Source organism: Antechinus flavipes, chromosome 4 (genome assembly GCF_016432865.1).
Source record: "Antechinus flavipes isolate AdamAnt ecotype Samford, QLD, Australia chromosome 4, AdamAnt_v2, whole genome shotgun sequence".
NCBI lineage: Eukaryota > Metazoa > Chordata > Mammalia > Dasyuromorphia > Dasyuridae > Antechinus > Antechinus flavipes.
In genome coordinates, this window is record NC_067401.1 from 338,327,234 (window position 1) to 338,453,433 (window position 126,200).

The 126,200-nt window shown below is 35.1% G+C and overlaps 1 protein-coding gene across 1 annotated transcript; it reads left to right on the top strand.

The window, feature by feature from the left end:
* The first annotated feature begins 3,990 nt into the window (after window positions 1-3,990).
* On the top strand, window positions 3,991-115,595 carry PPP1R14C (protein phosphatase 1 regulatory inhibitor subunit 14C). The gene is made up of 4 exons (XM_051997933.1): window positions 3,991-4,811; window positions 94,520-94,603; window positions 96,742-96,774; window positions 113,891-115,595. The coding sequence occupies exons 1-4, from the start codon at window positions 4,482-4,484 to the stop codon at window positions 113,963-113,965; spliced, it is 522 nt and encodes a 173-aa protein (XP_051853893.1). The 5' UTR covers window positions 3,991-4,481; the 3' UTR covers window positions 113,966-115,595.
* The last annotated feature ends 10,605 nt before the right edge of the window (window positions 115,596-126,200 follow it).

Consider the following 126,200-nt stretch of genomic DNA (forward strand, 5'->3'; position numbering starts at 1 on the left):
CAGAGGCATTTCTTTTTTCCTCCTATCTAGTCTTCACGACTCATAATGGGACTCTAGCAGGGGTGAAGGATAAGATCAAGGACTTTTCACAATAATTCACTGTAAAGCTCCACCTCCCACCAGGTATTGTGAGCTCTTTCCTTCTTAAAGATGTACTGTCTCCTTCCAGGAAATAGTGTCAAGTCTCTCATAGTTGGACCAAGGGAACAAAAGGGTTATAAATTCTTTACAACAAGATTTGAAAGGATCCAGGCTATTTATTTTTCCTTTTCTTTGATACTGGGTCCTTCTTCTCTACCCTACAAACAAAGGGCTTCTTTAGGCACTTTATAAATTGCTTACTCACTTTTATAACCAAGACTCTTATTTTCCATTGTTGCCTGAAGTAGTGAGTCCGTATGATTCTTGGGTGGGGTGGCCTTTGCTCACTCAGCAAATGCCACTGAATCTTAGCGTTCAAAAAACTTTCTCCAATCTCTCCACTTGTCTTTTATATTTTTCATCTACCTCTGATAACATAATGGAAGGCCAAATAGCATTGGAACATTGGAAAAATTGGGAAAGGGATGACTCCTAGTTCAGAGACCTGTGACCCATAAGGGAGAGGGAAGTGACCTAGTACTACTCAATTATCTCATTTGAGCCTAATAACAACCATGGCAAGCAATTAGTCACATTTTACACATGAGAAAGTTGAGACAGTGAAGGATCAGATGGCTTGTCTAGAGTCATTCATTGAGAGTTTTCCTATTTAAGGTTCAGGCTTATTCCCAGTATACCACATTGTCTCTCTAAATGAAAGTGAAGCCTGTTGAAAATTATAGTAAGTTACATCCTTATAAAGCTTTATACTTTATAGTATTATGGTTTACTACAATGCTTTAAAGTTTAGAGCTCACAGTAGAAGAATCTTCCTCACTATAGCTCGAGAAGCAATAGTCCAAGTATTCTTTCCCCTATCATGTAGATGAAGAAACAAACTTAGAGCTAAACAACCTGCTTAACATTTCACAGCTAGCAGGAGTAAAAACCTAGACTAGAATCTTTGGGCCTGTCTGGTTCAGGCCACACATGACCAAAAATTCTCTTTATAATATGCCAGACAAGTAGTTATTCTATCTTAGCTTGAACCATGGGTAAAGGGGAAAAGTACATTAATTTTGATCATATTTAGACCTAGAAGAGGCATTAGTGGCCAGCTAATCCAACCCATTTCTTTTATGATGAGGAAATTTTCTTTCAATGAACTTAAACTTGGCCAACATCACACAAGTAAGTTAAAAAGCTGAGATTTGAACTGGGGTCCTCTGACTTTAAATGCAATCCACTTTCCACTGGACCATGATAACATGTTCTAACCTGTTCATATCTTTTTTTGGAAGCTTACCTTATCATAGCATATACTAGCTATTCCTCCTGGCTTTGTTTCATATGCAAATTTGATAAAATGCTACCAAGTCACTGATACAAAAGTAAAACAATACAGGGCAGAACATAAATTCTTGGGTTACTTTACTAGAGAAAATCTGAGTTGATGTATGATTAAGGGCCATTGTTTGGGTCTGGCCCTTTAACCAATGATAAAAATAACAGTAATAGCATTTATATAGTATTGTATATGTTATATTATGTGATCCTCAAAATCCTGTTCAATAGGTTCTATTATTATAGCCATTTTATAGATGGAAAATGTTTGAGAGTGTTTCATAGAATGAAGTGTCTGAGGCAGGATCTAAAGTTATCTTTCTGATTCCAAGTCCAGTGATCTTGTCCACTGTACCAGATCATTCCCATTAGCTAAAGTATACAGTTGCATTCTTTTCACAAGAAGAGAATGAAAGGTTTCATCAAATGCTTTGCTTAAATTCAGGTAAACTCTCTTCATCATTCCTCTATTATGCCAGCTTAGACTAGCAAATGACTACTATGTGCCAGCCTTCAAGTGACTTACAGTTTAATCCTTTCCTCTAAAAAAGTAAAAGAAGTCATTCTATTATGTTTTTTTGTTGACAATACCTTACTGGTTCTTTGTGGTTAATAATTCCTTTTCTCAATAATCACAAGCAATAAACAAAAGTATATTCCAAAGTTTTGTTAAAACTCAAAGACAAGTTCATTGCCCTGTGTCTTGCAGATGACATTTTCTTCTTCTTTTTGAAAATCAGGACTCAATCTCACATGCTGTGGTAGTTCTCCTATTGTCCCCATATCTTTTAAAGTTCATTTTTAGTAATCAAAAGACATTTTTTCAGTATTTCTTTTTTGATCTGGTGACAAACTCATTGAAACAATAGAGGTCCTATCTTAATGTCTCTGACTGATTTGATCTGTCTTTTTTGATTCCTTATTAACTGTCGATTCTTGTCTTTTCTAGGTCAAAAATTCTTTTTCTTGATAGAGAAATGCTATGTAAAGTTAATGTCAAGTAGCTCTTCTTTCTCTCTGTCCTCTATTACCTTCCTACCTACCCTCTAATCAGTCTTATCCTTTCTTTGTTCATCTGATATAGCTTGATAAAGGTCTAATATACTATCAAATCAGGCTGATATAAGGGCTTCTCCCCTTCTTTCCTATGAGAACTTTTTTTTTTTTTTTAAAGATAGTATAATAAAGAGCTAAGGTAATAATTCAAGAGTTGGGGAGAAATTTTTTACAACTCACAATAAAAAAACAATAATAAGAATTTCTTTGAAATTCCCCATCATGCCTCTGCCTCCTTTTTCCAGGGAACTCATCATACAAAATTAAATCTCATTGTTATTCACAGATCACCAGTATCTTCTTCCCCTTTGATTGGACTTTATAGTACAGGGGCCTGGGATCCAGGGCTTCTATTTAAAGAGAGGGCTCAGCACGGTTTTTCTGCCCAACTTCCATCAGTTACACAGTTGTTGGACTTCTAAAGAACTCTCCATAATGGGAAGGATACCTTTCCCCCTCCTCATTTTTCAGCTTTAGTGTGTTAAATGGAAGGTTCTTGAAGGCTGGCATGTAGTAGACACTTAATAACTGATTAAGCTGATGACTTGTATATAATAGGAATTTGATAAAAATTTGTTGAATTTTGTTGCGTTCCTTGTATTTTATGTATGAAGACACCAGTCAGACAAAGCATTTATTAAATGATTCCTATGTACTTGGCACTGTTAAACTGGTGATACAAAGAAAGGCAAAATGAGATGATCTTTGCTCTCCAGAAACTTAGAGGCACCTTACTCTATCAAACACTATATATATGTACAGCAGGAAAAGAAAGTGTGATAATTTCTCTAAGCTTGATGACTTAGCTAGTGGTTAAAACTTCACCTCTCCGCAAATTGAGAAAGGGAGTGGCTCCACAGACACACTTCCAGTGCAGAAGCCCGAGTTTGGCTGGTAGGGGTTTGGCTGAGGGAGGGGGAGGGATTGGTGGGAGGAGGAAGGGTATTGACGCCATCTAAATCAATTTGGGAAAAATCAGGGTAGGCGAATCTCAAGCCAGAAATCTTCTCGGAGCATTAATTTACCATTTGCACATCCTAGTCAGCTCCGTCCCCTTTGCAGGACCGAACAGCCGAGACTAGAGGCTTCGAGCTAGAGGAATCAGCAGGCGCTCACTCCGGGCCGGTACTCCTTCCTGAAACTGCTTCGGGAGGAGCTGGAGGGAGGGTGTGGACTTCGTGGGGGGCTGTCCTAGGAAATATTGAGTTCGTTTCTTTGTGGGGTGAGGGAAAAGCAAGGAAAGCTCTGCAAGGCTCCTTAGAGCAAATCAGTAATAGCCCCTCACCTTCCCAGGGATAAGCCCCAATACATACACCTTTAGCAGGCGAATACGCATCCACGTGAACCCTGCACTTAAACCACGCGCGCGCGCGCGCACACACACACACACACACACACACACACACACGTGAGCCCTACACTTACACACACACACACACACACACACACACACACACACACACACACACGTGAGCGCTGCACTTACGCCCTCCCTCCTCTCTCAAACCTTTACTTGGGCATCCCCAGGCCCTTGGCCTTCCTCTCCACCGCTGGCCTCTGGAGCGCGCTCCTTCCACATCCCGGGGCTAGGGCTGAGGGCTGCTGGGTGGAGAGGGTCCTGGGCTGCTTCTTTAAGGCTCTGGTCCCCGCCTCCTTCTTGCCTCCCTCCCTCTTTCCCTTCTCCTCCTCCTCTTCTCTAACTTCCCAGACAAGCCGGCAGGGTGTGCGCCTAGAGAACAGTCGAGCAGGTGCTAGAGGCGAGACCTTGGCTTGCAGCGGTTCCTCCTGAGGTGGCTGCCTCGACGTGGGTTCAATAGCCAACCCTGCCCAGAGGAGGACCGGAGCAGCTGCCTACCTCCCCTTTGCTGTACCCCCGCCCCCTTCTCCCCGGGATCAGAGCCTAACAGGAGCCGCTCCCCATCTTCACGGGATCAAAGCCGGAGCTCGCTCTCCCGCCTGCCCGCTCGTTTTCGGCAGCCAGAGAGCTGCAGGCTAGGACCATGTCCGTGGCTACCGGCAGCAGCGAGCCGGCCAGTGGCGCGGGGGGCGGGGGCAGTCGGGTTTTCTTCCAGAGTCCGCGGGCTGGCGCAGGCGGCGGATCGGGCTCCAGCTCCAGCTCCAGCGCTGGTTCGGGCTCCAGCACAGGGTCTGGGTCCTCCCGGGAAGATTCTGCTCCGACAGTTGTGCCTGCTGTGGCGGGGCAGGTTCAGCAGCAGCGGCGCCATCAGCAGGGGAAAGTGACCGTGAAATACGATCGGAAGGAACTGCGGAAAAGGCTAGTTTTGGAAGAGTGGATCGTGGAACAGCTGGGGCAGCTGTACGGCTGCGAGGTATCCTATCTGCCCCGAGGTGGGGGGGTGGGGGGAACGAAGTGAGGAAAGGGAACCGTTAGGGCTAGGAAGGCTCTTCCCTTCTCATTCGTTCCTTTTCATTCTATTGCCTTTTTGGAAGGCAAACCATAAAACCAGTTCTACTCTGCCCTTCCCCCTAGGGCAACACATTGCAAAGAACACCGACTCTGGAGTCAGAACGGGGGTTCGTTCACATTTTGCCTCGACCACTACTACCTGTGGGACTTTCGGCAAGTCTTATAATCTCCTTTGGCTTCAGTTTCCTATTTTATGGAATGAGGGAGTTGGGTTAGTTCTATATCCATCTATCCATCATCCATTTGGATGACTATTAAGAAACGAACACTGTTAGGCGCATTTGTTTTACCTTGCAATGCCTTCAACCCGGGACCAGAGCTGTAGGGAGGGATGTCCCCTTCTCTCTTCACCAGTCCCCAGTTTAGCTACTCTATGGAATCAGAGCAAGATATAGGATCGCCTAAATCTGCAGTGAGGAATGAGTACGGTAAAGGGCACAGTCTCACTCGGGCTGTTATATGAAGGGGCACCTCCCTCGATCTCTTCTGTAGCTGCAGTCTGGAATCCAGAAGCTATAAGGAGCCTATGCCTTAGGAATTAGTGATTAAGGAAATAACAGCTGATGATGGAGCACTTAAATGACAAGAGACATGCCCTTCATTGAGAGAGAGAGAGAGAGAGAGAGAGAGAGAGAGAGAGAGAGAGAGAGAGAGAGAGATGAGAATATATGCGTTTAGGAAGCACTTATATGCAGACATTTGTCAAAAATATGACCAGCCTAAAATTCTTTTCTGGAATTTGGAAACCAAAACCCTCCTATTTCTAGTCAATTTTCTTACCTACCTCTATAGTTCACCCTCCTCCAGTTCAGTATTGAAATGGCACACAGTTAGTGGCTTTGTTGGGGAGAAAAAGAATTATATTTCTCTTTAAAAATCGTCAAAACGTCAAAGGACGATTTTCAATTATAGCGAACCCCTAAAGACTCGCAGAGGGAAAGATCATTCTTGTGAATAAGATTAGGATCTTATTACTCTATTCAGGAAGATAACTATTAGTCTCTGCCTCTCCTCACCCTTCCCCCACTCTTCATTTTGCCTTTTAACAGATAAAGAACCGATTTTGTGTGTGTGTGTGTGTGTGTGTGTGTGTGTGAAAAACAAAAACAAAACTATACCAGACTGACTATTATAAGGGAGATTTTTGAAGAGAAAACGTTTAATGAGAGGCTGAAATATATCTGTCGGATATATGACCTTCCTAAAATACTCTAATGTATCCCAGGGGCCATTCTTTTAAAGGAATGCTTTAACAGTAATTTTAAATGGAAATATCTTCTCTAAAGTGAGTGAGATTTGAAAGGTGTGGTAAGTGTGAAGGTGATTAATAATTGAGAACATGTCCTTTAATCTGGAATTAGGTTTCTGTCTATAAATCTGTCATTTATTTTGTGCAGAGGTTATAAGTGTGAGCAGGGTATAAAGAACTTGACTTTAAAACTCTGCTAAAAGGGATTTTCCCTATATTTTAACATGTTTTGGAGTTTTATAAGTGTTTATTTTCTCATTTCTTTAATATTCTCATTGCACACAGAGACAAGTCTTATGGACTAATGATGAGTGATTATGATACAATAACTCTGACTTGTGACTAATCATACTTGTTAATTTTCAATTATGCAATCAATTTGAGAAGGGAAACTGACAAAAAGAGGAAACGCTGTGGTATTTCATTCTCAATTGTTAACACTCTTTAAAGAAGAAACAAAGTAGATGACTGAGATTGCACTGTTTATACTGTCAGGTGCTTATGTTCAGTCTTGCTTTCATAGAATCCAATTCAATTAGACATTAGCCTTTATGCCACATTTTGGTTTGGATAATAGTTGAGGTAATAGAAAAACAGTTGTTGGAACTAACAAATGCTTTTAGTATTGCTCATTTTACTGGAGGCTAATTGGATATAGCTTGAGAAAATACGAGTTCCTTCAACTCTTCATCAGGTTGGCAGATAATGTATTACAAGATTTCTCAAAATAATTGGGAAAACAAGAGCTTGATTTTCACTACATTGAACATAAAGCTCATACAACTATTTTAAGGGTGAGAATGACCTTGAGTATTTTCACTGATAATTTCTTTTTATGATTGTAGACCATTAATCTGTGTAGCAAGCAAGGGAGGTTGAAAGAAGTAACATTAAAATGATAATTGTTTAACAAATACAATAAAATCCACTGGTCTTTCAGACTTCTGCATACAGATTTGTCTATATGGCAGAGAAACACACCAAGTATCTCTCTCAAGGATGTTTGTTCTTTCATTTTTAGCTTGAAAGAACATAGACACTGGAGAGGGTTGTTAGTAATTTGGAAGCAGTTAATTCACATATGTAACAGTTTAAATTTGTTAGAAAGAAATTAACATGCTAACCTACACATGGTAGCTGATTAAACAGGGGGAAAAGTGTTGACTTCTTCCATAGATTTTGGAGACTATTTAGTTCTGAATGAGTTCTAACTTTGGATATGCCTTTGTGGGAGGCTCTCCTTTCTTAAATAGCTACAATTATTAGTCCTTATATATGAGAAACCAAGAAGTGATACATTGGTTCAGAACATAAAAATAATGAATTTTCACCCTTTTAAGAATCATTATGGTAGAGTGGGCTGCTTAAAGACACCTGACTAATGATCCTAGTCCTGCCATTAATTAGAGGTATTGTAGGGGGCAAGAAATGCAACCTCTCTGAGTCTTATATGCTTATAGGATCTAGTGCTAGAGTGGAACTTAGAGGCTATCTAAGAGTACTTGTTCAGTAGTTTTAAGTTATGTTTGATTCTCTGTGACTCCACTTGGGATTTTCTTGTAATGATAGTGGAATGGTTTTCAGTCTTTCTCCAATTCATTTTACAGATGAGAAAACTGAGGCAAACAGAGTAAAGTGATTTGTCCAGGATTACATAGTTACTAAGTGTCTGAGGCTGGATTTGAACGTAGTAAGATGAATCTTTCTGACTCCAAGGCAGCACTCTGTCTACTGTGCTACATAGATGTCCTTATCTATTAGAACTTTGTAATTTTACAGTGAGGAAACTGAGGCCCAGAGAGAAAAACAATTTATAGAATGTCATATAAACCTTGTAGAGGTGGGATTTGAATCCAGGGTCTCTAACTCCAGAGCCAGTGTTCTACCCTCCTTCACTCAGTTTCCTCCTATGTAAAAGAAAGGGATTGGACTAGATCTCCAAAGACCTTTTTAGCATTAGTATTACATGATACTTTAAAATCGAAGATGACTACAGATATTTAGGACAGTTAGGTGACACCATAGTGTAAAAGTGCTGGTCCTGGAGCCAGGAATTCAAATTTGACCATAGGATTTTACTATCTGGGTGACTGTGGGCAAGTCACTTCACCTTATCTGCCTCCATTTCCTCATCTGTAAAGTGAAGCAAAGAAGGAAAAGGCAAAGTATCTTTGCCAAAAAAAACCAAAACAAAACCCCGTGGGATCATGAAGAATCTGACCGAATTGAAAGGGACTCAACAACAAAGCAGATATTTACAAGAAATATAATAATTTAGATAAAAAGCTAGTTTGAAAAAGGGCAACATCAAAGTTTTAAATAGGGTAGCAAGCCAAAAGGTCTAGATTATCTATTGAATTGGGGGTAAATTATGGTGAATCCACACTATGAGAACTCACAGTGGACTTGACATGGACCTTTTGAAAGTCACCATAACTTGTTCACACTTTTCAAAAAGGGGAATGCAATTACCCTTAAAAACAAAAAAACAAACAAAAAAAAAAAAACCTAAGACAGAGCATGGGAGATTTTGTTTCTTTCAACACGTTTCCCCTTCTAAATTAGAAATATTCTGGAAGATCATCTTGGCTGCAATCTGAGCTGTAGAAATCTAGAATGATTTTCTAGGTGTCTAATTGATCACATGGTAAATTTATTTTGAGGCTTTTTATATGGAAAGTGTGTGTGTGTGTGTGTGTGTGTGTGTGTGTGTAGGGGAGTAGGTAGGAGAGTAGTTAATCATCTCCCCTTGCTCCTTGAGTATAGAAAGTTTCTTTGTACTTCTATTCCTAGCTCTCAGCAAAGTACCCGGTCCATAGTAAGTGCTTAATAAATATTTTTGATTGATTTAATACTTAACTTATTCACCACTTATGTTTCCTCAAAAGAAAACTTCTGTTAATTTCCTTTATGAATTTGCATCAGAAATTCTTAATTATATACTTTTGATTATAAAACATTATATATTTAAAGCTGTTCATTTTGGATATATCTTTTTATCTCTTTCTAACCTTAGTTTTAAAAGCACTTAGGATTTTATTTTATATCCTGTTTTACAAGGATTACATAATGGTACCAGTGACTTCTGGGTGAGGTCATACACATTTGCAAATCTCTCCTATATCATGGCAACATCTACCTTTGCTACCACAACACAAGTTTTAAAAATCTTATCAGGAAGTGTAATTTTGAATTTAAAGCAGTTTTTAATAACTTGGAATTATTATCAAGATGCCAATAAAGATCTATCTATAGATAGACTTGTGAATTTTTAAAAAAACAAAGTTTGGCTCTGGACAATCTAGATCCCTTTGTTTTCTTCTTTTCTCCCTCTTTCTCTCTTTGACCATTTTTAAAATGTATCAGCGCTGTCTCCACAAGAGGAAAAAGTTATTTCTTAACATTTGCTATGTGCTTCCAACCTAATCATCTCAAGATACTAAATAAAAAAATTAAAATTGATATTTTTTGTTTTTACATTACCAAAATATTCCCCTGTAAATTTATATCAAAGGGATCCATCTAACATTCAGGCCATCTAAGAATTTTTCAATATGTTGATCTTATAGAACTTTAAAGATGGATTCAAGTCACCAAAAATGGCTACTAATATTAACATAAGCATACCTTGGAGATGATAGGTTTGTTTCCAGATTACCACAACAAGGTGATTATTGCAATGAAGTGAGTCACAAGAATTTTTTTGTTTCCCATGCATATAAAAGTTAGGTTCACAACTATACTATAGTCTATTAAGTATGCAATACTATTATGCCTAAAAAAGTACATACTTTTATTGCTGAAAAATGCTAATCATTATCTGAACCATCAGTGAATCATAATCCTTTTGCCAGTGGAGGGTCTTGCCTCAATGTTGATGGTTGCTGACTGATTAGGGTGTTGGTTGCTGAAGATTGGGTTGACCTTGCAATTTCTTTTTTTTTTTTAAAGCTTTTTATTTTCAAAATATGTGCATAATTAGTTTTTAGCATTCACCCTTTCCAAACCTTGTATTCCAAATTTTTTCTCCCTTTCTTTCCCATCCCTTCTTTAGACAGCAAGTAATCCAATAAATGTTAAACATGTGCAATATATATTCCCACAATTATCATGCTGCACAAAAAAATCAGATCAAAAGGGAAAAAATGATAAAAGCAAAAAGCAAGCAAAAAACAACAAAAATATGAAAATATCATGTTGTGATCCACATTCAATCCCCACAGTTCTCTTTGTGGGTGTAGATGTCTCTCTCCATCACAAATCTATTGGAATTCCTGAATCACTTCATTGTTAAAAAGAGCCATGTCTAGCAGAATTGATCATCATATAATCTTTTTGTTGCTGTGTTCTCTTGTTTCTACTCACTTCACTTAGCATCAGTTCATGTAAGTCTCTCCAGGCCTTTCTGAAATCATCCTGCTGATCATTTCTTATAGAACAATAATCCATTACATTCATATACCATAACTTATTCAGCCATTCTCCAACTTATGGGCATTCACTCAGTTTCCAGTTCTTTGCCACTACAAATAGGGCTGCTACAAACATTAAAAATTTTTTTTATTATTAATAGCTTTTTATTTACAAGATATATGCATGGGTAATTTTTCAGCATTGACAATTGCAAAACCTTTTGTTCCAATTTTTCCTCTCCTTTCCCCTCCCTTCTCCCCCAGATGGCAGATTGATCAATATATATTAAATATGTTAAAGTATATGTTAAATACAATATATGTATACATGTCCATACAGTTATTTTGCTATACAAAAAGAATCGGACTTTGAAATAGTGTACAATTCACCTGTGAAGGAAATAAAAAATGCAGGTGGGCAAAAATAGAGGGATTAAGGAATTCTATGTAGTGGTTCATACAAATTTCCTAGAGTTCTTTTGCTGGGTGTGCTACAAACATTTTTGCACATGTGGGTCCTCTTCCCTTTTTTATAATCTTTTTGGGATATAGGCCCAATAAAGACACTACTGGATCAAAGAGTATGCACAATTTGATAGTGCTTTGGGCATAGTTCCATATTATTCTCCAGAAGGATTAGATTAATATACAACTCCACCAACAATGTATTAGTGTCCCAGTTTTCCCACATCCTCTCCAACATTTATCATTATCTTTTCCTGTCATCTTAACCAATCTGAGATGTGTGTAGTGGTACCTCAAATTTGTGTTAATTTGCATTTCTCTCATCAATAGTGATTTAGAGCATTTTTTCATATGACTAGAAATGGTTTTAATTTCTTCATCTGAAAACTGTCTGTTCATATCCTTTGACCATTCATTAATTGGAGAATGATTTATATTCTTTTGAATTTGAGTTAATTCTCTTTATCTTTTAGAAAAGAGACCTTTATCAGAACCCTTGAATGTAAAATTTCCCCCCCAGTTTTCTGCTTCCCTTCTAATTTTGTCTGCATTGGTTTTGTTTGTATAAAGCTTCTCTAACTTAATATGATCAAAAATTATCCACTTTGCATTTCATAATGTACTCTAGTTCCTCTTTGGCCAGAGATTCCTGCCTTCTCCACAGATCTGAGAGGTAGACTATCCTTTGTTCTTCTAATCTGACCTTACAATTTTAAAAAATAAGACAACAATGACGTTTATTGCATTGATGGACTCTTCCTTTTAGGTGAGGCCATTGACAGGTTATTAATCAGTCTAATTTCAATATTATTTTGTCTCAAAGAGAGTCAGGGAATGGGAGTCACTGAACAGTCAGAATGCATATAACATTTATTGATTTAAGTTTGCCATTTTATATTGGCACAGATCACTGATTACATATCATCATAACAAACATAATAATAATGAAAAAGTTTGAAATATTGTTTGAATTACTAAAATGTGACACTGAGACATGATATAAGCACCTGCTGTTGGAAAAATGGGTTCAATAGACTTGCTTGATACAGAATTGACACAACTCTTCAATATGTGAAAAGACAGTGTCTGCACAGTTCAGTAGAGTGAAGCACAATAAAAAGAGATATGTCTGCAGTTGGAATAGACATTTTTCCTGCATGTTGAAATCCAGGTGATTCTGATGAATGTTGTCATTGTTGCATTTTTATACTTGGATGAGGACTTCCTCCTTAAGAAGTCTTATTTAAATGGATGACTTGCTACTTATTAATTCTTGGACTCTTTATGCATTTAATTCTTGTTTATTGCTAATATAGGGAATTGAGAGTTGATTAAAAACTGATTTTTCCTCTCATAAATATATTCTCTGAAGTTTTAAGAAGTATAATAAAGAATTTTAAAAGTTATCTAGGTATAGAAATTAGTTATTATTTGAAAGGGCAAAACAAAACATATCAAAAGTACTTCCCTATTTAGAGTCTTCTGTAATATAATTTCTCTGTTTAATCAAATTATTGATTGCATTTTAGACTTTTTCTTTTGCAGCTCAGACAATGGTCTTCTCCATAGTTTTGAAACTATGTTTTCTTATGACCTCTTTTAACTTTTAGCCCCTTGGCAACTGAGCTGAGTTGGGGAAAAAAGTAAGTTGGTGATTATTGTTGGGGAGACTATCTACATCTGGTGTGCATCTTCAGGCTTTTGTAGCCATTTCCATGACCTTTTTTCCCTATGGAAATAATTAATCCACCAAGCTTCTTGCCCTCATCAGTAATCTCCAGTCTTTGTAGTCACAATAGTAGATGTGACTTTTGTCTGAGTAGTTAGGCTTAGAGTAGGTAGGCTCAGAATAGGTAAGATATAGATCACTATGTACCATTGTTTAATTTCATCTCTTCTATAGACAAACATACTTAAAAACATAGTCTAAAATATTAGGACTTCTGACTTTCTAAAAGAGTATTTTTAATACATGTATTCTATTTCTATTATTATTTATCTTGTTAGTAAAAGAATTGTCAATGTATTTTAATATTGCAGACTTTGATGAATTTTTACCCCTTATGGATTTCAATTGATTTTTCTATAGTAAATGTATTATAAATTGCTTGAGGGAAGGAAGTGGGTTAATAATCATTATTTTATCCCTAAGTAACCTACCTCTTAATGTAGGAGACATTTAGTAAATATTCAATGAATTGAATTCAGTTGATGGAGAGAATGAATGATTGACTTTCTTCTATGGTTCAGTGATATAGAGTGAAGCTTTGGTCACTGAATAGGTTGGAGGTATTATTTGCAAGGCATATACATCTGTACCTTAATAAAATTTGGGTTGAAAGATTAGTTGGGTGTTTGGAACAGAAGGTTTAGCATGTGGTATGATATTTGATTCTCATCTGACTAGTGGCCTGGTTCACTGATTTTTTTTTTCCTCCTGTACACAAAATGCTCAGAATGAATGTGGATAGAAAGATATGACCAAAATGGCCAATGTTCAGAAAGTTAAAAGAAGATATGAACATTTTGGTTTGATTGCATCTGCCTCTTTTCACCAAAAAAATCTATTTAATTCTACATTCTACTTAATATGTTAAGTAGAATCCATAGCCCATATTCTGGCAGTAACCTCTTGGTGCCCAAGGCAATCCTTTAAGACTACAAAGCATGGCATTTCCCCAAATATATTGGTGGAGTGTCTTCCCTCACTGCAAATTCCTTAAGTTTGAAATCACAGGTCTGCACCAAAAAATGCCTGAACACCTCACTAATAGTATCAGTATACTTAGTATTATAGACAAATTCAAAAAAAATTGATATTGAATAAACCATTGTTTTTGAAGATTATTTTAACAGAACTCAAGGGCAGATAGAATCCTGTAGAAAAGATTGTTCCTCTCAAGAAAAGAATTATTTCAGAGTCAGCTACTTATGGCATCTTACTATGACTTAGAGAATATATACATTTATTTCTTCTGTAAGTAAAATGACCTTTTCATATGGCAATAGTAACACCTAAAATGAGTGTAATGGTTCTTAATCTGGGTCTGTGAACTTTAAAAAAATATTTTAATAATGGTATTTCACTACAATTTGTTTCCTTTGTAATATCATGCATTTAAAAATATTATTCTGAGAAGGGAATCCATAGGTTTCACCAGATTGCTAAAAAGGTCCATGATACAAAAAGGTTAAGAATTTTTAGATTATGATGAAATTCTGTGGCTCCAAGTCAAAGTGAGAGAGTAGCAAAATACTGCCCAGTGGTTGTATGATTTCCTACACTGAAGCCCAATCTTGTATTCCCTGCTTCTCTCAGCCTCTATCTTCTACAGTCATCATTTTCTACTATTACATCTGCTACTACTCCACTTTGCATCTGCTACCCTGCTTTGTTTCAACACCATGGAATAAAATGCTCTTCCTATCTGTGTTATCTATTCCCTTGTGACACTTCCCCTCTCTGCTGTCTCTTTTCTGTGTTCTATCTCTTTGTAGATTATAAGCTTCTTGAAGGTAGGGACTGCCTTTTTATTAATCACATCCCTGACACTCAGCATAGTGCCTAGGACATAGTAGGCACTTCATACATTTTTTTTTTTTTTTTTGGTTTCAATTGGATTATTCTTGTCCTGTCAGTTTATGTCATTCAGATCAAGATTCTGATTTCTCCTTTTTACTAGCTTATCAACCAGATCCATGTCTCCTTCTGGTGAAACTGATTTTCATTTCTCTGTATACTCTTTCAGTTTTTCACTCTAGACAATAGCCTTCTTCCTAGAAACCTTCACTGAATAGGTTGAATAGGTTTTAAATTTAAATGCCCCCCATGTAACAGTCCATATGGTGGATATACTCTGCACAAGAATTTGATTTGCATTTTATTGTCTAGCTGAACTAGATTTAAGTTCCTTGAGGGCAAAGACAATGTTTCTTTCAATTTAATGCTTTCTTTTTTTAGACACTCAGGATTAATCAAATGGAAAAATTATAATTAAACTTCATGAAATAAAATGTAGGATTTGTAATGGAGTTCTGGTAAAATCACCAACTCCTTTTCTGAGCATTTGAAGTACTTTGCCACTGCTCTGAGCTTGGAATTGTCTTTTGGTTATGCTGTTTTAGGGTTAAATAGGTCTTTGATGAAGATGACAGTAATATATGGAAGACTCTAAAGCCTGACTTTAGAAGTTGGGGAGAAATGGTAAAATGAAGGACTTTCCCATTGATTAACATTAAAAGCCTCTTAGTTAGCAGTATGAAGTAGAGGGAAGAACTCTGATTTTGTAATCAGAAATTCACTGACCACCTTTTGACTTTCTCAATATTATGTAAGTAATAGGAACGAGAGAGTTAAGACTTGAATCTGAAATCTTGGGCTCTTGTAATTAGGGGTGTTTAACAGCTTTGTGTCTTGGAGACCCTTTCAATGGACTCTTTCAGAATGATATTCTTGCATTAAACAAAATATATATAATTATAGTAGAAACTAATTATATTGAAATATATTTCAATACATAGTTATAAAATATTTTAAAAGTTCATATCCAAGGGTAACTAGTTGGCACAAGGCGCTGGCCTTGGAGTCAGGAGGACCTGAGTTCAAATAAGACCTTAGACATTAGCTGTATGAACCTGGGCAAGTCACTTAAATACAATTGCCTCCAAAAAAGAAAAAAAATTCACTATAAAAAAGTATCCAAAGGAAGAGAGAAAGCATATTAGGTTCTTTGGTCTAGAAGGGGTTTCAAAAAGGTACAGTTATGTGAAAAGTTTGAAAGGGAAGAGCCAGATATATGATTTAGTAGAGCATTGAACTAAGCATCAGGTGTTTGTCATTTTGCAACAAAACTTCTTTTTTTGCTTTTGTCCTTCCTCCTTATTTCTGCTGTCAGCATCCTCATGATCTTTCTTATTCTTCCTCTCTTTCTCTTCCCACATCAAGCAGTTTAATTCATGAGCTTCTTCTCTCAGGGATATTTATTTATTAAAATTCAAAGAAATAAACCTCTGATAATACTACAAGTGAAATAAATATTTTTTGATCAGAGGGCCATTCTTTGTATCTTTGAATCTGTCTGTGACTCTTTGTCTCTTTCTCTTTGTGTCTGTCTGTGTCTCTCTGTCTATGTCTGTATCTGCCTCTCCTTTTTTCCCTTCTTGCTTCTGCTGTCTTGTCTGTTTTGTCAGTAGAATTAGCCTTATCTGGAATAAAAAAGTCCTTTTTACTGAAGAGAGGGTGCTATTGAAAGCAAAGACAGAGAGGGAGTCATTCTTGCTTAAACTTGGGACCGAAGTTAGGCTATTTCAAGAACATGTCATCTAATCTATATGACAACCTTGTTTGTGCCTATAATAAAAGTATATCTGTCACTTGGGATGATTTGCATAGACAAGGCATCAGGAATAAGATTTGCCCTTCAGCTGTTAGCTTCCTAGTTAAATTTGAATTTCAGTCATTCAGATATGCTTAGAACACCGACTTGTTTTCTTGCATTTTTAATTGGGTTCAATTCTGCAAATATTTACTAAATGCATGCTATGAGCAGATATCTGGAATTAGAGAGAGATCTAACATTTAGGGACATGGTCCCTGTCCTTATGGAGCTTTCAGGTTAGTGTGTATGTTAAAAGTGGGGAAAAGGATTGGAAAGATATATTTATTTTGAACTAGTTATTTGTGTAACAGGTTCTGGTCAACTACCATGTGAAATCTGAGAATGGTATGGTCATGAGGAACAGAGAAAGAGAAGAAATTTCCTGGAGGAGGTGATGTTTGACAACAACAATAATAATAACAGTAGCTCACAATTAATGCTTATAAAATGCTTTATATTTATTATATATTGAATTCTCACAGAAACCCTGTGAAGTTTTTGTTTTGTTTTGTTTTTTATAAATGAAGGGACCAACCCAACAAAGTTATAATTTGCCCAAGGTCACATGATGTCAGAGGGAATATTTTTAGCCTAGTTGCTTCTAATTGCAAATACATTACAACATATCACCTCTAACTTTGTAGCCACTGGCAAATCATTGAAGCATTAAAAATTTCAAACAACTCTCATAGATCTATAGATTGTAGATTGTATAGATCTAGGTTGTAATCACCATCAGTGGAAGGGATTCTTAAATTACAGGTTTTGAATTTATTTATTTCTTTATTTTTTAAACCCAGGACTTCTTACTTGTGAAGTTTATTATTTAAATAGTAGAAATTTAACAACAATATACCATTTTCCCTCAGAGTATCTTTTTTTTTGCAAATAATATTTTTTTCAATGACATGTAAAGATGGTTTCTAATTTAAATTTTTATAAGATTTTGATTTTCAATTTCCCCCCTTTCTACTTTTTATCCCTTTATCCCTCTTTCCAAAGATAGTAAGCAGTCTGTTATAGGTTATATATATGCAATCATGTAAACATATTTCCACATTAGTCAGTTGAGGAAGAAGAAACCACAAAAAAGTGAACATAGTACATTTCTATCTGCATTCAGAGCTCATTATTTTTTCTCTGGATGTGGATAGGGTTTTCCATCATGAGTTTTTTTGAATCATCTTGGATCATTATATTGCTGAAAAATACTAGGACAATCCTAGTTGATCCTCATACATTGTTGGTATTGCTGTGTATAATGTTCTGATTTTTCTCATTTCATTAAGCATCTGTTCATGTAAGTCTTTTAAAGTTTTTCTGAATCTTCCCACTCATCATTTCTTATAGAACAATAGTATTCCATTATATTTATATACCACAACCATTTAGCCATTCCCTAATTTCTGGGTATTACTTCAATTCTTTGCTGCCATGAAAAGAGCTGTCATATTTTTGTAAATGTAGGTCCTTTTCTTTCTTTTTTTAAAAAATGATCTCTTTGGGTATTGTAGCCAATGAAAGGCCTGACTCTATAACCTGCAAGCTCTGGTAGGAAAGGGACAGAAAGCTATGACTCTAGTGCCTGGCCCCAGAAGGCCCCAGCTCCCTGGGGAGAAGGAAAAGAGTCAGGGGTCCTCAAACTACGGCCTGCAGGCCAGATGTGGCAGCTGAGGGTGATTATCCCCCTCACCCAGGGCTATGAAGTTTCTTATTTAAAGGCCCACAAAACAAAGTTTTTGTTTTTACTGTAGTCCGGCCCTCCAACAGTCTGAGGGACAATGAACTGGCCCCCTATTTAAAAAGTTTGAGGACCCCTGGAGTGGACATTCCTTTGCCCAAAATTCTTCAACATCTCCCTTCCAAGTCTCTCTTGCTCATTGTTTGGGTTTTGGTGGCTCAGAGTAAGTGTAAACAGCAACTGCTTTCTGTTCTGGGACACTAATGCATTGTTGATGGAGTTGAGAAATGATCTACTCATTCTGGAGAGTAATTTGGAACCATGATGAACAGACAAACTGTGCCTACCCTTTGATTCAGCAGAACCACTATTGAAGTTGCAGAGAGGGCAGGAGAGAGAGCAGTGATCCCCACTGGTCTGGGGCATAGCCCTGATAAAATGTGGATTTCTGTCCTGGTGGGAAGGTAAGAGTAGTGACCTCAGTTACCCTTCTCACTCGTTCAAAGAAAAAATCAGAAATAAAATAGATCTGTTCATATAAAAAACAGCAGCAATTATTGCTTCAGTAGCAGCAATAATTAGAACAGCAAAACAAAACACAATAGTGATATTGCTGAATGTGGGCTACACATATAAAGACATATATATACATATATATTTAAAGTCTTTTTATTAAAAGTTTCCTTCTTTTACTTCATTACTTCTGTGACTGGTACCACTATTTACCTAATCTCCCATTATTGTTGGCGTTTCTCTTTCTCTCATCTCATATCAAATCAGTCATCAAGTCCTGTTAATTAGAACTCTAGAATGTCTCTCCTGTCCATCCTTTTCTTTTCATTATTGGTATGGCCACCTGACTACGGTTTACTTTGTCTTTTAAAAATTTTTGATTATTGTTATACCTGTCACCCAAGGCTCTGTCCTGTGCCTTCTCTTCTCTGTCAAAGCATTCTGTATTGATAATCTCATCAGCTCACATGGTTCAATGATCATTTTCATGTGGATAACAGATTTTTAAAATTGACTCTGGTTTCTTTCAACATGATAAAATCATAAATTTAAACCTGAAGGGAACTTGAGAGGCCATCTATTCCAAACATCTCATTTTATAGAAGATGGAATTGACATTTAGAGAATGGGAAGAAAATAGGCATTTATGAAGTGCCTTTTACGTGCCAGATGTGTATTAAGATAATAAATATTAGCTCATTTGATCCCCACAACCTTATGAGGTAGGTACTATTATTATCCCCATTTTACATTACAGGATGCTGAGGTAGACAAGAGATTAAATGACTTATGCAAGTGGAAGAGCTGGAAATTGAACTCATGTCCTTGGCCTCTAAAATTAAGTACTCTCAGCACTATATCATATTGCTTCTTGAGCTCCATACCTGTATCACCAACAGTGTGTTTAAAATATCCATTTGAAAGTCCATCAGGAATATAAATCTCTGCATTCAAGAGAGAATTCATCTTTTTCCTCAAACCCATACTTCTTCAAAATTTATCTAGTTGTATTGAAGTCACTACCAGCTTTCTATCAGGTAGATTTTAATCATTGATGTCATCCTTAAATTCTCCATCTCCTATATCCTTATGTCCAATCATTTGCCAGCTTTATTTATTTTACCTGTTCAGAATCTCTCATCTCTCCACTTTTCTCCACTAACATGACCACTGGACATCAATATTTATTATCCATCTTGAATTCTTCCAACATCTTCCTAATTGGACTCTTGGCTATCAGTCTTTCTCTTCCCCAAATTATCCTTTATACCCATACCAAAATAATTTTCTTAAAGCATAAATTTAATCTTCTTCAAATTCCTTGTTCAGTAAGCTCTAGTGGCTCCCTATTATATGTAGAATAAAATGCCTAGCACACCTTCATCACTTTGAATCTCTGAGTTCCTTCAAAATTCTGCTCTTGTATCATCTTATGCCTTTTACTATTATTTCCTCCTAAAATCATTGTGTGTTTGTATATGTGTGTATGTATAACAGATCTCTTTACATGTTTTATCCCACTATTTCCACTCCAGAAAAATGTAATTCCTAAAAGAAGGGGGAGTGGTTGTTTCTTTTTTTTTCCCCCTGAAGTTATAGCATTTTGAAGAATACCTTTCACATGAGACATTTGATGAATGTTTTTGGATTGGAATGGAGGGAGATAGTATATAGAAAGGAAAGAAAAAGGAAGGGAATATTAGAGAATACTTATTTTAAGGGGACCAGAAAGAGATCTTTAGAATTGGTTAAAGAGATAGGTGGAAAATAAGAATATGATTTTTCTGAAGTCAAAGTATAAGAAAATACTTAGAAAGAGCACCTGTATCAAATGCTGCAGAAGTCAAGGAGGATGAAAACTGACAAAAACCCACTGGATTTAATGCGTAGGAAGTTTTAAGGAGGAGGGTTGGAGGGAACACACACTGTATATCCTTCTTTCAATGGTTTGGTCATATGCTATAAAGTGTGAAAGAAGAGGTTGTGGTTGTGCATTTTAAAAGAAGAAAAATTTTGAGAGGAACTTTTTTTTTCCTGTAAGTGTTAATAGAGATAATGGGGGCCAAGTTTTAGAAGCACAAAGGGGATTCATGCTGGTATATGGCAAACCTGCTTCTGGAAGTTTGTGAAGACATGGAATGGAGGAGCTCTCTCACCACTGTAGAGCATTATTGTATTCTCTACTTCTTATCTATTTACTGAATGGTACAAAAAAACCTACCCAACCAACCAAACAAACGAACCAAAAAACAGTTCAGATCAGTTAAGTCAATTTTTCTTTTTCTTGGTGGCAATTAAGGCAATGATTGCACTAAGTCTCTGGATGTAGATAGTGTAGTAGTCTATTTTTTTGCATTTTGTGTCAATATAAAACATAAATATATGAATTGTTTATTTTCTGTCTCTATTGTATTTAGTTCTTTCTTGATTTAAAGTGGATGAATTTTGAAGATGAAAGGAACAAGGTTTTAACCTTGTGAGCTTTGAGAGGCCAGAACACCAGAGGTTCGGGAACGGAAATATGAAATCCATATTTCATTTTGTTCAAGATTAGTCCTGAGGGACCCAGTCCCTCATTTGGAACTGAATTTGGTAGAGAATAATTGTAGCAACCACTTTAAATTTGACTCTATTGTCCCTAGAGACCAAGGTGAGAGGGGGGAGTTTATGCCTCTGGTATAGAAGAATGTGTTTGTACTCTATCTTTGCTATATATTCTCTATCTCTTTGTAAAAACTCATTGTTAATTACTTATTGAGTATATCAAGATGACAACTGATTAGATTGATAATGGGATACTAATCATTGAGTCAATCAATCATTGATATGGGGAGAGTTTAACTGAGGTTTGATCTTTGAGACTAAATACTGGAAATGGAGTTTTTATCTGATTAGAGAAAAATCTCCTATCTCTCATCCAGGGTTTTTCTCAATTCATCCAGGGAAATGGAGAAGTGGCTTGAGCTTTGGAGATTCAATGTGTAAGTGAAATTGGGAGTTGTGATAAACACTTCCAAAGTCTAGTAAAGTAAAAGGATTGTCCAGTAGCCCTACAACTGAGCAGATTATACACCTAAATTCATAGTGGGCAAAATAAATTGACGTGTGTGTGTGTGTGTGTGTGTGTGTGTGTGTGTGTGTGTGTGTGTGTGACTGCTTAGGGTTACTGGAAAGAATCAGGTAGTGATTATTTGGGATCAGGGATTAGCACTTTAGGAACAATAGAATTAACATGTTTAGAATGCAAATTCCTTGAGGAGAGGGCAAGTTTTTTTTTTTTTTTAATTTTATACATATTCTATTCAACCATAGTATTTATCCTTTGTTTTAGCATCAAGAAGAGAGATCTTTAGCAAAGGAAGTTACAATATTTTAGCTTTGGGATGGGAGACAAATAGACATCTAGAGGAGATTCTCCATGAAAATAAAAATGAAAAACTACCTTTTGCTAGTTAGTATAAAACTGAATGAAAGGATAAATTTATGTTCTAACATATTTGTTTCCTTTGAGGTTAAGGTTCCAGTCTGAGATGATTCAGTTAATTTTTGAGCACATATATCATAGAAAAAAGAAAATTAAGGCATTTTAGGGATGTTTTCATTGAGGGATATAAATAAAGAAATTTTTTTTTTTAGCTCTTAAAGAGGTTAGTCAAGCAAACATAATGCATGCCAATTTCTTGCTTCCTCTGTTTCCTCTCAGATATTATAATACAGAATGACCAATATTATCCTAAGCCATAATTTGCTGCTTATTTTATCTGAGGTATTTTCAAACATACCACATTTTAGCTGAATTGTTATAGCAGCTCAGCTATTTATTCTGAAAAACAGAAATCCGTTAGAACAAGTATAAATTGTAGGGAACATGTTATTTAGTTTTTGATTGCCAGACATATCCAAGAGGCTTATAATGGTATACTAATGCTTGAAGTCAATCTGTTTTGATAGCATTGGTGCCCTAGGCAGAATTCTCTTGAGGCTAAGTGTTAGGAATATGATTTAAATAAGAATCATAATGTTTATTATCCCACATATTTTGAAAATATCTAATAATGTTTTAGAAATGGCAAAAGTAATACCATCTTAGTTTGGGAAAGAAGAATAAATATTTGTTAAGTGCCTATTGTGTACCAGGCACTGTGCTAAATGCTTTACAAATCTTATTTTTTTTAATCCTCACAGCCCTGGACTATAGGTACTATTACTATGTCCATTTTTAAGTTAAGGAAACCGAGGCAAGCAGTCTTTTTTTTTTTTAAGGTGACATTTTCAGGATCAGCATAGTAAGTGTCTGAAATAGCATTTACATTAAGGTCTTCTTGGCTCCAAGCCTCATGCTCTTACCTACTATATCACCTAGGTGCCTCACTTAGTCCTAGATGAACAACACCCAGCAAAAGTCTGATTTATTTGTGCCAAAGGATTTTTACACTTTAATGGCAAGCCAGTTTAGATGATCTTCCGCTGGATTAATGTAGCCTTTGTGATACTTTATATGTGCAAATTGTGCTTCTGGCAGACGGACTAGATTAATTTCATTTCAGCTAATGTTAATTGAACCAGGCCATTTTATCCCCAAGCCATGTAGGTAGGATATTCTATCTTTTTTTGATCAGCAGAGATGGTTATTGTCCTTAGCTCTCTTAATCTAGTATTCTACGTAAGAAATTCTAATTAGTAAACTGGTTTTTCTCATGTACACATTCAGGTGTGGCCACATTTGACAAGTCACAAGAAAATTAGTCATTGATTTGGTGTTAAAACAGGATTGTGCTTGCTCTGATGAAGAATACATCACATGAACATCACGGCATAAAAAAAAAAAGTCATGTGCTGTTTTTTTGCTAGGTAGACAAATACCTTTTGTTAACTAAAAATCTTCATTGTTTAATCTTCCCTTTCTGAAATTCCAGATACTTATCATTATACATTAGAAAAAATTCATGTATTTACACACACACACACACACACACACACACACACACACACACACACACATATATATATATATATATATATATATATATATATATATATATAAAAGATATGCATGTGTATTATACATGTCATTTGCTTGTGGAAATAGATTGGTCACCATACAAGAAAACATGGGACTTTAGATGGGATCATTTCTTTAAATGCCAATGAGTCACATCTATTAAAACATTTGTAGTCTCTCTATTCTAAAATTCAGATGACTAGAGTAAAAAAATATATGTCAAGTTTCCAGAGGCTATGGTAATAAATAATAGAGAGACTGAATGCCAAGCTTGGTCCTATCTTAATTGTTATGGAAAATTTACCATAAATGGCTTTCCATAGAGATGTGAAAATTGCTTATTTTGAGAGCACCATGGAAAAGAAAACAATAACATCGCAAACAGATATATGCACACATACAGAAAGCATAAAATGAAAGGAAATACAAATTGCTATATAGGTGACTCATAATCCTTTTGCAAAGTGAATAGAGCATGAGACTTGGAGTCAGGAAGATCTGAATTCGAATCTAGCCTCAAATCCTTACTAGTTCTGTGACCTCAGTAAATTGCTTAATTTCTGTCTGCCTTGATTTTCTCAATTGCCCAAACTGGAATAGTAATAGCACCTGCTTCCTGGAATTGTTGCAGTATAAAATGGAATAGTATTTGTAAAGTGTTTAACATACTACCTAGCATGTGGTAGGTGTTTAATAAATCCTTCTTCCTTTCCTTTCCCCTTTCCCCTTCCCTTTTTCCTTCATCTTCCCCTTCCCTTTCTCTGCTCCTTTTCTTTCCTTCTCACTCTGCCTCTTTCTCCCCCTTGCCTTTTCTTCCCTTCCTCTCTCCTCCGTCCCTCTCTTCCTTCCTCCCTCCCTCCTTCTCTCTCTTCCTTCTTTCCTTCCTTCCTTCCTTCCTTCCTTCCTTCCTTCCTTCCTTCCTTCCTTCCTTCCTTCCTTCCTTCCTTCCTTCCTCTCTCCTCCCTCCCTTCCTTCCTCCCTCCCTCCTTCTCTTCCTCCCTCCCTTCCTTCGTCCCTCCTTCCTTCTCTCTCTCCCTCCCTCCTTCCTTCCTTCCTTCCTTCCTCCTTCCTTCCTTCCTCCCTTTCTTCCTTCCTCCTTCCTTCCTTCCTTCCTTCCTCCTTCCTTCCTCCCTCCCTCCTCCTCTCCCTTCCTTCCTCCCTTCTTCCCTTCCTCTCTCCCTCCTTCTCTCCTTCTTCCCTTCCTCCTTCCTTCCTTCCTCCTTCCCTCCCTCCCTTCCTTCCTCCTTCCTTCCTTTCCTCCTTCCCTCCCTCCCTTCCTTCCTCTCTCCCTCCCTCCTTCTTTCCCTCCCTTTCTTCCTTTCTCCCTTCCTTCCTTCCTTCCTTCCTTCCTTCCTTCCTTCCTTCCTTCCTTCCTTCCTTCCTTCTTTCCTTCCTTCCTTCCTTCCTTCCTTCTCTCCCTCTCTCCTTCCCTCCCTCGCTGTGAAAACTGAGTTAGCGCCCTGGATACTTTAGAATCAGCTGGAGTCAAGATAAGCAAAAGTCCTTGGTCTTTATTCTTGATCTTTAGGGGTAGAAGTGAAGGGAATGGACACAGGATCTCCACGACCTTCCTTTTTCACCTCCACTGCCCAAGTGACTCTGGCTTGTTTTACTCCACCCCCTAATTTTCCCCACAATTCTCTGTATACACCAAAAGATTGAACCAGCACAGAATAGTGGGAAGGGCCATTTTCCAAGCATATGCTAATAGAGTATTGGCCAATTGATAGTTAGCCTTAAATGCTCGGTTGTCTGACCTCAGTGCATCAGCTCAGAGGTTCAACCCTTTACACCTCCCTCCCTCCCTCCCTCCCTTCTTTCCTTCCTTCCTTTTTTTCTTCCTTCCTTCCTTCCTGTTCTTCTTCCTTAAAGTCTAATTCTTATGTTTCCTTCCTTATAAAACCTATTCCCTTGGACTTCACAGATTATTTAGCTTTTATGTCTTTGCATTGAATATACATTTTATCATTTAAATAATAATAACTGATTGATGTGGCACTTTAAGGTTTAGAAATATTGTATATTATTGTCTGTGTCTAATAATACTAGATTCTAAGATCTATGAGATCAGTTACAATGTATTATCTAATCTTTATTTCTCCCAAGGACTAGAATATATTAGACACAATGTTTGTTGAATGTAATTGAACTTACAGCAAAGCTAGCATTCCTAGTTTACAAGACGAATGCTGTAAAACTATGGCCACAAAGATCTGAATTGGGTTTCAGAGGATTTAGCAGGGGAAGAAGGAGAGACAAAATATTTTAAGTTGAGGGAATGGTATAAACAAAGGAATGAAGACAAGAAATAACAAAATATGTATTTCACCAATAAATTATCCTTAAAGGGAGATTTCTTTCTTTTTTCCTTCCTTCCTTCCTTCCTTCCTTCCTTCCTTCCTTCCTTCCTTCCTTCCTTCCTTCCTTCCTTCCTTCCTTCTTTCCTTCCTTCTTTCCTTCTTTCCTTCCTTCCTTCCTTCTTCCTTTCTTTTCTTTCTTTTTTGCCTTGATAGCCCTATTGTCTGGTACATAATATATGCTTGATAATGCTTAAATTAATGGAGGAGAGTAACATGATATAAAGTTGAACATCAGGTAAAGGAATTTGGATTTTATTCAGATGGCAAGGAAGTGACATAGTATACTGGATAGCATATATGACTTGAAGTCAGGAACCTTTGATTCAAATCTTATTGCAATTATTGGCTCAATATTCTGGCTCAAATTTCTTAGATTTTTCTGAGTCCTTACTTTCTCATTGTAGAGTGGGGAATAATAAAAACACCTTCCTCATAGGACTCTTGCAAGCAGCAAATGAAAATGAGTATATAAAGCATTTTGTAAACCTCCATGAAGCTCTATAAATAAGAATAAAGAAAGAGACATAATGATGAGGAGAAGATTAATAGGGAGCCAAAGAAGATTCTAGAGAAGCATAACTCTACCAGATCACTGCATAAATAGTGCAAACTTATCTACTGATAATATTTTGAGACTGATTTTCTATTGGTTGAGAACTGGTTTTTCTTTTTCTTTCCAGAGTTTAGTGCAATGCCTTACCTTTATTAATCACTTAATAATTGCTTATTGACTTGAAAGGAATCAGCAATTTGGGATCCATTTCCTTTTCTTCTTTTAATTTATGTTAAGACTATGCGTAATTACTGACCCTTGGTGTGCTATAGTTTTTTCCTTCTGAATGTGAGCACGATCATTCTTGCTTAATAAGGTATTCTTGACTCTCAAGGAGGAGGGTAATTTGGAGATTAATGATGCTTTAAGATTAAAGGTTAAAATGCCTTGAGAAAAGCACAAAGTAGTTAATTTATCAATAGTAAAATTTTCTATTCTTTGACATGTTAGAATCTTTTGTTCTGTTACTGCTGATATTCATATTGAAGCCACAATTTGTATGCTTAGTCTTCAATGAAATATGTCAATCTAATTTTAAAAATTAAAACTGGGGATGTGCTTTTTATTTGGCAGTTGGAAAATGAGTTTTGTTCCTTAGATTTTGTAAACATGGAATAGTAAAATAATTATCAGAGATTAGTTTTCATTTGATGTTACCAATAATAGACTATATTATCCTGTATCAATAAAAAAGAAAAAATTCAAAGCGAAATACACACGTGTGTGTGTGCACACACATGCAAATGAATTCTGATTACCCAGGGAAAAATTAGAAAGTTCTCTTATCCCTTTAAAATTGTATTGTGTCTCTAGAAGAAAAGAGTGCTTCTTTCATGAATTCCCTTTCCATACTTATTAGGCATTTGTGAAGGAGACCATTTTAGTTTTTTCCCTGTAAACTAAATAAAAAAATCTAACAAAGTATTTGTTTTCATATTTTCAAAGAAAAGACATATATAAACAAAAATCAATAGGCTGATTTTTAAATTTTTTTGGTCAGAAAGAAATAACATCTCAAGTAATACAATCTCAATTTTTTTTCCTCTGGTAGGAACAATCTATCCAAGTCAGAAAATTAGAAATTAGCAAATCAAATATTGAATTTCATTAAAACTTCTGAAATAGGTAGGTTCTTCTGATTTGGTTGAGTCAGGAATACTAAGGTGTATCATAGAAAGCTAAATGATTGTTTTAACTTGGAAAGTTCTGGCCAATTACCTATCTTGGATTTGGACCTTCTGGCTTAGAAATTTCTGTTCCTTTCAGCAGCATTTTTGACAATACCTATATTCGCTTTCTGGTCATCCCTATTCCAGATGACATGGGGAGGGAAGGAAGGGATCCTAGTCTCATTAAAGGGTCAGGTCATGTTTGGATCTTTAATCACCTCAAGAGACCTTGGGTCAAATCTGGCTAGAAAACCTGCTAAAAGGTTACCTAACACTTGGTAAAGGTATACCTGCTTTCATCATTCTTAGAGCCCTTGAAATGGGATATGCCCCGGGGCCAGTCCAGACCTGCTAGTGGCAATAATACGTATAAATTGTTCACTCAATCCAAAAAACCCTCTTCTCCCTCACTCTTTATACTTTGCCAAAATACATTGTAATAAACAGGATGAAAGAGGTTAAAATACAGTATAAAAAAAAAAAAAGGAATATTCACCAGCATCATTCTGTCCTACCTCCTTCTTACTACCTAGTTCTCATCCAGGAAGCAACAAAGCCAGTCCAGTACTTGGTCATATCTCCATGCATATTTCTTCCTATAAGGGAAAGTGATCTCTGATCAGAAACAGGATTTTTAATCCCAGAGATGGGCTGTGTGATAAAGTCCTATGTAATTTCAAATGCTAGAGGAGCCCTGAACTGATTTTGACCAAAATAAATGGTACTCAACTGAAAATGACCAGACTTTAGGAATGTCAGTGGGACAATGAATTCACCATATCACTGGTCAACAGATTACCTTTCTCTTCCCAATCAGTTTAACCATCTACATCTTATTACCCTATCATTGAAAACTAATGAGGATATTTTCTTCTTGCTTTCTTTATATGTGAGGATGACAGTTTGGGGAGTTTCTTCTATTTCTGTAAGAGCTCTTTTACACTGCCACATTATCTAAATGTTTCTATGTTACACCCTTGATAAAGGAGCAATTACTAAGAATTAGAGGCTCTCTGTTGCCACCCAAGCATTTAAAAATATAAACAGAACTCTGTGAGGGAAGGAAAACAAGAAACATTTCAGTAACACAGTATTTCATTCACTCAGTTCAATAAGCATTTATTTATTTATTTATTTGAGAACTTTCATGTCTCAGAGTCAGTACTATCCCAAGGATGTCCTTAGATGTAACCGTTGTATTTTGGGGCATATTAAAAAGAAAGGCTTCTTGTTCTTGTTCCTCCTCCTCCTCCTCCTCTTTCTCCTCCTCCTCCTCCTCCTTCTCCTTCTCCTCCTTCTTCTTTTCCTTCTCTCTCTTCCTTCTCTCCCTCCTCCTTTTCCTTTTCCTCCTCCTTCTCTTCCTCTTTCCTCCTTTACCTCTTCCTCCTTCATATACAGTATTCTGCTCTATCATCATGCGCTCAGGAAGCCCACTGTTGAAAAGGGACTTTTTTGCTACTTATTTCTCTATATAAATATGAATAGAAAGTGATATAGACCTTGGGTCATATCCAACCCTAGAAGTGATTGAAAGGGGTTGATAGCATTGCTGGCTCCTATGCCTGCTTCCTGACCTTATTCTATTGATTGTCTCAGGAAACTGCCTGTTCACAAGTCTTGTCCCTTATAGGAAGAAACTGTCATGGCCATCAATCGAGTATCTATAAAGTGCCTGGTATTGTGCTAAGAGCTGGGGATACAAAGAAAGGCAAAAGATAGTTCCTGTTCCCAAGGAGTTCATGATGTAAGAGTACTAACAATTTAATGACTGAATACTAGAATAGAGATTCCTAATCTAGACTCCATGAAATTGTTAAAAAATATATATTTTTGATAACCATATCTAGCATATGATTTAGTATATGCCAAATACCAGATTTAATATAATTGATTTTCCTTATAATCACATACACACACACACACACACACACACACATGTTTATAATTTTAAGTTTGTGAAAACATTGAGAAGAATTTTATAGACTTTACCGGGGACTCTGACCAGAGATTTTATAGATTGTCAAAGACTCTGACGCAAAAAAGGTTAAGAACATCTGATCCAGGGCAAGAAGAGACCTGAGAAACTTTTTAGTCAACAGATTGACTTTTTTTTACAGATAAGAAAACTGAGATCCAGGGTGTTTTCCATTATGAAATGATGATTCCTCTTGGTTTAAGATGGAGAAGTAGATATCGAAAAAAAGAGTTCAGGTAGTGTGATGATATTGAACATGCCATTTGGATAATAATTTGATCTCTCTTGCCTGTTTTTAGGAGTTACTGAAAGTGGGCAGAGCTGTTTATCTATATCAAGTGGCTTCATACTGCTGTGGTTTTAAAGTTTTTCTATATGCTTTTTGTCTCCTTTGAGACAATCTATTGACAATCATATCTATATCAAGTGGCTTCATACTGCTGTGGTTTTAAAGTTTTTCTATATGCTTTTTGTCTCCTTTGAGACAATCTATTGACAATCATATCTAGTTGTTTACAGGGGGCATTCTAGAAGCTTCATCTCCTTATCTGTGGTTCTGATCTACTGTGGGCTGGGAAAACAACTAGCCAAGTTTGTTAGATTTGTGTCTAAATTTAGAGTTAATAGGCTCTGAGTAAAAGTCCGCAAGAGGTTGTCCAATGAATCAAGTGCATGAATTTTGGGATATCTATTTTGGCTGCTCAGATGGTTGCCTTAATTACTTCTGGGCTCTCAGTTGTGCTCCAGATTATGAAACTAGAGAACATATGATCTCTTTGTAAGAGAAGTGTTACTATATGGGTATAAATTGTTGACCCAACTGAAGCAACACTCGGGCCCCACAAACCTGATCAGTCACAGAGTTCTGTTGATTCTTCCTTTACAATGCATTTCCCTGCTGTCCCTTCTGTTCTGTAACCATTGATAATACCCTAGTGCATACCCTCATTGAAATTAAAATAGTCTCTTTGCCTTGAGTTTTTCCTTTGTTAATTACTCTACCCATCACCAGATAATTAATTGTTCTAAAATGCCACTTTACTAATGTTGCCCCTTTCTGCTTAAAAAAACATTTAATGAATCTCCACTGCTTATAGAAATAATATCCAAATTCCTTAGCCTGGAATTCAAGACCCTCTTCAATATGGCCTCAAATTACTTTATGCCTTTTCTCTTGTTGTTCCCTCTCTGTCCCCAGTCTTCTCCATTTCCACTTCAATTATTATTATCCTTCAAATCCTCTCCTTATGTGATCTGCCCTCCCATGGAGGATTAGTCCTCCAAGTTCTCACTCTATTTCTCCATCCCTCTCTTTCCCTCTCTCTTACTCTCTCTCTCTCCCTTTCTCCTTCTCCCAATCCCCGTCAGTCTCTCTCTCTCTCTTTTTCCCTTCCTTGTTCTTATTCTCACTCTCTGTCTCTCTTTGTCTCTGTTTCTCTCTGTCTCTGTCTCTTATCTCAGTCTCTTTGTCTCTCTCTGTTCTGCCTCTGTCTCTCTGTCTCTTTGCCTTTTTCTGTCTGTCTTTCTCTCTGCCTCTCTTTGTTTCTGTTTGTCTGTTTCTATCTCTCTGTCTCTATCTTTGTCTGTCTGTCTTTCTATCAGTCTCTCTTTCTCTCTCTCTTCCCCTTCCCTCCCTCTCTTGCTCTTACTTTTACTCTGTCTTCTCTGCAATGTAATGGCACTTATTGTCCCATAATTACAGGGTTCAGGACTAGGAAGGACCTTTGTACCTTTCATATGCCATTTATCATACATGACTTTGGGTTGTAGTTATTTGTACAGCCCAATCATCCCAATGTATTATAATCTTCAGGGAAAGGAAGGGACAAGGGAATAAGCATTCATCTAGTGCCTACTATGTGCCAGGAATTGTGCTCAATATTTTTTACAAATTATAAAATAGTCATTGATATACAAATTCTGCCACTGAGAATACTGGTGGAGGTCTCTGAATTTGTATCAATGAATCAACACTATATTTTGATAGCATGGTTAGCAACTGGTAATGGATCTCTCTTTCTAATAGCACAAGAAACTTTACTAAGAATTAAGGGATTGTAAATTTGGAATTAGAGGAAGAAAAAGAAAGGGAAGAAGGCAATAAGCATTTATGTTGTTATGCTTCCTTTTTAAAGAGAACATGACATCAGGGAAGTGATGACATGACATGCAAATGAATTGGATTTAAGTAAAGTAGGGCTGGGCGAAGTCACTTGCTTCATTTCCCCTCCAGAGTCATCTGGATCCAGTAGCAACATATATAGATCAAGCTATATGAGATAACCCTGATTGTCTGTGTTACCAGGCACTATGCTAAATACTTTTTTTTTTTTTTAACAAATACTGTCTCACCACAATGTTGCAAGATGGGTGCTATTATTATTATTCCCATTTTACAGTGGAGGAAACCAAGGTAAACAGAGTTAAGTGACTTGTCCAGGATTATAAAGCTAGTAAGTGATTGAGTCTAGATTTGAAGTCAAATCTTCCTTATTCCAGACCTAGATGCTTCTATACCTTCTGACTTTTATTACTAGTACTCCTGGGTATTTGATTCACAAATCAGTCATTTTTCCCTTTTCTTTACTGGTTGCATCATTTCTTAGGGGCTTTGATTTTTTTTTTTTTTTTGCTTTCTGATAACAAGATCTATCATTTACTGAATCTCAATCAGAAATTTCTCTGCATTAGAGTCAGCGAAATAAGTAACAAGGTTTGTAAATAGAATATTGAAAAGCCTGAAATTCAAATGCTACTTGTCTGATCCTAGACAAGTCACTTAATTTTTCTCTGCCTCAAGTTCTTCATCTCTTAAATAGATAACAACAGCACCTAACTTCTAGGGTTGGTGTAAGGATTAAATAAAATAATAATTATAATATATTTTATAAATATTAAATTATTAAGTTATTGCTATTTTTAAAATTAATTACAGGTAGTTCAGAGTAGTACTTCTAAATAACGGGACCTTAGGTTTTCATGTTCCCTGTCTTTTTTTTTCCTTTATTCCTTGACATGTAGGCTGCTTTTAGGGTTCTCTTGGTGATTAAGAAAAAGGAGAGAAACTTGTTCCTTTATCCTTTTATCAGTGTGGACCATAATGTATAGAGATGACTTTGATGTTTTTCACCAATGCTGAGGGTAATTCTGCCTACGAAGCCTCTCTGGTAGAGTGGTCACATTTAGAAATTTCTTCAGAATTCTCTTAGGTCCTTTTATAAAAAATTTTGCCCTCAAAATACCTTTTTCTTTCCTCTAGACTTGAATTTCATATTTGGTGTAGGGCATTATTGTTATACAACATAATCTTAGAGAATTGACTGAGATATTCAGAAGTTAGATGACTTGACCATCATCACACAGAAAATACACGATGGAAAGAGATTTGAACCCAATTCTTCTTGTCTCTGAGACTGCCTCTGCCTCTATTATACCACATTGTCTCTCCTGTGGAATTTTTCTTACTAAAAGCTAAGCAATTGATCCTTGTTCTTACCTTTTTCCTACCTTTTGCAGGGTAGCACATAGTTCCTGGTGCCCACACTTCAGGAAACTTTTTTTCTTAATTGAAGCTCATAGACAAGAAAAATTATTTTTATGTTTAAAATATATTTAAAAGAAATAATCTTATCAATAATATAATTAATAAGATGTCAATATTCATTACGATGAGACATTTTTTTTGGTTGGGACCTGTTGGGAGTTCTCCATTGAGGAGACTTCCTCTACTAATATAAAGTAGCAACTGTTTGCATTTATAAATCTTTAGGTGTTGGTAAGAGAGACTAAATGCCTTATAGAGGTTGTGACTCGCCCAGAATTACATGCATCAGAGATGGAATTTGAATCAGGTTGTCCTGACTTCTGGGAAGACTCTCTATTGACAATGCATAGTTGTCTATCAGTATAATAATATTTTTTAAATCCCAAACTTACTTTAAGAACTACATTTGAAATTCCTTTTTTTTTGTCCTAAGGCAGTGGCAAGTAAAGGTAATTTTGTTTTGTTTTATATGAATCCTCCAGCAGCTTTTAGATCCCATTTTTAAACAGACACCTCATGAGGCAGATGGTGTTCTTACCATTTGGGAGACCTACAATGTGTCCTAGGAATAAGGCTTATTATTACTTAATGAACTCTAGATAACAGAAACTATTTTTACTTCAAATTTCTTATTCTTGGGGGAAGACTGCATGGATTTGTCTTTGTCTTTGTTGTTTTTTTTTTTCCTTTCCCTGAGAGACAATTGGGTTGAAGTGACTTGCCCAGGGTCAAGTGTCTGAAACTGGATTTGAACTCAGGTCCTCCTAACTTCATAACCAATGCTCTATCCACTGCACAATCTAGTTGCTACAGATGTGTCTATCTTTGCCAAGGATGTCGTTATCTGACTAGATTTGATATGAATAGGAAGTTTGAAATAAGCAAGAGAAGGAATGTGACAATTGTGAAAAAAATATTTTTTTAAAGGGAGAAGGAATGTGATAGTTGAAAATAGAGGCCTTTTGGGATTGCAGAGCACTGGAATGATCAAGATTTAACCTGCAAGCTAAGTCCAGATTTGGGCAGAGATGTCACCAGTTTTATGTAATCAAATACTTAAAGCCTTCTTCAACTTCTTTAACCTTCCTTTTCTGGTGAACTTGGCTTCTTGGAATGCTGAGTCTATTTTCCTGTATTCCTTGTCTTTGTTTTCTTCTTTCCAAAGATATTTTGGCTTTTTCCTTAGAGTGTTTCCATTCTTTCCTCTATCTGGATCTCTTTATCTTAATATCTCATTTCACTTTTTACTATTTTGATCTATATCTACATATGTATGTGTGTGTGTGTATATATATATATATATGTATATACATATACATATATATATATATATATATTACTATAGTACTTTGTACTATAGATACACACATCTATGTGGGCATGTATATATATATTATATATATTTTTTTTTGTTATAACTTTTTATTTACAATATATATGCATGGGTAATTTTACAGCATTGACAATTGCCAAACCCTTTGTTCCAATTTTTCCCTTCCTTCCCCCAGATAGCAGTTTGACTAATACATGTTAAATATGTTAAAGTATAAGTTAAATACAATATATGTACACATGTCCTAACAGTTATTTTGCTGTACAAAAAGAATCGGACTTTGAAGTAGTGTACAATTAACCTGTGAAGGAAATCAAAAATGCAGGCGGACAAAAATAGAGGGATTGGGAATTCTATGTAATGGTTCATAGTCATCTCCCAGAGTTCTTTTGCTGGGTGTGCACGTATATTTGTATGTATGCGTGTGTGTATATATACATATGTGTCTTTGTATAAGTGTGTATGTATTTATACCCATCATTCTGGAGCACAAATGTTTGAGGTCTGGATCTACTATTTCACCACCAAATGGAATTACTAGTATGGGAATTCTCAAAGTGCAGGTTGGCGACTCCTCTGAAATTTATGGGTTATATGCTATCTCAGCAATTTGGCAGAACCTAAACTCTGATTTAATTGGTATAGTAGATTTCCAGTGAGAAAACTCTTTTTTTTCAATGCAGACTGGCACCTGCTGTACAACATACAAAGAATTGCCTAGAGATTTGAGACATTAAATACATTGCTGATAGTCACAACTAATTGATATGTGTCAAAGGCAGAAATCGAACATAGGCTTCCTGACTCTTAGCTACTATTTCATATTGTCTCTTGGCATAAACATCAATATCTATTTTTTAAGAAATTTATTTGACAAGAGCCCTTCTGGGGTCACAGTTAAACAAAATAATAATTGCAGGACCCTTTAAAATGACAAACTGGTTCAGGTTACCTCTCTTGGTGAAACATACATAGAACTGGCAATGCCTCATAGTGATTCATTTGTAACTACCTTATCTTAAAAATTGGTCCTCAAATTTTATTTAATATTCAGAGTCTGACTGAGTCCTACCCCATATTTAGAGATATCTCATATTTCCCATATTTGAATTTATACTACTTTCTGTTGTCCTCAAATCAGTAGAGTAAAAGAGCAAAAGTATCAAAGTAAATTTGTTTAATTCTTTTCACCTTCCCAGTGACCATTTTGGTGTAGGATTTTTTTTTTTGAAATCTTGAGAATAATTTATGAGACTGGGTTTTGGGATTTAGGAGGATAAGGAAAGGATGTGTTTTATTAATTGCTATCAACCCAGACTCAGATCAAAAACAACCAGGTTCTCTTTCCTGGTGAGCTGAGCTGGTTCTCCAGGGGTTCTCCAGGCTGTCTCTGCTAGGTTACCCTAGAGTAGTTCCCTAAGGCTAAATATAATAGAGAGCAGATCCTTAGACTTTGATCCAATCTCTAAGGATTCACACGGTGGAGGGAACATGGGAAGGACCAAGTGCAGGGGGGATGGAAGGGACAAAGTAGATGGGGGATGGGGAGGGAGGGTCCTTTGCAGTGTGTATTTTATCTGGTTATCATGGAGCTGTCCACAAATACAGTGTCAATACTTTTCTTTCCATATAGTATGCCTTTTCTGACTGCTTCCTGAGTATTCTTGGGATAGTGGGACTGTTCCCTTTGAACTCTAATATTATATAATTATTTGAGAGATTAACATTTAATCAGAGAAGCTTCATGATACTAATGGGAAAATTGGCTTTGGAGTCAGAGGAAGGAAGAAAACAATCATTTATTAAGTCCCCACTATGTATCAGGAACTATGCTAAGCAAATTTTAAGCAAAGCTAAAAGCACCTATGGATAGTATAGTTAATAGAGTGCCAGGCCTGGAATAATGAATACCTGATCAATTCTGGCCTCAGATTCTAGCTGTGTGTCCCTGACCTGGTCACTTAACTCTGTTTATTTCATTTTGCTCATCTATAAAATGAATTGGAGAAGGAAAAGAAAAATCATTCCAGCATCTTTGCTAAGAAAATCCCAAAAGGGATCATGAAGAGTTGGACATGACTGAAATAAATGAAAAACAATGACAAAAAACATTTTAAGCTAAGAAAGGGTTTTTCAAATCCAAGTTCAGCCCTGTGCTACCTAGTTGCCTATGAACTAAAGTCAGAGCTGAGCTCAAATTCTGCCTCTGAAGCTTACTACCTGTGTGATGTTGGGCAAGTGATTTAATCTCCTTAGATCTCCATTTCTCAGCTATAAAATGAGAGGGCTTTAATACATTATTTCTTTAGCTTTAGAGCTGTGATCTTGTGATCCCTTCTCTCTTAATCCTTGGATATGTGTGATTAATATGATTTTTTTTCACATTACTAAAACTGAATGATAATAGTCAAAGGATTATTATCAATAACCAATATAGCATATATCTAATGAGATGCTTAAAATACTTTTTGTCCATGATGATGCTCTAAGGCTTGCATTTGGAGTTTGTATTTGCTCAGATTATAATCTGCATTTACCAATACAGGTGAGTCCATGCTGTCTTAACCCTGCCTCATTCTTTCCTTATGCCTCATTCTTTCCTTATTCCTCTTACTCCCACACTTTCCCTACCAAAGGCTGTCATCAACACAATTAGGGGCTGATTGAATAAATCAGGCAAAATCGTGACTTAGAAAAAAGTTCTTCCTCAGTCTCTTATCTCATTCATAAATCTAGGTTTGCTTGCCTTGGTATTCAGGATCTGACAATATTGGTTGGTGTTCCATCTGTTCCTTCCCCCTAAGCCCATAGAAATTAGCTAGCATTTCCCTTTTCTGATAAAAGTTGGACTTCTCTGTACATTTTTCAGAGTAATACATGGCTAATCTAATAAACGAATCCAAGATCACTTATATATCACTTTGTGATTCACAGACTATATGTAACAGTGATCTCCTGACTATGAATTCTCTGTCTCGATGGTGAAACCTTGACAAGTGACTTTAGTGAGAGTTTCAGGCCAAGGCATTTCTAACTTTGTGGTATCTAGGAAATCGCACTGGGTTTCTAAACCTGGAAGTCAATTCTTCAGTCCTTCAGTGAATACTATTGACTTGTAAAACTATTGCAATGTCTTACCCAAATTAATGATTTTTTTTCCTCCAATTCAGATACCATACTATATATTTGCCAATCTCCTTATTCCTTTGTGATGATTAGATAAAATTAAGATGAGTTTTGGTATTTTCCCAGGATACTTTGTTTTTAAACAGCACATCTGAAACATTTTAGAGTGGATTTTCATGAAATCAGGCTTGGTACTTTACCTGGAAATGCCATTTGTGATCACAGGATTTCTTGAAGAGGTTTGAGAAGACTTAAGGACTTCTAGTACTACTTAATTGGCATAGGAAGTTAGTTTTTCAAATCTCAAAAGTGACTCATTTAATGAATAACTGGGAAGGAAGAAAGAACAAATCTTAGTTCTCTAGAAAGTCAGCATATATATGTTAGGTGATGGAGATAAAAATATCCTCTCTAGAATAAGTGAGATGGATTTAATTCGGAACTTTCTAGTCTAGTTCTGACATGAGGATAATAAAAGGCCTTTTCAACGCTTTGCTCAGCTTCTAACAATATATTACCAACCCACTTCCCTCCTGTAGGAAGGAAAGCCTGAAAAGTCTGCCTTCCTCTAGATTAATTGCCAATTTGAGACAGATCAAGGGAGAAGGAAAGAAAAGAAGCTGTGGCTCAGGGGGAGGGTTCAGGAATTTGGCTCAGCACTCCATTACAAGTAGGGGACCTTGAACTTCAAAGTTTTAGTGAGTTCTGATAAAGTAACTAGAAACTTCAGTACTAGTCCTGACAAGTTTCTCTTTCCCTGGAATCTACTGTCATAAATCTGACCTTGCTTGAAACCTAATCCCATACAAATTGTGCCATTGTCATTGGGTAAAAAAAAACTTCTATTTGAACTTTGATGTCATAGTAAATCAATCACATTCTTTTAATATTAAATATTTGTCTTTCTTATAAGTTCATAAAAGCTTATTTTTCTTTTCACAGGTGGAATTTAGTGTGGTTGTATAAAAGTTAAGAGAGATACCCTCTCTCTTTCTCTTTCTATCTCTCTGTATCTTTGTTTCTCTCTATGTGTCTGTTTCTCTGTCTTTGCCTCTGTCTCTGTCTCTATCTGTTTGTCTGAATTTCTGTCTCTGATTCTGTAATGGAGTCACACCACAATTAATCTAGTTCAGCAGACATATGATTTCACTGATGTGGTACTCCTTCCTTTTGTACACTGGATCACAATTCATATCTTCCTATTTTATATAATTATTCCATGTATTTTTAAAAATCCTCCAAAGAAATTCTAATCCACATGCTAGAGGCCTTCATTTGTTTTTCTTATTTAATATCTTACAGATAAAGTATAAGACTTATCTATCTCTTATCCCTTACTTTTGTTATTTGACTGGCCCACCTCTGTTTCCATTCTTAAATGTCCCTGATGGTGTTTTTATGGTTGATAATCTTCTGTAGTCTATTCACATTTAGTGTATATCTTTCTCTTGAGTCATGTATAAATGAACACATTTATAAATATGACTAATAGTAGTGGTAATTTCCAGTAGTGTGTGGATAGAGGGCAAAAGGTTAATGGACAGAACTAGTTACTCCATCTTGGCTGGCTACTACCTTCCTGGGGGCTGTACTACTTATTTCTTTATAGCTGTGGTTTTCTCTTTGAGCACTATCACAAAATGAGTTGAAGGCAATGCCCTGCAAATGGATTTTCTTTTAAACCTTCTTTAAGAAAATATAATGGAAAAGGAGAAACTTCCTTAGGTTCTACCTCACCTCCATCACACTATATTGATCTAAGTTTTGGATTCACTTTTCTTTCTCTGCCTTTGGGAAGCTTATAATTATTATGAATCAATAACATTTCTTTTCTGTCTGGTTCAGAGTCCCCATACTGGGAATAGCCCTCTACTTATGAAAATCTGCTTTTCTTTTTGTATCTGACCAATCATAGTTACTCACTCAATTGCCTTTGAGCAAATAAAACATATATAAATGATTCATTGGTTAGTCCATTTTATTACAATGCTGTTTTTTGATAGTAGGTAAATAAAAAAGTAAAAGAAAACTTTTTTTAAAGCAGAGATAAGGTTGGGAATGGATATATACTCTCTTGGAGAGGGAGAGGAGAGATGGTAGACAAAGAAATGTAATCACTGCCTTGGATCTGCCCCTCTGCAAGGTCAGCAATATTTAGATTTGCCCAAGTGTTTCTTGCTGGTACAGATCATCTCTTGCTCCCATTTATAGCTGCTCTCTGTACTTTCTGTTGATTTGGGTCTCTTATTTCTCTATTCATTCTCTATAAAGGTTGTTGCTTAGGCTTAGTGCCCACTTTTATATTAAATGGAGGTCTTTATTTTGTCTTCCTCCATTTATATTGGCAGTGACATGGGTGTGATAAGTTGTGACAGCAGTATAGCCATACATGAAGCAGTAGCATCACTGGCAGCATGGGTTCACCTGGCCTCCCTTATTTCCTCACATCTTGGATTTTCTCATCCCTTTTTACATTATTGCTTCTTCAAGCTTCCCCTTTTTCTCTCCTTTCCTCTTCTTCTCTTCTTCTTTTCTTCTTCTCTTTTTCTTCTCTTCTCCTTTTCTTCTTTTCTTCTTTTCTTCTTTTTTCTTCTTTTTCTTTCTTCTTCTTTTCTTCTTCTTTCTTCTTTTCTTCTTCTTCTCTTCTTCTTTTTCTTTTTTGTCTTCTTCTTTTCTTCTTCTCTTCTTCTTTTCTTCTTCTTCTCCTCCTCTTGTTCGTCTTCTCCTCTTCTTCTTCTTTTCTTCTTCTTCTTCTTCTCTTCTTCTTCTCATTTTCTTCTTCTTCTTTCTCTTCTTCTTCTTCTCCTCCTCCTCCTCCTCCTCCTTCTTCTTCTCCTCCTCCTCCTCCTCCTCTTCCTCCTCCTCCTCCTTCTTCTTCTCTTTTCCTTTTTTCTCTCCTCTCTCTCCTCCTTCTCTTATATCCTTTTCTTTTTTCCTCTCCCTTTCCTTCTTCTGTTCTCTCTTCTCTCCTCCTCTCCCCTCCTCTCCTGCCCCCTCCTTGCTCTTCTCCTTTCTCTTCCCTTCCCCTCCTCTTTTCTTCTCTTTTTAGGAAACAGGGGAAAAATAAGTTCCCAGGGACTCAATAGGTTATTGGTTAATTCTTCTTTTGTTACCAGATCCAAGTCTTCAACATCTTACTATTTATGTATCATGTTTATATTTACCTTTGCTTTGAAATTGTGATTATTTTTTATTATTAAAGTTTTTATAATAGTTCAAAACTTTGCTGAAACAGTCATAAAGGAAAACATTTCAGGAATTTAATATAGGATTTTTGCCAGTACTGTGCTATTCTGTAGGAATAGATAAATTTTATGAAATATAAGTTCTCTCAAGAAGCTGATAGTGTGTTTGTGAGATAGGAGTAATGCTGCCTTTGTAATTATGTAATGTCATTCCATGGCACTATCAAATGGTTCAACATTAGAAAAAATTATGATCTTATCAGCAGAAATGAAATTAGAGAATATGCATGGCTATCCACTCTACTACTATACCTAAGAATCCTGGGCTCTTTCAGTTTGAATTGTTTTTGAAACCATCATCTATGTTTGTTGTCTTCTCTATTGAAACGTGAGTTCCTTGAGAACAAGGACGATCTTATTTTCTATTTAGATCCACTGTGTTTAGCATACTGCTTTGCACATAACAAACATCTTTTTAATTAATGAATTAAGATACAGGATTATCATTCAAGTGTTTCACATACCACATTTTATGGTTTAGATATATTCCTCAAGAGTTAAGAGATGGGAAAGATTAGGGTGATATATTTATGTATTATATTCATATAATATATAAACACACACATATATGCATGCATATATTAATCTATATGCACATGTATAATATTTACACACATATTATATATGTATATATACATATTCAAAAATATTTGCCACTATTAGCAATGTATGTCCAACAGAGTCCACATGGAAGACAAATCCCCATACTCTATATAAATAATAAAATCTTCCAAATACCATGTATGATAGATTATATTTTGTATAGATCTATACTCTCTCAAAAATATTATATAATCAATAGGTCGTTATCTCTGTCTCATATCTATTCTATACTTCATGTTCACTTTCACCTATATCTATACCTTCATTTATATCTTTGTTATCCCTCTATATTGATATCTACATATATCTAAATAATTTGTATTCATATCTGTATATCTCTAACTCATTTATCTGTATCAATAGCTCAATATAGCTAGGTCATTGTGTGGGTGTGTGTGTTTGTGTGTTTGTGTGTCTCCCTGTTTTTTATCCACTTAAATTCACTTGCCTGGAAATTCACATTAATTTCTCCTATTGCTGAACTACATATATACCTACACACATGTATGTGTGTATATACACATATGCACACATATATCTATGAGAGTTGTCCATTCAATGACATAGAATAATCTGGATAATAGCTATCTTCATCTACTAAGTTGTTTGATTTTTTAAACTATGTAGATAGAAAAGTAGAATGATTTTCAGGAATTATATACCTGCTTGATAAAATTAACACAATCTAATCCACTAACCTAGCTGTCTTGAGAATCTCATAATCTCTGGGAAATCTTTCTTTCACTCGGAATGTTAGACTTTCTCTAATAACAGTGGCAAATCTTTTGAACATATTTCTGTGATTTAATATTTGTTGGATGTTAAGGAAGTCTGCTCATATATCATCCTGTTTTCAGAATACTAATTGAAGAGATGTATTTCTTAGTCCTGACTATTTATCTCATAAAAATATAGTATTATGTCACAAAAGAGACCCAGAAAAAAGTATGGATGATGTGATATAAACAGCATTCTTACTTGAAAACCAACTCAACTTACATATCCTACTGATGGTAGGTTTAAAGTGTCATGTTTTTTTTATTAATCGCAAATAAGCACCATTATCTCAGAGAGCAGAAGAAAATGTAGAGATTCTGCTGAACTGTCTAGGAAATAAGCATTTTTTTCAGGCATCTCACCTGAGTTTAGGAGGGATTTATCTCACAAAAAATTAAAAATAACTGTTTTGGAAATGGAAGTAGTTATCATAGGATCATAGGATTTCGAGCTAAAAGGGACCTTAGAAATTATTTAATTTAACATCTTCATTTTATAGATGAAAAAACTGAAAGATAGAGATGGAAGGTAGAAATCATCCCCCCACCCCGGGGCTGTATAGGAAAGTAGTAGAATTGATATTTACAGCCATACTCAACATTTTCTTTACTACATGTATTGCTTCTATATCCTTTGAATTCAATGGTCCGACAAAGGTTGCCCCTCAGAGTTCATACTTGAGGAAGAAGAAAATAAATTGCTGTAGCTTATTCTATGGGGAATGGGTTGTGTAAAGGCAGAGAAAGGTTGCTGCTAAAGGAAACCTGGGAATCAGATTGCACTGTTAGTAGTAGCAATAAGCTGACTGGCCCAATTACTGAGGGGAAATCCCAACCTTCCTCTCTATTTCTGCCTAAGGCTAAGTATCCTTCAAGATTCAGGTACCTCTTCCTTCTTCAAAGTCTAATGGCTGACTCATATAATAGCATCTTGCTCATCAGTTTGAGTTATTATGCCCTGGTACTTTACTAGGTTATGTTGGGTGTTCTTTCCTCCATTTCTATGGTTCAGTTTCTTCGTCTCTAAAATAAGATTGTAGGACTAAATGATCTCTAAGGTCCCCTATAGTTCTAAATCCTATGGTTTTGTGATAATTAATTCCATTTCCATAGCTAAATCAGCTCTCTGACCTTTATTATCTAAGAGGATGTGCTTCATTAAGGATGGTAGTGGTGGTGGTGATTTTTCAGTCAATCTGTTTCTACTTTAGAATACAGATTTCCCTCAGAGGAGAGAATCACCAATTAAATTTATTTAAGTGTTATTTCTTAAAATTCCTCTCAGGCAGAGAGATATGAAAGATTTTGAAAATTTATCAAATGCATTTTAAAAGTAGCAAGTACCTAATATTTAATGGATAATTTGAAGATTTATCTTTCTCTCTCTTTTCCCACTCCCATCCCACTCTATATTTCCTCTATTACCCTTTTCTCAAATAGGAATCTCTGAAAAGGTATCTCCTTCACTTGGTTAACTCTGTCATTTTAATAATGAAAAATATTCCAACATAGGATTATCTTGAAAATCATTTAATTCAACTCCTTTGTTTTTTAAATGAGGAAGAAACCCAAAATCTGAGAAAGAAGTAATTTACTCCAAGTCACATAGCTAGTTATGAGTTTGGTTTCTTAATTTTTTTTAAAAGAACTGAAAAATGATTTGTCTGGTTCTAACTCTTGCTGTACTTCTGGCTAGTTTATTGAGATCACCTTTCAGGAAATTATACTATATATGTGTCAGAAACATAACTTATGATATTGATGGTATTGAGACAATTTTTTTTTGTTAAGGTATTATTTAATCATATAAAAGATATTTATCTCACTTTCTGTTTCCATTTCTGAACTTTTTTGGGGGGCAGGAGCTTTGAAGGTTTACTTTTCTGATATTTCCCTTAAATTTAATTGAAATAAAATAATATGTATTTCAGTGTAATCCATATGAAAAACTTTACGTAACATTTGGTTCTTGGTCCTTTGGTCCATGGCCTTAAATACAGTAGGAGAGTAAGATATTCAGGGCATAGACCATTTTTCATGCAAATAGTATTAGAAGGTTTAACCCAAAAGTTCTCTGTGAAATTTGAAGGGGAGCCAGTCAGTCATTATCAAACAGGAGGTCAGAGAAGGCTTACTGGAGGAGGTGGTATTGGGCTAAGCTTCAAAGGATAGGAAGGTTATAGCAAAGATATGGGAGCATCAAAGTCATGAACATAGGAAACTGGACGAATCATGATGCTACAGATATAACAAATGTCATCAGAAGGAAGGGACAGGGACAAGGAGGAAGGGGAGGAGATGGCTCAGTGGGTAGAGCACCAGCCCTGAAGTCAGGAGGACCTGAATTCAAATCCAGCCTCAGACACTTAACAATTCCTGGTTGTATGACCATGGGCAAGTCACTTAACCCCAACTGCCTCAACAAAAAAAAAAAAGCAAAAAGAAGAAGAGAAACAAACAGAAAAAAAGAGAGAGAGAGAGGTCTGAGCTCTCCTCCCCTTCCTTTTTCACTCCCCTGCCTCCACCCACCAGAATCGTCATTTCCTATACAACACATCAGGACTTGCACAAAGAGTGGGCGGGGGCCATTCTTTCTCCAAGCTTATATATTAATAGAGTATGGTCCAATTACTATTTAGCCTCATGTGCTTGGGACCTCAGTACATCAACTTAAGCCTCATCCCATTACAGACAGGTTTCAGGAGAAATAGAATGAGCTTCTTGGCAGTATGCTTTTGGATTTTGTGATTATAGTGTATCATTTTAATTAGTTTTGTAAACTAAATTCTTCATACTTTAAAAAAATTATTAAAGCTTTTTGTTTTCAAAACACATGCATAATTTTCAACATTCACCTCTGCAAAACTTTGTGTTCCCAATTTTTTCACTCCCTTCCCCCTCCAGATGGCAAGTAATCCAACATATGTTAAACATGTCCAATTCTTTTATACATATTTCCACAATTATCATGCTGCAGAAGAAAAATCAGATCAAAAAGGAAAAAAAAAAGAGGAAAAAAACAAAATGCAAGCAAAGACCAATAAAAGACTGAAATACTATGTTGTGATCTACATCAAGTCCCCACATAGACTGTTCACACTTTGAAGTGAGAGATTTTGCAAATGTACATTATTTTTTCCATGGTTCATGAATGTTAGCCCCACCTCTCCCCAACTCATGGAAATAGAGCCATGACTTAAAGTTGATAATTGCCTCCATGGTTATTTCAGTCACAACAAACTTTAGAGCCTGTTTCATACCAGATGCTATGTAGATGTGGAGAGATTTAGGGATAGAAATGGAGACCAGGTATGTAATTTCATTGTGATAGGGCAAAGGAAATTTTCCCAACAATGCAGGTTGCTTCCTTCACAGAGGGTTGCCTAGAACAGTCATATCAAACTCAAATAGAAATGATATTTACTTAGAAAGCCACAAATTAAGATGAGCTATGTTGTATTATATTTTTATTTTGTTAAACATTTTCCAATGACATTTTAATCTGGTTCTTGTGGAGGATTTGAGAGCTGTTTTCTAACATGGAGAGTTTGATACTTCTGATCTGGAGTGGGGAAGTTAAGTAATTTGTTTAGGATCTCACAGTCAATATCTTTCGGCGGGAAGATTGGAATCCATGTCTTTCTGGCTTCAAGAACCATTCTTTATTCACTACATCACATTATCTTATATTGAAAGAAATAGATGACTGAAATCCTTTCTTTTCCTTAAAAGACCTATGTTCTAGTAGAAAAAAACAAGAAATGCATACCCACAAAACATAGTAGAAAATATGAACATATTCAACATAATATAAAATTATAATGTAATAAATATAAAAGCATATTTTAAAGTGTTATGAGTTTTTGAAAGGGAGATCATTTCTACTTTGGTGGATGGTAATCATAGAAATCTTTTCTAGAAGAAGTGTAATATTTGAGTTGATCTTCAAAGGACTGGTTTCAACAAACAGGGATGGGCAAGAGAACATTACAGGTCAAAGAGAAGATATGGTAAAAGTGAGAATTGAAAAAATGCAGCCCTTGTATAAAGACCAGCAGGGTGAGTTAATACTGGAAAAGTAGGTAACAGCCTGATAGTGGAGAATAGATCCCAGACTATGGAATTTACATTTTGTTTGGTCTTGACATTTAAGCATTGGAGGTTTTTTAGTGATGAAGATGAATAGAGTTTTGTGTAGGATGTTCTGGTGAGAGAAGACACTGGATGCAGACAGTTCAATTAGGAGGTTGTGACTGAACGAGAATTGATGACGGTCTACATGAGGACAATGATGATTGTGAGAATGAAAAGGAGGGAAAGAATAGGTTAGAGAGTGGTGATCTATAATTGGCTGGATTTGATGACAAAGTGGATATGAAGATGAGAGCAAGGAGAGGGAGAAGTCAAAGAATATCCAAAAATTTTGACTTTGGGTAACAAGAGGAATTGTCAGGAGGAAGAGTTTTTTGGGAAATGATAGTTTCAGTTTGGGACATCTAACATCAGTCAAAAATCAGAGATAGTGAAAAAAAAGGTCAGTATGAACATTTTAGACATGAGAAAATAGAACAGGATTAAAAAGAAAATGAAAGCAATAGAAAGGAAATGTAAATAGATTTTATTCCCTTTATTGTAAAAATCGGAGGCAAGAAAAAATTATGCTCTAAAAGGTTTAAGTAGATGTTTACATTAAAACATGTATCTTTCTGTAGAACATGGACATTAATGGACATTACTGAGCTTGGATGTTGTTTGTTTCTTTTTTTATTATAGGCAAATTAAATATAGAAGGCTACAAAATTTAGGTAAAGGCTCATCACTGCTCAGCCTTTTAATAGGCATTTAGCTTCAAATTGAATTTTGTTTTATTTTCAGTTTCTAGGGGTAATCAAATGGCTTTTGTTCTGTAACTGCTGTTCTTGGTTCAAAATTGTCTTTCTAATATTGTGAGCTTGGTGATTCCTCTGACTTTTGAAGTAGTCAGAAAAATAAAACATGCAAAAATTGTGTCTGCAGATGTGTGCTTTGCTTGTTTTCTCACATATAAACACATTCAGAAGATAATAAGCAAATAGTTATTTATGTAACTTTGTGATGACTAATTTATGGATGTAACAAGATACTTGTGCCCAATTGGAACCAGGTATTTTATGTCATTGTATTTAATTAAGCAAAACAAGCAATGGATGGTGTATGTTGTTGAGACAGGTATTGATGGAAGAGAGGCTAAGAATTTATCCAGTGACATTTGAAACAGAAAGAACACTTACTTTGAAGAAGGAGGTACAGTGGAAAGAATAATGTCATAGGAGTCAGAAGACCTCCTGCCTCTGAAGCTCACTGCTTCTGTAATTAAAGGCAAGTCATTTAACCCTGATGGGTCTTAATTTCCACATGTATAAAAATAAAAGTGTTGTATTAGATGGTCTTTGAGATTTTTTTTTCAGTTCTAGGTCTGTGATCCTGTGAATTTTGGATTTTGAAGGAAGACCAGGGTCTTGTGCCTCAGCCAGAAGATAGCTGTTTGGCTCTGGGCAGAGTCATAAGATCATAGACTTAGAGACCTAGTTCAATTTCCTCCTTTTACAAACAAGAAAGTCAGAGATGTCAAATGATCTACTTAGTATCATAGAGTTAGTACAGATGTCTTGTCAGAAGTCATTTTTAACATTTTTTATCCCATTTGGGTTTTTTTACAAAGATGTTGGAATGGTTTGCTATTTCCTTCTCCAGCTCATTTTTGCAGACGAAGAAACTGAGGTAAATAAGGTTGTTACTTTCCCAACTATTAAAGTGTTTTACTCCATACTTGAACTTCTTAAGTTGTAGCACTGTACCTCCTAATTTGCCCTATTGTCCGAGGCAATCTTTGTCTCTATGGCTTTCAACTCTCAGAACCTCAGTTTTCTCATCTGTAAAAGGGGGATATTAATAACAGTTATCTCATAGGGTTATTGAGAGACTTGTATAAGATAACCCATTCGAAGTACTTTGCAAACTTTAAAGTACTATACAAATGTAAGTTGTTATTTTTGTTTTTGTTTTTTTTTTTTGTCTAGACTTGTAATTTCATCAATATAAAGGAAATCCTGATGAGGAATTTCCCTCTATTAATCCAAGGCTAAAACTACTCTGCAGTTTTTAGCCTTTTAAGATCTTTCTGGGTCATTGAAAGTTGAGGATGCAGTAATTAATAATGTGCTTAAGGATAGACTTTCCAACCATCACCCTATGTGAGTGATCAGAATAATAATTTTTGAAATCCATTTCTCCCAGCTGCTTTTTCTCATCATCTAACAAATTGCCCAGGAATGGGAGAACTAATTCTGTCCTGAAGGAGGGGGCCAGGCCATCTCTATCCTTCTTTAAGTGTATCTTAGAGTTCTTCAAATGAACTATTGTGAATTTTTGTTGAGGTCCTCCCAAGCTATAAAAGGAATAGATTATGCTCCTGTTTTTGGAAGGTTCTTCTACCTTTTGTTAAATGAGTGTATTTTATTTTTTACTCTTGCATATGTATGCCAGTGTTACTTGCTTTTTACATTAACCACTTGACATACATTCTGTTGGAGTGTAGACTCCTTGAGAGAAGGGATGTTTTTCACTTTGTCTCTCTAACACTTAGCACAGTGTTGGTCACATAGCTGATAAATACTTGTTGTTTGATTGATACATAGGTGAAGGAATCCATGGTAATCACATGGTTTTCCTTAGCTGGGCAAATAATAGCAGTAATTATACAGATATTGGTCCTTTTTACCTCTTAATTTTTGATAGTATATTCACACTCAACATGCTTGTTAATTTATTATCACTTCTTACTTTAAAACTTGTTACTGGAACTTTTTCCCTCCTGGACAGGTATTGATATCTGAGTTGATGGATATTCAGTTTGGGATTGTTTTAGGAAAAGACCATTGCTACATATATGTCTGCTCATTGGCTTTGCATGCTAGCAGAGCTCATTTGCCATCTGTTTAGCCTAGTTTGCCACATGGCAAAGCAGTATTGAACGTAAACCTTAGAAACCAATGTAAGCACATTATTTCCTCCAATCCTTTCTCTATCATGGTCTTCCAGAATAGTAAAATAATGCAGAAGAAATGTGGATTGATCGAAGTACTTTATTGAACCTAAGAGCTTTAGCTAAACCTAATGGGCTTGCTGTACATGTAGTCTGTTTTCCTTTCCTGAGAATGTGGGATTTAATAGAAAGACACATATGAGTGTTGCTCTTTCCTAAATGATTCTCAGTCAATAATACCAGATGCCTTCCCTTGTTATACCTTACCCTTTTATCATCATCTTGGGCATAAATACATTTATTGTCCTAATAATGATCATAATTGTACTTATATGTTGGAGCTATAGTTCATATCCTGGTTACCTCAACTTTATCCCTACTGGATGAACATTCTTATAGACCTGGGGGTGATAATATCCATTTTTGATAATAATCATTGATTTGTCTTAATCTTTACTTTAGGGACCTGTCCCTGTATATAATTATAACTTTTTTTTTTTGAGGTAAAATGCACATGTAAAAGATAGCAGATACGTAGGGGAAAGCTGGCTCCTAAATATCCCTGAGTAAAGAAACTATGTAAGTGTAATTATTTGAGGTAGAATGCTTTAAAATATTATGGTTAGATTTTCTTAAAGATAAACTAGACATAGCAAAATTACTTGTAAATCTAAAAATTAATTTTGTTTAGCACATGGACTATGGATAACATTGGCAATCTGGTGATGCTTAGAGATGCCTCCAGTCTCAGAATCAATCAATAGGCACTTAATAAGTACTTGTTACCTGCCTATATTCTGAGGATATAAAGAAATGGAAAAGTATGGTTCCTGCCCTCAAGCTGCTCACATTCTAACAGAGAAGACAAAATGCAAACAAATGTGTGTATGTACATCTATCTTTTTGACTTTGGGCAAATAAGTCATTTGCCTCTCTGGCTTCAATTTCTTCATCTTTAAGGGCACTAGATTAGATGATTCTTTCCATCTCTAAAATTATATGATTATTAAACTGAGTAGAATTTTGTTTTTTTAGACTTTTGCTTTAAAGAGAGAAATAAAAGCATCAACTCTTCAGAATTTATTTAGTTTTATAACAAAAAATATTGGGATAAAAGATATTTACATTTCTGAAGATAAGTATGTAATCTTTTATATTATCTTAATCAACAAAATTGCATTTGTTTTACATGTTTACATTTCAAAAGATAATCAAGGCTTTAAGAATTTAACATTTTAATTCTGAAATTATACATTGTTTTACTTAACATTTTAGAAAGCAGGAGCTTCTGACTTCCCAAAGGAACACTTTTTAATTATTGCTTATGTAAACAGTTTTTGTCAAATTAAACAAATTAAAAGGAACTTATTATTTGGAACTCTTTTTTTTTTTCTTTGTCAGCTTGTTGCTTATTGGGATCATGTTACCAGTAATGAAATGGCATCAGATTTACTGCCTTGTTTGCTCATCCAGAACAATGTTATTTACCATGAACTGTATCGTGAGTCAGTATGACTCTCCAGATCAAGAGAGAATGCATAAAATTTGCTCACTGGTTATACAACACTTAACTTCATTAGGTGGAAACTAAGTATAAGACTCTTAGATGGATAAATGAAAAAATATTAATTAAATCCCTATTTTGTGCTGAGAGCTGTGCTAGATGTTAGAAGGGTATAAGAACTGATAAGTAAGGTTGTGGAAGAGGTATCCAGAAAGTGAGGAGTGCAGTGAATAATAGTGTTTGGATTTTCCTGAAAGAGGTGTCTAAGAACTAGGGCCACCAAACAAGACAGCATGATATCAGATTCTCATGTGTCCTCTCATGTCAGTGTCTAAAAGCATTAGACTCCAAAGCAGGGGTCCTCAACCTATTTAAATAGGAGGTCAGTTCACTGTCCCTCAGACTGTTGGAGGGCCAGACTATAGTAAAAACAAAAACTTTGTTTTGTGGGCCTTTAAATAAAGAAACTTCATAGCCCTGGGTGAGGGGGATAAACTATCTCAGCTGCCGCATCTGGCCTGCGAGCCATAGTTTGAGGACCCCTGCAAGTCTAGAGTATGGATATTATAAAAGATGATTATGTGTATCTATATGAATTGTCTAAATGCTGCTCTCAGGAAGCATAAATAGACATCTCTGAAATTTTAACCATCCATCTCTAAGGGAGACATTGATTCCTGTCTGAAGAGAAGCAGGAACCACTAGGATGATTATTGTGTTCTGTTTTAAAAGATAGAAAGGTACTGAATTATAATGAGAACTATATGCCCCTTAAATAGTATAAATCTGGGGAATTATTTTTTTAAAGTTTCTTTTCTGGTTGCTATTCCTTAAAAAGGGGGTACCCCAAGCTGATATCCAAAGCCCTTTTCTCCCAAATGCATCATAAATAGTGGCTATTGAATAAACCGATTTACTCAAGCAGATAGCAAACATAAAAAAGAAAAGTTATACATATTAAAATATATCAAAAATACAAATAATTAATGTATTCTCCCACGGGCAGTGAAATAATTCCATTCCAACTAATAGGGAGATCTCAATCTCTCCTGTCTCTTAACTCTCTCCTCTCCTCTCTTTCCCCCTTCTCCCTCTCTCTTTCTTTATCAATCTCAACCAAGAAAAATTCTCCAAAGTCTCTAATGTAGCAAGTTGGAAATCAGGGATATATTTAGGAGCCAGCTTTTCCCTATGTATCTGCTCTCTTTTTCTTTGGAACTGTTCCCAAAAAGAATCTGGAATCATTCTGTTGAATCATGAAGATTCTCCTTTCTTAAATTCTCATGCTAACTCTGGCTCTCGCATAGAGATACAATATCAAGCCCTCATTCATTCCACTAGTGAGGAGAGTTTTATTGCAATGAGGCCTGGGTTATATGCATACACATAATATATCATATAATATATATATATATATATATATCATATAATAAATATATATATATATATATCAAGGTATACATGTGTATTATACATATTTGCATATTTATTTCATCTGTACCCAGAATACATGATATTCTGGGATAATATTTGTTGTCATTTAGTCATGTCTAAATTCATCACCCCGTATAAGGTTTTCTGGGCAAAGATACCAGAGCAGTTTGCCATTTCCTTTTCCAATGGGTTAAGGGAAACAGAGGTTAACAGAGGTTATTTCCCAGGGTCATACAGCTAGTTATACAGGTTACACAGTTAAGTAAGTGCCTGAGATTGGATTTGAATTCAGCTCTTCCTGATTCCAGGCCTAGCACTTTATTCACTATCTAACTACCTTTAGTGTAGTGCTATTGAGTTCTTTCTCTCCCTTGGTCCTATTCTGTTTAACATTTAAAAAAAAATCAATAATTTGGCTATAGACAGAAGATGCTTATGACACTTAAGAATGACATAATGATGAGAGGAAAAGCTAATATATTAGAAGGTGGATTAAATTTTTAAAAGATTTCAACAGGTTGAAAGGATAGGATGGATCTAACAAGAACAAATTTAATAGTTCCATGTGAAGTTCAGCACTTAAGTCCAAAAATATCTACTGTTTTAGCACAGTTAGGAGAAAATATGTCTAGATAAGCATTTATGTGAGAAGGAGCTGGATGATTTTGTGGACTTCAAGTTCCACATAATGTAAGGAATAGTATGATAGGGCAGCCAAAACAGCTAATGTGATCTTAGGGTACATTAATAGAAATTCATCATCTTGACTAAAGGAACTGAGAGTCCCAATGTTCCCCTCTCTAGTTAGACCCAGATATGAAGTGTTGAATTTCATTCTAGATAATACATTTTGGGAAGGACATTAAGCAACTAGGGATTTTTTCTTGGTAAGGATCAAATTATATAGTATATATAAAGATAATATATTTAAAGTACTTTGTAAATCTTAAAGTGCTATATAAATACTAATTGTCATTGGCTATTAATTTAAACAGTGACTCTGAAATGACATAAAATACATCATCTCTTTTAAAACTTCCCTCCTTGCATTCTTCAGAGCCACTGATTTTGTTATTTATAGTTCAGCAAATTGCTTTTTGGTACTATTTGTAATCATCACTAAAGAAAATAGTTTGGATTTCAAGACCTTTGGAGGTTGTCTAGTGAGCATATTCTTGGTAGCTGTCTAAGATGTCATGTAGATGATATTCAGTAGTCCATTGAAAACTTAGAAATACTATTGCAATGCATTTCTAACACTGGTTAAATAGGACTGTTGCAGAGAATCTCCATATATCCCAAAGACTCAGTAAAGAACCTGGCACTGTTTGATCTCTGTCAGCTACTTTTCCAGATTGAACTATTGTGAAGTTAAGAGAGTGGAAGAACCAGGCTGCCACAACTATGATTAGGGATAGGCAATATAGTCAAAAGCCTAAGTTGTGATGAGGGGTACTTTTTAATGAGACTAAGATTACTTTTTATATATAAAAAGTATTTATGTATAAAAGTATATATTTATGTATTAAAAAGCATATATAAAATTTTTTATATATAATATCAATAAGATTACTTTTTAATATACCTTTTTCTATACCCTGTGGTTATTATTATTATTTGGTGGGGGATAATGATGGAGATAACAATGATTATAAAGGTTCCAATTCAATTTATATGAAAACTTTCTCTCTCATCTCCATCTTAATCTAAGGTCACATTCAAGTGAAAAATAATTTATGTATTTGAGCAGAAAATACAGGAACATTTTCCCAGAAGAATATCTTCTGTTATCATGGTAGGAACATTGGCTGATTATAGTCATAGCTGATTATAGTGACATGCAATTTTAGCTTTGTTGAACAGAGAGAGTCTAGGTAGGGCTTCTTTAAATTTTGTTGGGTAGTATTGTAGACTAATCAAAGATGACATCAACTGTGTCTCCTCCTGCCTAATATTCTGTAAAATGTACAATCAATCAACAAACACTAAGCATTTGCTATGTCCTAGGCACTGTCTTCAAAGTTGAAAATACAAAGAAAGAAAAATAGAAAACATTAACTGCCCCTCAAGGAACTTACCTTCTAATGGGAAAGATAACATGTATATAAATAGACAACATTATAAATTATACAGAGTAAATGGAAGGCAACTTGCAGCAGAGGGACTGAGGAAAAGCTCTTTGAAGATGTGTTCAAGCTGTGTTGAAGGAAGCTAGGAATTCTGATAGGCAACGGTGATAAAGAAGATCATTCTAGGTATGGACAGCAGTCACTGTAAAGTTACAGAGAGGAAAGATGGAGTATATAGGAGGAGCAAATCTGCCACTATGGTTAAGTCTTAGAGTCCATTGAAAAGAACAAAGGATTAAAAAGTCTGTGAAGTAGGGAAGGAGTCAGGTTGTGAAGAGTTTTCAATACTAAGTGATTTGATGGTTGATCCTAGAGGCAAGAGGGAGCTACTTGATAGGAAATTCACTTGGGCAGCTGAGTGGAAGATGAATTAGAGTAAGGACAGACTTAAAGCAGGGAGAATAATTAACAGGCCACTGTAATAGTCCAATAATACATACATATCTTTCATAGTGTAGCTAAAAATAGCAGATGATGAAATAACCAAGTTACTGATAGAGCTTTTAAACAGAAGAGGTAGGTACTTGAAAAACTCCTTACTAAACTGGACCCCAATCCAATAAAATATTTTAACAAACATTTTTAGGCACCTAGTACGTTCAAAGGATTGTTCTGGGAAATTGAAGAAGCTTTTTTTCCCCTTCTCCACTTGTATCTTTTTGTATTTTCTCATATAAAGTCCTGCCATTTTATCATAAGAGAAAGTCACACAGGTTGGAGTCTATCATGATACATTCCAAATTGTATTATAACAAATGTAATAGTTACAAATCATCTTAAATTTCCATGTCCATCAATTCTGACTTTGTAAAAATTTAAACAGTAATCAGGAGTTTTTATTAACAAATTCTTCCAACAGAATGCACATTAATGTTGTAAAAAAGATTTTAAGCCAATGAGTAAAATACCTTTTAAAAGCTCTGCTTTTTTTAACTAACAGTTTCAAAGACCAGTTCATATTCTTATGATTTGAGCTATTGTTATAAGAGATTTTAAAAACCCCATCAGTAACCCTATGGAAAATGTTTTAAACCACTAATACTCAAAGAAATTCAAACTAAGACAATCTCGAGCTCTTACATCATCCCAGTCATGCTAGTATGTTTGTAAATAAGGTTATATCTGACTTCCTTCAGGTCTCAGCAAAAATTCTAGTTTCTAAAAGTCATTCTCAATTCAACTTTATATTGGTGCTTTCTCTCTAAGATTGTTTGCAATTTATCCTGTCTACCTTTTTTTGGTATGTAGTTTATGTGTTGCATGTTGTCTTCTCTATTAGACTATGAGATCTTTGAAAGCAGGGGCAGGTTTTCTTTTTTGCTTTTTTTGTGTGTTTTACTTTTTATATGTGTACCCCCAGTATGTAATTCAGTGCCTAGCATGCAGTAGGGATTTAATAAAAGCTTATTGATAAACTGATTGGAAAGAATGGATGAAAAAGTAAAAGCTCATTGTTTTTTTGAATAGAGATATAAATTCACTCTTGGAAAACTGTGAATTGTGTTGCCCATTCTGGAAAATATTCCATCATGTAAGAAGAGTTACCAAATTATTCATGCTCTTTGATATTGAACATGAGGTGACAAACCTCAGGGAGGTTATTTTTAGCAAAGAAAAAACTCATATGTACAAAACTATTCATAATAGTATTATTTATAGAAGTTAAAAGCTGTGAACAAGTTGTGCCCCATCGTCAGGAACTATCTGAACAAATAATAGTATATAAATTTAATGAAACATAATGGAATATAATTACACTATAAAGAATAATTCAGAGAAACCACTGCCAAAATGTCATTCTAAAGCACATCTGATCATACCAGTTTTCTCCTCCAAAGTTTCCAGTGGCGAATTCCATTTCCCTCTAGGATAAAATATATAACTCTTTGTTATTTAAAGTCATTAACATGTTGTTTCAAGACAACTTTTCCAAGTAATACACATCATCTCTTCCCCACCCTGTTCTGGCCTAACTGACATTCTTGTTGTCTCTCACACATGCCATTTCATCTTCTATCTGTGTGCTTTATGCAGTCTTTCCCCTGTTTTCAGAATGCACTTCCCTCTCACAACATAGAAAAGGAAAAAGCTAACCCCTCCAGTATATTTTTGCCAAGAAAACCTCAAAATGGGGTAATTAAGAGTAAGACATAATTGAAATGACCCAACAACAACAAGGAAAATAGCAATTTGAAAGAAATGACATGTATTAATACATTTAAAACAGTTTTCAAAAGAGAAACATAGAATCATTTGTCCCAGAAACAAAACACTTCAAAAAATTAGAGATTTGTTTGTACTCTAACAACTTATATACACATTACAATTTATTTTTATGTAAATATTGACATAAATCTCCTCAGATTCTTTACTGCATAAAACTTTATTATCCTAGTTTGATTTATACTTAAAATAATGCATTTAAAAATGCATTTCATAAAAATGTTTTAAATTCCTATTTTTTTTTTATTATCTTCACAGGCTTCCCTTGCTAGTCTTTCCAATTCATTCAGATGACTAAATTTTTGTTTGATAGGTAGACTTTTCCTACCCCTTCTTCCTCTTCTCTAGAACTCTGAGGACTTTCACTGTTTTTGAATTGACAAAAGAATCTTTGACAGAAAAATACAAAATCTTCCTTTGAACAGTTTTGTTTTATTTTGCTCAGGCCAGTTATTTTGTGTTTTATATCCTGGCATATTTCAAATAGTATAGGAAAATGTCTGCTTGTTTAAAAGTATGTAAATGGTTTTTTTTAAACAAATTTATTGACCTGGAATTTAAAGGTAAAATTAAGCCAATTCATGACGATTCAAGAATCTCGCAGTATGGAATGTTCTAATTACTGAAGACTAGAGTTATAAAAATAATATATCTTCCTTTCCACTTTGGATTGTACCTAAACCTGAGGAGGTTTTGGCTGAGCAGTCATTACTTAGAAAGCTTCCAATTCAGCCTTCACTAATGCCAAGGTCAGGTTCAAACTAAAATTAAACATCCACACTATTTTAGAAGTTTGAAAAAAATCATCCCTGTTTTATAGCACAGAATCTTAAAATGTTAAAGCTAGAAAGGGTCTTAGACATTTTTTTAATCCATTTCTCTCATTTGACAGTATTTGGAGACCTTAACATTTTTTCTTCAGTGAATGTTTATTGTTAGATCATTGTAAAAAAAAAAAAAGAAAAAAAAAAAAAGGAGGGAGGGAGGCAATAAGAAAGAATGAGAAAAAGGCTCATACGAGCTAGATTTTGGAGAACTTTAAATGCCAGACTGAAATGTTTGTACTTTATTCTTGGGGCAATAAAGAGCCATTGAAAATATCTGAGTGTGGGAACTTACATTGTCCTATCTATGCCTGAAGAATATGATTTTTGCTGCTCTTTGGAGGACAGATTGGAGAGGGAAGAAACCAGAAACAGGAAGACAAATTAGAAGGCTATTGCAATCATCCAGGCCAGAGGGACCTGAATTAGGGTTGTGGAATGATGTGAAAGAAGTAGAAAGGAGATAGAATTAATGAGGCTTTTCAGCTGATCTGGTGGGAGGAAATGTCATGATAAAGAGTCAAGGATAACTGGAAGGATGGTGGTGAATTCAACTGAAATAGGGAATTTGGGAGAATGGATGAGATTAGATGATAAATAAGTTCCATTTTAGACATGCTGAATTTTAAGGTGCCGCTGGTGCAATCAGGAGGAGATATTCTTGCAGACTTGGCAATTCAAGAGTATAATTCATGAGAGAAATTATGGCAAGATACCTTGATTTGGCAATCATTTGTCTAGGAGATGAGAGCTGAAATGATCCCCAGTGTGAGATAGTTGAGCGAAAGTTTAGAAAAAGAGTTCCCAAGACAGAGCCTTGTGAAACAAACATACTTGGTAGTCATGAGTTGTACCATTAAGCATATTGCTATTCTATTATAGCTTTGGTCAGCTGCAAATTTGATAAGTATGCCTTATACTTTATCAACAAAAATATTTGAACAAAGTCAAGGAGTGCCTTGTAGTCCTCCAAAAGAGACTTCTCTCCACATTAGTACTGGCCTATTAATTAACACCTTGAATCTTGAATCGATCTAACTGTATTATACCCCAATTCATAACCCTTCATTCTGTTAAGCAGGCAGTATTTTGCAAAATTATTTTTAAAAGCCTTCCTGATATTTTACAGATGAGAAAACAGAAAATCAGACAGATACAATAATTTTCTCAAGGTCCAGATAATAAAATGATTAAAGAATTCTCTTTTCAGCCAAGTCTAGCATTCATAGTGATCACAGTAAAGAAATTTGAACTTTTGATTTTCTGTTATGAAATCATGTGCATTATCCATTAGGCTGGAATCTTGAGGTGTTCAAACCAGAATCTAAACTGTACTTTTCTGATTTCTGCTAGATGGAAGAATTTAGATTAATTTGTAGCATTATGTTGCCAAATGGAGATTTATTGTCTTCTGAGATAAGCCCTTGGTAACTCTAAATCTTGAGTCCTGTTTGCAGGTTAGTGAGTATATTGGTCCAAAATAAATATTTATTTATCCATTTACTCATTTGCCTAACAAAGACTGATTTTGTGCTCTCTGTGTGCAAAACATTGCTTATCTTTCTGTCTTCCATTCTCTGTTACCTTTTTTTTATTATGTTTGCTGGAAATTCTTGGCAGGAATTAAGAGGGTAAAAGATGAAGAAAGTTACTGTTGGGTGTATTTAATGTGATTATGGGCCTTCCCCCGCCTTCCTCTCAAATCTTGCAAGGCTAATATTTAAACTGTGAAACATCTGTGGATACTCTGCCCAGGGATACAAATTGCAAATTTATCATGTCTTAGACCCAATGATTTTTAAATATCATTGATTTCCTTTGTAATCCCTTCTCTCTCTCTCTCTCTCTCTCTCTTTCTCTCTCTCTCTCTCTCTCTCTCTCTCTCTCTCTCTCTCTCTCTCTCTCTCTCTCTCTCTCTCTCTCTCTCTCTCTCTCTCTCTCTCGTCTCTCTCTCTCTCTCTCTCTCTCTCTGTCTCTTTCTTTCTGTTTCTGTCTCTCTCTCTCTGTCTATGTGTGTATTTTTTTTCCTCTCTCTCTTTCACACACAACAATAAGCCATGATTTGTAATGTTTGCCAATTCCTAAAATGTAAATGCTCACATTGAAAATTTAACATTTTGTAATTATGAGCTGGTTTGAGGTGACCGCAGCATACCACTGAACAACATCTGAGCAGCCTTTTAGTTTTTAGGTTTTTTTTTTGAGCCTAATCATTTATTCAGATAAAGTGGCACAGTGAATAGAGTTCCCGACTTGGAATCAGGAAGATTCATCTTCATGAGTTCAAATCTGGTCATAAACACTTCTTAGCTATACAACTCTAAGTAAGTCACTTAACCCTGTTTGCCTCAATTTCCTAGAGGCAAATGTGTAAAATGAGCTAGAAATAGCAAACCACTTATTTGGTTTTTTATTGGGGGGGTTTTGGGGGTAGCAATACTACCCCACAAAACCCCCCCAATAAAAAACCAGATAAATGCACAAAGAATAGGCTATGACTGAAAACAACAGATGAACTCTTATATCAGAGAAAATAATGGAAGATTTAGGGAAGGATATCTAAGTTTTCTATATTTTTGTGAATAGAATCATTAGAATGAGATGAATCTTTATACCCTTAGGCTTTGAAGAATTTTTTTAATGAATTGGATGAAATACATATTTATTTCCCAAGGGGGAAAAGATTACAGATACACCATCCCTACCCCTCCTCCTTTTCCACCTGCCACTGCTTCTAAAGTAGCTTGGATGACTGCTCTCATAGCTGAAGCAGCAGATGTAGTGGAAATAACAACTTGCTGCATTAATAGCTGAAACTATTTTCAGGCTACATAAGAATAAAAAACCTATAGAGAAGACTGTCTCAAAGAACGACAGTTACACTGAAGCTTTACTACAGAATAGACCATTGTTCACTAGTCCATGCTGTGGAATCATTTTAAATGGCTAAATTGTCAAATCCATAACTAGCCTTATACACAGGAGGAAGAGGAATAGATAAAGTTTCAGTAGCTTCAAGAAGGCTTTCCCACTGCATCCCCTTCCACCCTCAAATCTCTCCCAAATGCCTGAGTGATGCCTGAAATTCTACAATCGCAGCCCTCTCCTCATCCTTCTGTTTCACTAGTACATAGACTTGAACCTTGGCCAAAGTGTAGTCACAGAGAGTTGTGAGGAAGCCTGGGATATTTGAAAAGGAATTGATCTTTGAGTCATATACCTGTTTTAATTCCATCTCTTACATAGAATATCTGTGTGACAATGGACAAGTCATTTTATTTCCCTCAGACTCAGTTGCTCATGTATAAAATTGGGAAAATACATTCCCTACCTCACAGGGTTTTTTTGTGAAGAAAATTCTCTATGTACTTTGATGTATTGTGTAAATACAAGATAGTAGTAGTATTCTTGCATTTACAAACACATTCCCTAATCTCTCAGCCTAAAATAGAGTTGGTAGAGGAAAAGAAGAATTTTTTTTAGAACTAGGAAAGGCCAATTTAAGACCATTCCTCTTTCCAGCTATATGGGAAGATACTCTATTCCTACCAATTTTAGAACCCTGAAAATATTCCAACCAACAGTTCTAAAAACACTGCCATTGTCATCTTTTTCTGAACTTCAGTGCCATTTCTTTGCTGCAGTGTAACCCTGGTACTCCCTTGGAGCCCTGTTTGAAAAACTTATGCTCCTGAAAGAACTGAGGACTTCAATTTGTTTCTAGTTATTATAGCTTAGTGAGAATTTTGCTGAGGGCTGTCCTTTGACAAGGTCTTTCTTGTATTTTCACTAATAAGTCCCCATGGATGGCCTAGTGTAGAATTGCCTAGTAAAATTGGAAATAGCATGGTTTGTCTGTTAACAAGTATCCTGGTAGCTGAAATAGGAATGAGACAAGAAGACATGCAGCATTTACTCATTCACTAAGTACTTATCAGGTATCTGCTTCTGTATCAAGCATTGTTCTAATGCATTTGTGATTCAATGAAACAATGCTTGCTCTCAAAGAGATAATACTGGAGGGAAACATGAATATGTAGTATAATTTAAAATATGTAGAAAGTGTACAATAAGTAGTTTCCAGTAGCAGAAGAGAGTACTACTGAGAAAACAGATAAGCCAGGCTAGTTGAAGCAGAAAGAAAGAAGGCGTGGGAAAAGGAGGAAGAGAGAAAGAAGGAAGAGACAGAGAGAGAGAGAGAGAGAGAGAGAGAGAGAGAGAGAGGAGAGAGAGAGAGAGAGAGAGAGAGAAAGGAAAAAAGGAAGAGAAAGAAAGAAAAGAACAAGAGAGGAAGAGAGAAAGAATTAAATGTATTAAGCAAATCAAACCTGTGCCATCACCTTGACCACCTTCTTTCCTCAAATCCAAATGGAGACAGCTCCAGGATCCTACCCCAAGAATCCTGAGAATGTCAATACCCTTTTTCCAGTCCCCAGACAAGATGTCCTGTTGCAAACCCAATCCTTACAGTCATTATCCAGGGCATCAAACTGTTTCTGAAAATACTGAATCCCTTGCTTCCTCAAAAGCCACAACTCCTGAAGACTGGAAAAGAGTTCTTGCTACCAAAGTCTGTTGTGCTTACATCATAAATGGATATGATTTCATTAATGGAAATTCTCTTAAAAAACATGTATTATTATTTGCTTTGTCACTGTACCCTAAGAACTATGGGACCTTTCTTTTCGATCCATAACTGAAATTCTTATATTAATAGTCTTCCCTCTAGAATATGAGCTCCTTGAGAGCAGAGACTGTATTGCTTTTCTAATTGTATCCTCAGGGCTTTGCACACAGTAATAAATGCTTTCTCAATCAGTCAGTCAGTAACACCTGGGAGAGTTCAGGACAGACCCCATGTAGGAAGGGGTACTTGTATTAAGCTTTGAAGAAAACTGGAGATTTGATGAAGCAGAGGTAAGGAGAGAACAAAGCCTATAAATGGATGAAGAAATGTTGTACACATGGTAGAACAAATAAGATAATTTGGCTGGAACTCAGAGTGCATGAAGGAAATTAATAGGCAATAAATGTAGCAAAAGAGACTGATGCCAAATTATGAAGAGTTTTTCATTGCAAATGGAAGAAATTACATTTTAGCTTAAATTCAATTATTGGGAGCTACTGGATCTTTTTGAACCTGTGATTGACATGATCAGCTTTGTTGTTCTTTAGGAATACTAATTTGACAGCTGTGTGGTAGATGCATTTGAGAGACAGGAGACTTGGGATGGGAAACCTAATTAGAAAACTATAGCAATAGTTAAGGTGGGAGGTGGATGGGGATTGAGCTAGTATGATGACCATGTGAGGGAAGGAAAGGAGATGGATATGAGAGCTCTGGAGGTGGAACTGACAAGAGCTGCCAATTATTTGGCTACAGAAGGTGGGAAAGAGGGGAGACTATGTCAAGCATTAAGGAAAATAACCTGTTTTGTTCTTGTTTTCCTAATGTTTTTTCTTCTCATGTGTTTTAAATTTTTATAGAACTATGCAATTTACTGTATGTAGCTTGCTTGACTGTCTTTGGAAATAGGGGTTTTGCTGGACTACAGCATCAATACAGTGACTTCAACAGCACCATATATTCCAGGGGCCCTGGGATAAGACAGTGGTGAGAATCAAGCAGGAGGAATAGATCATGACATTACATGGTTATCTGTGATTCTCAAATGCAATTCAGTGAAAAGATTCTTCTGTCCTCTTTGAAAAAGGCCATCTCAGCATTAACAACCTTGTTTTTAGTCTTAGAAGATCAGAGAGCTAGACAAATGATAACTGCATTTATTCTGTGACCTAGGCTTGAGATATAACACAATCCAGAAAATTTCTATGATAAAAGAGGCATAATTAACCAAACACACTCATTTCAAGCTCCTTTGTGATATCCTTATTCCTTCTACTAGAGTAGATCATGATCCATCCATACCTTCTCTTGAAGTATTCTTATCCATGTGTTTTAATATCTCCTTTACAGAGGTTCTTTCTAGCTTATATTCTGGCAGCTTTCTTTTAGTTCTTTTTAGCATTTTGTGGACAACATTACAATACTTAGGGTATCTCTCTGGTATGTATATTCCCCTTTACTTGATTGACCTGCTTTCTTTTCCTATTTGTAATGCACAGATCATTCACTGAATAAGCATTTATTAAGCACTTACTACGTGTTGGACATTATACAGAATTTTGTTGATAGACTAAATAAGACCTCAAGGAGCTTAAATTCTACTGTTGTGTAAGAAAGTATCAGTTCACAGAAAAGTTAATATGAAATATAAACAAAAGTGATAAAAATTAATTTTGGGAGGATAATAACAACTATGAAGATCAGTATAGACCTATCAGAGGTAGAATATGGGCTGAGCTTTGAAGGAAACTTTATGAAGTGGAGAAAAGAGCATTTATATGAAGCATTGGAGACAACTTGTACAAAGGCATAGAGATGGGAAATGGAAAGGACAGGAGCAACAAATAAGTTAGTTTAGCTGGATGTTTTCACAGGCAGGATTTTACAGCTTCCCTATATATTATGTTTTCCTATTTTCCTTTGGTCATTTGCAATATTTCTTGTACTATTATATTCCAAAACTTAAAACCAAAGAAATAATATGGGTATTTTTAAAAAATTGTCTTTTGTAGTGGGTTATAATTTTGGATCATTGAGTATCGCATATTTTCCCAAATTAAATATAGTCTAATATTCTACTTCTTTTCTAATTCTGAGATAAGCTCATTTTTTAAAATCAGCATTCTTTGTTCAAATTATATGTCCTGCTGCACTGAGTCAAGAGGTTACCCATCCAATAGTTTGCTATAACTTGGGCCAAATGCATTCTTCATCCCTTTGGTTTTTCCTGTGTGGATTGCCAAGTTAGTCTGTTAATAATCATAGATCTTATTGAAGAGGACTTAGAGTATCTGAGGGCTCAACACAGTCAGCATAGTGTCATTTACAAGCTGGAGTTTCTGATCTTACAAAAGGGAATTCCTCTTCTATTTGGACTTTGCTTAGTGTTGCTAAGCATTTTTTGGTGAGTATTTGTCTCGTTCTTTTCCTTACTTAGTGTTTATTCCTAGAGGATCATTGAACAAAGTGTCTCTGGTTTATTCATTGAGGAATCTTGTATGACCTTAACATATGCAAGGGAGATACCTTGTTTAAAAAGAGCCCTCAAGGCTATGCTTTGTACTATCAAACCTAAATACTTTAAAAAAAATCAGCAAACACAAAAGCTTCTTCTGTTCTTTACAATTTTCGATCAAATTTGTGACTTTACAGATGTGACAAAAATTTTTTTCTGCAAAAATCTTTTGGTTCCCTTCTCATGCTTTATCACAATTGTTTTTGTTTGTTTTTAATTTTGTTTTTTGCTTCTTTGTTGAAACAATTATTTCATATTAGTTAAATTTCTCTTAGAATTAGGGAAGACCAGAGTTGTCTTTTATCAATTTCTGATTTTTCAATCAACATTTCTTTAAATAGGTCTTGTTGAAGCTGTTGTAATTTCAAGCTTTTTCTTTTTCTTCTTATTTACATGTTTTCTTGTAGTATCATATTGATTTTGATCCTTCTATATTGATCTGCTTTCATAGAGACAGCTTATTCTGAAATGATTCCTGTATGAGTTACCAGTCTTTTTCTATCAAGATATAGTTAATTTTATTTTTGATGATGTACATTGTTTGCTTTGTCCAATGCCTCCTGAATTTCTTAAATTATTTGTATAAATATGAATTTTCTGAACAGATTATAAGTCTTTGGCCCCTTTAATTTCTTAATTCTGAGCCATGTGTTTCAGTATTTTTGTAGTGCTTTATTGTGTCTGCTTTTGTATTGAAGACACTAATTATCAATGTATATGTTGACAATTTGGAGGAATGTGTCAAATTCTTTATGGAATTTATCAGATGTCTTATTCTTTACTACAGTGTTGGTACATAATCTGCAATAATCTTCATGGGTTTTTTTGCTTATATTTTCATTATTACTGCAAAATGAAATAATCATGTGAGCCATGAGATGAATTAATGTTGCATAGTTATTGTTGCCTTTAAGTTCATGATACAACCAATTCTTTTTCTTACCTCTCCAAGGACTTGTGAACCATCTTTTCTTTGAAGTGACAACAATTTTATATTTTATGGTTTAATTTACAGCAACATTGTTGATATGGATGGTGGTTAAGTTTTTGCTCTAGAGGTTCAGTTTACTATATTAGGGCAGTAACTCACATTAAGAGCTCCAGCAGTTAAAAGGACATTTGTAGATATTTTAAAACCTGTGATTTGTAGCATGCTCTTTCCGATTCTCTCAATATACTTGACAGTCACTGTGAAAGTAGAAAGGGGCTATATACAAAAAGGTTGAGATCTTTTTGTAGTGCATGGGCCACCATGGCCAAAGAATTATCATATAGTGGTTGTAAACCTCCTGGAGTTCAGATTCTCCATTTTAGAGAAATCTAGGTTCCCTTTCATGCTAGCTTAAAACACCGAGGAAGAATTTTTGTAGAGGTTAAACACATACCAACCTTGTATTTTGACTTGTGTTATTTAGGAGAAATATTAGCTGTATTCAAACAAGGGATATAGATATGAAATATGTGGCTCTAAGCTCAATCTGGTGGATGCTAGAAGCTTTAAAATCTAGGACTACACCAGCTTTAAGGTGCTTGTATACTCTGAGATTCTAAGTGAATAAAAGGATCCAAAAATGAGTACCACAGGAGAACTAGTTCAGTGGGAAAGCCCAACTCCTTTCAAGGCTACTTCCTTGGAAAGAGAAGGGAAATATATTACCCTTCTGGTTTTTATTTTGATGATAGGATATTCTTCCATGATTAGGTTAGGTCTCTAGGATTATATTGTCAATGCTTATCCCATTCTGGTATAGTTACTCAAGAAAGTCTTTTTAAACTCCTACTAAGCTGTAAACTTTTTGTTGACATGGTTCATATTTTTTTTAAATTCTATATCTCTTCCAACACTCATTACAGTGCTGTGTTCATGTCAAGTCAGTCAATTAAGTAGCATTTATCAAATGCCTACTGTGTTCCAGGCACTAAGCTAAGCATTGGGAATAAGAAAAAAAGGCAAATAAACAAATGTCTTTGTTTTCAAGGACCTATGTGTTGGACACTGCTGGGCCTATATTACTCCTCTCCCAAAGGGATGGTAAAGTTTAGGCTCCATTATTAGAGAGCTAGAATCCTCAAAACCAAAGGGACAAGCTATTGTCCATTGAGATATCATTGATTGTTCCCTTTTTCTGCTGTGGCCAAAAATCTTCTTGGAATCACACTTAAACATTTTTTTTTATTTATTAAATTTATTTTATTTGAAAAAAAAAAGAGTAAGAAAAAAAGAAAAACAGAAAAGAAATACAAAGCAAAATAAAGCAAAACAAAAGAGAGCATTGTCATGTGCCCAGCAGAACACCAGGGAGGATTCAAAATATATAACAATAAATTACTAAATGAAGAAAGTATATATGTAAATAGAAGAAATTATATTCATGAGTGTTCATTTTTCTTTACTTCCTTATGTTCTTTGGTTCTCTGCTGTGCATCTTATTTATTTTATTATTTTTTCCCCCTTTTGCCCCACTCCTCCCAAGCGAACTATAATTAAGAAAAGATATATTTAAGTAGACATATACATATACAGACCCCTCCAGACACATACATGTCTTTCCTATTCCTGCTGACTCTTTAATTAAATTCTGATCCCTAACTTGCCTTACTATTACTTAATCTCCCTCTATCCAAGGATTCCTCCCTTGTCTTCTTTTCTCATCCTTTGCTTCTCTATCCACTCATCTTTCCCCTTATTTCTTTATAGATTTTGGAGGGTGCTATACTCTTCATGGTATGTATATTTAGTGTTGCTCATTGAATCCATTCCAGATGTGAGTAGCTTTTCAGAACTATGAGCCCTCCTTCCCCTTCTAATGCCTCTGTGTCTATTCTTCCTCTGTACCTTATTTATATGTGATTACTATTTTTACCTTTGCCAATCTTTCTTTTGAGTTATTCTATTGTTGATGTGAATCTTAAACATATAACATACATATATAAAACAAATGATTTGTTCATGTTTAAACAGTTTGTTCATATTCAATTCCTTAATATTTTTTTTAATATCTTTGATATTGGCTCTTATATGTAAAATTTTCTGTTAAATTTGAGTTTGGCTGATAGAAAATCTTGAAAATCTCTAAGTTCATTGAGTATCCATTTTTTTATCCAAAATTATAAATAATTTTGCTGGATATAATATTTTTGGCCATAGGCCTAGCTCTTTTGATTGTAAGTACATATGATTCCAGAACCTGTGGTCTTTTATTGTAACTGCTGATAAATTTTGTACAATTCTAATTGAAGCTTCAGCATATTTGAATTCTTTATTTTTCTTGTTTCTTGCAAAATTTTCTCTTTGATCTGAGAGTTTTGAAATTTGGCTGTAATATTCCTGTGTGTTTTCCACAAAGGATCTCTTTGAGATGGCGATCAATGAATTTTTTCTATTTCTACTTTCTCCTAATGTTCTCTCACTCTAGGACAATTTTCTTGGCTTATTTCTTGCATTATTGTGTCAAGATTCTTTTCTTGATCACAATTTCCTGGCTGTCCAATTATTCTTATATTTTCTCTTCTTGATCTGTTTTACAGATCTGTTGTTTTTCTTATGTTTCACATTCTGTTCTATTTTCTCATTTTTTATAATCTGTTTTGTTATTTCTTGGTCTCATTTGTCTTCACTGGCTTCCCTTTGTCCAATTCTAATTTTCAAAGAATTATTTTCATATTTGAGACTCTATCTCATTTTCTAGTTAATTTTTTTCATAAGCTTCTTGTTTTCTTGGATGGTTTGTCTTTTTCTTTTTTCCTCAATGTCTCTCATTTGATTTTTAAATTCTTCTTTTGAGTTCTTCTATAAATTCTCTCTGGACAGGGGGCCATTTCACATTATTAGTATCCTGTGAAGATAATATGTTTCAATAGTGGGTTCTTTCTTCTTTGCCGGTTCATTTTTAAAAAATAAGCATATTAGTGTAAGGACCTCTAATCATGGGGTGGGGGGATGGTGCTTCAAGCTTCGCTTTAGCTCTCTCCTCTGACCAGGAACCCCAAAGCAAGAGCTCCACTCTCCTACAAGTGCCTGTAGGTGTAATGGGCTGAAGCTTGAGTTGATGCACTGAGGTCCCAAGTACATGAGGCTAAATAGTAATTGGACCATACTCTATTAATATATAAGCTTGGAGAAAGAATGGCCCCGCCCACTCTTTGTGCAAGTCCTGATGTGTTGTATAGGAAATGATGATTTTGATGGGTGGAGGCAGGGGAATGGAAAAGGAAGGGGAGGAGAGACTTTTGGGATTGCTATTGCGAAGGTTTTTCTGTTTGTTTTCTCTTCTTTTTTTTGCTTTTGCTGCTTTCAAGGACTTTTCTGTTTGTTTTCTCCTCTTCTTCTTCTTCTTCTTCTTCTTTTTTTTTTTTTTTTTGCTTTTTGACTTTTTGCTTTTTTTAATATATTAATAGACTATGGTCCAATTACTATTTAGCCTCATGTGCTTGGGACCTCAGTGCATCAACTCAAGCCTCAGCCCATTACATGTAGCCAAAAGCATCTCTGCCCCACCAACTCTGCATTCACAGAGTGCTGGTTTCTTCTCACCCAGGGCCATGTCTCAGCAGCACAACTGGATCTGGTGTTTAGAATCAGAGGTGAAAGTCCCTGTGGTTCCTGCTGAGGTTCCAGCCACATCCAGTTAGCCCAAGAGATCCCCACTTGATGTTTCTGTGGAGCTAGCCAGGATTTGTGTGCATTTCAGACAGATTAATCCCCAACCGAGATCTTTCTTCATATCTTCTCAGATGTATCCAGAGAACCCCTGTTCTGCCCCAAATTTTCTTGATTTTTTAGGAGTCAATGTTCTCCCTGAGGTGCAAATTTGTTCTATTTGTGGGGAAAACAGAAGAGCTTGAAATGTACTAATCTACTCCTCCATCTTCCCAAAATCAGAGATCACATTTTTAAAACTATCCTTAGATATACTTCCCTTATTACTGTAAGCATTGAGATCATTGTCATTGCCATGTTTATGAACCATTTTTAGTTGGCACACTTACTTTCATAATACCTCATTAGGAAAGACCTCTCATGTTTTCCCTGACTCATTGCCACTCTGATCAACCAGTTATGTGGGCTTACACCTCCATAATCTTGACAGCATCATTATTTCCAGAAAGTTGTATAACTGGGGATCTTTTACTTGAATTTTAAGTGTATTTTTCTCTTCTTTTTTAGGTATATTTTTCTTTTTTCTTAGGTTATATTTTTTTCTTTTTTCTTTTGGTTAATCTATTGGACTCTCATGTGTTTGCTTTGATAGCAAGATGAAAGAAGATGAGAAAATAATGTAGTTAAAGAACATTTAATAAGCAAACTTTGGTATCAGATATAAAAGATGATCTGATTAGACAATTGCAAATAATTCATTTTAAATACTCGGTTTGTTTGGTTAAGCTTATCTTGTTCTGGAGAAGCAGTGTAGCATAACAGAAAGAACACTGTACTTGGAAGCAAGAGAGACTGAGGTTCAAATTTTGCCTTGCTAGTTGTGTGATCATAGGCAACTCATTAGACCTCTCTGCTGCTCCATGTTCCCATTTGAAAAATAGGTATACTAATACTTGTAGTATTACTACTTATAGTAGTGCCTTCATAACATAATTTTTGTGAGGGTCAAGTAAAGTAGTATATATAATGCATTTGGCAAACCTTAAAAAACTACATGAACATCAATTATTGTAGAGGCAGTGTGGACTGATAGATGGAAAGCCAAATAGAAGTCCTGCTTCTGACATAAACTAGTTATGTGACCATGGGCAAATCTCTTATCTTCTTAGTGTAGCCAGACAACTCTGTAAGACTATACATTTCAGAGAACTTTTTGACCTGCATTGGTGGAGGGAGTTCAAGGACAGAGTTCACTTCAGACATCTCTTTATTTCTCATTTGCCTGCCCTTCTTTGAGACTTCTCTGACAGACTTCTCTCTCATATTCTCATTTGGATACCTTCTCTCCCATTCCTTTTTAGCTTTCTTTTGTGTGTTATCTCCTTCTTCATTAGATGGTAAGCTTCTTGAGGGCAGGAACTATCTTTTCCATCTTCTTTTGAATTTGTATCCCTAAAAACTGGGAGGGACATCATTGCGTTGTTGGTGAAGATCTGAAATGATACAGCCATTCTGGAGAGCAATTTGGAATTATATCCAGAGAATTATAAAACTGTGCATATCCTTTGACCCAGCAGTGTCACTACTGAGTCTGTATCCCAAAGAGATCATAAAAGAGGGAAAAGGATCCATGTGTGCAAAAATGTTTGTAGTTGATCTTTTTGTAATGGCAATGAATTGAAATTTGGTGTATGCCCAAATGGCTGAATAAGTTATAGAACTTATCTGAGAGTAATGGAACTTAATTGTTTTATAAGAAATGATGAACAGGCTGATTTCAGAAAAATCTGGAAAGATTTATATGAATTGATGCTGAGTGATGTGAGCAGAACTAAGAGAACATTTTACACAGTAACAATAGGATTATGTGATATCAGTTATGATAAACTTAGCTCTTCTTCTCTGCAATGTTAAGACCCAAGATAATTCCAGGAGACTTGAGATGGAAAATGTCTTCTGCATCCATAGAGAGAACGTTGGAGACTGAATGTGGATCAAAGAATAGTAGTTGTACCTTTCATTTGATCTCATTTTTCTTGCACAAGATGACAAATATGGAAAAAAAGATTTGTATCCCTAGAGCCTGCCTCACAGTAGGAACTTAAGAAATGTTTTTTGATTGATTTGATTGAAATTTACTATCTTGATGAAATCATTTGTTTGTGTTAAGAGAGCTGGCTCAGCTTTTGCAAAATAGTTATGATGAGGTATGAGAATTGGGGTAAGAGATCCTCTCTGGTTGGAATTACAGGTCTTTTGCAAAATAATTTGCAAACCTGAAATCTGTGGCAAAAAGGGATTTATTTTTATTTATTTTCACTAAGAAATCAGCTTTCTTAGTGGGCAAAGAATCCTGGCAGGATAGTTTTGCGAAAGGCAAACAACAACACTAGATATATTGGGGCTGCTTTGATCTTTGGCTCTGAGGGGGTGGGGAATCTATCACTGGATGAATATGGAAGACTAGTTTTTAATTCAATTCAATTCAATTCAATTCCAAATTGAATGAGATTACTTATCATGGGAGTTTCTTTTACTTTCTAGAATCCATGATAAAGAGAAATATTATACATTTTTATGTGTATGCTTTAGGAGAAAGTTCTCAGAAAGTTTAGTAATAACCCTATCCTAGGTAAGTAAGACTAGATGCCAAAAGGGAAGGTCGTTCAAAAGAGGGATATAAGATTCTCAAAAGCAAAACTCTAATGACTTAGACACAACTAATTTTAGTAAGGAAGAAGAGTGGGATATAGCTAAAGAGGAAAAAAATGTGTATTTACAGACTGTTTATGAATGACATCAGATTTTAAAAGAAATACAAAAGAAGGTCAGCCTCCAAGGCAGCTAAAATTAGAAAAGAATAAAGCAAATGGGAAAAGTATTTGAAAGAAGTTTCTCAAATAAAATTCTTCATTTCTTTTTAGGAAACTGATTCAAATTTATAAAAATAAAAGTACTCTCTCAATTGATAATTGGTTAAAGTATATGTCAGAAGAAGAAATCAAAGCTATCAGTAGCCATATAAAAGTGCTTTAAAAGCACTCATAGTTAGAAAAAATACTAAAACTACTCTGAGGTTCTATCTCACACTGATCAGATTGGCAAAATTGAAAAAAAGGGGAAAAATAATAAATGTGGCATGGGCTGTGGGAAAGTAGGTATATTAATGCTCTATTGATGTACCTGTGAACTGGTCTAACTTTTATGAAAACCAGTTTTGAATCATACTTCCAAAGCTATTAAACTCTTCCTCTCATTTGATTAAGTGATACAATTATTAGGTCTATACTTCAAAGATTAAAGAAGGAAAAAGAAATATATGTACAAAAGTACTTGTGGAAGTTCTTTTTCCAATGGAAAAAAATTGGAGATTGAGAAGGTACCTATCAATTGGAGAATGCCTGAAAAAATTATGTTATATAACAATAATGGAATACATTATTCTGTAAGAAATAATGAAGGGGACAGTTTCAGAGAAACCTAGAAAGATGTGTATGAACTGAAGCAGAGTGAAGGGAGCCTAACTTGTAGAACAATTTAAATAATAACATAACTGATAATGAAATATGCTGTATATCTCATAATAAGAGTTCTGATAAATTAATTCAGAGTATGTATATATATCTATGCATTATATATTTTGGACATGGCAAATGTCAGAATTTATTCTCTTTGTATATATTTTTTTGTAACAAGTTGTTTTTGCAATGCCGAAGAAACTGAGGCAAGATAGCAATTACAAAGTTTTTAATATTTTAATTTGGATTTCTGAGAGGGAGAGATTGTGCTGGGGGGCATGCTGCCCACAGGGCTGATGTCCAAAGCATCCAGCAGGGAATGTGAGTTCTCAATGACATATTTATAGCTCTTAGCTCAGGTAGCTAAACAAAAGCAGGGGGTAAAGTCCAAACTCTGGTGAGCGGAAAGGTCTAATCAGGGACTATCAATCCGGTTCTGACAGGTTGTGGGGGGGAAGGTAGGACCATAAATTCTTACAAACTGGGAGTTAAGGAGAGGTGTCCAGCCAGGAAGTCTGAAACATAGAGTTATAAACAATGCCAATTACGTATCTGAAATAGGACATCTGGAGTTTTATCTTCTGGAATGTCAGATCTCCATAGCCCTAATTATTTCATTTCTAATGGGCAGAAAAGGAGGGTTGCAACTAGGGAAAATGAGGCAGAACAATTCAGGGAAACTAAGGCAGGACAGTTAGGGAAACTGAGGCAGGACAATAAAAGGGAACTGTGGCATGCCATTTTTTAAATATCTAGATGGTGGTGAGGGGAGGTGAGAGGGAAGAAAGACAGTTTTTTGTTTAAAAAATAATTTAAAAAATAAAAACAAAAAAGTGATGAATTTTTTTTAAAAAATAGATGAATGTTAATGTTTTTTATTATCTGAATGTTACAAAAATGCTAACAACAACACAACACTTTTAAACTTTGTCTATAGATTATAGGCATATATGAAAAGGTAAATGAAGTATAGGACTCTTGCTTGATAAGGATCAGAAGAAGATACTTTTGATAACAGAAATAAGGCAAAATGAATTGTTGTTTATTTCATTCTTGATAGAGAAAAGAAAAATTTCAGGCTGGGATTATTAGAACAAAAATAATTTTCAGAGAATTAAACCCTAAAATAAAATCATGCTAATAGAATACCTAATTTCCTTTAAGCAATTAATCATCCAGCTAGGACCTACTATACCCCAAGATATCAAAAATTCTTTTTTTTTTTGTAGTAACAGTGATATTTTATTATGAACCACTGTTAATCTTTGCTATCTCAATAATAAAATGATCTAATGCAAATCCAAAGATTTATGATGAAAAATCTCATTCAGAGAAAGAACTGATGGTGTCTGAATGCAAATGGAAAAATATATTTTTGCTTTCTTATTCTTATTCTTTTGTTATTTGCATTTTTTCAACATGAATAAAATGGAAATGTTTTGCATGATTGAATATACATATATAATCTCTTTTTTTATAGCTTTTTATTTACAAGTTATATGCATGGGTAATTTTACAGCATTGACAATTGCCAAACCTTTTGTTCCAATTTTTCCCCTCCTTCCTCACCCCCTCCCCCATATGGTAGGTTAACTAATACATGTTAAATATGTTAAAGTATAGATTAAATACAATATTAGTATACATGACCATACAGTTATTTTGCTGTACAAAAAGAATCGGACTCTGAAATAGTGTACAATTAGCCTGTAAAGGAAATCAAAAATGCAGGCGGACAAAAATAGAGGCATTGGGAATTCTACGTAGTGGTTCACAGTCCTCTCCCAGAGTTCTTTCGCTGGATGTAGCTGGTTCAACTCATTACTGCTCTGTTGGAACTGATTTGGTTCATCTCATTGCTGAAGATGGTCAGGTCCATCAGAATTGATCATCATATAGTATTGTTGTTGAAGTATATAATGATCTCCTGGTCCTGCTCATTTCTCTCAGCATCAGTTCATGTAAGTCTCTCCAGGCCTTTCTGAAATAATCCTGTTGGTCATTTCTTACAGAACAATAATATTCCATAATATTCATATACCACAATTTATTCAGCCATTCTCCAATTGATGGGCATCCATTCAGTTTCCAGTTTCTGGCCACTACAAAGAGGGCTGCCACAAACATTCTTGCACATACTCTTTTCCTTCTTTAAAATCTCTTTGGGATATAAGCCCAGTAATAACACTGCTGGATCAAAAGATATGCACAGTTTGATAACTTTTTGAGTATAATTCCAAATTGTTCTCCAGAATGGCTAGATGTGTTCACAATTCCACCAACAATGTATCAGGGTCCCAGGTTTCCCACATCCCCTCCAACATTCCGCATTATCTTTCCCTGTTATTCTAGCCAATCTGATAGATGTGTAGTGGTATCTCAGAGTTGTCTTAATTTGCATTTCTCTGATTAATAATGGCTTGGAGCATCTTTTCATATGGCTAGAAATAGTTTCAATTTCATTGTCTGAAAATTGTCCATTCATATCCTTTGACTATCAATTGGAGAGTGGCTTGATTTCTTATAAATTAGAGTCAATTCTCTGTATATCTTGGAAATGAGACCTTTATCAGAACCTTTGACCTTGACAGAAAAAATGTTCTCTCAGTTTATTGCTTCCCTTCTAATCTTGTCTGCATTAGTTTTGTTTGTACAAAAATCTTTTAATTTGATATAATCAAAATAATTAAAATTCTTAAGGATAAGATTCCTTCATTGCTTTTGATCTTTGAGAAATCCATTCAGTTGGAGAAGATGCCACAGGATTTGGTGGTAGATAAATACTGTTTTAATATTCATGACAAATAAAGGGGAGGATAAAGCCTTTGAATTATACATCAGGAATCTTGACTTGATTCTTGGCAAAGTTCTAATACTTATTTCAGAAAAGACATGGGCAAGTTGAAGTGAATCCCAAGAATGATTGGGTAAGTGAAGAGATCAATGCTTTTGCCATAGCAGAATCACTTGAAGGATGAGATCTTAAAACTGGAGAAGAAACTTATAAGGAACCTGATATCAGTCTTTTGGTGTTTTAAAGGCTATTATGTAGAAGAAAAATTGTACGTTTTATTATTATTATACCATAACTTAAATCTGGAGGGCAGAATTAGGACCAATGGATAGAAATTTCAGTAAGGTAGATAATATCAAGTAATCATAGGAATGGAACAAACCTCATGGATTTAGTTTAATCCCCTTCTTCTAGGGATAAGAAAACTGAGTCCACTAGAGGTTAACCCTAACCTCTCTTAATCTCTTAGACTTAAGGTTAGATAACTGCTGGCAGAGTTAGGACTCTTGCCTACTCCTTTGATATTCTTTTCATTACACTTGTCAGGATTTACTCTTCCTTAAAGTATTTAAAAGAAGATGCCTGGAGAGAGTATTTAAAAGAAGATGCTTTGCTTGCCACAAAGAAATGAATTGCTAATGGTAGATTTAAAATAGGGGAATTATTTTAAAGTATATATTTTTTCCCTCACACTATGCAGATGAATTTATGTCTGAGATTGGCCCTGCAGAAAAGAAAACAAGTTAAAGGCCTGGAGTAAATAGGTTTCCAGTAAAGAAAAACTCTGTCATGCTTTATGTTGCCATTTCCTGCACAGCTCCACCTTTGGTTAGTCAGAGGTTGACACATTATTTAAAATGTCTTTGATTTCTTTCTTGATCTATGCAACTATTTTTCTGCAATACTTCTTCTTACCTCTAATATTTGTACTTGCTATGTACACACCCATTATTTGCATTGACTTGCTAATCCTGTGTAACAAGTATACACTCTTTCCCCATTACCTTGCAAAATGATTGATTATAATTTGCCAATTTCTTTTTTCAGTGAAAATTTATGCAAATCAGATTTGGGTTTAAGGACTGAAGAAGCTTTGATCTGGTAAAGTCTTTTTTTTTTTTTAAATAGGAATAGGATATTCATATTTTAGGTTTTCTAAATTCTTTGATAAGTGTTTCCTGTTTATGATAACTCAAAATGGCTAGCAATGATATATTTAAGAATCATTCCTGAAAATAGTTGAATCTAGATGATTAAAAGGAATGGAGACTATGTATTTTCCATTATTCTTCACTTTAATACCTAATATGTATCATGTGCATGGTGAATATGTGTATAATCTGTGATTTTATCACTGTAGGGAAATCCTTCTACCAATGCAAAATCTAAATATGATTTAATAGGTAAGTTTTAGGAGGTTGCTTTATTTAAAGGACATAGAGATTAAATAACTTTCCAAGAGTCACACAATTAATCACAAACATTTATTAAGGGCTTATTATATTCTAGGCTTGGTGGGATTGAACCTAAGCCTTCTTGATTGCAGACCCAGCCTTCTATCCATTATGTCACATTGCGCCTATCATATAGAGACATTGATTTAAGGAATTAAAAATTTAACTGAGTTTACAAGGAAGAAACTTAGTCTTGGAGAGTTATTTAATTGTTTCAAGACAAAATCTAGGAGAAAGAAATATTACTGGTAATATATCAAGTCACCTCTAACAGAGTTAAAGCCTTGATAATATTTTATTTATTAAAACTTTTTATTTTCAAAACATATGCATGGATAATTTTTCAACATTGATCCTTGCAAAACTTTGTATTCCAATTCCCCCTTTCCCCCATTTCCTCCCCTAGATAGCAAGTAATCCAATATATGTTAAATATGGTAAATTATATGTTAAATCTAATATATGTATACATATTTATACAATTATCTTGTTGCGCAAGAAAAATCAGATCAAAATGGAAAAAAATGAGAAAGAAAAGAAAATGCAAGTAAGCAACAACAAAAAGAGTGAAAATGCTCTGTTGTGATCCACACTCAGTCCCCCCAGTCCTCTCTGGGTGTAGATGTCTCTCTCCATCACAAATCTATTGGAATTGACCTGAATTACCTCATTGTTGAAAAGAGCCAAGTCCATCAGAATTGATCATCATATAATCTTTTTGTTACTATATTTTTTTGGTCCTTTTCACTTCGTTCAGCATCAGTTCATATAAGTCTCTCCAGGCCTCTCTGAAATCATCCTGCTGGTCATTTCTTACAGAATAATAATATTCTATAACATTCATATACTATAACTTATTCAGTTATTCTCCAATTGATGGGCATCCATTAACTTTCTAGTTTCTTGCCACTACAAAAGGAGCTACCACAAACATTTTTGCACATGTGGGTCCTTTTTCCTTTTTTATAATCTTTTTTTGGGATACACCCCAATAGAAACACTGATGGATCAAAGAGTATGCACAATTTGATAACTTTTTGAGCATAGTTCCAAATCACTTTCCAGAATGGCTGGATGTATTCACAATTCCACCAACAATGTATCAGTGTTCCAGTTTTCCCACATCCCCTCCAGCATTCATCATTATCTTTTCCTGTCATTTTAGCCAATTTGAGAGGTATATAGTGATATCTCAGAGTTGTCTTAATTTGCATCTCTCTGATCAATAGTGATTTAGAGCATCTTTTCATATGACTAGAAATGATTTCAATTTCTTCATCTGAAAATTGTCTGTACATTTCCTTTGACCATTTATCAGTTGGAGAATGGTTTGAATTCTTATGAGTCAATTCTCTATATATCTTAGAAATGAAGCCTTTATTAGAACCCTTGAATGTAAAAATGTTTGCCCAGTTTATTGCTTTCCTTCTAACCTTGTCTGCCTTAGTTTTGTTTGTACAAAATTTTTCTTTTGTGTTCAATAATGAACTCCAGTTCTTCTTTGGCTACAAATTCCTTCCTTCTCCACAGATCTGAGAGGCAAACTATTCATTGTTCTTTTAATTGAAAGCCTTGATAATCTATCTTGCTTCATTTGTCATGTATTTTACACATAATGTATGACTATGGATAAGTTTTTCCCATGTGTTTAGTCTGAATGGGCATTGAATTCATGACCTTGGCTGCCCCATATATCATACTCTAATTGATTTAATCAGAGCAGAAAAAACTAGGAACTTAATAGTTTTCCTTGCTGTTCTTAGACTGTCTTTCTGCATTTGTCATTTAGAAATGATTATCTTTCTTATCAAGATTAGTTAATTTTAGGTATCACTGAGACATAGTGGGATGTCACTCATGAAATTTGGCTATAGAAGGATATAATTTATTCAAAAGGAACAAATTAAATAAAGCAGATGGTGGAGTAGAATTATGTTTTTAAATTTTAAATTTAACTTTTCAATGAAAATTTATTTTCTCTTTCTGTTATCTTCTACAACATAAAAAGGGAAAAGAAAACCATTGTAATAAATATGTAGAGTCAAATAGAGCAAATTTCCACATTACCCATATTCAGAAATGTATATTCATTACTTTTCTTGACTCTACCACCTCTTTGTCAAAAAGACAGAAGCCTACTTTATCATCATTGATTCTCTAAAATCTTGGTTGTCCATTGCATTGATTAGAATTCTTAATTCTTTTAAAGTGGTTTATCTATACTATGATATTGTTGCACAAATTGTTCTCCTTATTCTGAGAAGCACTGTATTTCAAGATCTATTCATGTGGAAAAAAAAAAAGTTCAAGATTTAGGGGAAAGGGTAGAGAGATCATGGAAGATAGCATCTGTGTAAGGATTAGTCAACGATTAACAAATTACATTGCCTTAAGAATATATCTCTGAATTGTCCAAAGGCAATAGATCACAAATCTGACATACAGCCAAAATATAACATGATAGGGAATTTCAATTATTTGGATGTAAGTTCACAGAATGTTAAAGAAAATCATCTACAAACTATCTTTTAGAGAAATTGACCATACTTTTGTTTGACTTTAGCAGTATTTTATCCTTCATAAGACCAACCATCATAGATCTAGGACTAGGATCATGACTTTAGAGCTAGAAAGATCCTTTGAGGGTCCTCAATTCATTAATTAATTAACTTAACACTTTGATGATACAGAAAGATAATCAAGCCCAGGGAAGTGAAGTAATTTTGTTCAAAAACATTTAAATGAGAGAGCCTGAATTTCATGACTCCAAAGCCAGTTTTCTTTCTCTAACACCACTCTGTCTCCACTCTTCTGAGCTTGATTCTATTAAGGAGGAATGGGTTGCCAAGATAGAATTAATGGGAACTTTGGAACAAAGTGTATTCTATTTTTGAGTTCTTGATCAATGTGGAGAAAAGCAGGCATAGTTTGAAGGTTTTTTTTTTTTTGTCTTTTTTTTTATTTTAGATGAGCTGTTTTTAGAATTCAGAGAAAAACAGGTGAATTGGCCTAAGATTCTGGAAAGGAAATTGATCCACAGTGGATGGGACATCTATAAGAATGAAATTCTGGCAATACAAACATAAATTATTCCAATTAAAAATGGGGAAATGAAACAAAATAGTATGGTCCTTTGAGAGAATAGTGTCAGTGGTGCTAAAGTTCAGAATGAACCAACATAGATGATTAAGAAAGGAAAAAAAAAGAAAATTACCTGATAACTTGATTATATATTTAAAAGGAATAACAGATTGTACATGAAACAGCAAACCTATTATATACAATCATCTTTTTTATTATATTATGGAAATGCTTTTTTTAATTCCACAAAATTCAAATTAAATAAATAAAATGATTATTAAAGGTTCTTTTAAAAAAGAAAGTTATATTGGAGGCAATAGCAAAATCAAGAAAGGATTAGGACTACTGTATAGGGTTGGGATGATGGTGATTGTTATAAGAGAGAAAGTAAAGCTGTTTTACTTATTTTAATTCTGGTTTCTTTTCCAAGATGTCCTTGACAAGTGAGAAGGAGTGGTCAGATCTATTCAAGATCTATTCTGGTACCAAATCATCATATGTGGCAGAGTTCTTGAAAATAGAATGCAGTTCTGGCAACTTCTAATGATAGGAAGGTTATAGTCTGGTACTGGTGACAGATGGAATGCCTGCTATCCTTGGACCAGGCTAGCTAAGTTTAGGAAGACTCCTCACCAGCTTGCAGACATTTTGGTGAAATCTTTGAGCACAATAACCCTAAAGATACTATCTGCTTTGTGATAAAGGAGTTAGGATCTAAATGAAGGGAGGAAATATCTGCAGTAATAAAATCATTAATCCTGTTTCTCTAATTAATTTAATCCTTAATTAAATCTTCTAATTAAATTAATCCTTAATTTCTCTACCAAGAAAAGCAAAGGATTAAAGAAAAATTAAGAGAAAATGGTTAACAAGGTGCTGAAGCCTAAGATAAGTGAAGAGTAAGAGAGGTCCTATTTACCTTTAATGAGTTTGTCACCAGGTCTGGGTAAACAGCTTTCAATGATACTGAAAGAGCTAATATAATATACTGCCCATGATCTCTGAAAAATCATGAACAGGACTATACTTACTATTTAGAAGGACAAGTGTTCTGATTTGAAAAAAAGGAACAAAAAGGGAGTAGATTTTGTCATCTACAGGCCAGTAAGCTTGACTTTGATTCCTCATTAGTGAACATTGACTCATAGAATTTGAGAGTTGGAAAAAACTTCAAAAATCTTCATTCCAATCTATTTCCAAAAGAATCCCCACTGAACCATACCTTAAAAACCATCTTCCCATACTGGGGGAGAATCCACTACCTTTGGAGGCTAGCAATTCTATTTTAGAGCAGATTAAATTTTTAGGAATATTTCCCTAATATTAAGCTTCTTTGCCACTTCTTCCCTTTGCTTCTGTTTCTGTCCTTTGGGACTTGAGGAGAACTTGGGACTAAGGAGAACAAATATAATAACTCCTTTAAATGATAACTTATCCAATATATGAACTTAGCCATCTTGTATTTTCTTTTCTCCAGGTCAAATATATCTAGCCCTTTCATTTGATCCTCATATGTCAAAAACTCAAAACCTTCACCGTCCAGAGTGCCTTTCTCTGGACACTTTTCAGCTTATCAATGTTCTTTGTAAACTGGTGCCCAGAATTGATTTCAATACTACATATAAGGCCTGACAAGGGCAGAATATAGCAGGCTAATCAACTCCCTGCTCCTGGAAGCTATTCCTCTCCTAACATAGCCCAAGATTGCAATGGCATTTTTGGCTGTGTGATCACAGCAATCCTATTTAGCTTTTAGTCCCTTCAAACTTCAGATTCTTCTTAAAATAACTGTTGTTTCTCCATGCTTCCCCATCTTATGTTTATGGAGTTGATTTTTTTGAACTCAAGTGCAAGACTACATTTATCTCTGTTGAATTTCATCTTATTAGATTCAAACCAATATTCTAGTCTGTAATGGCCCTTTTGGAACCCGATTCTCTCAACTATTTCCTTACTTATCCTACCAGCTTTCTCTCATCTACAGATTTTATGAACATACCATGTATGCATTTATTCAAGTACTGATAAAAAAAAAAACACTTAAATAACACAAGGCCAAGTATGGATCCCTGAGGCTATTCCTCTGAAAATTTCCTGCCATGTTAACACTGAACTATTCACAACTACCCTGAAAACCATCATCCATATAGTTTTGAATTAATTTGATTGTATTTTTTTCTAATCCACATATCTATACTTTCTTCATAAGAACAGAATGAGGTACTTTAGCTAAAGGTTTGCTAAAATATAGATCTATTATATCCATAGCATTTCTTTCATCTATTAATTTGGCAATCTTAACAACACTTAGTAATGGAAGAAGTGAACAACTTCATGACAGACTAACCGACATTTCCTTCTTACTTTTTCTTTCTTTCAGGAGATCAAATGAGTCAAATTTTACCTCAGCTCCTGACAAAAGTCATTCTCCCAGCAATCTCTATGAGAATTTCCTGCAGGTCATAGATATCAACCCCAAAGAATTACTGGCATTATGTATTAGCTCAATAACATTTCTTGATGATCATATCTAGAAAAGACTCAGAATATCATTGATAGTCCCATAAGGTATAACTTTAAATAGCAAGTTTCATTAATCATACCTCTGAGTGGATTCAGTTATTAAGGCTCACATATCTCAAACATCTCTCCTGTTGAACTTCTGGCATTTTTCTTGAAGTGGTAGAATATTATTTATTAGATGTTTTGTAACTGTAGTCTAGGTAGCCCTTTGATACTTAGTTTCATGATCTATAAAATGGGAATGAGAACTTTCATTACTTACTTCACAGGGCTATTGTGAGGAAATCTATGTGTAAACCTTAAAAGGCTAGAGCTGCTTCAATTAATATGTTATCAGTATTTGACTCTTCTCCTTGGAGGTCTTCAAGCGGAGGCTGGATAAATTTTTGAAGGGATTCCTGTTTCAGGAAAGAGTTAAACCAATTGACCCTAGAGACCCTTTTCTATTTTAAGAGCTGACAATTTTAATTTTTAAAAATTATCTTGTGCCAATATTTCTCAACTCTGTAGAGAGAACTTAGTCCAGCACCTTATATATAATAGCCTCTCAATAAATATTTATTAAATAATACATTTATAAATATTATGTCAGAAATTTTTATCTACCACTTCTTTCTAAGCTTTGTGGAATCCTAATATTCTTAGAATGGTGATCAATATTATCCATTTAGTTTCTTTGTAATCAGTTAGACTTTTGATGATGCTTTTATCCTATTAATACTTTTTGGTAATCTTTGAGATGATACCTGCTGTGAGTGGAATTGTTATTTGTTATCATCTTTAGAGAGCTGTTAAACAATATATGTATGGCAGCTTATGAAAACTACTGTCAAACCTATCATTAACATGGTCTCACCTGGTATAAGTAGAAATATCCAGATAATTCCCTAGTGAAGTAAGGTATAGACATTTTCAGCTTCTTTAAGCATTTTAATAGCTTTCTTAATATTCCCTAGGATCTAAATTGAATTGAGAAATTCTGGAGAAGTCCAAGAGCAAATTATGATATACTGAGAGTTGATCATAATGAGTCTTATTTTCCTTCCCTTCCTCCAAGTATATAAGGTTCCCTGGGTAGAAAATGGACTGGATCTGGGTGAAATGGTATAATTTTTTGATGACCATTCTCAATTTGACTTTTATTATCCCATTCAGTTAATGAACAAGTCTTTCTGATTCTTCCTTTGCAACGTTTCTTGCGTCATTCCCTTTATTTCCTTTTCCCATTGTTTTAAGATTGCTCATCTGTGCTATAAAAGTAGTCTTCTAACTGACCTTCCTGTCTCTAGTCTTTTCATTCTTTAAGCCATTGATTCCAAAAATATTGCTCTTGCCATATTTTCAATTTCATTGCTTAAATATCTGCAGTGACTGTTCACTGCTTCCAAAAAACCTACTCTGGTTTTTAAGACTCTTTACCTTTACCAATTTACCTTCCTATTCTCATCATCTCCGGTGCCTTTACGTGAACATTTCAATCCAACAAAACTATACCAAGAGCATGTTTTTCTGTGAGCTGCTTAGAAAAGTCTTCTTCTGCCTCTTTACCTGTCAAAATCCTGTCTCTTTCAAGGCTCAACTCAAATTCTGCATCCTCAAAAAATCCTTTCTTTATAATAGGAATTTTCTCCCCTTCCTCTGAGGAGACATTATTTGCCTCAATCATTTTTGGAGGATAGGGGTACGGTAGATGATTGAATCTATGATTTGTCATTTGTCATCTATACTGGCATAAGGGAATTCCCTGCTGAGGAAATTTTCTTTATTACTGCAAATTAGCAATTGAACTGGGTTACCTGAACCTATCTCTTCCTTTATCTAGTGTCTTCCCTCTGCTGATTTCATCCATTTTATCCTGGCTACATCTTGTTTGTACATAGTTGTTTGCATGTTGTCTTCCTCCTTAGCCTGTGAGTTCCTTGAGAACAATATCTTTCTTTGCATCTCTCCTATTTAGCATAGTAGGTATTTGATAGGGAACTATCTTGTACCTGTCTTTGTTTCCCCATCACTTAGCACAGTGTAAATGTAAATGATTTTTTTGCATAATAAATACTTCTATTTATGTGAAACACTTTGCAGAAGAACAACTAAAGATTTAAACTAGAGAAAACCAATATATATATAATTAAAATTTTATGAAATAGGAATCAAATTGTTATATAAGAGGCTGGAGATGAAATTATTCATAAATTGAGCCATATAAAAACATATTTTTAGAAAAGATCACAAAAATAGGCAAATTGAGTCTTGGTTACAGGGAAAAAATCTTAATAATCAGAGCTCTTTTTAAGTAGAATGCTCTATTTTAGGAGATAGTGCATTCTCCCTCATTGAACATCTTGAAGCAGTCTGAATGATTACTTGTGGGATATAGTGTAATGGAGATTGCTTTTCAGAGTTGGGTGGACTCTTCTAGCCATTGGACAGTTCTTCTAATTCTGATTCTATGAATAAGAAACTACAAAATCAATTGAGAAAAGTTACAGATGCAAATTACAGATAAAAATTAAAACTGCAGTACAACAAAAACTTAGTAACCATTTATTTAGTGTAGAAGCCTGTGCTAAACTCTTAAGGAGATAAAATTTAAATTCTATCATTAACTGCCCTCAAATAGCTTAACGAGTATTAGGGGAACAAGATACTGTAGAAATAATAGAAATAACATTCATATTCCAAAAGTAATATATTGTTATATTTGCTTTCTGAATATGTTTTGGTATTTGAAAGTGCTAGAAGAGGACTTCAAATAAGGAAAACTACTATACCAGGAAATTTGAATATAGTTATTCCTGCAAAGATTGTTTAACTTTCTCATCATTTTCAACTCCATCCAACAAATCAAATTTTAGATTAGATAAGCTGTCTTTTTAAAAGGGCTGACTTCCAAATCTTCCCCCGGGCAATTAGTAAGTATAACAAAAAAGTATTTGTTCCCATGAGACACTTTGTCTAGAGTTATGGTTCCAGAGGTAGAAATAAAATCAGTCACAGGAATGTATTTCTTGTTCATGGGCCCACCTCTTGGATGTTTACCATTGTTTTTTTCCTAACTTTGTTTCTATCTCTGCTGGCTCTGATTCACCCTGACTTCTAAATATCCCCTGCACACAAATCTGACTTATGCAAATTTTGCTTGTGGGTATATGCTAAGTATAGCAAATTTTGTATAGAAGAGCTTTGGCCCCAATGGTATGATAGAGCTTTATATTTTGCTTTTGACGCTTAAAACTTGCACAACCTTGGTCAAGTCATTTAACTAAAGGTGTGCTGGTAAATGTTTAATAACTGACTCTTTAATACCTTCTTTGCTTGTTTTGGTGATTAGAAATATGGCGTTATGCTTAACAGTAATATACAGCCACTATTGTAGGTCAGGCCTTTATCATCTTACTTATGGACTTTTGCAATTGCCTTCTAACTAATCTCCCTGCCTAAAGTTACTCCAATCAATCCTATACTCAATTGCCCCCCCAAAAAAAATTTTCCTAAAGCATAATAAGACTGCCCATGTTATTCCTAATCCCAATACTCAATAAACTACAATGGTACCTTATTACCTCAGGAATTAACTATCAGATCTTTTCTTATTTAAAGCTCTTTATGACCTAGGCTCTTTCTACTTTTCCAATCTTCTTATTTATTTCCCTCTGTACATTCTGTAATCCAGCCATATGATTGTATTTGCTTTTCCTCCCCCATTCCATCTTTCATTTTTTTGCCTTTTTACTGGCTGTCTCCCATGCCTGGAATGCTCTCCTTCACATCTTGATTTCTCTGGCATCCTTCAACACTCATCTCAAATGTCACCTTCTGCAGGAAGCCTGTCATGTTCTTCCCCTTCCTCTATTGCTAGTACTTTCCTCCGAGATTATTTTCCATTTAGTCTGTACATGGATTTCATGTACTAGTTATTAAATATTTGTCTCCCACATTTGAATGTAAACTCCTTGTGGGCAGGAATTCTTTTTGACATTCAATATATGCCAAGTGCTTAGAAAAATATATGGCACATAATAAAGGCTTAATAAATGCTTGTTGATGAAGTGATCTTATCTACACAGGGGAAACCAAATGGATGAAGAATATCTATATTCTAGTAATTGTATGGTGGCTCATTAAGCTAATTCATTACTACATATCTATATCCATTATATATGTATAATTGCTCAGTACTTTCAACAATCTCAAACCTGCTTCCTAACATAATCCCATTTTTTAATACTCACATTCCAGAGTTATTTTATGGCTATAAATCACAGAGCAAAGCAATCTCCCTTTCAACCCCAATATTAGTGATTCAAAGGACAGTGGAGATATATATGGCAGACATATCTAACTACAGCAAACTGCCAGTAATGGCTTGCACAAAAGAAGTTACCTCAGGGATACCATCTAGGGAATGAAGTAATTAGTTGTTCATTGAGACAGCCTGGATGCTACCCTGATACCCACAGAGTGTCAAAATGACCTAAAAGAAGATTTTTAATAGAATTATGAGAAGACATAGGCAGGAATCTCATAGGATGAGAAAGCATGGGTGGGTTATAGTCTGCATTTTTGGAGGAGGTGCATTGAACTGTGGATTTTTTAAAAGAATAAACTGTTGAATGAATTTAGTTTCCACAGAGTACCCTCCCACGTAATCTTGTCTTCATTTTTCCTCAAGACTTTGTATGAAACCATGCATCATGATCTAATATTAGAGACCCAGAAGACTTGGTATCTAATCTATAATTCAAGGATTGTTTATTAAAGTACTAATAGTGAAATCTAGCTGCAGAGAAGCTTATACAATTTACTTAAAGCTATGCAAATTAATGACAACAGAGCAGTTATATGAAGACCCATGATTACTGTGCTTTGAGCTCTAGTTTTAATTAATTCTATGAAACATAAACTCTTATAATACAGATATGTATTCATAGGTTTTTATGTATATAGTATTCCTGATGAAAATATTGTTGGTTTTGGTGTGGTAGTTTGGCCTTTTGCTAAAAATATACTATATCTGCTTTTGTAATTGTGGAAAAACTACAGCTGGTTCAGGAATGGATCACAGGATGATGGATTGAGTGGAAAGAGCAATAGAGGTCAATCCAATCTCCTTATTTTTATAGATTTGAAGATGGAATATAGGAATTGTTTTCTATAAAATATAGCTCCTCTAAAGTCATGAGGATTCCCATCCAAACTGACATATATACTAATGAATCAGGCTTTCCAGAGCAAGGCTATGTCTTTCTATAATGCTATTGACTTGACTCCCCTTTATAGTGTGTTCTTCCAAGTATCAGTCACTAGCTATAGTTGGTATCTCCTTTATATTGTTGATTTAGTAATTAGTACCTCATTCTCATTTAATCAATTAATATCAGTTAGCTTTTTGCAAAAGCTTATAAAAATCATATTTATCAAGAAGAAAGGGTAAGAACAAAAGTTACAAATTTCACCCAACACACTACCTTGATTCTTGTGAAGTATGAATTGCAGCTTAAAGCAAGTTCTACAAATCTCTTGTCCTATTAGTTCACTTCCAAAGGTGTTGTATTTCTAAATGCCAATGTATGCCAGAATTATTTGTATGTCAATGTATGAATCTGTTCCTTTTGTTTCCAATCTTGACTGCTAGGTTAAGCCCTGACCACACCTTGAGGATTTGTTGGTAAACTATAAACTTGGCTCCTAGAACTCTGGTGGCTCAAATTTCACAAAGTCCCAACCTTCAACTAAGAACAGACATAAAAAAGACAGAAACCATAGCAGGGCCATGTGTTCATGGACCACACAGTGTTGGTCATATTAAGCCTGAGGGCTCCCTCGTGACCCAAAGGTTTATCACTCATTTGAATTTCGGCAGGCAGAAAAGAGAAAATTCCTTGTGGGTTAGAATCTTTTGAATGCATTCTTAGTTTCAGATCATCAGCCAATCAAGAGGTCTTCTTCATTTGGCAAGCAGACTTCACATGCTTTAAAATTCTTGGTGGAGTCACATCAGCAGAAAAACTACATATTATTATATGAAATAAGATCACTAACCAGTTTCCTTCCCCTTAAAAGTAATGAAATCTTCCTCCCTCTCCCACTTACATTGAGGACTAGAAAAGAGAAATTTCTAATTAAACATTAAATAAGCAATGTTAATATCTTATCAAATTTGTTAAATTGGGAAGTTTCCTGTATCACATAGGTGTGTACAATTGTCTACCTCATTAAATCTTCATCTGGCTTTTCTATTTAATGCCTATATTTTCCTTTCGGCAGAATTCTGGTCCATCTATTGGAGAGTATAGCATAGCTTTGCCACTTCTGTCTCTCAAAGGAGGCTTTTTTAACCAGAGAATTTATGCAGATGAGTAAGAGACTCCATGGGTATCATAAAAGAGTGACATCCCCCACACACCAATATACTGTGACTTCCAGGTTGTAGATACTCAACAGTATACACTCAATAAGTAATTGCTTTTTTTTTTTTTTTTTTTTTTAAGTGGGATTGATTAGAACATAGCAATTCCGATCCCTATTATTCTCTTTAATATTTTGATAGCTCATGATTTAATTGGTGTGGCAACTCCCTTTCCTGATACAGAATACTTTATTTGTCAGGACTGAGGGGAAAAAAATCACACAGTAGCCAAGCTTTTGTTGATGACCTTCCTGGATTGGTACTTAGCCAGTAGATAATCTGTTTGTCAGGCTGGCACTTTAAGTCTTTCACCTTGGAAGTACTTGTCAAATCTGGTCTGTTTTGTTTGTATAGCCTTGGAGAGATTGGGTTCATTTATGCCATTTTGAGCTATTAAAAATAATTTTTAGTGCTATTACTATTTTTCTTTTTAAAAATAGCAAAGTTTTGTGGGAAACATATTGTTACTCTCCTGAATCTTTTATTCTTTTTTAGATTAAAAATGATACCTTTTGTTTTTAACATCACATTTACTTCTGAATATATATTCCTTTTCCCTGCCCTACAAGCCAGTCTTTTGTTATTACAATTTTTAAAAAATGGGGGGGGGGAAGGAGAAAAAAAAAGGTTCATATAATTAACCATATCTTATAGTATATGCAACTTTTCTTTCCCTTTTTTGTGACTAGTTCTTATCTCATGCAGGCTGAAAGTACAGCTGCCATTCATAGGCTGAATCACACAATAAAATGGCATGAAAGCTTTTCTGTTTCCAACTTGAACTGGCTCTCTTTTCTTAGGTAGCCTAGTGGTTCCCTTGCCCTGGTCTCAGGGTTCTCCCATATTGATAAAAACTTAGTGGGGACGTCTAATTGAACTAGCTCACTTTAGCTCGGAACTTCTGAACTCAAGTGATCCACCACCCCCATCCTGCCCATGTGGCTTTATATAATTTTTCACACCCATAGTTTCTTACTGTCTTCCAACGGGATTTTCCTTAAGCATAAGTCTGACCCTGTCATCTCTGCACTCCCACTAAATAAACTGCAGTGCTTCCCTATTCTCTCCACTATCAATGATAAAATCTACGTGGCATTTAAAGCCCTTTCTATTTTTCCAGGCTTTGTAAACCATATTTCCCTCCCCCATGAACTCTATATATGATCCATCAAGACTGATATCCTTGTTATTCCTTGCAACATGATATTCCATTTCCTACCTCACTGCCTTTACTTTGACTGTTACCTAAACTTGGAGTGCTTTCTTTCTTCACTTTTGTCCATTGGCTTTTCTGGATTCTTTCAAGATTTACTCCAATTTCATCTTCCTCAGAAAGCTGTTCTTGTCTCTTTCCACCTGTTAGTGCATTCCCTTTGAGATGACCTCCCATTGCATTGGAATGTTTGGGGTGTTCGGGAGGACTAGCACCTCTTCAGGTGTAGACTTCAGTGTCGACTTTTCACCTGACTCTACAGATCCAAGAAGCTGTAGCATGTACAGCAGCTACACCCCAATAAAACCGTCTTGGCCGACAATCTTTGCCAGTTTGAAGATAACTGACAGGACTCAAACCTTTCTGAGAATTAGGAGAATGTCTATCCTAAGCATACAAAGACTTCCCTCAAAGGCATGGAAGAATGAGGGTAATTTATTCTACTAACCATGAAAGCAACTGAAGCAGGCACTGGGAAGCACTTAAGAGTTTGGTCATCCATTATATCCTGGGTTATTGCCGGTCTTTTGACTTTTGCCTTACCACTGGACTTTAGTGACTCTGGAATAGAGAGAGTGAGACTGTTGACTTTGTGCGACTCTGCCTTACTTAAATCCAATTCATGTGTAAATCAAGACATTACTCCATGATACCACTGGTTCTCTTAAAAATGAAGGGTAAACAACAATAATAACACCTTCCATTTACACAATATGTGTATACACACACATATATCTTGTAGATACAGAATTGCATTTTGTTTCACTCATTGGAAATAAGCTTCTTGAGGGCAGTATATCTTGTTCTTTCTTTTCTTTGTATCCAGTACTTAGCACAGTGTGTGGCACGTAATAAGTGCTTGTTAATGGTGAACATTTGATGAAGAAGGGGAGAATGTATATTTTCTCAATTATTCTCTGGAGATAAACTTGGCCATTATAAGAATACAGGGCTCAGTTTCACTTTGTTGTCATTTCCATTTATGTTGTCATTGTCATTGTTTTCCAGTGAACCATGACATTTCTCAGTATTTTCTGAATGGTATTGATCCTCCTCCATTTTATTCTCATCAGGGTGAGACTATCAGAAGTCTGATTGTAATCTGGTTTACTCACAAACTCTAGATTTTGATGGAAGAAAAAAAAGAAAGTTGGAAAATTTTCCAAAGCTCTAATTTTCTAGGCTGCTCTAATAACTTTAAGACATAATGATGTTTCAACTTGTCCAAGCACTTATACTCACTGGGGACATGTGACTGATGTACTCTGAATACTGTTAATGACTAAATAAATATTCCATATGTGTAAAAAGGATCTGAAGAATTTGGCAGCAGGTTTCATATCTGACTTCTTTTAGAAGGGCAGAGACCTCATCTTCCTCAAAGATTATTTAAAAATTCCAATACCTACTATTATATTCACACGGGTGCTGAATGTTTTTAATGAGTGATATGGGACTACTCAAAATTCAACTAAATCTCTGAGCAAACTGTACAGCCATGGGGGTGAATTAATTTTCTTTTTTAGGTCAACCTTTAACTTTAGTCCGTATTATGGAAATGATCCAGATGTTGGAATGAGTCACTTTCAAGAGAGTTAATGCTCTAATAACCCACATTGATTTATCACAATTTAATAGTGCTTTTTGGTCATTTTGGGTAAATTTCAATGCCCACTGTGCTTTGGCAGTACTGCTAACAGATTCAAACACACAATTTCAGCATTTTAGAAACAATTTTCTGGCTTGATAGGAACCCAAATTGGTCCTTCTGGGTCAGTCAATTCAATTCAATATTTATAGAGTACAAATATTTATGTCCGAGGCATTGAGAGGTTATGAAGTGTTGTTCTTGAACTTAAGGACGTTTCAGTCCAGGAAGACATATTGGATATGTATACTAATCACTATAAAACAAATTAAAACATAAATGTTTTGAAGCACAAAGTTCTCTGAGTATATTAAATTGGCATATAGTAAGTGCTTAATAAATGCTTATTTATAGATCTCAAATAGGTCTTCTAGCTGAGAGGAAATAATAATAATGATAATGATGATAGCTAGCTTTATATAATACTTTAAGGTTTGTGAAGTGGAATAGATGTGTTATCTCATAGCCCCAAGAAGGAGGAGTTATGATTATTGTTTTCATTTTACAGATGAGGAAAATAAGGCTTAGAGAAATTAAATTACTTGCTCAGGGTTACATAGCTAGGAAGTCTTTGAAGTAGGATTTGAACTCAGCTTTTTCTCACTTTAGATCCAGGTTTATATGCCACTTACTACTTTCATATAGGTTGTATCTGAGTTTGTTTTTGAATGATTGGAAACCAGCAGACTAAGATGGAAATAGGAGATGAGAAGGGAAGGGGACAACTGCTTTCTATATGTATGTGAGCAAAAAGTTACAGATATAGGAAAAGGTGGGATGAATTAAGAGAATGTTGAGAAGTCCAGTTGGACATATAGAATGCATAAAATAAAGTAGCATAAAAGAAGGGCCAGTTCTAATGGTGTTTAGAGCTCTGGGTCCAGAGCAAGGTAGACTTGAATTCAAATCCAGCCTAAACCTTTGCTCTCTGTGTAACCATGGGCAAGTCACATACACCCTATTTGCTTTAGTTCTTTATCTATGAATTGGGAGAAGGCAATGACAAACCACTCTGTCAGTAAAACCCCATGTATGAAAGTGCAACAGGTTGTGAAGTTAATGGACACAACTAAATGACTGAATGATTGTATAACAAGAAATATAAAAGAAAGCTAGAAATATTATGGAAGATCTTATGAGCCAGGGGAGGGAATTGTACTTCATTAGTGTCAAATAGGTAAGTACTGATGATTTTTGAACTGTGGAGCAAAGTGATCGAATTGTTCTTTAGGGAATATTACTCTATCAGCAATATGTTGGATGGATTGAAATGGAAAGAGATTGGGAGTAGGAAAACCAATTGAAGTTATTGTAGAAATGCAGGTAAGAGATAATGAATACAGTGATAGTTGGAACAGAAATAAAGGGACAGATATAAAAGATCTTGCATGGACAACATAGGTTAGATTTGAGAACTGATTGATGAAGTACACAGTAGAGTTGTAGAATATCAAAATTAGAAGGCATCTCAGTAATCTAATGTAACTTGTAATTGCAAAAGAATTTCTTCTATCAAGCAGCCATCCTGATTTTGCAGACTTTCAGTGATAGGGAATTTACAATCTTATGAGCAGGACCTCATCACTTTTGAATAGTTATAACTCTTAGAATTTTTTTTCTTTTTATCAAGTCCAAATCTGGATTTCTCTGCATCTATTCTCTATTAATTCTTAATTCTGTCTCCTGGTGCCCTTTCAAGCAAATCTGTTCTCTATTTCACATGGCAGCACTTCAAATATTTAGGATCATAGGAATTAAAATTGGAAGGTACTTTAGGAGTAATCTAATTCAATCTTCTAATTTTATAGACAAGGAAACTGAAACCCTGAGTGACAAGAGGTTTTACCATACAGTCTAATGTAGATAATAAATAATGAGGTCAGGATTGATAGTTATTATCATTCCCACTTAGTCTCTTCTACTGCAGGCTAAACCTGCAGAGTTTTTAGCATCTAAAACCATCAGAGTTCCGGGCATGAGCAATTGGGAAAATGGTTGTACTATGTGCAGAAATAGAAGAATTAAGAAAGCAGATTTTGGAGGGAAAAATCAGTTTGATTTTGGACAGATTAAAGATAAAGTATTAAGACATACAACAGGGCAATTGGAGATGTGATAATATATGTATGTATCCATATATTATATATATATATATATGTGTGTGTGTGTGTGTGTGTGTGTGTGTGTTTATGTTGTTCAGTCATTTCAATCATGTTCAACTTTTCATAACCCCATTTATGTTTTCTTGGCAAAGATACTGAAGTGGTTTGGCATTTCCTTCTCCATCTCATTTTACAGATGAAGAAACTGAGGCAAACAGGGTTAAATGACTTGCCCAGAGTCATACAATAAGGAAATGTCTGAGGCCAGATTTGAACTCAGGAAAAGGAGTCTTTCTCATTCCAAGCCTACTATTCTATTTATTATACCACCTAACTGTCTGTATATATGTGTGTGTATAGCTATACTAAATAAAAAAATGCAGTAACTTGATCATATTCTGATGGCCTTCTTTTGGAGCTGACCCCATAGGAGATACAACATGCTTGGTTTCTCTACTAGCTCCTTTTCCCCCTTCTCTTTATGGACAAACAATCTTTTGCTTAAAACTATATACAATTATTGAGTAATAAAAAGGATTTTGTCTCATAGTAATAGCACAGTTTAGTTAAACTCTGGACTAAGTAAAATGTCTTTTTTTTAAAGGAAGAAGAGATGCCAGAAGTAGAAATTGACATTGATGATCTTCTTGATGCCGACACTGAAGAAGAGAGAGCTCTTAAATTACAGGTAATTAGTTTTTAAAGTGTTTCATATCCAAATAATGGATAGCTTAATGATTGTTGTTCTTTGTATTTTAAGAGGACCAAAATGACATCACTATGTTGGGGGTCGATGTATAGTGTGTCCAACTGAGACTGATATTATGTGCCAGGCATTGTACTAAGTCCTGGGAATGCAAAGTAAGGCAAAAAATAATCCCTGATCTCAAAGAGCTCACAGTATAATGGGGGGGACAACATTCAAACAACCATGTACAAACAATATGTAATCAGGATAAATAGGGGGTAATTTCACGGGAACGGGGAATCAATAAAGGCTTCTCATAGAAGGTGAGATATTAGCTGCAATTTAAAGGAAGCCAACATAAGGAGGCAAAGTATTCCAGGCATAACGGACAGTACGTGAAAATACCTGAAGTTAGGAAGTTGCAAAGTATGCAAAATATGATTAAGCTATTCATTTTCCATAGAGGACAGTCTAGCTGAATTCAAATCACACATTATCTTTTTCATAGATCAGGTCTATAGAGCTCAGATACATCATCTCTTTCATTCTCACTGTTTTCCTGAGAGAAGTGTGGGTTTTATCTCCAAAGATGCACTACTCAGTTGTATGTTTAAAGGTGTTATGAGTAGATAACTACCTGGATTAGAAATAATCCCCCTGATCCAGGAATCTGTGTGACCTGCACAGTATTGTAGCACCACTGGATCTTTACAATCCTTTTTTTGTGGGTTCTTTTAGTTGAATGCTGTCAAAATATTTAATAGTATATCATGTTCCTCTAGTAGCATGCTGGCAGAAAATGGCAGTGCTTGGCATTTCTTTAGTTTAAAACAAGCACTTTACTATTTCACTTTTTAGAGATGATATCTAAAACCTTCTCTGTACCTGGGAGACTCCCAAGTTAATGAATATTGGTACTATGTCGGTCTCCCTCTTATTAAAATATTGGTAACTAAGGTTTGTGATTTCTAAAGATAATCAGGGTTTCGCTTCAGATGAGCTAATAATTACTCATGTCTTTACAGTTGTGAAGTATCTCTATGTTGAATGTTTTAGTGTTAAAATTAAATATTTTACACATAAATATATGTAAATATTAAAATAGTGTTTAAAATGATTAATCTTTACCAGTATTATTAATAGAGAAACATACTATGTCTCTGAAAATATGTACCAGTAACTAAACTAGAATAAAAACAAAAATATTTCTATAGGTACAGACCAAGAATGTAGAGAATTTAATGGCAAAACAAGATTACATAGATTTAGAGCTGGGAGAGACTTCATAGATGATGGAATCATAGATTTAAAGTTGGAATGGCTCTTAGATCTCACCTTGTTTAAATTTCTTTTCTTTTAATTAAATGAAACCCAAACGGCTTAAGTAATTTATCAAAGATTATACAAATACTAAGTAGCCAAGCTAGCATTTGAACCCAGCTCCTTTCACTCTGGATATAGAGTTCTTTTAAGCTCTACAAACCTGCTTTTTGTCTGGCTTCTTAGGTCATAAATGAGGAAATTTAGCCCAGACAGTTTAAATGATTTAGGGCTTTGAAACCAGGTCTTTGGACTTGGTCTGATGCACCTTCTACAACTTTCCCTTTTGTTTTTTTGAAGACTTGATATTAATGATGCAGTAGTATCAAAATGAGAGGAGAGGAAAGTGTGGGGAAAAAATCTGCTATGGGAAAAGAGAAAAAGAGTGCTGCACACAGTCAGCTATTTACTTCAGTTCACTGCAGTATGATGATAGTTCTATTCTGACTAGAGTTTGATAGATATCTTAATATTCCAGGAAAAATCATAGAATTTTGAATTGTGACTTCCATTTCTCAAGATAAGCCATTCCCTTTTCCATTTCTTCTGAGAAGTATTTCAGAAACACGGAGTCATCTCAGAGGTAAAAGATTCTTCTCTATGGGCTATAATATTCCCAGTAAAAAAAGCTTTTCTTGCTTGAGGCTCACAAATCACATTCTTATGAAAAAAAAAGAGTAGACCTATGGAAAAAAAGATAGCTGATGTTTGATTTTGAGTTGCCTTATAAAAGATAGTACTGAATAGATGAATGACTTTCAAAATTGTAATGGCTTTTTACAATTATTAAATTGACCTATTTGTGTGTTTAATTCTAGGAAGCTCTCGTAGATTGCTACAAACCAACAGAGGTAAATAAATCATTTTTCTAAAATGCCTTATTTGTTCCTTTCTCCTTCCTTTCCCTTCCTTCCTTTCTTCTTTTCTTCCTTCCTTCCCTCCCTCTGTTCCACTACTCCTCCCTCTCTTTTTTCCCTCTCTCTCCCTCCCTTCCTCCTTCCCTTCTTCCCTTCCTCTCCCCCCTCTATCTCTTTGTATCTCTCTCTGTGTCTCTGTCTCTTTCTTCTTCTTCTTGTTAAAGCAATTTGTCTAAATAGACTTCATTTAAAAGTTGACTTGATATATGATAATTACCAATCTCTATCCATAAATGCACATGTTTTAGCAGTCTAGATCTGATGATTTCTAAGCCTGAGCATGCCCAGTTCAGGAGAGCTTGAAAACAAATGGAAATATACTCACTGAGTATTTTCTTTATCCAAATTTCAACTTCTTAGGAAGTGCTAAGGAACTGGAATTATTTTAGTCTAAGCTTTATAATTACAAATTTGGAAAACATAGCTGTCCAACCTAGAAGATTATTAAGCCATTTGTTTAGTTCTGAACTTGGTATATCTATTTAATCAGTTTATATACACATATGTATATACACATACATATCCATGTATACCTAAGTGCTTTTAGAAGTGAAAGGAGGGGCGGCTAGATGGTACAATGGATAGAGCACTAACCCTGAAGTCAGGAGAATCTGAGTTCAAATCTGGTCTCAGACATTTAATACTTCCTAGCTGTGTGACCCTGGGCAAGTCACTTAACCCCATATGTCTCAACCAAAAAAAAAAAAAAAAAAAGTGAAAGAAAATGGATACTTAGAAAAATTAACATAATTACAGGGTACTTAGTCTTAGCAACTATAAATAAAGCTAATGGAAAGCTAAAATATTTTCATTTTGGGTGCAAAAACTACCTGTAAAAGAAATATGTCTAATATTTGATTTTGCAAAGAATTTATGAATTTTAAATCCTCTAGATCTGCAGTTATTTGTAATATCAAAGAGAGTACAATGAGACTTTGAGGGATTGTAAACTTGTAAAAGGAAAGATTTTTTTAAAAATTATAAACTCTAAGAGAAGAATATTTTATAAAAGAAAATAAGATTGAAATGCGGTACAATTCAATGATTTAAGCATCTATTGTTGTGTCTTTGCCCTTATATTCCAATAACAATAACATATTTATACAGAGCTTTAGGGTTTGTGAAATACTTTCTTCTTAAAAATCTTCTAAAGATGGTGGTACCAGTATCATCATTTAATTTTGTAGATAAGGTAACCAAGATGCTGAGAGGTTAAATGACCTGACCTATGATTCCACAGCTAGCAAGTTAAGGTGGGATTTGAACCCAGATCTACTGACTTCAAGTTCAGAACTCTTATCTATTAGACTGAAGATTTAAAAACAAAAAACAAACAAGAAAGTCTTTTTAATTCTGAACTTAAACACCAAAAAAGGGAACATTTCTATATACAAAGAACAGAAAATTAGGGTCCCATATGAAATCTAGCTCTTTATTTCCTAACAATGGCTTATATATGTATACATATATACACACATATTATTTTAAAAACTGTTGGCTTTGACTATATATCTTTTTGAAGTTCCTTCTGTGTGTTTAAAGATGCCATGGTGATCATTTCTGGAGGTCAAGAGTATCAATATTGCTAAATAATTATCCCACTTTACCCCTTTCTTAAATAAAAAATGAGAGAAAAAAAGGGAAAAAATCTTGTAATAAATGAGTATAGTCAAACAAAATAATTCCATGCAGTGGCCATCTCCCAGAAATGAGAGTTTGTGGCAAGAAGTAAGAGGTAAGAAGACTGGAAAAGTAGGAGGATGCCAAATTATGAAAGGTTTTTAATGCTAAAGAGAGTATTTTGTATTAGACCTGGACATGATGGAATATCATTTTAGTGGTTGAGTAGAAGATAAATTGGAGCAGAAGAGAGAATTGAAGCAGGCTGACCTTCCAGCAAGCTATAAAAATGGTTCAGGTAGGAGGTTTTGAGTGACTGTACTGAAGTGCTGACAATGTCATAGGAGGGAAGAAAGTGGATTTGAGTTGTTGCAAAGGTGAACTCAACAGGCCTTGACAATGTATTAGATATGGAGAATAACAGATAGTGTAGGAATCCAGGATTACTTCTACTTGCAAACCTGAGGGATCAGGAGGATAATATTACATTAATAGCAAAGTTAGGGGCGAGGGAAGGTGCAGTTTTCTCCATGTAGTGTTATATTCAATTGGGCATAATAAATTATTCTTTGTTGTATTCTTCTCAAAATTTCCTCTTATTTAAAGTAGATGCTCCTAATTCTCATGTGATTCTGACTGTGGTCTCTTGTTGTTTGAACTGTTTCGTTTTGGGTGTTTGCAGTATTTTTTCTTTTGATATGAAAGCTCTGGAGTTTGGTTTTGTCATTCTTGAGACTTTTCCTTTTGGATTTCTTTAGATTGCAGATTAGTGGATTCTTTCTGTCTTCACCCTCTGACTCTATTAAATCTAAGTACTTTTCCTTTATGAGTTTTTGATATACAGTGAGCAGGATTTTTATTTTATTTTGGCTTATAAGGAGTCCAGTGACCCATTTTCTAAGCCAGTTGTTGCTGATGTATCAAATATTTTTTCTATTTGTTGAATAACTTGATTTTGTTCTAATATTTCTTGGCGTTCATGGTGATTGATTTCTCTTTGGTCTATTCACTTTTCAGGGAATCCATTTCTTGGATAGGGCTTATCATTTTTCCCTTCTAAGATGTTTATTCCTCCTTCAGTTGTTTCCTGCAATACTCTTATTTCACTTATAATCTCCTTCCCCACTTCCTTTTTTGTTTCATGCTTCATTTCTTCTGGGGAAATCATAAAGTATTTGTGACCAAGCCATTTTTTTTCCCTTTCAGTTCCTACTTATAGATTTTATGGAGTTATTTAATACTTATTTGGGGTAATCTCTAGATTTTCAATTACTTTTTACTATGTCTTGGTGCTTCCTCTGATTCACTCCTTTCTCCAGCTTTAGTTGTTGAATTGAGGCTTTGTGCCAGGACCAGATTGCTGCCTGTTGTACTTTTAGATGATATTGTTGGGCCTCCTTGGCTTTGTTCTGGGTCACCTAGGTTCCTAAAATGCCTTCCTTTTCTTGGGCTTAGACCTCTGGATCTTTGAGACACTATATCTTCATGGACCTTTCTAGCAACTTGAGAGAATATCTGGGACTTTGGATGTCTTTATGTGCCTGTAGTCTTTCAGTCTGATTACTGTCATACTTGTGCTAGTTCCTGTAACTTTCCTGGCTCTCTAAGATGCTTACCATGGGGGCTGAGTGCCCTGAATTTTTTCAGAGGACATTATACATTTGCTATCCCAGACACAGAACCCTGCAGAATACATGTGTCTCTGGGCATGCTAGGGCATGCTGGGCAAGTTAAAGAATTGTTTACCAGCATCAATGTTGGTTTTGCCATTTGCCTTCCCTTCCCCACCTCCTTTTATAAATTATGAACTTTTAGCTGACGTTCTGTATTGTTTTGAGAAGGAATAAGCCACTTACTCTAGTTTCTTATCAAATTTCTTGATCATTATCTGTTCTGATGCTAATTTTAGGTTCTGCTGGTATAGATATATGGGATCAGGGCCATTTATCTGCATTTACCGTGGCTGGAATTTTTCTTTTATATTTAGAGGGATTCTTGAAAGTCATTTAGTCTAGCTTCTTTACTTTGATAAATAAGAAAACTAAAGACAAGGAGATTTATATGATTTGCTTCAAGTCAAACAGGGGGTTAGTGATGTAACCACAATTGGAACCCAGTTATCCTATCTCCCTTTTCAAGACAAAATATTCACTAGTGATAGAGAAAATTTATTATGGGAGTTAATGATTTTTAAATTCTGTGATTCTCTCATTGAGGTAGATCCAATGCATAAATTTCTTTCTTGCATCTGTTTTGTTTTTTATTAGTAGGGTTTGTGATGATTATCATTTTGCTACTGAAGCTTACAATTTGGCACGTGTCACTTATTGAATGCTAATTGACTAATCCAGGAACGGTGGTGGGTGGCTCTGGGTCACAGTGATATGCCAGGTTGTGGTACTGTCACAGTGTTCCTTTGTAATGAAATGTACAATGGATTTTGGCTTTCTTCTAGAGAAATACTGATGTTCTTTGAAGATGTCTGCTTTGCCATTCCACAAACTTGTTTGTGCTGTAACTGCATCTCACTTTGTGTTTATATCTTTCTCTCACTTTATTGCTACAGCAATCTAATCTTAGTTTCTCCAGTGGTTTTCTTATGAACGGGCTGCCTTAGAATACTATAAAATTAGTAAATAGAATTAGTAGGTGGGTAAAGGTCTCTTCTTTTGAATTGCTTTCACTAATTGCACTCAGATTTTTATATGTTGAGTAGTTTTTTCGGATATTGATTGCCAACCTTCCACCCACTGTGTAAGAGCAGTATTTAGTGATCTTACAGCCTAAATGATATCATTATATCAACACACATTCATTAAATATCTTCTATGTTTAGCCTAAGCACTGATGATATGAACATAAAAATAAAATAAGTCCCTGAACTCAAGAAGCTTTCACTCTATCTGGGCAGGGAATAGGGAAGGCAGAAGGAAAGTTTATATATATATATATATATATATATATATATATATATGTGTGTGTGTGTGTGGTGTGTGTGTGTGTGTGTGTGTGTAAAACTAAGTACAAATTATTTAGAAAGTAAATATAATTTGTTGGGGTACGTATGCAAGCAGCATGAAAGAAAATATACTCTTTGCTTTTTAAAATTTTTTATTTATTTTATACCTTTTGTTTTTAAAACGCTATAAAGAGGAACTATTTCTGTGTGAATTGTGCATAAATATATACATAGTGGCATTTTGTCACTTTCTATGAAGTCTATCTTTCAGAACATTTCCTTTAGTTGATGATAGGAAACTTCAAAAGCATTAGTCTTGGGGCATTGTGTTGACTATTTAAGCTTCAAAAAAACCCCACAGTTAATAGTGATGATAAAATCATGTCAGGAACCTTTAGAAACCCTCTAGTCTCTTTAATTTAACATAGGAGAAATCATGGGCGATGTGAAATCCATCAGTTAAATAATTGTCTCAAATCACAGCACGTGCTCAGCACATGGTACCTACCAGATAAATCTTTCTCACCATCTTTCTTCCACTCTTCACTTCCCTCTTAATTATGAAAGCATCGATGCTCAAAGAATATGAAAGTATAAAAGGGTTTAATATTAAGAATAAAAATTTGAGTCCATCAGCTTATTCATAAAGATAAGAAATTTTAAAAATAAATCTAGACAAGAACCCTTAGTAACTTAGTTTAACTGAGTGCAGTGATGAGATGATTATATAACTGCTAAAGAAAACATAAGAAACTTCATTAGCCTGATGGATAATAACATCAGTATCCACAGGCCACAGATAGTCTTAGGTAATGTAATCCATATATTTTTCTGAATTTTGTTTTTGGGTCCCTCTTTGAGTTTCTTCAAGGGAGACCATCTCAGTCAGAATTGGGGACCAGATGTGAGTTGTAGAAAGGCTAAATTGAAAAGATTTCTTGATTAACATGTTACCATCTGAAATAAAAGAATGCTACTGAATAGCTGGCAAACTCTGTAGTCACCCTAGAAAAAGACTGAAAAAGTAATGCTCAGTTGTGAAGTAGTGAAATGGACAATCACACACTCTCACTGAGTGTGTAAGCCTAGAGCATTGGCGGGGATTAGGTGGGTAAATATAAAGGCATGATTGGAGTTGATTTAGAAAAAGAAATCTATTAACTCAATCTCTAAGTAAAAAAAGTTTGACAAGTCAATTCCTTAACATACTTTGTTTTCTTTTTTAACAATAAAAGAAGGAATCTTTAAATTGGGGAAAAAATAATTTTTAAGAAGTTGATCATTGAAAGTCCAGGACTTTCTTTTTTTTCTTTATTAAAGCTTCTTATTTTTCAAAACATATGCATGGACAATTCTTCAACATTAGCCCTTGTAATGGGCAATAGATGGCAAGCAATCCAATATATGTTAAATATATGCAATTCTTCTTAACGTATTTCTATAATTATCTTGCTGCACAAGAAAAATCAGATCAAAAAGGAAAAAATGAGAAAGAAAACAAAATTCAAGGAAACAATAACAAAAAGAGTGAAAATGCTATGTTGTGAACCACACTCAGTTTCCACAGTCCTTTCTCTGGGTGTAGATGGCTCTCTTCATCACAAGTCTTTGAAACTAGCCTCAATCATCTCATTGTTGATCCATCAGAATTTATCATCATCAGAATTGATCATGTATAATCTTGTTGTTGCCATGTACAATGATCTCCTGGTTCTGCTCATTTCACTCAGCATCAGTTCATGTAAGTCTCTCCAGACCTCTCTGATCATTTCTTAAAGAAAAATAATATTCCATAACATTCATATACCATAACTTTTTCAGCCATTCTCCAACTGATGGGCATCCACTCAGTTTCCAGTTTCTTGTCACTGCAAAAATGATTGCTACAAACATTTTTGCGTGTGTGGGTCCTTTTCTCTTTTTTATGATCTCTTTGGGATATAAGTCCAGTAGAAACACTGCTGGATCAAAAGGTATGCACAGTTTGATAGCTCTTTGAGCATAGTTTAGAAATATTTTTTAATGTGAAGAAGAAAAATGAGAATCTTGATAAGACTTATGAATTGTGGGATCATAGATTTAGAGTTACATAGAACCTCAGAGACTCTAATCTGCTCTCACATTTTACAAAATAGGAAACTAAAGTTTGGGAATAGTAAATAACTTATTTAGGATCATAGAAGGAATGTCAGAGACCATGTTTTTACAATTCTTCCCAACTTCTTTTGGAGGGAGAATAACAACTTTCATAAAAATATAGAGATCATTTTTGTCCTGAATTATAATTTACTTTCATCAGATTACTTGTCAGTTTCAATCAATTCAATGTCAGTTTCAAGTGCTACATGATTAATATGGAAGTATTTTTAGGATGATTGTACACGTATAACCTATGTCAGATTGCTTGCTGTCTTGGGGAGAGAAGAAGTAAGGGAGGCAGGGAGAAAAAAATTTGGAACTCAAAATCTTATAAAAATGAATGTTGCAAACTATCTTTACAAGTAATTGGAAAAATAAAATACTAAACTAAATTTTTTTTTCAATCTGTTCTGTATGAATAAGTGTTTAGACTTTGGGGAGTCCATTAGAAAGAGTGGATGCCTGAGGGGTTGAATAAAACTGAGCACAAATGAACTAAAATTGGTTTTAAATTCACTGTTGAATACATGTTGAATACTTAGAATTTCTAAAAATAATTTATTCCAAGAAAAATAATCTGAAGCTTCATATTAATGAGAACTTCCCCTTTGATAGAACAAATTCATTTTAAAGATAACTTGTTTCTTCTGCAAGAAAATGAACGGATAGTATAGTATCAGAAGTTTTGATTTAGCAAAGGGAAAAACAGAATATAGATAAGATCACTGGGAAATTTTATTGGCAGAAGTCAGTATGGCAAAAATATCTTCCCCTTAACATTTCCCTAAGCCTCTTTTCAGATAATAAAAAAAATGGGACATAGTCTGCTTTGTGTACACAGAAACTAACCTCTGTGAAGATAAACATGAAAAAATTAAATATTTAAGTGGTAGGCCATAGTGGATTTGGCTTTGGTGCATGTACCAGGATACAACTCTGCTGCTGCTTCCCAGTAGGCCTTCTGGTGGCTCAGCCTGGGTTGTTAAAAATCAGTATTGATTCAGCAGCAGTCTGTATTGCCTTACTTCCTGATATGTATATATATTCTAAGCACTCAGTTACTAAAGGGAGCTGTTATGCTTCTGAGCAGCTTATTTGGGTCTTTGAGAGAGCTTACTTTGCCATTTAGAATCTTTTTAAAATATCACCATCACCTGTTAAAGACTAATTGGTTGCCTTTTACCTTCTACCCTTCTTTACCTGAAGTTTGGTGTGGCTGAAAATGTTTCTCTCTTCCTTGCCTGCTTGGTCTCCTTAATTTCCCAGTAATCTGTTGGATGTCGCGTTTTAAAAGCTCTCAAGCTCAGTTCTGGTGTGACTTGCTTTGCTTTCATTTCCCTGGGAAAGGCTTGACCAGGAGCAGATGGCTTCTGTGGATCTAAATTTTCAAGTAGATGAGATTATTTATTAGGAAGTGGGAAATGGTGGGGGTGGTGGAGGAAGGAGGGAGAAGGTAGAAGACGGGGGTTCTGTAGCCAGAGATATCATAGTTTGAGAAGGGGATGTGGCCACAGAGGAAATAGCACAGAATCAGATAGCTTTCAGAATGCTTGCTTTGTTTTCCTTTCCCCATTCTTACTCCTTGATAGGGAAGGGTATTGCTCCTTGGAATGTTATCACCCAACTATTCACCATTATGCTAAATATTGCTTAGGAACATTCATTATTTATAAGATTTCTACTGTTGGCTAAGTTATGCAAAGATCAGTTATGTTTTAGGCACTTAAGGAAAAAAAAGACTTTTAGCTTTGAAATAAGACAGTTGTTTCTCTTCTGGTTGTCAAAAGCACCCATATTTCTTATATGGTCATCAACATTTTTGACAGATGAATTCTTTGAATACCCAGGAAAATATAACAGATGTCCAACTATATTGACAGTTATAAAATGCTTCTTCATCTGCCACCTCTGGCATGTGCTTTTATGAAAAAGTAGAAGTTAGGAACCATTAAGATCATTGAGATGGAGGGGAGGGGCAATGGGAAAAGAGTATACTAGGTTGGAGGAAGGGTACCATATGTCTGTTCTTCTTCGCTAGAATCAGTGTAGCTAACTCACTAGAAGCACCCTCAGCTTTAATGATTTCTGCTAGATCTTCTTGGAAATATGCAATAATATTTTAGAAAGAGAAATTATCCCTAAAAAATAAAATAAAAATATATACATATATATATACAAGTATATGTACATATATGCATGTATATATGTATAATTGATAGTTTCATTTTATTCAAATAGCAAGTTAGAAGTATCTTGTGCATGAAATAGGCTGGCACATAGTAATCTCTTAATTATTCCTTATTGACTAACCATTTCTAAGACCATTAGAAACAGTACTTCTATTTCCTTTGCTTCTTCATTTTCTCTCTTTCCCCTCATAACCAAGATGTCAGCATCCATTTCTCACTATATACTTGTCATTCTGCCTAACTCTGCTTAGTGTTCTTATTGTCAATCTTTAACCTTCTTCTGCTATCTGCCATGGCAAGTTGTTAATTTTAACTTTAGTATGTTTTCCATACAAATGTTTTCAACCATTTGTTAATTACCATCACATTCTTGTCCCTAAATTCCAATTCCTTCATTTCTCCCAAGTCCACTGGCAAATAATCTATGGTAGCCACTGCTATAGTAAATGGTGAGCATAAAAGCTATTCCCATTTCCTTTCCAGAGGGTTACTTGTCTTCCCTTTTCCTTATCCCTCACATTATCTGGTTGGAGAAAAAAGGTCATGATGAGCTGTGATTGCCCAAAGCTCTAAAGGTTTCTCAACTAAAGAAAAGAACATTGGCAAAACAATACATGTTCTTAGACTTGTTTGAACATTTTACAGTGCCCATCTATACAGAATAAGTCCTGCGCATATCTCTTTTTTCTATTCTGGTATTTCTGAAACAGCTGCTGTGTTTGGAGTATCACATTGAAGAGTATGACTAGCTTAAGGATATGACAACTTTCCTCAACACTGTTGATATGTGAATTGGCATTTCTTCTTTGGGAAGAGTAGAGGGAATACCCAAACCACCACCACCTTCCATTATTTCTTTGGGGCACAGAACACCCTTTTGGACACTACTTTGTCCTTTCCTCCTTAGATGTTCTCCCCAACTTCCCATCCCCACCCACTGTCATATATCCTAGCAGAGATCTTCCTTCCAAAGGAACTGTCCTCTGCTCTTCTATAGGCAAGCACAACCCTTCCCCTGCCATTTGAATATGCTTCAGAAGCAGTTTGGTTCTGCTATATTGGATTCCAATTTTTTTATTGATTTTTTTTGGGGGTCTATATGAGTATATGGTAGCTGAAACAGCATGAGCTGTCTGCCAAATGAAACAATTTCCCACCCAGAACATTAATTCATTGCTCTCTGTGGGTGATGCATTTTATTATGCTTTGTGGAGAAGGCAATTATACAGGAAGGACAGGAAATAGTTTCTCCTAGGTCTAGATCTGTAGGACAGAACTATGAGAAGGGGATATTGGCCATACTGAAGTTAGCAGAAGGAAGATCAGATCAGTATAAAAAAGGTTTTGTGGTAGAAGTGAATTTTGAGTTGAATTTTTAAAAAAGGATAATTTAGGGTTGAGGGGAGAATGAAAAAGGTTTCTGAGTTTAGGACTCAGAGGAAGGAAGAGGGCAAAAAGGAGAGGGAAAGGTTAGCTGAGGATAGTTAGGGAGTTTGCCTGGCAGGAGCACAGTGAAATATCTGGAAGGAATATATGTGTTTGTGGGTAAAGTGGTCAGGAAATGCCATAGATAGAAGGCTTTTAAGTCTGCTGTCAAACATTTTGCATCTGATTTGAAGAACAGATCTACACTATGCTTTAAAGATGGAAAGTTAGAAAGTTTAGGGCACTTTGGGAAAACATTTGATAGCAGGGTAAAGAACAGATCAAGGGAAAGACAGCCCACAAATAGAATCCAGCAAGAGGAAATGTAAAAACTACTGTTGTTGCTGTCGAATGAGGAGTAAGACCAGCTTGGTGTTCACAGAAATGACATCCTTTGTTGTCTGAAACAGGGCTAAAGTGACAACATACAGAGTCAGGGACATGTGAGTTGCTGGTACTACTGTCTGCTTCATCTGAGGAGACTCTCATTGGCTCCTCAATCCTCAAAGCAACAACCTGACTCGAGCTGCCAGCTGTTTTCATGGATATCACGTAACACAATCTCACCTCCCTTAATCAAACCTTTTCCACAGGGAAGGTAGCATTGATTGATTGCATTTGTCTTAATGCAGCCAGGCTAGTGTGGACCTGATTTGAATAGTACATCCCCGAAATTAAGTCCTTAGTCTAAAGTCAGAATGTTCACACAAAGTGATCTCCTCTGCACACAAACAGGGCATCTGAGTCAAAGAATCTTTATGTATTTATTTTTCTCTGATGTGTTCATTCTCTTTCCTCCTTCTCTCTTCTTCCCTCTCCCCACTTTTACCAAAAACAAATCTCACAATCATAAATACTATAGATCTGGTTCCCCTCCCCTAATAATAAGAATAATTAGCTTTTTCCAGGATGCCGCATTTAACTTTTCATCATTCAAAACAGTGCTCAAGACCTAACAGAGTTTTGAGTACACAGTAATCTAGCTAGATAAATAATTGTTGAATGTAGCTAGGAGATAGTTCCCCCCCTTTCTTTTATCATTGAGAAGATCAGCCCTAATATGCCCCATCTGAAATTTTGGGAAGTTGCTTAGTAAATCTGAAGAAGAGAAGATGCTGCTTTTAAAGTGATGGGGGCAGATGATGACCATATGCCTATCAGAATTCATGGTAGCCTGCTAAAAGAGGATTTCATTGAATAGAAAAAAAATGATTTCAAATTTTTTTTTAATGTTTAAAAATACATTTCACTTATTGAAACTCTGACTTGAGAAGGGAAAAAAGGATTGTTCATTGAGTCAGGTCCATTTGGAAAGAACTCAGTACTTGCTGTCTGAGGCCTTGGATTCAAATTCTGATGCTGCTATTTATGTGATTTTGACAAAGTCCTTAAGCTTCTCTGGTTCTGTTTCCTCATATGTAAAATGGGGTAGTTGTGTTAGATAATCTCAAAGATTCTTCCCAATGCTAAATCTATTATCCTATTTCCTTCTGAAGTCCAATTCTTCCCAATGCTAAGTCTATTATCCTATTTCCTTTTGAAGTCCTACTAAAAGTACTTATATTTGCAGATTTATATGTAATATTAATAACAAAATTTATAATATATGTTATGTATGATATTTTTATTTTGTGTAGACTTAAATATGAAATATTATTTTTAACTTTTTAAGCACTTTTATATCTCTTCTCTCCTTTTAGCCCAACAACAACTTCATAAAATAGGAATGATAGGTTTTATCCCCATTTTCCAGACAGAAAATGTTAGCACTAGAAGGAACCTCTGAAATCATCTAATTCAACTTCCTCATTTTACGGACAAGGAAACTGACATCTAAAAAGGATTGTTCCTTGCAAAGGACTTGCAAAGCACTTATTAAATACCTAACAGTGCTGGTGCTGAGATACAAATACAAAAAAGGAATAGGTCTTTCCCTCATATTCTAGAGATTACATTCTATTGGCAGAGATAGGTACAGTGTATACTTGTAAAAAGAACCTGATGGTGATTTTCAGTTCAGAAATAAAGTGTGGATTTAGGAGTTCTAATACATGTACCTTTGTACATGCTGAAATACCTTGGTTCTATCACTTTATATAACACCATTCCTTTGAGCATCTCACAATGTCTTTTTTCTGTGGTTTTGGAGAATGGAATTAGAAATAATACTATACTAAATCTGATAAAATTTAATGCCTCTTTAAACTAAGTGCAGATATTGTGTTTTTGGTGACAGCCTGTTTAATAGAACAAAGGAAGAAGATGCCAGAAACAAGTAATCTGGCAGGAAGTTGTTACAGACGCTATTGCTTCTCTAGCTGGGCAAGAAGAAAGGCCAATCCAATTTTAGGGTTTACTAAACTGGATGCTAAAATTAATCTTCATATTAAATGTGTACCCATAGTTGTTTCCGCAAACCTCCTTTTCTCAAACACAAGTATATGCTTCTACACCTGAGAGTCAACCTCTTTTCATTTATCATGGTTTCTGCCTTAATAGCTTTTTTATTCCCTACTTTAGTTTTTTTTTTAAGTAAAATTTTTTTCAGTGATTAAGCATCCATTTCCTCCTCTTCACCTTCCCCTCTAAAAAAAAAAAAGGCCAAAAAAAAGGCTTTGGAACAAACATGTATGGGACAAACTATATGACTATAGTCAAGCAAAATTAATCCCTATGTGTTTATAATGTTCCAAAATGTGTCTCATTATGGATAAGCTGTCCATCACCTCTCTATTAGGTCTGTTCCCTACTTGGTTAAGCACAAAAAGCTCTCTAAATGTTTATTGCTATTAATGTTATCCTTCCTCCTCTCCCACCCTCCCCACTCATGCTTCTACTACAGGGCAGTATTACTGTGGCCACTGCTTTGTCCCTAGCCATGGAATCACTCCTAAAAAAGTAATAATGATGATGATAATAAATAATCCTTTATATTTATACAATGCCAAACCAAGATATTTGTAAATGAAATGCCCATTGAAGTATTTTGTAAACATTGAATGTGGGGGTTGTGAAATTATGATTTATTATTAGAAAGAGTTTGATTTGTATACATATTTTATATACCTATATATATACAGTTGCATGAAAATTTCTCAGGTGAAAAGGAGTTAACAGTGGAAAAAGTTTAAGAAGTCCTGAATTAAATACTCTTTAAGACCCTTCCTCATTCTAAGACTGGATGACTTGTCAGTTGTTAATGCCTTTCCCCTGAAATTATCATATACATATTTTGCATTCAAGCAGCAGTGTGATATTGTGGATAGAAAGCTGACCTCAGTCAGGAAGACTCAATTCAAGTTAAACTTTTGATCTATATTGACTCTATAATGCTGGGTAAGTCAGTTTATCTCTCAGTACCTAAAATGAAGACTTCAAATGGCAGAGCAAGTGCTCATCTGCATGGGAGTTTCTTCATTGGACATCTATCATGCTAGTGAAATCATAGATCCAGTTTAACAAAAAAGACAAGCACAGAATTTCTTTTACTCTTTTCTTTGTTTCCTTGGTGCTTAAATCATAGACAACATTTAATTGAATTAAATTGAACTGAAAATAACTTTAGGCTAAACCTCTGAGCACTAGCTTAGATGCTCTGATTCTATCTGTTGAGCAAACTAGGTACCTTGACACATCTTAGATTATAAGGTCCATGAGCCTTTGCTCTTTTTTCAAATTAGGGTCTCAAACATAAAAGGCATTGAATTTTTTAAATTAATTGATTAATACAGAAGTCTTGCTTGTTGTTTTATACATTTTTAATGAGATAAAAGATTTGGGTTTTTTGGAAAATGTTCATTTCAAAATGTGGACTCTTCCTTGTTTTTCTTTTCTCCTACCACACATATTGATTAAATAATTCATCAAATATTTTTAAAGTGTCTCCTATATATAAAGCACTATTGTAGACAGTTAGGATAAAAGATAAAATATAAAAAACAATTTCTTCCCCAGAGAGTTTATGTCCTACTGGAGGATACACTATATAGATATAAATAAATGCAAGGTAAGATGAAGAAGGAGAGAACATCAACAACTCAGGAACTCAGGGAAAATGTCTTATAGGAATGATATATAAGTAGACCTTTAAAGGGAGGAAAGAAAGTATATCCTAAATGAAGAAATAGTATGTTCCAGGTATGGGAGATAATTTCTATGGAGGCACAGGATTAAAACATTGAATACTGTATACAGGGAAAACCAAATAAGCATGTTTGGCTGAAATATAGAATAATTGAAGGAGAATAATTTTAAATAAATTTGGGTAGGTAGGTTGGGACTATATTGAGAAGGATTTTAAAGTACCAAATAGAAAAATTTACATTTTAACCTGAAGGCTATAGTGCCACTAATGATTTTTAAGCAGGGAAGTGACATATATGATCACAAGTAGCATGTGTATAGAAGATAGTTTAAAGCTATTGACATTACTTGGGTGACAGGTAACAAATGCTTAAATTATGCCATGGAGTGTGAGGAAAAAATTTGGAGACTGAAGATACCATTATTTGGCAATTCATTGAATATAGAAGATGAGGGAACATGAAGATTGGAGAGGAACTTTGAGATTCCATGCTTTAGTGATCGTAATGTTGATTATGTTCTCCACAGTAACAGGGAAGATTAGATGAAGAGTAGAATTTGGGGGGAGAATTATGTCCTAGATATGGTGTACTTGAGGCACTTCCAGGTAGAGATTTTCATTACACACTTGTAATACAGATGGAGCTCAGAAGAGATGAAAACTAAAGGTATAAATCTGGAAGTTATCTCCTTAAAGATAATAATCAAATGTATAAGATTAGAAGATAAAATTGAATTTTTGTGAATTCTGAATTAGCTAAGTCTGAATTACTGATTTTTTAACAGCATATTTTAAATTGTTACATAGAAAAGAATAAGTAAAATGAAAATGGATTTGAAGGGAAGAAGTTTTAGGTTTGAACTTGACTTTATTTGTGTATATCCTGGGCAAATCACTTAACATTTCTGGGCTTCAGATTCCCCATTTCTGGGCTCCAGTTTCCCTATTTCTGGGCTTCAGTCTCCCTAACTATAAAATGAAGTCTACTAAACATAGTGGCTTTAACCATACTCATTGTCACACCAGAGTTAGACAATTCCAGTGGCAGCATCAAAGATAGAAGAGTGGGTGACACTATTAAAGTCAAAGGATGCAAAGTTTTCCTCTGTTTAGCCTAAGAAGTGTCAGGACCCTTCTGACATTCACCACTTTCTTAATATCATATATATCTCTTCCAGTTTTGAACACTATGATCCTTTAATAATAGAACTAAATTATACTGTGCAGCATAAACATGAATCCTGAGTTATATCACTTATATCAAATTTTTTATTCAATGAAAATTGTAGAACTTTTGATGTTAGAACAGGAATAAATCTCAAGGATCATCTAGTCCAGTTCTATAATGAGCTGAAGCTCGAGTTGATGCACTGAGGTCCCAAGCATGTGAAGCTAAATAGTAATTGGACCATACTCTATTAATATATATGCTTGGAGAAAGAATGGCCCCCACCCACTCTTTGTGCAAGTCCTGATGTGTTGTATAGGAAATGACGATTTTGGTGGGTGGAGGCAGAGGGGTGGAGAGAGAGGTAGAAAGAGACTGCTAGCTGGTTCCTATCGCAGCTTTGATTGAAGATTTTCCCTTAACCTGAATTCCTGATTCCAGCTGATTTTAAAATATGTGGTCATCACACAGTTCCTTCAAAATGCATTGAGGAAACTGAGGTACAGGAGATTGGCTTATTTTCTCAAAATCACATAATGAATATATGATAGATTTGGGAATACAGCTTGGTTTTTTGATGTCTGAACTGATGGATTTTCAATGGTATTTTCTAGAACACTGTACTTCTCTCACTTATAATATGTTGACTTATTAAAAAATCCAAATTAATGAAGTCCAAATTAGTGTAAAACCTAGAAGGGTAATGCCCTTCAAAGAACATTACCATTTATGTGACTTCAGTGTGTGACTTTTAAATAGGAACTTTGTCTATTTAATGCAGAAATGTTACCAAAATTATCAATAAGATAAATTATATGCTTTATGTTTCTGCTCTTTGCATAAGAAAACCAACATTTGCATATTGAAATTAGCACTGCTCTCAATGATAGATCCCTAAAACAAAATGCATTAAGGAAATTGAAACTCCCATTGATAGAGAATAAAAATATTATTCAAGCCAGAACAATAAAATGGGTAGCTATAAATACATTGAGCCTTTAAAAATATTCAGTAGGCAAGATGTCTTCATGATGGAGAATACAGCATTCTCTTATCCTGAAAATGCTGCAATTAAAGAAAAACAAGATAGTCCAAAAACTTAAAATGATGTGCCATTGACTAGAATGGATCCCTTTCTATCCTGGTACAGAAATAGTAGTAATTAAGAAAGCATTTAGTGTTCGTTATATTATGAAGTAAGTCAATAGAAGTAAATGTGGAATATCAAGATTAAAAACATGCAAAAAAATTTTGGTTATGCTGCCGCCTCCTTCATCTCTGATAGAAATCCAAATTGCTTGCTTAGATGTATCTTAGAGAGTACCATTTAGAATAAGCAGGCTGAAGAGCCAGGGTCTGAAATTAGGGGCAGCTGCAGTTCATTTCCATTTACTTAAACAAATCAAGACAAAACTAATTGAAATGGTGTCATCCCCAATACTAATGGCTTCTCTTTTCTTTCTTAGGAATTTATCAAAGAACTGCTATCTCGGATAAGAGGCATGCGGAAACTGAGTCCCCCACAAAAGAAGAGTATATAAATTTTTGCAGAGAGAGTAAAATTCTCTCCAAGGAACACAGAAAGGGAAATGGGATTTTGACCACAAGAAGACTCTTATTTAAAAGAAAAAATAGTTGTCTTTCTGAGCAACTTTTCTTTTTCTTCTGTTAGACATTTTATCCATGGATGTTTCTTATTTGTTTTTATGGATTTTTTTAGATTTTTTTTTTTTTTATCAAAGCTATCAGTGCTTTGAATGCAGCACAACCGCCAATGGAGGATTATCCAACCAGATGGAAGAGCCCAGAGATTTGATGGAAGCCTCTTGGTAGCTGACATGGGCAGCCCTATCTTATATGGCAAATAGGAGAGTGTTTATAACCATATAGAGCAGGAAGAATGGGTTTCTTATAGATAGTTTGGTAATATTTTCCCCCTCATTTGTATATTTGACTCATAAGCTTCCAATTTCTTGTACTTGTATATACACTATTATGTTACTCTGTAGATGTGAGTATTATTTCCTGTGGATGGAATTGCTGTTTGGTCATTCTTTAACTGGAGACCACAGAACATGTGTTTTTGAGGGGCAACTTTACATTTTTAATGCAGGTGCTGAGATTTAAAAAAAAAATTCACTTTATGCACCAAAGTGAAGATATTAAATGTATCAGTTCTTTCAGGAAGCTACACTTAAATTTTTGGTTGTTACTGTTTTCAAGGGCGTAACTTATGGATGGACTTCATACTGTCTTACTGATCTGATGCTTTGCCAGGTCTCTTCCTCACTGCCTCGTTCATAATAATTTGAAATCATGTTAACCCTTTGTTTGAAGCTCTGATAGGAACTCTACATAGAAATGCCAGCACTGTCTGATCAGTGTTTTACTGCAGAAAAAGAAAGCATTGTCATAGCTTTTAATTCTCCACTTTCAACCAAATGCAATGTTGTCTCTCCCATTAAAGCAGGTAAAAAGCCAGCATGTTAGAGCTCTGTCTCTCTCATACTGGATGCTTCTGGTCCTGAAATAGCACTGGACTTCCCTTAGGAAGGATGCAAATTGAGCATCTTATTGAGCTGTTGGGAGGCAGGGAAGACTCAACCTTCTTTGATGACATAATTCTAGGAAGCCTTGATGTCAGAACATGCTCCAGATAGTGTTGACACTTCCTGCTTCACTCAATAGTATGTGGGTAATGGCATAGAAGTTTTACAGGATCATGGGGCAAAATAGGGCAGAATTTCATTACCTTTTCCCCTACGCTGGGGTTGGATCTAGGGAAGTCAACTGTCCTTTCTTACACAGTATATTCCTGCTCCTTATGAGATGATTAAAATAGGTCTGCAGTAATGGCATGGCTATCTGATCATGTTTGAAAAAAATGGTAGGGGTTTGGGGGGAAGACCACTTTAGGTAGATCTTTGGCTCCTTTGGGTGGTGTTCTTTATCTGCTATGTGATGTTCATAAGTGACCACGTAAAAGAAGACAGTAGTCAAAGCATTTTATATCAAGGGTGCTCTGAACATATTTTATTTTTAAAAAGAAATATGTTTGTGAATTTTCTGTATACTGGCAAGCTTTTTAAAATGTATTTAATTTTGTAATGTTTACCAATGATTTATTTACAAGATATTTACTCGAATAAATGGAACAACTTACAGCTCTTATTACATGTATGCCTTACCAAATGATCTTATTGTACTAAGCACTGAAATCTGAGTTTTTTTCATTTCTAAGGAATTGTAATCATTTAATCTCCTCAAATGCCCTATTGAATTTTATAGCTTGGGGAAGTGGAGGCAGAAGCTTTGGTGGGTTATAATAGCTCATTGAAGAAAATGAGCCAACTATTTCTGATTAATTATCATCCAATTTAAATCCCTTACCTAGACTAAGGACTCCTGATTTAATTAAATCTGGTAGAATTATATATCTGGTAGAATTTTATATCTGGTAGAATTACCTGGAAAGTTTTATTGAATTTATTAATCAGACATTCATATTTAGAAATTTTATTTTTATTTATTTATTATTTCTTCACAAGATGGAGAAAGAGGTAGTTATATAGGGTTTCCACTCAGTTGTCTGAATAACCCAAGTATGGTACTTGAATGAATCTAAGATGATCTAGGCTTTTAGCTTGTGCCTAAAATGATCTTGTACTTCTTGTGTTACAAGTAACATGAAGCAATACCTACAGAAAAAATAATTGTGTGCCATATTCACAGGTCAATAAATGATTTTTTGAGCTAGTTTTTGGAACTAATATTGCCTACACCCAGGCTATATTTCTGGTACCTATCATAGAGGTATGTGGTTAATTTAAATTTCTTTAATGTTTTTTCACCCCTGCCCTACCTCCAGTTAGAGAGGAAATACAGATAGCTGACATGCACAATGGAAATTCAGAAGTATTTTAATTTCCACTCAATTTGTTGTCTCAAACAAAATTAGGTTCACTTCTAACTATTGGAGTTTTACCTATAAGTTACCCTAAAGGGATGTTGAACTCTTAGGTCTCTTATGAAATGGTATCTTCCTCCAGAATTGTTAATGTTTCCTGTAGGTAACTCCTCAGAAGGCATAATGGAACTTTTGACTTTGAGGGATTTCTTTACTAGCTTTAAGGTAGAAATAGGAAATTTGGAATTTGTCTATGTCTATGTCTCTTCTCTATTTGTCTTGTCTATGTCTCAAGTCCAATGGTGGGAAGATTGCTGTCTGCTCCTTCATTTAGTTAATAAAATTAGAACGGAAGGGACCATGCAGGTCACCTAGTCTAGAGTTCTGAAACTTTTTGTGTCATGGATTTCTTTGTCAGGCCTGTGAAACTAATGGGCCTTTTCTTAGAATAAACTTTTTAATGCATAAAATAAAAATATAGGATTGCAAAGAAAATAAATTGTATTAAGGTACAATTATCATGTTCAAAAAAAATTCACAGACTCCTTGGAGGTCTGTGGACCTCTGGTTTGAACCTTTGCTTCTTAACTAACCCCTTTATTTTACAAATAGGGAAACTAATGCCCAGAAAAGTAAAATTATTTGAATTTTTTTAATTGAATTGAACACAGCACACATGTAGTAAGTAGAAGAGCCAAGATTCAAACCTGCTTCTTTTGATTCTAGTTTCAGAACTCTTTCCATTATATACAATTGTCTGCTCAAAGATGAACTTTCTGCTGCATTACTTTTTCTTTAGGTAGGTTGGGGGCAGCCAGATGATGCAGTGGATAGCACATCAACCTTGGAGTTGGAAGGACCTGAATTCAAATGTGCCCTCAGGCATTTGATGCTTAATTAGCTGCATGAGCAAGTCATTTAACGCTGATTGCTTTCTTAAAGGAAGGAAGGAAGGAAAGGAAGAGAAAGAGAAAGAAAGAAAGAAAGAAAGAAAGAAAGAAAGAAAGAAAGAAAGAAAGAAAGAAAGAAAGAAAGAAAGAAAGAAAGAAAGAAAGAAAGAAAGAAAGAAAGAAAGAAAGAAAGAAAAGAAAGAAGAGAAGGAAAGAAAGAAAGAAATGTGTATGGTAGGTTAGCTTGAAAACATTCATTTGACAGGTAGTTTGGAAGATCATAAACCCAGAGAACTAAAAGTGACTAATTAGTTTAATTCTCATTTTAAAAATGAGGAATTTGAGGCATAAAGATCTTAAGTGACCCGTCTAAGGTCACACAAGGCATAAGTGATAGACTTGGGTTTTGATCCCAATTCCTAAATTAGTACTTTTCATCTATTTTGAAAAGTCCTAGTTCAGTCAAGGTGATGTATACCTGTAATATCTGCTATTAGGGAAGCTGAGGGTGGTGGATCTCTTGAATCCAAAAGTTCTGAGCTATAGCAGGGAACTAAAGTCAATTTGGAGTTTCCACTAAATCTGGCACCACTATGATATGTCTTAGGAGCAGGGATCTCCTGGGCTGCCTAAATAGGAACCAAGTGGTCCAGGTCAGAAATGGAGCAGATTCTTTAGTAGTGGAACTTGACTTATGAGTGAATCTCTTAAAAAAAAACCTAAAAGCTAAATTGTGGGGGAGAATATCTTAAAATTATATATAAGATAGCTTTCAGACGCTTGAGAGGCATAAAAAGATCTTTTTATGAGCCATAATAAAAAAAAAACTTCATGATGATGAGGTTTAGATTTTGGGGTTCTCTTTTATCAGAGAACCAAATGATGAGGTCTATATTTAGGGAACCAAAATGAGATTAAGGTTTTTGGTGGTCAGGGGGTTAAATGAAAAGGTCTAGTGGCAGGCAGGTTTGGGGTTCAGGGAACCAAATGGAGAGGTTTGGCTCCTCTATACCCCCTTGGAATTTGGCACAAGGGTAGGGAATTTTGGGGAACCCCCTTTTGGTGGTGCAGAGATTCTCTGTAAAGGAATTTACAGACCCAAAAAGGCTAGACTGATAAAAGAGGTTTATTATTGGCATTGAAAAGTCAGCCTTTACTAATGAAGAATAGGAAGGCTGAATTCCTTAGAGGCAAACTCTGACAGAGAAGTAAAGTTTCTAGTAGAAAAATCCCAACAGAGGGGTGTAAGTCTCATTAGGGAAATAGGTGAGGATAAAGAGAGGGTAACACTGGGAGAGAATATTATTCCAGTGGGCAGAGGTTTCCTTGGCATGGCATTGCATGGCATAGCATAGCATGGCATGGGATAACATGTTAGAACCTCTGCAGAGAAATGAATTTTTAATTGCCATTTTTATAAAGAAGTCTTTGGCTACATTCCAACCCTGCTCCCATGAGGTCTGGGATAGTGGGTGGAGTTCCAAGTTGGCTCTTTTTATCTACAAGCTGGATTTCAGTTTGAGCTGGAATTAGAATTGAATGAGTCTCTTTAATTCAATAGGGTTGGAATTCTTTTAGCTCAGGACTGAATCAGTCCCACCTAGATAAACCAATTTATCTGATTCCCTCGGGCAGAGTTGAAGGAGATTTTCTTCTTCAAGGAGTTTTAGAGTTTTGGGGTCCCTTCTTCAATGATCCCTAGGCTATACAGAACCTGTTTATCCATAATAACTAAAGCACATAAAAGTTTCTTCAAAATATGATTGTCAATTAGCTAATGATGATTATTCAAGAAAGAACCTTACAACCAGGTAGATACCATATTGTGTCATATATCTGCCAATGGCTCTGAGGGGAAGGGTTTCAGGGGTGCCTGAATCTCTGCTCCTGCCTTCACTCTCTGAAATTACCATGGGTTGCTTGAGTAAGTCCAGCATTTACCCTTGTACTGTGAAATACCAGGAGAAGCAAAGGAAAAATTTTGGTGGTGTGGGGCAGTCCCTTGAATCATACTTAGAGAATGGTAATGTTCTTCCCCCAAAACTTCCCTCCCCTCACAGCAGCATCTCCATCCCTTTTGTGGAGTTGGCACAATATAGTTTCCTGGTGACAGTCTGCAACTTGGGTGACTAGGTATTCTTAATATGGGGTTTGTTTGTTTTTATTTTTTGAAATTTTGATAATTATTTAAAATAATTGCTTTCCTTTGTAATATTACATATTTTATGCATTTAAAAACTTTATTCTGAGAAAGTATCCACATGGGCTTCATAGAAGAGTTAAAGGAATCCATGGCACAAAAAAGTTATGAATTTTTGGCCTAAAGTCTATTGTGCTTGAAATTTAAAGAATGTTGAGACTACTTCTCTTCACCTTTGTCCTTAGAAAATGTGGGCAGAAAAAGGATTCCCTTTGACCAGTTTCTGATTCAGGCACAATTATCATTGGTAGAACATCCTGGGTTATTCCCCTACTATTAGAATTCTTAACGGATGGGAAGTCATTTTGGAATGAGTTCCCACTTGAAATGCTAATTCCACCTATCACACCTGGTAGCAGCGAAGTCCAGTGTCAAGAGATCTGGCTAAGGAGACAGAGGACCTGGTTTCAAATCTCACTTCACACCATCATTGCCTGTGACACCTTGGCAAGCCATAGCCTCCTCCTTCTGTGGGTTTCAGTTTCTTCATCTGTAAAATGGCAGTTTTATAGATGATTTCTGCTGATCCTTTTGGCTCTAGCCTATGGTTCTATGATATTGGGACATGAAAGTGAGGTAAGTCTACATCATTCAAAAATATGTGTATACCACAGTATACACATCCTTTAAAATCTGTCTAAATAGTAAATTAACTCAGTGTTTGCTAAATGATGCTCCATGAAAAATCACATTGGAATTAATCAAAGAGACTAGAATCTTTCTCACTTACTTCATCTTTCTTCTATTCTTTTATTTAATTATTTTCATTCAAATCGATCAGAGTATAGTGAATAGAAAAAGTGACACTATCCCATGTGGAAACGAGGAACAAAACATGTTGGCCATTAACTTATAATCCTTTCAAAAAAATAATGGAGACCTTCTCATCATCCCTGTGTATGAGCATGGACTGCCAAGGCTCTGTGATGTTTCCATTCCTACAGGAACAAATGCTGGAAATGCTTCATTTGTCAAAGGCATTCTTATGCCACAAAGAATGCTGAACAGTCTTCTCTTGTTGACTGGTCCAACTTGCCCTGGGACTAATTGTTTTTGGAGACTTCATTGTTCTTTAACCTCTTTTGGCTGTGTGGGTGTTCCCAACACTGTAGTACAGGACTGGCATTTTTATGGTGGATTGTTATTTAAACAGCTTGAAATTAGATCTGGGAAGTTTGATTCTTTGGTGTTTTGCTTAGGCAAATTGGATAAATAGGTCCAGAGTTGGCCATGATCCAAATTTCCTTCAAGCTCTAGATGCTTAATAATGCATTAAACAAAATCGGAGGAGGGACATACATATTTTTGCCAATCTTTTGTAAGATGCTCCTTATTACTATACCCTTACCAAGCAAATTAGGGTGAGCAAGAGCATATCTTTAGCAGTCACACTGTACTTGCTACCATATGTGTACATGCTTGCAATCCAGTTTGATATGCATTTGAGATATGATATCTCTCAAAAATTACCTGATTGTTAAGCTGAAATGGATAGATGTTTGATAACCCATGGCTAGAATGAAATATACACACATACATACTCTCTCTCTCTCTATTCATATATATATTTATACATATATATATACACATATTCATGTATATATTATATTCTTATAGATATATGGTATATACATATTATGTGTGTGCATATATATACACAAATGGAACCATACTAAAAGTTTATGAATGACTGGGACTGGAAAGTGCCTATCACCATTACAGATTCTTATTTAAGTCTAACAGTAGAAACGAACCTAAGGCATTGACTAAGGTCCTGAAATATTATATGACTTGCTTAAGGTCATTTAGCTAGTAAATGTCAAAGTCAGAATTTGAGTCCTATGATAGTTGCATTTATAATAGACCTATCCAGATTATGCATACACATGTGAATAAATTATGTATATTTACCCAGTTAGGACCTATTATTTCATCATTGTAAAGAACTTTGGTACAAAAATTTTTTTTTAAATCTCTCTTCTCATACAGATAGGCAACTTGTCTCAAACTTACAATCTCAGAGGGTTATTTGAAAGTGAGCAATTAAATGCTTTGCTTGTAACCATACAGCTGGTTATGTGTCAGAGATGGTACTTGAAACTAGGTCTTCTGATTCCAAGGTTAGAAATACAAAAGGACTCAATAGACTTCGAAAAGGGGATAATTTGTTTTGCATGAATAATTTTCTTGGTGATAACCCAAAGTGACAGAAATCTACTTCTCCATTTTTCACAACTAACAATAGGAATTTTACACTTATCCAAGAATGCGAGTGGAGAGAGATTGAATGAATAAAGGAAAAACAAAACATTTATTAAGTATCTATTATGTGTCAAGTACTGTACTGATCTCAGGGGACACAAAGAGAAAAAGCAAGAGAAGTCTTATAAAAAAGACAATGCATGTAAGAGTTCAGTTACAGGGTGGCTAGAAAGAACCAAAATTTCCATGGATGCAGTGTCAGAATAAATGGGAAGAACTAGGGAGTCTCAGGGTAAACCACTAGGTTAGATGTCAACACCTGGGGCTCAGGAGGGAATAGCAGGAGGCTACTAAGATTGGAATGGATGGTATAGGTCCAGGGGTCTTTTATCACACTGGAAGACAAGTACTTTGTAAGGCTGGAGAAACTGAGGCAAGATAGAGATTAGAGAGTATTTAATATTTTATTTGAAAGGGAGAGACTTAGTGGGACCAAATGGATCCATGGTTTGGTCCCAGAGCTGAATGAGACTGTTGTCTCCAAGAATCCAGCAAACAATCTGAGTTCTCAATGATATATATCTAGCTCAGACACAGGAGGTAGAGGAGGAGTGGAGTCAGGGTGCTAAGAGTGGGAATGGGACTCTGACAGAGTGGGATGAGCCACCTAAAATGGGGATGAGGCATCTTGATAAGACGGTATCTGACATTCCAATATCTTGGGATGGGGAGAGGCATTTTGATATTGTAAAATATCTTTTATCCTTATCAAATATTCTGATGTTTAAGAGGGAGGGGCAGTTTTGCAGGATTGAGCATAACAATTAGAAACCAAGGCAGGACAATTTAGGGAAACTGAGTCAGGACAATTAGGGAAACTAAGTCAGGACACTAAAAGAAAACTGTGGAACAACACTTGGTGTCTCCCAACTCATCAAAGTAGCACAAAGAGGAATATTGTATTTTGTGTTGACACTCCTAGATAGGCATGGAAGTGTTCAGGGAAGAGTGAAGTGAAGCAAGATCTCTAAAATACATGTTTGGAGATTAGAACTCTGAGCCATTTTAATATGTCCATGTTAATTTTCACAAAAAATTTAGCAAAGATAATTTGTTTTTAGAAAATGTCACAGTCTACTCAATAGATTCTTTAAAAGAGGAATAGAACATGAGCTCACTGAAGTTAGTGCTGTACTTTTGGTTCTCACTAGGTTATAGAAGGATATATTATATATATGTCAACATCACTTGAAGAAGATAAGTTTGATTGCGTGTCTCTCTCTTCTCTGTGTGTCTTTCTCTTCTCTGTCTCTTCTGTCTCTGTCTTTCTCCTTCTCTTTGTCTGGTTCTCTATTTTCTCTCTCTCTCCCACTCTCATCTCTCTAGTATTAACTGAATCTCTTATTGGTGCTTGAATTACATACACATTCACACACAAATGATCTCAAATCTCATTTCTTGGTGGTATGTGGACAGAGGACTTTTTCAAGGGGCTTGTTGGTCATCTTCTGCATCTTCCTCAGCATTTTACGTTGTTGTAGCAATTATGTAGTGCTTTAAGATTTGCAAAGCATTTCACTTACATTATTTCATTATATGATTTGATCCTCACAATAATAACCCTACTATCATTATCCATATTTTAGGTGAGGAACTGATGCTGAAAGAATTTCATTTTTGGCTTGGTTAGGGCTAAAGATAAATTAGTGACAGAGATAGGATTAGAATTCCAGTCTCCTGAACTCCATGTTTAACACCATCTACTAAACCACTTATTTTATACATATTCTAGAATTCCTAGAATCTGTAATTTCCCCAACGTTGGGATTCTTGCCCCTAGTGCAGATAAAATTTATCTAAGGCTCAGCAGTTTTTTTTTTTTTTCAGCAATGGTTATTGTTTTTTTTTTTTTTTTAATAAAATTGATTACCTCATTTTCTGGGGAAGAAATCTCTTCTTGGTTGCCATGGGTAGTCCACTGACTTCATAGATAGTTGATCATATTTGAAGTCTTTTCAGTTTTGTAGGCCTGCCAGGGGTTATACTTTGCTGGCAGCCTATAGCTTATTAGCCTTACATTTTAGGAATCAGAATCGCCTCCCCACCATTATGATACAAGTTTAAGTGGGGAGCTTAGTTACATAAAGAGTAATAAATAAATAGGCACAGTTGTAAGGGCTAACCTATGGTTTCATTGCTATAGGGAATTTCTATAAAACTGATAGTCTTAATTAGAAAATGAGTGGATACCCATCAATTGGGGAATGCCTGAATATGTTAATATTATGTGAATTTAATAAAATACTATTATTTTATAAGAAATGATAAATAGATTGATTTCAGAAAAGCCTAGAAAGACTTATATAAGCTGATGCTGAGTGAAGTGAGCAGAACTAAGAGGACATTGTACACAACATCAGCTAGACTGGTCAACTATGACAAACTTTAGCAATTCAATGATCCAAGGCAATTCTTCTCAGAAATTCAGTGATCCAAGGCAGTTCCAAAAAAATCTCAGATGGAAAATGCCATTAGATCCAGAGAAAGAATCATGGAGACCAAATGTGAATCAAATAATACATTTTCACCTTTTTTTCTTTCTCATGATTTTTTCTTTTTGTTCTGATTTTTCTTCCCCAACATCACTTATATGGAAATAGGTTTAAAATGAATGCATACATATAACTTAAAAATAAAATTAAACAAAATTTTAAGAAATTTATATAACCTACCTAAAAAAAAAAAAACAAACAAAACCCAAACCTGATAGTCCTTGGAGAGTGGACTGGAATGCTGATCAATTCAATGACTTGCCTAAGATCACGCAGTTAGTATATGGAAGGAGTGAAACTAGAATCTAGATCTTCCTGGCTTCGAGTCTGCCTTTCAATTTTAAACATTTATAAATTAATTTTTTCAGATAATGATGATGTTAATATTCATATAGCATTTTAAGGCTTCCAAAGTGCTTTACTTGTATTATCTTATTTAGATAGGGAGTTACGACTACTATCATTCCCATTTTACAGATGAGGGAACTGAGGCTGAGAGAAGTTAAATGATTTGTCCGTGGTCACCCAGCTAATCAGTGTTTGAGACAGGATGATGAATGAAGAAAAGGAGGAGAATCCCAAATTATGTGAACATGGGCAAGTCCCAACTTCTCTCAGCCTCCCTTTTCTCATTTGTGAAATGAGATTGTTAGACTTAATGGTCAATTCATGTCCCATTCAGTCCTAGATCAATGAGCTTCTATGATCACTAGCCAAATCACCATTTTCTTGCAAAAAATAGTATTACTTCACAGAGAAATAAAGCTATTCCAATACATTAAGTCTGGGACATTTAATTCTATGAAATCTTTTATAGCTTCTAGCAAGAATAACCCCCTAACTACCTTTTTGGCATCTGTTTTTATTATGTTTCTCATATAATCCAAAGTACTAAAACTTAATTTTTTAAAAAATTTGGAAGAAGTAAAGCTATTTTTTAGTACTATCACACAAAAACCCCTCCCTATCCTTCATCCTAACAGTACCACTATTACTTGTTTAACAATGTCTTCACTTCCACCTTATATTAGAATAGGAAACTGACTCTTTTGGATACTCAGCTCTATAGTTGTCAATATTCCCAATTGGATAGGAAATTCAGATGTTAAAACTTTTTCAGAGCTGGGATTTCCAGTCTGTTGCCAATAATAAATATAAAATTTAATGCTCATTCAATTATGATTATCCAGGGAAAACCAATCAGGAACTTTAAAAATGTGGCCAATCACAAATCCAATATCCTCCTTTCAGTTACCACTTCTTTACTAAGAGGATAATTATTTCCTGAGTTGTCAGATTTTAGAAGAAAATCCTTGGGGGTAATTCCCTGATAATTGGGAAATTAAATGTTAATGTCTAATGTGGATTAAGAAAAAGAGTGTTTTATGAAGAACAATTCAGAATCCTGTATTGAATTGCCTGATTTTGGATTCTTCATTAGTTTTCCATTGAGTCCTTTATAAAAGCAGTTAAATTAATAATGTAGAGAAAATTTGTATCCTTTTCCCATATGGTGGTGGGTTAGTTGCATATAAGAGAAGGGAAGTCACTTTTTTCAAAAGCTAATTGACCAACTTCACAGTCTAGGACTGACTCAGGGATTTTCAGACCAGACAACAAACCCCTTTACTTGACTTTTAGACATTTTCAGAAAAGTTTAGGGACTGGCATGATGGTATATTCTTATAATACCTTCTACAGAGAAGGCTGAGCCTGGTGGATTGCTTGAGCTCAGGAGTCCTGAGCTTTAGTAGTGATAGGCAAATTGGACATTCATCCTGAAGAAGTAGCAGGTACATAAAGTCCATAGATGAAGTAATAAAGTACCAGGTGGGTGAATACCAGGTGATGGGAGAGCAGTTCGAGATATGAAGAATTCACAACAGACATTTATCATAGTCACAAAGTGGGCTTTTTATTGATGTGAAAAGACTCATGGAAATAATAATGATTAAGCAATGTGCTTAATGCATGAAATGGTCTTTTATTTTTTTTAATTTTTATTTAATAATTACTTTATATTGA

What these genes read in the sequence shown, in the direction of transcription:
- PPP1R14C (XM_051997933.1), top strand. Translation starts at nt 4,482, where the DNA reads ATGTCCGTGGCTACCGGCAGCAGCGAGCCGGCCAGTGGCGCGGGGGGC. An exon ending in GGCAGCTGTACGGCTGCGAG is followed by an intron (nt 4,812 to 94,519) that starts GTATCCTATCTG and finishes TTTTTTTTAAAG; the next exon opens with GAAGAAGAGATGCCAGAAGT. An exon ending in ATTGCTACAAACCAACAGAG is followed by an intron (nt 96,775 to 113,890) that starts GTAAATAAATCA and finishes TTTCTTTCTTAG; the next exon opens with GAATTTATCAAAGAACTGCT.